This window comes from Streptopelia decaocto (genome assembly GCF_964273445.1).
Source record: "Streptopelia decaocto genome assembly, chromosome: 1".
Lineage (NCBI taxonomy): Eukaryota > Metazoa > Chordata > Aves > Columbiformes > Columbidae > Streptopelia > Streptopelia decaocto.
In genome coordinates, this window is record NC_138663.1 from 190,621,489 (window position 1) to 190,765,667 (window position 144,179).

Genomic DNA, 144,179 nt, shown 5'->3' on the forward strand with positions numbered 1-144,179 from the left:
TGTCTTGCTGTTGCATAGTTTGCATGAACCATTTTCTGTAAAGAAGTGTTTTGTGCACCCTGGTACGTGTCTAAAGGTTTTCCAAAGCAGGTGGAGAATAAAGCCATGGGCTGTCACACCTCTTTCCTCTGGCTGCTTGTAAATCCACCTTCCTGTGCCCTTCATAACGCCACCTTATTTCAAGACGTTCCGGCATGCTCTGCCAGGGCTGCTCCCCAAGATGACAGCTCGCAACGGATTGCTGCAGGATTTGGGTCACAGCCGGAGCATAAGGTGGCATTTTCTCCCTAATGAAAGTCTCTCTCACAGCTTTTTCCTTTCAGAGGAAGAGATTTCTGCAGCACACAGAGCCATTAGTACCGGCTTAATGATGCTCAAGACATTTATCCTGGGGAAGGGTTCTGCCTGAGCTCCCTGTTTACTTCAAGCCCACTTATTTATAACATCCTTTCTGCCAGTTCTTGAATCTTTCACCTGCACGAACATCTCCTTTAGATCATCTTTATTGAATACAGTTAAGTGTAGCTCATGGGGTTACTGAATTAAAGGCATGAACTTACCAAAATGAGATAAATCATGCACGTATTAGCCTCTCTCTATTAAACACATTTCACCCTGAGGCATTTTTCCATAGAACAGATACTATATATCAAGTGTTTGAATACTGGAAGTAGCTAATGTGGGCTTCTCCGCATGAGAAGGCACACAACGGGAATGCAGCAGCCCTCTCCGAAGGAAGCTTTACTGCCTAAAATATTTATTAGAAATAACATCCTCTATGTGAGGCTTGAACAGTAAGAGCTTGAGATGGAGTTTTAGCTACATTCTCTCCTATTAGATTCTCTTTCATGCAGTGTAGTATTAAACAATGACATGCACCAGCCATCGCAGGTGCCGCACTGCAGAGCATCACCACCGGTCCCTGCCTCTGCCCCTGGCATGGGGTGGGCAATGCCCTCCCCGGGGTCACTTACCAACATGCCCCCCAGATCACCACCTGTGAGAGAGATGTGTTTTTTCTTCGTGAGATATTTGGGCTTGATTTTGGGGGGATCAGCACTGGGAAACCCCGATGCTATTCGGGGATGCAAAGGGGCCGTGGCTGCATGGTGGGGAGCCGCAGGCCCTGGTGCTGCCCAGCCCCAAACCCCGCCACCTCCTCACCCACCCTGTGGCACCCTCGGATTCAGGCACCTCCAGAGCACCTCCGGACCTCTGGTTTGCCTTTTTCTCTAGTTACTTTTCATTCTGGCACTCCTTTTAACTTCTCTTACCTCATTTTTGGTATTTTCACTGTCAACATCATATCCGCATATTTCCTTCCGTGATTTGTAGTTTGACAGGTGTTGTGGTTTTGGTGGATTTTTTTCCCTCTTGCAATCACCCTGAGTTGGAAGCCTGAGTGGGTTTGGTGATGGTTTATTTGGGGGATCCTGATCCCAAACCACATCTGCTGACTCTAAACCATTCTTGCTGTAAGGTCGCTGGTAGAGCTTCAGCCTGAAGTCTGTGAGATGAAGGCACAAAATCTCTCCCTGTGATGTTGCTGGGGATGTGCACAATCTCTCCTGCAGGCGTTGGTCTTCTGCAGGGAAAGCAATGTAAAACCACCTTCCCTTTTGTGTATTTCTGTCCAGGTACAGAACTCAACAGGAACCATCAGCGGTCGCTGGCATCGCTCTTGCAATTAGAGAAGGGGGGTGATGCTTTTAGCTTGTTGTTCAACCTGCTGAAAAATAGCCAAAATGTCTGCAGAAACCCTGTTTTACTGAACTTTCACTCTTGTGTTTTATGTTGATCCAGTTTTGCTGTCTTCCCTCCTGATAGAAGATAAAATCACTCTTAGAGACACCTCCCACTTTGTAATATTTTCACCAAAATGGTCCATTTAATGTAAACATGACCCAGCTCGCAGTTTGTCAGAGCAGCGGTTCTGTGCCCGCGTCACCAGTTTTCCCAGTGACTGCATCCCACCGTACACACATTTGGGGTGCTACACTCCTCCCAGTTTGCCAGGGAAGGGCACGGCAATAAATCCCTGTGGGGGCTGAGAACAGGATTGCAGCTCCCGGCAAACACTTCAAGCAACACCATCAACCAAGTGCTGTGTAAAGCAACCGTGCACCCTCAGGTGTTCTCCTCCTTCAGTCCCCCTTTGGGCAAGTTGATCTGCCTTTGAGCATCCACACGCTCTTCAACTTTGCAATCAGGGAAAAAGAGGTTTCCCATCTTCTGACAGCGGATCCCCACAGCATTTCGAGCCACCGCTGTCCCGCAGAGCCCCAGGGTACAGATCAGCCAGCAGGACTCAGCAGCACCTCGCGGTCTGCGGCTGCCACCTCCTCCTGCGCTCAGACCCGACCAGCAGCGCTGGTGCCTCCCAGGGAGCCGGAGAAGCGTGTGATTGCAAATGACAGGCTCACCTCTTCGCACACAGAGCGAGGGCTGGGTGAGATCTGATCAGGCAGCTGCTCTTCGTCCCCAGGCAGCGGCTGCCCGTCACTCGGGAGGCACAGGCTGCTCTGCGGACAAGCCCCGGTGGGGCTCTCACAGCAGAGCCTCCAAGGCAACTGGGGTGGGATTTTCAAACCAGCTGGTTTTGTCCGGCATGTAAATAAACTGCAGGGATTTCTTACATACTCACTTGGCTGGTGGTAGTGGAACACATATTAGGAGCTTATATAGAGATTTCCAAGTTCCTGGGCTGGGACATCACACTTCTCCCACCTTCTCCTGATCTTCTGAAGGTAAGATGGGGCAGAGAGCCAGGGCAAAGCCTGAAGCCTGTCCACAGAGGACTTCAAGAAGGCCTGAGCTGTGTATGAACCGTCCCACTGAGGTGAGCACGCCTCAAAGCACACAGCCACCACAGTGATCATTCTCGGCACCCAAATGGAGAATTTATTCTAAAGAATCCTTCTCCACAACCTGCTGGTATCTCCATATTCTGATCTACGTGGCTGAAGCTGATACGAAGCATGCTAAACAATTTATTCTTTAGAATTCCCTACCCATTAACAGGAAGAACTCACTAAGGACGAGTTTGGCTGGTGTAGGAAGCCCTACGGGTCCCTATGTAAAAATACTATAAACAGCAAAAGAATTTTAATTTAAAAAGTTGATTGATAAGAATAGCTCTGTGCACACCCTGCCAGCATCTTGTGGGAAGACCAGCTGCTGGATACCTTGCCTTTAGGCAACCCTGCATAAACTGGAGACACAAACGTAGGACACTGTCAGATTTTGGCCCAGTGACTCAGAGAAGGAATGAGCTCCCGTTAGAGATGTCCTGCCTCACAAGGTAGGACAATACCTCTTCACCTTCCCATATAGCACCTATGGGAAAGGTGTAATGGTGCCTTCCATAAGTGTCTGCTCTGGGCTTTCCGGCTCTCATCTCAGCACTCCTGTAGGCACCTTCCTTACACACATCCCTCCCTCGTATCCCTCCCTTCACCAGTCCACTTGCTGCATTCCTTGTGTAACTGGTGGGGTGGCAGAGGCTGCTGCTCCTCAGACACTGTGGATAAAGCACCATACAAGTCCAAAGCTCCCACAAATATGAAGCTGGTGCTTGCTCCAAGCACACTGCAGCTTTCCCACACCCCAGGCTGAGGAAAAGGAAACATTTCCTGAAAGCTGATGCTGTAAAGGCTGTCCTTGGAGCTTCTGTGGGCACGGGGTTATGTGCCAAGATGCGCTGCACCACTTAAATAACAGGTGCTTCTTGCACTCGCCCCTTCTGCACCTCCCCTGGCTCAGGTGGAGAACCCAGCCCACCTAAGGAGGACCAGAGACACAAAGGGGTATTAAAGCTGCATGTGAGGGCCAAGGAAAGACAACCTAAACCCGGCAGGCTGAAAAGTGCTTTTCAGCATCTTGTGACACAGGAGCTTTCAGAGCAGCGATGGACCTTGTCCAGATTCCCATTCTGGGCTGGAGCTGGTGTGTGTCACCCCAGGGCAATGGCTTCATTAACATGAGTGCTGGTGCCAAGCTCTACGGCACAGGATCCCTTTAACAGAAGACATTCCTCTGGAGACAGCTGCCTTCTGCCATCACTGAAACCAACCAACGAGACAAGGCTGCTTAAAATCCTCGAGAGGAACTTACGGCAAAAGTCCTGGTGGAAGAAGCAGCTTTGTTTCTTTTTTGCTTTCAGAGGGTAAACACCTTTTTCTCTACCTCTCCTACTGCTAGAGCACAGTTTGTACATCCCATCGCTCATATGTCTGACATGATTTCACAAAGTGTTCTTTATTCATAGCTGTGACAAGCAAATCACACTGAATTAAGCTCATCTACCTTGTTCTCAAGGGATGCTGGCTATTAAATTGCCTCAGAACTGGCGTACTGAAGCACTGTCAGCCTAGAGGAAGATGCTGAGACATGGCGCTACCCAACAAAAACAGGCTGCTCTGTTCAGTGCTGTAAATAAAAGAGCATGTAGGGAACACCACATCCCTCAGTCCTTTTGCAGAAAATAGGCAACAACATTTAGTCCAAATGGCAGGTTCTCAACTTCACCCCTGGCTCCAAGATATAATCTGTGTCTTTCCTTTCTGACAGACAACAACCAATACAAGATCCTGCGGGCTCCATCCCACCACCATTGTCCCACTCCATGGCAGTCAAAGACCTGACCGTACCCATGAAATCAACAGCCACCACACGTGAAAGGCAGAGATCAGAGCTTGCCTTTCAGTGATGCCAGGATGGGCTTGGGGGAGATACAACAGGAGCTGCTTATTGTTCAGAGAGCACTTTCAGAAAGAAATTGATGGACACTGGGGAGCAGCACAAGTCATTTCTTCACATAAAACCTTCACTCGCAGCTGACTCTAACCCTTGTTCTCACTGTCACCTCTGCTGAGGTCTGAATGGGCAAAAGACATACAAGAAGGTGACAATGATCGGAACAGCTTCCAGGATCCTTTTTGACAGGGCTTAAGGCCATTTCACATGACGTGGCCAACACCTGCACGCTTCACTCACGCCTTGCTGTCATCATCTTGTTGCAGTTAGTAAAGGAAGGTTGAGTTGACAGCACAACATCCTAATGATCAGAAATGAGAACATGCTAATGATCAGTCTCACAGAAATGTGCTGTTCCATGTTGTAGAGAAAGCTTTGTGCAAAGCTACCATGGCCACACTTGAGCTGTGGATGGCCCTCAGCGAAGAAACACAGAGCAACTTGCTCTTTTCTTCTGGAGGAGCCCATCCAACACAAACGAGGCACCAAGGACTGTGACACTGTTTGAACAGGCAATGGCATACACCTGCCACCTGCATCAAGCATCTCCCCTGAGAAAGCAAAGCATGGAAACATAAATCCCACAAAAACTAAGCACTGCACACAGAAACTAAAATGGAACTTGTAGAGACACGTTTGCTCGCTCCTCTCCTGCCCCAGCTACCTGAGGGATCACCCCAGACCCAGAAGAGACTCTGCCCTGCGGTGCCTTCAGAATGAAGGGAAAAGGAAGCCGAAAGAAAACCTGAGCTAATGCTGGCCAGCCCCTCACGGCGCATCGCTTGGGCACTGCCACGGGCAACTCACAGCGAGTGTTTCCCTATTGATACACACACAGGAACGGACGGGATCGAACCAGACTCCTGTTCCCTCCCTCAGACTGCTCCTCCCATCACTGAAACCCTCTTTAAAAGGGATCATTGAAGTTACTTATTGCTTCCTAAAGAAGCTGGGTCCTTACCAAACAGGATAAATTCAGAGCCGCCAGGAACTGGGCTCGCTGTGGCTGCCAAGGCGAAAGCGCAACAGCATATTTACCCTCACAATCAAGTTAAGATAAGCCTACTCTAGAAAAACAATTTGTTCTTTTAGCAGAGCAAGGAAGACAGGCTCCCAGACTCCAGCTACTTGAAATACATTGGGACTGGTCCAGGTAATAGGTGGTGAAAAATGAAAAGCTTGGAAGCTCTTGAATCTGGTCAGAAACGCTGACACATCCCACAGGCGGCTGCTGCGTGCCGGCCGCCCGCCCATTTGCGGTTCTTCTATTAAATGTCCTCAAAGGTGCTGCCTTCTTCCCCTGTTTCTGGAACCCTCACATAAAGCCCCTGCCCGGAGCAAAACGGGGACAGATGTGTTTTATTTTACAGTTCAGGAAAATAACGTAGAGCCTTGCTCTCAGTATTCCTAAAACCAGTATTTAAGAAACAAAACAGATACCAAACTTATTTGATAGAGATTATTTGTGATTGTCACAGATATTATAGGATTAACCTTCTCTGCAACAGAAATACACCACATCTTGAAGGTGTTAGAGGTTATACCAAGCACAGAAAAACCTTCTCTTTCTGCCGTTCTAGAGAAAGAAACGTCAAATTCCTCCTCCAGAATGACCAGCAGAGACACGAGAAAAAAATCAAACATCAAGGTTTTATTCCCCCGTAGGATCTCAGTTTGTTGATGTAAGCTGCAATATGTCTACAAATACTGCAGTAAGAATGAACTAAGTTACCAAGAGCAGCAGACTATTTAGAACTAAATGTAGAGTATAATTTAGTTTTATTATAATTAGTTGATAAGCTGTGTCTTCATCTCAAATACCTTCTTAATAGGAAAATTAAATTCAAGTGCAAACTAATGGCAAGAGTCCTTTTTGTCAGTTGGATGCATTTCCCTTTGCAAAACTGAAATTAAAGCCAACCTGCTACTTTTAAGCAAAGCACTGGTATCAAATAATATGAATAACATTAACTGTTATGCACTAATATGAGTATGCTTCAACAAGACAGCAAAAATTCTAGGCCAAAGAAAAGTTACTCTTGACACCATATTAGTACCTGGTAAGAGGGCAGAGACAGTGAACAATCAAGTTCAAAGCCTATACATAAATTAAGGATGAAAAAAGGCTTTAATTTTAAAACAAATAAAGATGTTTCAGGCACTCCCACCTGTATATGTATTTTTATTCTAGAAACTGAAGAAAGCCAGATTTTTACAGCACTTATGGCAAAACGCAGAGTGTATCGCGCACTATTACTAAAGCAGCATAAACTGCACTCAGATTTTTTTCTTCAGTTTTAAGTCTCCTGAATACTTAAACCTCTACTCAGCTGATTTCATCTTCACCTCAAACACGGTTTGCATTTCAGGCTGGCTACCGATCTGCTTTTCTTTTGCCCCCATCAGCAGCTCAGTGCATTTGAACAGATCATAGCAGTTGATATTCACACTACATGAAGCAGAAAAAAAAAACCCTGCATATATTGTATATATTTATGTCATAAAATCATGGAGCAATATTAGATACCACAGAAACCTTAGAAGAACTATTCAGACAGGAACATCTCTAGATTTTGTAGATGAAAAGGCGCTGTCTGATCTGTGAAATGTAGCTGGTAATAAACCCATGTTCAGTGTATCTCCGGCTGATCAGCTACGTGTACGCAACGGGGTTAATGACATGTTATGAAGGCGCTGTATTTTTTTCTGCTATTTAAAATAAAGAATGCTTCTCAGCAGTTAATGGAAACCTGCTTGCTGCAAGAAAAATTCCTGTCTGATACTGTTTCTCAGGACACAACTCGATATGGATGTACGACGGGGGAGCAGGGTCTTGTCACTGATAAAAAGGAATACAGGCAAAGGTCATATGCAGATTTATGAAAAATAAATTTATTACATAACACCTTGTTTTAACAATGTTTGATTTTTTAATTCAGAATACTTGTGTCATTCATGTAAAATAGTTTGATACAGTACATTGTAAGTTTTTCCTCATAAATTCTAAGGCTCTCCTAACACCTTGATCCTTCGCTGTAGCAATGGCACCCCTAAACAACGTGCGAACGTTTTAAAAAAAATAATTAAGTGAACAAAATTTAAAATCCACTACACCAAGCTGGTTCTCAAAAATCATGACAAAATATCTGAATGGATGCCGCACCTTTTTAGGAAATATCATTCATGCTTCTTTAATCTCAAAGCATGCTCACAAACCATTAACACCAACAGGAAAAAAATAAAACACTGTCTATGACAATCATTTTAGTTTGTTTGCTGAACCAAACATGTTTATATCAATGACAACATACTTATTTAACTATCAAATAGCAGCTTTAATACCAGTCAAGTCATAGAGTTAAAAACAAACCCGAAAACTTACGTCAGAAATTAATCTTTGGGACATTCGTAATTGCTGGAAAAAAATGCAAATGTTTTCATGTTCTTCGAAAAAAAAAAATCTCATCATAGCAATCGTGTCGGTCATAAAACACTGATCTAGGTGGAAAACAAACCAACCCACAAAAGTCACTAAAATAAATGTCTATCAAAATCGTCTCAATCGGAGTCATGGTTAGTTTGCTTTTTTGCCATGGTAACATAAACTGTATGCTTCAAGTACCAAAGATGTTGTGTACTATTGGTCAGATAAAGTTGTTACATCAAGAGAATTCACCACATACGACAACAGAAATGCTTGCCCCTAGCACATTTCACAGCTTCAACTGCTACAGACTGTCACTGAAAAAAATTAAAAGAAAAAAGCATCGGTCAGTCTGAACCATGTCAAGTAAATTATGGAAGTAGCATATCCACAACACAAACTGTGCTAGCACTTTCTCTTCAAGTCTAACCCCAAAAGCCAGGTACGATTCGGGAGCCGCCACTGGGCGCTGTGGAAGGGGGTGTGTGGTGGCGGCCGGACAGGTGGGAGGGGTGGTTGTACAGTACATTCTCGTGGCCCACGCCGGGCTCCAGGCGGGCAGCTGCGCGGCCGGTCCCGCAGCATCAGCGACAGTGCACGGGCGTTCCTGGGATGCAGCTCAGTACCGGTGCGTCTGATGGGAGTACTGGGGCGGCTGCTGGGAGGTAGCTGAATACCCCATGCTGCTCTGTGGCTGCGATGTGCTTGGTCCGGGGTTGGGGTAGGCAGCATGGGGGTTGGAACGCTGCAGGGGGGTACAAGCAGAGGAAACACATCCTTCAGAACAGGGACAGCACAAAACACCTTGCACTTAGTCTGATCACAGCAGGTGCAGGTATGAACATCAGGAATATCAGATTAGAAAGTGACAGTTACCACTCTTCGGTTATCCACCCAAATCACGTCCTGTGAATGTCCACCCCCCATAGTCAAACCTCCAGCCAGCCCTCCAGCTGGCTCTGGTACCCCTGAACGCGGCACCAGGCCACCACCGCTCATGGCAGGGGTCTTCTCCGCTTGCTCCCTTCCCCTGATAGGAAGGTGTTGGGGTGAGGTCCAAACAATGCATCCTACTGCTGATGAGCCACTCTGCATTACTCCAGAGATATTCCTACACAAAGGATAAGCTTGCCACTCTTTTGTGTAACCCAGGAGTAAAGGCTGAGAGCACTGTGATAATTTAGGCTAAGGTATCACCTAGCAGCGGCCTTACCAATACTTGAAGGAGAGTTAAAGACAACAGCCGCAGGCTTCTCAGTGGAACCAGATATTTCAGGGGGAAATGGCCATAGGTTGTGGCTTGGGACACTCAGGTTGGACATTAGGGGAGTGGGGGGAGAAAGAAATGTCTGAGAGACCAGTATAGTACTGGAAGAACTTGCCCAGAGAGGCTGCAAAGTCTCCATCTATGCAGGTTTTTAAAACTCATCTAGACAAAGCCATGTCTGATCTGATGCAGCATTAGCCACAGTCCTGCTACAAGTGAGGGACTGGGACACACAGTCACTCGAGGCTCCTTTCAAGTAGCATTTCTGCAGTTATTTATTGAGTAGAGCATTCATCACTGCAAGACGCTCTGAGCAAACCAGCAACTGCCTGCTCCAATTCTATTTACACATCATGAAGCTATAAATCAGGATGCTGAGATGATGGCAGAAATGAAAAGGCAAACTCTACCTGTTAACATGTGCTCACAGGACTGAGGGGATTCTCTGAGGGTGTGTAGTGTAAAGGGGAAGAAATGGCTGGACCAGCATTTAACGTCAGCAGGAACAAACCAGCACTGCCGAGCTGCACAGAGACTGCACTTCTGTGACATTTGCTTTCAGCCTTGAGAGAGGGACTAAGGCACTCCTCAACAGAAGTGTCACAGCTCTGGATCACCCTTCTCCACGTAACAAATATATGATGCACTCCAGAGAGCAAAAATCCATGAATATTCTTTCGGTGCAGCTCCTGTACGTAGGAAACTATCACAAGTTTAACCACTGAAAAACTGACCGCTCATGTCAGTTGTAAACACTTTCCGCATCCTACTCCTAAAACAGATCTTATTTTAAGACAGAAGCAATTAAAAATTAGATTCTTTCATTACACCCAGTGCAACAAATGGCTTTTGTTTAAGAACAAATGTAAATAACCATTCCTTCCTAAATACCATTAAGCACCCAGGGGGTTACCACAAGCAGAAGCTCAGAGTAGTGGAATTGCTTCAGTCTGTTTAGTCACGTTGCCTTTCGAAGTGTCACGTTGCAGATTTAAATGAGAGGGCAAGGAAGCCTGCGTGCCATGTGTCTACTATTTTTATGCATGGCAGAAAAGGATATAGGGTCAACTTGCTCTGCAGAGAGCAATTCCACTTCTGAATGGATGGAGAAACTGTCTTAGTTTGCCTTGCCCAGGAGATGGCAATCCTTCTTCACAAGCTTTATATAGGGAACTTGAGCAAATTAAATGAAGAACAAAGGAACGGGTGCTTGATTAAAACAGAGGGCTGTATTGTAATATTTGTCTGCTGTATCCTCAAGCTGCAGGATCAGAAGAAAAAAAATGTGAGGAAGTTCTTTCAGGGAGACCTGAAATCACCAATAGGCAGCATTTAACTGCTTTTGTCCTACTGCCAGCAAGTTCACATCTCCTCCCTTTAATCACCATGCTTTCCAGATACCTTAATCAGAATAATTCTACCCATCGCCTTCTCAAAAGGCTTGGGGGGAGATGTATTTTTTTTTTGAAAAGCAGGTGTTTTGCCTCCTAGAGAGATAGCAAAAAGATTAGTCGTGAGCAGCCAAGCTACCAGTAAGAGCTCCTGGGATAGCAAGGTAGCAGCTGTCACTATCTCAAGGCAAAAGTATTCTGAAATTATGTTTGTTGACAAGGGCTGCCCCCAGCTATCATCCTGAGATGGATTATCTGAGAGTATAAAAGTTTTGATGAGCATGAGCTGAAAACAAACCAATGTCAACTCCTGCCAAGGCAATTTGAGTCTTCTGACTTCTCAACTAGCAAACCTCAGCTCTTGCTCACAGAAGTGGAAGCTGAAGTCTGTTCAAAACGCTGCAGCAGCAAAACAGGGTGAAGGGCAGGTAGAATCATAGAACATCCTGAGTTGGAAGGGACCCAAAGGATCACTGAGTCCAACTCCTGTCCCTGCACATGACAACCCCACAGTTCACACCATGTGTCTGAGGGTGTTGTCCAGTCTCTTCTTGAACACTGTCAGGCTTGGGGCTGTGACACCTCCCTGGGGAGCCTGTTCCAGTGCTCCACCACCCTCTGGGGGAAGAACCTTTTCCTAATGTCCAGCCTAAACGTCCCCTGGCACATCTTCCTGCCATTCCCTCGGGTTCTGTCATTGGTCACGAGGGGGAAGAGATCAGCGCCTGTCCCTCCTCCTCCACTTGTGAAGAAGCTGTAGCCACCATGAGGTCTCCACTCAGTCTCCTCCAGGCTGAACAAACCAAGTGACTTCAGCCACTTCTCATACGGCTTCCTCTCCAAACCCTTCACCAACTTCATGTCCCTCTTCTGGACACTCTCCAGTAGCTTTATATCCTTTTCATCCTGTGTTGCCCAGAGCTGCACACAGTGCTCCAGGTGAGGCCGCACCAGTGCGGAGCAGAGCGGGACAATGACCTCCCTGCCCGGCTGGCAATGCTGTGCTGGATGCACACAGGACATGGTTGCCCTCTTGGTTGCCACAGCGCACTGTTGGCTCATGTTCAACTTGCCGTCAACCAGAACCCCCAGATCCTTCTCTGCAGAGCTGCTTTCCAGCATCTCATCCCCCAGTCTGTGTGTACAGCCAGGGTTGCCAGGTCCCAGGAACAAAATCCAGCACTTGCCCTTGTTGAACTTCATGTGGTTGGTGATTGCCCAGTCCTCCAATTTGTCCAGATCTCTCTGCAGGGCCTCTCTGCCCTCGAAAGTGTCGACAACTCCCCCGAGTCTATGTCATCAGCAAACTTACTAAGCAATCCCTGACGGCCTGAGTCTAAGTCATTTATAAAAACATGGAAGAGCGCTGGCCCTGAGATCGATCCCTGTGGAACCCGCTAGTGACTGGCTCCAGGTAAACAGGGCATGTAAATGGGGGCTCCCTGACAGAGCACAGGCAAACTCACCATCAGTCCCCTCAGATATGACTCAACATGAGGGGAAGATGAAGAGCTGCAGCTGCATTTGCCTTCTTAAAAATTCACACACACAGAAGTGGTGGAAAGAGGCAGCTAAAAGGCCAAAGCAGCAATCGGCTGCAGCTTGCCAAACTGAAAGGGATGAGGCTCCTGTAAGAGGGTGCTCTGTGATACCTAATCCAACTAAAAAAAAAGGATTATGTTAATACTTGGAGGCACTTCACATTGCAGCACTGTAGTTAAGGCTGACCACTGTTTCAAATGACTAAAAATTTGACTAAATGTTTCAAATGACTAAAAATTGTTCAAGGAGAATGATCTGAAAACTGATCTGCTATTGATGTCCTGGGCACAAAGGCACTTGGGAACTATATGAAGGGTTACACAATAAAGCTCCTGAAAATGACCTTATTTTACATTCTGTAGTACTTTCAAGTTTTGGTCAATGCTGGAAATATACAGATTTATGTAAACATGAGGATAATGCCCCCAGGCAGCCTTGGAGGATATCTGGTACTCTCAGGAACAAACTCTGAAATACAAGATTTCAAAGCCAATTGATGTTTGAGAAACAGCATCAAACTGTGAAAAGTAAGTTGACAGCAGCAGTTTTACTGACACCATTCTTCAACTGTCCCCAAGTTCTGCTACAGAATATAAGCATAAGCTAAGTGAGGTCCGATATTAGGGTCTCAGATTTAGATATTAAGCTTTAAATTAACTGAAAACACCACCACTAATTTCTGACTTCCCCATCTTTTGATTTCATCCCAGACTCTGCTCCAGTTGTCCTTATGTACTATGCACTCCACGTGAACAAGTATGTAATAGTTCCTGCAGGCAAACACTGCCACCAGCATGCCTCCTCTTGAAATCTGCTCTTCCCTAGGCTTTCAAAATCTGCCACCTCTCTACCTGCTCCTGTGCACATCATTTCAAGTCTTCCTTGCTCCTCTTTTTAGTTTCTCAGCTTGCACTACCTAAAGGTTCTGTCCTTAACTTTCTTCTCCCCAGTCTCCAGGCATAACCTCATCCAAACCTACAAAATCAGGCATCATGCCCTGGCATGACTCTCAGTCTTCTGCTCCAGAGTCTTCCACTTCCTAATGTCTGAGCACAAGCTCAAATGCAGGAAGGCTAGAACACCATTTTCAAGATTTCCTAAAGCTTTTTTCCTAAACTCCTCATCTTCCTCACTCATTGATTGCCACCACCTCACCTGTCTCTTCAGATCTGTAATACTGGGCTTACTTAACCTGGAATCTCTCTTGGTCTTCAGAGATTAAGACAACATCATATCAAGTCTTTCTGTTTTGTCATCCAAAATGCAGCTTTCCCACCTATTTGCCCAACTAAAACTCCTGTTCCAGTTCTTATTTCACAACTTGTTTACTGCAATATCCTTCACCTCCTACCACTGCGGGCTTTTTCAAATAAAGAATGGTATTTTTAGGTGATACAGAATGCAGCACAACAGGCTCCTGGTCCAAAATTGGCATTTCCTAATATAAAGGTAATAATCTCTGGTCTTAATTTCCTTACCACTAACCTAAAGAGCATATCAATTTACATCAACTAAATACATCTGAAAGATGCTAAAAAATACCAGTTAATACAGTGATGTTTAGAAAATTACTTTTTTAGCTTAAAGAAACAGTGCTGTAAACATGAGCACCAAATACACAATACACGAATAAAACAATTACCTGATAGTCTGAGGTCATGATGAGTCCACCTGAGGTAGTGGTAGGAGGAACAACTCTCACTTTTTTCAGTGGGGGTCCCTGTGTGTGACTGTTGTCTTGGTTCCCTGGATGACCAGTTCCATTAGTGTGGTTATTGCCCTGCTGCTGCTGCTGGTTCTTCTCAATTGTTTAAACACAAAGAAAAATTTCAACTCAAAAGCAGTACGGGAAATAACATGAAAACAGGAAATAGTGTGAAAGCCAGTGAAGCATCATGATACTGTTCTTCCAGTACTTACTTTGTCTCCTTTATCATCTGGTTCTTCTTCTGTTAAAAATTCTCGTTTTGGGTAAGGGATTTGACAACCTGCAAAAACACTGCCCCCCAAAAAAGTCTATTTATCACTGTATTAGAACAGAAGGGTTAGACCTGTAAGATTTATACTTCACCCATGCTAGTTTCAAGTTGCCTGTAACTAATGGAGAAGTTTGCCCTGCCTAACTTTCATCATATTCTAAAGTCATTAATCTTCAGTTGCCTCTTACATACTCATTTAAACTCCTAATAGTTTTCACAGTTTCTGATAACTGGTGACCAAACTGGTGGCTGAAAAGGCACACCACCTGTCAGATATCTGCAAGGGCATAAAGAGCTACCTTTATCCAGCTATCATGTAATTCACCATCTCAGGACCAACTAAAATACACCTGGACACTCCACTGACTATTAATAAAACAACCTGGAACAAAGTTTAAAAATAACTAGAAATTTCATCTGTCAATTCATATCTCATGGTCTACATTAATTCGCTACTGCGAGCATAAACTAATATTTACCTGCCCTTAATCAGCAGAACGTATTTATAATAAAGTCTCTGTACAGTTGTTAGCATTACTCATTGTGTATTCACATTAAAATGCCAATCTAAAGCTCTAAAGTTAAGAAAAAAACCAAACACTGTCCTAAAAGCAATTTCTGCAAAAGCGAATCATTCACATCACAACATTAAATCACAGAGACAGGTCAGGAGCTGTTATAAATAATCCAGTAGGCTTTCATGAAATAATTTAATTTTTAATTAATTGCTTATAAATATACATACCATATTTTATAAATTCTTCCCTAGATAATGGCAGAGAATCATACACAGGATGTACTAATAGCTTTCCTAAAAAGGTGTACAATCATGCTCTCTGGCTAGTCTTTTGGGAGGGGAGCTTAATTTTTAATGAAATCATTCATTGTCCCTAAATTTTCTTCCTTCGGTAAATCTCCCTGCGTAAACAAAGGAGAGGAGCGTCTACAGAAAATGGATTTAAGTTGTTAAGGATGACAGCACAGAGACGCACAGTTGACTTCCCCCACCCACTGAATTTACAACAAAGGCTAAGACAGAAAAATGTAAACTAATTAGAGAGTGTCATCTGGCATTCTGGAGCAGAGAAGTGGACCTGCAGGCACTTAGCAGTTGTCTACAAAGATCTGTAGCATGCATAATCAACCTGCCAGTGAATAACAAGATTAGTGCTGCGACTAATGGGATCAAAGTTCCATAAAGCAAGAGATTAATAGGAATGCTACTTAATTTTAAAAACCACAAACGGCATTTTAGTGGTTATAGCTTTCTTTCATTGTTAGACAGTAAGTATTTAGCTCAATAATCACAAACATATTTATAGCAGAGAGAAAGCACACATTTCTGAAGCATCTCTGGACTGACTGATAGATTAATAAACTGACCACTTACTCAGATGTGGGAAGAGGATCTTCTAAGAAATAGGGATCCTGCATAGCCTGTTCTGAGGTAATTCTCTTTATTGGATCCATAGTGAGCAATTTCTGAAGCTGTCAAAATAAAACATAAAAAGCTCTGCAATACCAAAACTGTTTAGAGAAACTTCACTGTCTTATTCCTAAAAGATGAGCTGCTACGAATGTGTCTGAACTCATAAATGGCATAACCACACTCTCTTCTCTCATTAAAATAGTAACTTTGTTTTCCAAAGAACACTATTTTACTTGCACAGCTCAGGACACTTAGTTCCAGTCACAAATGTTTTAACAGAAACACTGAAAGAGCTTCCATGGTGAACCAGCAGCTTTAATCATAGAATACTTTGGGATGAAAGGGACCTTCAAAGTTCACCCAGTCCAACCCCCTGCCATAAGCCAGGACATCTTAAACTAGATCAGGTTGCTCAGAGCCCTGTCCAGCCTGGCCTTGAATGTCTCCAGGGATGGGGCATCTACGACCTGTCTGGGCAACCTGGGCCAGTGTTTCACCACCCTCATTGTAAAAAAATTCTTCCTCATGTCTGGCCTGAATCTCCCTCCTTTGGTTTAAAACCATTACCCCTTGCCCTGTCATAACAGGCCCTGCTAAACAGTCTGTCCCCATCTTTCTTATAGGCTCCTTTCAAGTACCGAAAGGCTGCAAAAAGATCTCCCTGGAGTCTTCTCTTCTCCAGGCTGAACAACCCCAACCCTCTCAGCCTGTCCTCGTAGGAGAGCTGTTCCAGCCCTCTGATCATTTCTGTGGCTCCTCTGGCCCCTCTCCAACAGGTCCATGTCTTTCCTGCACTGAGGGCTCCAGAGCTGGACACAGGACTCCAGGTGGGGTCTCACCAGAGGGGCAGAATCACCTCCCTTGACCTGCTGGCCACGTTCCTTTTGATGCAGCCCAAAGTACGACTGGCCTCCTGGGCTACAAGAGCACATTGCCAGCTCATGTCCAATCTTTCATTCACCTGTTCCCTCAAGTCCTTCTCTTTAATGGTCTGCTAACTTCCCACAAGAATATGTAACATGCACATATTTAGCCTGATTTCTTCAACTAGACTGCAGTTAACAGGAAGCAACATCCTATCTGTCTAAATTCAAATAATTCTTAGCAATTAATAAACAAAAGTGATTCCATGTGCATTACTGATCACTATTGTGTATTGTCATGTTAGTAACAACTCCACTGTCATCCACAATATTTTGAAGATGTTACATGAAGCCACTCCTTCGAAAATCTTCATGTTGTAAAAGAAAGGAGTAATCAACATGTTCAAAAAACTCACCTGGCCAGATAACTGGTTGTCACCCACTCCAATGTGTGCTTGTTTATTCTGATAAATATGGACTCTCAGACATATCTGAGTGATCCACGCTGCTCAGAAGAGCAATTGTGCAAAATCTTGAATTTTAGTTGATTTTTTTTGCATGACATGATGCAAAATACTCTAGAGAAGTATAATAAGCTGCCTCCTCCATTGCTGTTGCAATATCAGTGTAAGACTTCAGCCTTTATCTTTGTATTAATCATAACTGAAGAATCAAGTATCAATTACATTGGAAAAAAAGACAACAACCAAACAACAAAAAACACGCCCCATAAACCCCGAAAACAACAACAAAACCCAAACAACCAAACAAAAAACCCCCCAAACAAATAAACAACATAAACAAATAAACAAACACCATAAACTGTCATGTACTGATAAGGATAATGGCTGAAACACTGTGGCAAAACCAGTTCATCCAGCCACAGGAGATGATACATTCAGTATAGGGTGAATTGCGATTTACATATCAACAACAAGCTAAAGAGCCACAGCTCAGGCCGGCGGGCGACACAGGAGGTGGGGGACCTGCCGGAGGGCACACAGCTTCTGATATGCTCAGCACCGCACAAAGGGCAAAGCTGAGGCCCTTCAACATGGCCTGAGACTTGTCCATCAGTCACCCCTTCCCCCCAGACTTTTCTCTCTTTCACAGTAACACCTCCACACAAGGCTAAAAGTTATGCAAGCGGGCAACCCAGAGGGCTATAAAGACCCACCTGGTGCCAGCACTGGCGGCACACACCGTCCTGAGGACCACTCTGCCCACCAGTCTCACCGCATGAACTGAACAAGACACCAGAGGACACCGCACATCACTGGATCTGAGACTGAGAACTCCATCACACATACAACGGAGCCATAAGGACGGTGAAATCTTTCTCTCTCTTCTTTCTTTCCCATACTTCTGCTTTCCCTTTTATAAGTAACATAGTAATATAACATCTACAGCCCTGCATATGCTGCAAACTTTTTATGTTTCCCAATTGAACCTACAATAATGTAAATCCTTCTGCCAACAAATCATACACCATTTGGACCAACCTGCAAAATAAAAGCCTTTTGTTTGCGGACCTTAAGTACTGTGTGTACTGTTTTCCAACCAAAGGGGACCCAGGAACCTGAGTCACTTCTCCCCCCCACTCATACCTGAGGGCAGGACATGACACAAACAAAATAAAAAACCAACTTTCCAAAATGCCTGTGCTTGTTAAAGACAATGAAGATGACCATAAAGTATAAATATGCAGAAGACAAGGTAAAGTATAATGTTCTACAAAACAGTTGAACTGAGTTGAACTCAAAATCCAGCAAAACTTTACACTTTGAGAAAGCAGCTCTTGTTCTCATCGGCAAGCGTTAACAGAGGGCTAAGAAGCGCACTAGGTATTTTGCTGTCTGATGCCCAACTTTCAAAAAAAGCATACAAGATGTTTCAGTAACAGAGAGGAGGGCAAAAATCCTAATGTAATAAACAAATGAAAATTTAAGAAAATAAAACTGACCTAACCAAAGTGAAAAATTTCTATAAAAAGTGCTATAAACATTGCTAATTGGATGGATATGCTAGGAGAAATGCTTAGGATACATAGTCAGGAACTGCTCTTGAGTAACTTCAAATGCCAGTAACACACAATAACAGTCTAAATTCAGCACAATGTTAAAGATGGAAAGGTAATTCTGCAAAACATTTTCTCTGTTTGTACTGGTTTTCCTCCTCCACTTTCATTTTCTACCTATGTAAACATTTCAGATGCTGTCTGGAATTCATAGACTTGGCACTGCAGCATCTCAACAGTGATTTTCAATAAAGAACATATTAGAAACATCATGCTGTCTCCATGGGTGTGAAGATTTCTCTCCATTTTAGGAACTGTAGACCAGAGTGATTTTAAGTCTAGCACTGAATTGCAGTGATGCATTCCAAAACTAAGTGCTCCTTATTCAAAAGGTGTGGTGTATGTGCATATTTCCCCATCCACCCAGCAGTTTTGTGGAATACAGCTGTGCTCAACAAGCAACATATACAGGCAGAATGAGATAACATTCAGATACTACGCAGAAAAAGGAAAATAGTGTCTCTTCATGTTTCACCATAGAATACAGTGTCTGAGGCAAAACTACACCATGATGCTTGTCAAAGACAACGATCACAGATCTTCCAAAAGAACCCACTACGCTGTCAACCTATAAGCGGGTGGTTGTTCTGTTTGCTTTTATCATGGATCTAACAAAATATGCAGAAATGACACATGCAAATAATGTTCACTTTACATTTGCTATTCATACTTTTCATGGGACTAAATTCACCTTTTAATAAAGATGCAGTGTCATCATCTATGTCTGAAACAGCCACCTCCTTTCACCAGCTATTAAAGGAGCACACACAAGCACAGTGCTGCAGGTAGCTAAGGTTAGGAAAGTACATTTTCTCTCCTCAGCCTTCGGTTTTAATGGCACGGTTAAGAAAATAATAAATATGTATTACCGCCATCAATCCAGTTTTGTTTTTCACATAATCAATAAGGATTCACAATAAGCTATTTCAGCTCTCTGAGTCTGCATGTAGCCTTTGTAGAATATCAGTTTGAATAGAACAATTATTGTTCTCTCCAACAGCTCAAAAAGCAATCCTGGGAGCCAGAAAAGGGGAAGGCAAAAAATGAGAAAGAATTGCCAACAGGCTGAAAAACATCACAATCAAAATAAAATTGCAAAATTCTGGCTTAATTTCTGGCAATTAGGTTATTAGGCTGTCCATCATATGCTGACAAGATGTGAGCAAACCTGGTCATAATCAGCAACAGAAAACAGAAACCACAAGAAAAGTTTAATGATTGTGCAACTATTATCACACAGGGGAACAAAACTCCTACTGTGCCACTTTGTTCACATGCTAACAGAGAAGTGAATCTTCCACTTATTATTACAAATATTTTTCTGTTTTAAAAACTGTTCGATGAAAAGATCACCTGGATGAATGACATAATAAAAATGCAGTGAACTTTACTGCCAGCAATGAATGGGACAATCACTACAGTTCATATGGACCAAAGAAACAAAATAGAAGATGAAGCATCACTCAATTAAGCAGGGGTAGCAGCTCCAGTGTATCCATTTTCTAAGGCGTAAACAAATAAGTAGAAGAAAAAAAATGAGGAAAGTGGAAAAATATGTAAGCTGCAAAAGCAGGAAGGAGCCAAAGTTGTCTCACATTAACACATCAGTTCTGCATGTGAAAAGCGACTGTGTGTACGAATGCCAGTAAAGAGGAAAAAAATCTGGTTAACTCAAGTTGGGAAATCAAAACATTTAATTTTTGGCAATGACAACCATCTCTGGATTTACTAGTCCTAGAATTATTAGTCCTGGCATACTTTACAATAGTAGATGTAAACAAGTTTTTATAAATCTGTTCTGAAGCAGAGAGTAAGAAGGGCTGTGAGACAGCTTGTAGAACAGTAAGATCTTGGGCTGTCTCTGGAAGAACTGGTACCAGGAGATTGGCTGAACTTGTTCAGGCTCTGGTGGAGGGGCCCATCAGCAGTTCAGCCGAGTCTAAACAAGAGTGGAAACCTATGGTACTTTCTGATCTTGACAGCGCCTGAACAGTGTTTTAAGATGTTACTTTGGAAAGATCAGGGTATTTAAAAGGGGCCTGATTTCCAGTGAGTTGTTCTGACAGACAGCAGTTAGCAGAAAACTGATAAGACTCTATTAGAGCTAATTAGCTATGAACTTCACAGCACTTCCCTCACAATCTGTTTCTATGGGAGGAACAGAAGGAGGCTACATCTACCCTACTAAATGCCTTAGCTTGTGTGACACTAGCAGACACCACTCAAGTCGCACAAAGGTTGCTCTCTTGCTCTCGGTTTGTGGAGGGAAGGTGGGTAGAGGTCCAAAGCAGAACGAGCGGGTCAGACAGCAGTTTGACAGCGCGTTCAGTCAGGGGCCCGCTCCAGCTCCCCTCCTGGTCCTCCTGCTCAGTGCTAAGAGCTCTGACCAGGGAGGGAAGGGTGGCAGCAGCCCGGTAAAGGACACCATTCCTTGATTTTGCATTTTAACTTAACCACTGCTTTTTGGTATAAACACAAACATGCTTAACAAAAACGCTGAACGCATTCAAAGAGTTCACCCTGTTGTGATACCGCAAGGGAGAAGAGAAAACACTGTAATAAGTGTTTTAAGCTATTCTTGTGTAATTATCTCGTGTCTAGTTTTGTTGTTCTATTGAAAACAACTGCGAGACTGGGAGAGCAGATGAGAAATTTCAGGTCGGTTTGGCCAGAGCGCTCACAGTTCCCAAGAGAAGCCAGTTCATTCAGAGAAAGTCTTTTTATGGACCGTGAAGTTATACAGCAAAGCCTGAACTACTCGCTTGTACCTGAGCTTTGTGTTAGACCAGCAGACCAGAGAATGCTGAGAAAGAAATAGTTGAGGAATCGAGGAAGAGGAAAAGCACTTGCATTACTTGAAGATGAAGTCACTGGTCATGTTATACAGGTTGTTGCATGGAAAAGCTTTTTATCTCATATTGCCTACATATGATATGAAAATCTAATGAGTCTGATTTTAATAAGCAGAATTGACTGAGTTTGCTCAGCTATTCACCACTAGTGATAATTAGCCACTTTCAGATTTTGGTACAGCAACATAAGCTTAATTTTGAGAGCTTGAGACTCCAAATACATAACAAGTCAAATTTGTAGGTGACAAGCAGCATGCTGGTTCTCAAGGAAGGTGGAGTTTGAGAGGTAAGTACTGATGCATGCAGCTGAATAATTTTATAGAACATCAGCCTAAAGTGGCTGATGAGACAGATTGGCAAGTTCACTCAATTTGCGTAACTTATGAGTCGAAGGATTAATTTTTATTTCCAAAACCCATTCTATGCAGAACATCATATTCACCAGATAGTTAATGTTTTTTTGCTCTTTGAATGACTTAATTTTCAGAAATAGTATTTAGGCTTTGATAAGAATACAAAATATTATCTACTTGCTGTGTCAAATGTATCTTTCCTAGAGTCTGTATTCTCATACTGAAACATAACAACATCTAGTAAATACTAAAAATGCATTTACACAGCTCTGTTATAAACAGCTACATGCTAAAACCTGCATCAATTATGTGCAAAATGGGATGGACAGTTTTGCCTGCGTGTAACAGGCACTCCGGTTCTTAATATACCAACATAAACTCTTTATGCATTACACACAAATATACAGACTGCTCAGCAGCTTCCAATTCTGCTTTGATATAAAGATCCATCAAAAATCGAAAATCTATATCAGAGAGGACTAGTTTCCTTGCTTATGTAAACTTCTCTAATATTTCACCAGTTTTTCACTTCAGAGAGCAGAGACACTTCACAGTAACTGACACATAATGGTACAACCACCAGGTAATTTCCTGCAATGGGTACTTGATTCAGCTGGTAATATTTGCGTTTTTAAACTGAACTTTGAATATGCATTCTATTCTAACCTAAAACATTTAATCCAAGTTGGAAACTTCAAGATAAGGGGATTGTCCATTCAAAGACTTAAATTCTTTCTCATCCATATATGAAGTTTATTTTTAGAAACTTGAGTGTTCTTTAAAAGACAGAAGAAAAGGGCAACATCTGAAACAATGTACCACAGGCACTTCTAGGGCTAAGCAGGTGTACCAAGTGTACCATTCTAACTGGAATCTTAATTTAAAAAAAAAGTTAGATGTTCCAGAGGTAAACCAATTGCTGTAAGAGCAGTAGCAAGTTTTCATAGGGAAGCTACAAAGGATTAATGCACCAGGATAAGATGTAAGCTTAATAATGAATATCGAAAAAAATATGCATTTAGGATTTTTTTTAAATAAAAAATAGGCTGTCACAAGCTTGCAAACCAGCAAAATGCGTAAGAGTTGTGGCAACATTACAAATTTAACTACAAGCTTAACATGACTTAAAACCTGAAAATTTCTGATCTACCTGATACAGAAACTAAACCAATGAATGACTCACAGGCTCATTTTATCCATGTGAGAAGATGAAGGTTTGCAATTTTCAGATTGCAGAGTACTAGTTATCCCTAACATCATTTATAAAACAATACAATACAATATTTTATAAAATAAAGTTAGTCACAGAATACTTGACACCAGCTCAACTCTCAACTTGAACACCCGTAACTTATATGAGGGTTTTGATTTTTTTAAGCATGCAAAAACTTACCAAGTGGAATGCCTTACTATCTGGTTTAACTTTATGTTTTTCCATATATTTGATAAGACTGCAGTTGGTATACCTAGAGAAGGAAAAAAATGTGACACTTCTAATATGCAAATTTGATACAGCAAAACTCACTGATAGCCATGAAACATTGGTAAGAATATTTTAGTCTCCATTGCTAATTCACTAAACAGCGAAAAAGTCACAACTACCAACACCAGAGAGCTTAAAAATCATTCAGACACTACAGAAATGCATCTGTTTCACTCATATACTTGTAAAAACACATCACATCCACATAAAAACACATCTCCAACCCACATGCAGGCATCAAACTATCGCTTGGATTTAAACTGCCGTTCAGCAATTTTACTACTCTACGGTTTCATTCTGTGTATTTCTAATGCCAGTAAACAGGGGGATAAATGCTAAGCCCAGTTTAATACTCTCTCTTGCAATGTACAGGTTGCTACAAGAACATCCATGAATTCAGTTATTTGAAGAGGAGCTCAGAAATAAGGTTTCTAATTGGTTGCTATAGTATGGCAGATACAAGACACATATATAAGAGAACAGCCCCAAATCGCTCAGCCTGGCAACAAGCAACAGGGCCGGGTCTAAGCACCGGTATTAGACTCTGGCAACATGACAGGAAAACTGAAAGGTGTTATTTTCTCCAGCCTTCATGAGTTCCCCTGGACACCAAACCTGACAATTACACCCACTGTTGGCTGGAAACAGCATAAGGTCACTTATGCAGCTCTCACAGACAAATTGCTCCCAGTGCAACCGGCGTGAAGCAGCTGTGGCCAGCTGTGCTCAGCCATGGTCCCAGCTGTGTGGGGCCTCCCGGGCAGAGCGTTGGTTCCACACCCAACACCTGTCCCCTCACGCTCTGGCTGCTCTCCCGATTCACATCACCTCAACAAGCCAAGTTCACCATTACAAAACAACTTTATTTTTCTTTTTTTTTTTCTTTTTATTTTTCAGTCTAACTCATAACCATTTCATAGTCCTTGTCTGGCGTCTACACAGAAAACAGCCTGAGCTACAAGAAATTTAGGGTAGGAGAGAGAATAAAATATGCTTTCCTAAGAAAGCGCAACTCAAAGCAGACTTACGTGTTTCTCCGGAAATCTTTCATTAAAGTTGAATGTTCGGGCATCTTTTTTATGTCTTCCCAATCTTTATCTGCAAAATCAATATATATTAATAATTCTTTTTTCTTTCGCCCCCCAAGTAAAACAAAGGCTTTCCAAGTATGGCCATAGCCCTGATTTTTTTTTGTCTGCTTCTCTAACCTCACAGTTACTTATTTCTTTGTACTCTTTGGCTCATATTCCTTCATCACCTCTTCACAATAGATCTTCACAATACCAATATGTAAGAGGATCCAGTTGTGTTCTGATTAACTCAAGAACTTCAAACACAAAAAACAAACCACAGCTGCCAGCTACAGTGAAGATGCCCAAAAGACAAGACAGAGGAAAAACATGTCAGGCACTGTGTCTGTACTCTTCAGGACTGTTATGTTATTGAGGGACAGTTGTGATCTCGGGATGGAAGTACATGAGACTCTCACACACGCTGTCTCCTTCTAGGAGATTTTCAGTTCTGACAGCGCTGTCTTTAGTGACAGGAAAATGCCTGGGGGTACTGTGCAAATTGCTGTTGTCTCAACCTAAAAGAAGTACTGTTAGCCAACAAAAGGCTAAGGAAAAGTAACATTTGCACACTCAAAGAATATTTCATCTCAGCTTCTCTGTGTAGACAAAGCTTGAAATGGATTTAAAAATAAAACAAGGAAATCACTGCTGGCCCCTAGCCTCACATGTATTACAATCCGTAACTCCTGAAAAGGCTCTATAGGGCAAGTAGTTTGATTCAAGTCAAATCTTTACTAATTCTGCTTGCAAAACACTCGGAGCTCAAAAATATCAAGTGAATAAATAAATCAGACATTAATTATTTAATTATTATTTGTTTAAATAAAATATTATCCTCTTGCCCTATCCCAAAGACATATGAAACTGTTTCAAATATAGCAAGTGTCAATTAAAAAGCAAAAGTTTTCTGCATTTCGACAAGAAATAATATTTCTTGGTATGAACCAAAGACCTTAGAAAAGCAAGATCAGACCATTAGACAGGATTATTTGAACCAATCAGAAAACAATAATGAGAGCATAGTCTACTTCTGTAAGCTACACAAAGACAACATAAAACTCAAAGAAAAGCATAAGAAAAGGATAAATTTTTCCAGGTGAAAACCAGAAAAGGACAGTATTGCTTAAAGCAGCAAAATTACGGGGGATTTTCAAGAAAATAAAAATACTTAATATGCAAAGGCAACACTGGCAGGTATCTCATGTAGCAGTGTAGAAGCAATGAAGTACATACGACACAAAAAAAGTCAAAGGGAAAAACAAGAGGAAATTGAATATCAAAATTCTAGAACCACACAAACATAAGGATGTGACAGGATGAAGAAAGTCCACCAGTACAGTAAAGAAAAAGATTATTAATAGCAAATGGACAACAGCAGAGAACACAATCAGTGAGGAGAAAGATAACCAAAAAGAAAAACAAGGCCCCTGTTATTCTGCCATCTGCAATCATGTGAACACTAGAAGACAAAGCATTAACTGAAAAGATGCAAGACAGCCTGTAGAAAAACAAGATATGACCAACACTGAGGGGAGAATGCAACAACTGAGAGCTACATGTATTTGTTTTGGTTCATGCATCCAGTTATTTGTTCCAGTTTGGAAAGAAATAAATCTCCTCCATATCACAAGCTTTCTACCAGGGCAAAAAATGAAATCCCTTTCCCTGCTATCAAATGCTGTGTTTAATTTAGCATAAGTTAAATACCTGCATAATATTCACTAAATGTATAGATTTTTGTTTGGTTTCATACAATCAGTTGCTTTCCAAATCTATAATCAGCACTGAAAAAACCACAGAAATACTCCTCCTGATTTTGGATCACCCACCATGAAACACGGTCTTTTAAAATTATAAAACTCTGACACACGTATACGCAAAGATAATGTTATCACTAATAATAGGAAAAATCTCTAATATGACCATTAGATTCTAGATTTATAACTCATGAAATAAAAACTGTGTTTGAACAGCTTTGTTGCTTTGATCAGCTGCCACCTTCATACGCAAAGAAAGCAATACAGATATCTTTCTTTGAACAGCAGTGAAAAAAAACCATACAGCATGTACCTGCAGGAAATCCCATTACATTGAATATTCTGTCCAGCTGGTCATGGTGATAAGGATTACTAGTTTTGATATCTTCTTGCCGACAATGGAATATTGGCTCTGATGTTAGCAGCTCTGCAAATATACACCCTATGGCCCAAATATCTTTAAAAAAGGAGAACAGAAAATAAAAAAATCAAATTAATCCTTCCAAAAGCATCTTGGTGAGGTAGAATGTTAGTTTTTAGCTTATCAGAGATAACGTACCTACACTGAAAATTTCAAGTTTCTGTAGCAAAAGTGCAACACTTCCTCGACTTTTAGCTACAGATAGAGGGATACAATTCAGTCACTACACAGGAGCTAAGAGTATCAGACAAGTTTGGGTTTTCTTTGGGTTTTGTTTGCTTGTTTAAGTGTAGTTACCATTTACTGCTGTAAGAAATTAATTTGATTAAGAAAAACACCTGAGTAAATTATTCAGGTAACTCTCCACACATCATAATAATGCAAATGAAGAAAAACCAACCAACAATTTGCCCATTCACTACCATACTGTCCCTGCCAAGAAACGTGCCCTCTCTGATCAGCCACAGGGTTTAATAAGTGTTAAATGACCCAAAAATACAAGTCAAAAAGCAATGATATTAGAATAAGCCAAAGGTTTATCTATAAAACGTTGTGGAACGAGAAGAAGAAAAATCGCCCCGTGCCCTGTACCTCACCCCTTTTTTTTAATGACATTCATTTTAAAAAAAAAACCCTAACCTGTTTTAACTGTAGTGTCCCAATTTGCAAAAGCAGATAGCGTGAATTTTCCCAGTTATTTTGCACGACTTTTTCCTAGTATATACAAAGACAACTTTTAAGTTACATAAAGTAATGCTACACTGAACCTTGAATGGACAAGAAAAGGTCAGGAACAAGGACAAAAGCGAATGATGCAGAGAGCATAACCCCATTTCTCAGTGTTTGTATACAGTCAGTTTTTATCTATGCTGAAAAAAATCATGTACTAAAGGCTGTGGCTGTCCATGCAGTTTCACATGCAGCAAGCAGAAGAAAATGCCAATAAAGTGAAGGAACGCACAGCAAAAATACAGTAAACAAAGCAGTTTAAAGGAACATAAGGAAATTTATTTAATCTATAAAAGAAACACAGCATTAACGGAAAACTAAACGAAAATACATTTAAGTCATAAATGTTAGAATTTCTGACAAAAACACTGACATAATAATAAAAAAATCTACTGATGAAGGTCTGAGGAAAGAATCTGGGGTTAGAGCAACACCATACATGCTGACATACAGCCTCCATGTTTGTGCAAAGTAAGTGGAGCATTGCAAGGGAAGTTATTTCCCTAAAAACGCTTGCCAGGTTGTAACGTATCTTTTAAACCACCAGGATAAAAACTTCCCAGTCATGTTTCCTACAGTTTCTCTCCCTTCCACAGCGAAGCTCTTCTCTCCCACTGAAGGTGCCCCTGTCCCCTGTTCCCCATCCCACAGCCACCGCACGCAGCAGCAACAGCAGAGACTGGCAGAGCCAAGTCAACCACAGCTGCTAAAATTCAGGCCGATAAGAAAGAATTAAGTGGTGAGGAGGGTGCAGCATTAAGCTGATGTAACCAATGCCATCCTCACAATGCCTGCATTCTGTGAGGCTGCAGGTTTACTGGATATGCCTGGTGCGTGACCCTGATCACATCTTGCTACTTCAGGCAAATTCCTGTTCACACTCACACTTTGAAAGAAGATGCAGAGTGAGGCTAAAACGCAGCTTGTTTTCACAGTTTAGTTTCAGTGCAGTCAATATATTCTCCATTCTGTGTGTCCTTATTTCATGTATTTATTACAGGAGATAAAAACCTCTGCAATGAAATTAATGCACTGTGCCTCAGCATCATACGGATTCTACTAACAGCCTGAAGGTGCATCCATATTTTGTATAACCTCTAACAGCATTTATGAAAATCTTGTGTGAAAGCCAACTAAAGATATATTGCATCGTAGGGCATATGGAGCCCAGAAACAGTTCATTCCTTTCTCTAGCCACAGACAATACTAAACAAAACATTTTGCCAAAGTTCAGTATTTCCTCAAGAATCAGTAACGTACCTTTAACTCAGCCACTGTCCTTTGTAGTATTTATTAATGCTTTGATATTTGAGTACATTTTGCATAAAGAACAAACCAGTACATTTTTATCCAATTTACTTACCAATAGCTTTGGTATAATGCCTTGCTCCAAGAAGCAACTCTGGAGCTCGATACCAGAACGTTACAACTACTGGATCCAAGTCTGCTAAAGGCTTCAGAGGTGAATTAAATAATCGGGCAAAGCCCATGTCAGCTGCAAAATTCAAAGAGAGATGCTTTAAAATTTTCTGAAAACTACCGACTGTATTTTTTTAAACGAACTGATCGTTTACTTGTTAGCACTACCATCACTGTGCTAAATAAAAACACAAACGCACACTGTAGCAGATATGAATTCTGTGAGTAAATTTTATTAAAGCTTTTGTAGAAGTTACTGGATCCCATCACCTCTAAAGTATATAATTATAAATCATTACTAACACGAGCCATTTAGAACAAAGAATTAACCATTGTTCTGAAAAGGTGCATCAACTCACTTCTCTCAGGACACTGGTAAATCCTGACTAATTTTACCTGATATTCTCCAGTAAAATATTCCATTATTACAGGATGGTCTTTCAAGAAGCAGCTTTTTAAATCTGAGCAAAATGCAAGTTCTGCAAAGGTTAGAATGATTTATAATACATACATGCACATCACAAAAGCTTCCTCCTCATGAAGTTAGCTGTAGCAAGATTTCCTTCACACAACAAAGCAACTAAGCCTACAGCACCTGCCTCCCTGCTCATTTTCAGTCAAGATGTATTTTCAGTCTCAAGAGATCGGTACTAAATATCATTTAGGCTATGATTTCAAAATTCTGTTTGGGGGCATTATATAATTAAAACCTGCTTTTTAGAACTGGTGGTATACAACTGCCTCAAAAGCTGTCTGAACTACCAAGTATAAGTGATATGGGGAAAAATGGGCAGAGACCACAAAATGCAACTTTCTCCCACCAAATCTCTTTCCTGACCTACCACTCCCCAAATCCCAAGAAGGAGGGACCGTGTGGTGCAAGGATATACACATGCTGAGAAAGACTTGAATGAAATGAGATGAGGAGCCATTTGGAGGGAAAAGGACCTACACACTACAGCTCACTGGGTGAGGCAAAACTGCAGTGTAAATATGGGTCGCTAACTTGACTACACAATCCTCAATTTTTTTTTCATAGGCATTCCTATTTATGATTGTTTTAATGCATTTAAAAATACAAACATTTTACAGTTTTCTACATTAAAATATTGGTTACTCAAGTCACTAGTAACTATGAAAAATAAGGAGAATTGTTGGCAGAAAGTGAATTTATGACTCAAAATGACACAAAAAGCCTATAAAAATGATTTTAAGTTAAATACCAGTTATGTATTTTTTAGAAAAAAATTAGTTACACTGGAAAAGTGGAAGCCCTTGGTATGGGTATACCTTCTGCATTCTTTTCCTGCTGTCGTAATATCTTAAGAAAATAAGAAAGAAAAAATCTACATTTTGATAACACACTTAGAAATCCAGGGTCCCCCTCCCTCTTCCCCCACTGGGAATGGATGGCTCAGAGGACTGGTGGTCCAATACAGAATCTTTCACCTGTCCATTAACAGAGTCTGACTAAATTTAGTTGTGCTCTAATGTATTCCCAAATGGATTCAACACTGTCAATTAAGAAATAAATGGGTGGTCTATGTGCAATTACAAGCAAGTAGTTGTGTACAGCAAATATCACCACCACAGTTGAACGTGAACGTGCCCAGAGGATGACCTACATTCTCAATTTTGGAAGCAACTGCTCCGTGAAGAATAAGGTAATAAGAAGAAATTTTCCTTCCGCTGTCCGTGCTGTACCAGTTTCATATGCAGAAGACCTCAATCTCTACTGTCAATCTCAAACCTCACAAGGGCATTAAAAACTTTCAGGGTAGGATCTGCAGCAGCATTCAGCCCTGGCCCATTGGCTCCTTGGATTTCAAAGGGCAAGGGAAGGACTAGAGCAGCACTGAATGCTCCAAGAAAATCCTACCCTGAATCATTATACTAGTGATTAACAATATAGTTGAGATGAACAAAACAGTAAGAGTACAGAGCAACAATGCAGAAGAATAATCTCATAAAGAAAGCCAGAGGGAAGTGAAAAAGATGAACTAGCTTTAAGAAAACCCTTCCAAACAGGGCTGCATTACAGTAACAAATATAAGTGTGCTGTGCCATCAGCAGTCTGCTGTCAAAGCACTGCCACCCTAATGCACAGCCTGTAGAGCTTATTACTGTTAGACTACAGTTATTTTATATTTATTTATTTACTTTAATTTAAAACAACTGAAGTTCTACTAATTATCCTCTCACTGTGAACACTCCCACCAGAAAACGTTACAACAGTGGGGAAAGTGTTGGGTCCTTCCTACCCTGGTATACCCCAGTTTAAGCATTTAGCAGTAGTTCTCACTAAGCATTTTGGCTGAATTACTGTGTTTTCTGGACTTTAGGACTCCTTGTGTTTATGTCCAAGGGACCTGGCTATCCCTTCAAGAAAATTTTGTAGGCTAAATGCCACCGCTGATTCCATTATAAAATTTAATGTTTGTAGTAATGAGTAGTTCCCTATTTAGATTTTATAAACAGCAGCAAGATAATGTCATGGCATTACAGGGGTAAATGGAGGAAATTTTAAAATCCCATTTCTGACTCCTTCTTTCCCCTAGCTAGCTCTCATCTTTAAGCCCCGTATCAAAATCCCCCATCCCACACAAACACCCACTTAAGCAAAATATGACATTTTCCACTTTTCATTGATGAGGCTACAGCATTTCATCAGAACTGGTGCATGGGGCTAACATCAAGAAGCGAGTCACTCAGAAAACAGCATTTAGGCAAAGTGCCCAGGCACATACTAGTGACTACTTCAGGTGGTACAGCTGCACCTTCAGAACATTCTAACTTAAATGCTACACTGGGACTTATCAAAGATGTAAACATACCAATTTTTACTCTTCCTCGCTCAGGACCTTCACCCATAACTAAAATATTAGCAGGTTTCTGTGGAAAAAAAAATAAATATACAATACATATACCACGACAAACCTAAACATTAGTCTCTGAAAAGTTATTTAAGCTTTGTTTTGCCAGTTTTAAACCAAATTTGTTTTGATAAAAATGACAAGTTTCTCTGCCACAGTAAAACTGTGCAAGGACCCAGACACAGGCTTTCCCTGACTGCATCTTCCTCATGTTCTTTTCGGTGCTCCAGCACCATCCACGCTCCTTCATGGACACCCTGGGCTCTGTCCTCAACCCGCCTGAGCTGGCAGTCGCCGAGCCACCAAGATTGGTACCGAAATTGCCCTAGATGCTTTTGGCGGGATGCAGGCCCCTTGCTGCCCCCACCCCGCGCCCCAGCACGGGGACAGGGAGCCAGCTCTGCAACACGCTTGGCCCAGAGTCATTAGGCACGTTTGCAGACACATTTGACATTAAAAAAACTCCAAACCTGAATGAGATGCAGATTAAACATTACCATATCACTTCATACTGGAGAGAAAAATAATCTAAATTACTTCTATTTACAAGTGTGTATCAGTTCAGACAGCTGCAAAACTGGAAAGCATTGTCTTCACACTCTTTTTCTCTCCATCTTCCCTTTCTTTCTTTTACTAGGGAGGCAAGTTAAGTAATTGAGCTAGAATTCAACCGGTTAGAAACATAACCACTCACTTCTTAAATCCTACATTTTCTGCTGTCCTGCTTCGCATAATCCAGTCCTGGTATCTGCAGTCAGAAGACTCCTCAAATGCTACCATGTTTATATAGATCAAACCTGCAGTGCTTATTTTGAGGGAAAATAATCAGGAAATTCACAACTAAAGCTAAAAATTTATTCTGGACTTGTTTTGAAATGGTGTGATTTAGATACCCACTCATACTGTACATCCTGGACAAAACAGGGGCTCTTAAATAATCGTGAACTGTAAGAATTATAAAAAGGCTGAGCTCTTGCCCTGATTTCCCAGTTTACATTGATCTGGAGAAAAACATACCCCAAAAAGACAGTTTAGGCTACCTAAAATTTGATATAATAAATCTTAATATCTTACTGTAATTTAGTAAACACATATGCTGGGAAACTGTCAGGTCTTCCTTAATCTATAAGGCTCTAGTGTAAAAATATTCAAAGAGACAAAAGACCACAATTTGCTATCGATGTAGTAGCGATTCACACTGTGTAAAACAAGGTGCAAAAAATTAATAATCCAGAAAAAAAATTCCTTGATAAACTTAATTACTACTGCTTATGAAAGGCTTCAACTTGGATTTCTGAAACTGTACAATCCACGTACAAAATACATAAAAGGAATTTGAGGTGTTGCACATTGATCAGGTTAAAGGCAGAAGAAAACATCATAGCTTGACTGTGATGAAAGATGCAAAATATATCCCTTTATCTTTTCTACAGCAATAATAATAATAACAGATGCAAATTGTGCTGCATTAGCTCAAGGAGATGCAGAAGAACTTGTATCCCACACCACTACCCCGTTTTGTTTTCTTTAACCAAGGTATACACTCCAGGTAAGTATTGCTTCAACATAAAAAAACGTGGTATGTGGGCACCCAGCATTCAATTTTGATTGCTTCTAGAAAAGTCCTAGAAATAAACAAGCAGCATAAATCTTTACATTCAGAGTTAATGTTGAAATTTAAAGCAATTCAGACTGCTAAGTAAGAAAACACGCTACGCTGTGACTCGAAAAGAGTGTATGTACATCTTTTACAAAAGCTGCTTCAATATACTGGGATGCTAATAAGCTACATGCCTAATATTTTTAGAGTTAACGATATATTACTCAGGCACCAACATTTTTTCAGATAAAAAATAAATTGACCGAAAGTACAATTTCTGATGCTGCATTTTCACAGGTTGATAATACTCTACAAAAATGCTTCTAACATCCTCATGATGTTTTTACCTTAAGATATTTTACTATTTGGGTTTTTATAGACAAGGAGCCATATTCACACAAAGACTCTATTATGTCACTTGATTAATCAGCACAGCACTGGGAAACAATTCCTGCCCCAAAGATCTTCTACTCCAAGTTCAAGGTAGGTACAGATAAGAGAAACACAAAGAGAAGACGCAGTACTGGTTGGCAAAACACACAGCTACAATTCAATTCACACTCAGATTTTTTTCTCTCAGAATTTACAGAAAACATTTAAAAATGCAGACAATTTAGAAATCCGTGTAGGAGGCTTCTAAAGCCACAAAATAAAACACAGCAACAAAAAAAACCTCAAGTAGCTCCAGAATAACCATTCACAGCAGTTCACCTCTTTCTAGTGTCAAAGGCCCTTCACTGAAACAGAAGATTCTTACTACAGACAAAAATACTGATATAGTCACAGCACTGTAAAGAGATACAAATCACAGTTAAAGATTATAAAATTAAATTTAAAAACAGAAGTCTTATTCTGAAGATTCATATTCTAAAATAATTGCATTAGTATCCTGGAACAACATTGTTAGTTTAAAGAATTTTCCAAACAAGACCATTAATCCGTATTTAAATTCAACAGAGGAATATCTACCAGAAAGCAGTTAAGGGACAGTATTGGTGTTCCTAAAACATAAGCATTTTGAGGACTCCCTGGAAAACATTTGAGTCCACCAACAAAAGTTAAAAAGTGGGTCAGAGATTCTTGTTAGATACCTTTGACTCAAGTTCATCATGTGCAGAAAAAAAGCAATTTCCCAGATTTGTCTCTTTGGGCAAATTATTACCTATCAGAAATTTACTAGCAAAGAAAAAATAAGAAGTCACTAGAAACAGAATGGAGAAATCTGGACAAACTTCAGTTAAATTTGTTAAATTTCAGTGTGTTTTTAGTTATACAGAGAAAATGAAAGTTTAAAGTGCTTACTCCAATCACTTGGGCTGAGCAAGTGAAGAAAAATCTTGCAGCAATTTTTATATTGTGTTCTGAAAACACACCACTTCAAAACAGTTATTTTTTTATAACTGAAAAGTATCAACTTTTTAAAGTCACCCATTTTTGTTCTAATAGAGGCACATTTGCTCCAAGTAAAACAATCTGCTCACACCAGACAAATGCAAATGAGAAAGCTGTTATGATCCTAAACCAAATGTGAAGAGCCGTGCAGCGATACGCAGCTGAGTACTTCAGAGACAACTCTCTGACAACCCCACAGAACAAAAGTTAAGAAAAATCACCCTTCTCCCCACAACACCCCACTCAGCAGCAGGGGAATAGTTCATCCTCATGGAACAATGGCCTTATGACCATGACACAGCACCAAATCTTTTATCTTGTCCTCGATCTGGCTTTGTAGGACTCCTTGTGTGATTTCTATGCAAAATCTAATCTTGTGCACTTAATCACTTACTACTGAAGAGAAACTGAAGATCCTCACTGAAATATTTTTAAGCTCTTCTAATTTAATCATTATTTGCAAAGCACGAACAGAAATCCTAAGCAGCAGGCTAGTTTCAAATAAAGGAGCTAAAAAAACCACAGGTTATACCAAAAGGTTCATAGACGTATGAAGAACTTCAAGCTATCACCCTCTTTCACCTGCCTGATGTGACAGACGATATCGCGCTCTCTTCACCCTGATCCTAGAGTCTCTGATGATGATGGCTGCGCAATTCCCAGGCAATCCTTTCCCTTCCCCCCTTCTCTATGGCAGAGTTTGTTCTTTGCTTCTAATGCAACAAATAAGGTTGCTCCTACTGCCTCTTCTCTTACGCACCAGCAGAAAGAGCAACCAACCATTCCTCCCCTGCAAGGACTTAGACTCATTTATACCAGAAGATGGAAGCTACCAAACGTAGAATCATAGAATCATTTTGGTTGGAAAAGACCTTTCTGATCATCAAGTCCGACCACTGACCTAACACTGCCAAGTCCACCACTAAACCATGTCCTCAAGCACCTCATCTTAAACTTCTGAAGATCTGCATCTCTCTGCAGTTCTATCACCTGGATTAAAAGCGCTCCCTGCTGCTCAGTGCTTCCCAGGGGGTTACTTTTTCTAGATATATGATCCTTCTTGTTGCTTCCCTCTGGCTGTTATGCCTGGGGCCACCTACGTGCTTGAACTTGAGTGCTCCAAATTATACCCTGCTGCTGCTGAGGCTTCAGTAACACCAAATACAGCAGAGAGACCACTCTACATGCCTTGCACAGCATCTGCCACTTTATACAATCCCAGGATGCTAGCTGTTTTTGCCTCACTGTGTAAGGCTATGGACTCACTCGAAGGTTATGAACGATGCATTTTCTTCACGTCTTTTTTACAGGACTGCTGCTTTTTTTTTTCCTTTTTATTTTTTTCAAACCATTGTTCCATTTGAACAAACACCACAGTCACATGCTACTTCTTAACATACACTGGAAATGTTTGTATTCATTCAGAGGGGAAACTCAGACTTCAGAGTTACTTGGTTTCTATCTTGAAGACAAAAAATGCAAACATGAAAATTATCCAAATCTATTAATTTTTAAGATGTGATCATATTAAAACAAAAAAAAGAGAGACAGCATTTCTGTTGCTCACAGCAAGTTACTACAAGCAGGAGATGATTACTTATTCTATATTGGCATGCTAGATGTCTGGAAATCACAGGACGCTTTCTCACACTCCAGGAAAGGCCTTCTGCTCTTGGGTCCTTCTTCCACCAACTTTTACTCATCAAAGCAGTGAAGAAAAAACCTGGCGTTTCTAGACAGCTTAGCCATTACAATCTTTCATACTTAGTACTTTTAGCATCAAACCAGGTCTGTAAGAAATATTACTCCATGTACTTTTGCTACTAGGCTGTTTCTGAACTCGTTAGTTTTCAAAGGTTGATTTTAAACATACCTATCAATGAGTAGCCAAAATTTCTTTGAATTATCTGTGGTAGTATAACATAGATGCTACCTTTTTTCCCTCCACTTATTAACTGTTTGCAGCAGTCCCATGTATATTTATGAACAGGCTCACCTTCTTTATATCTCCATTTTAATGCACCTTTTAATAAGGTTTTAGCATCATGCTAATCAATTTTCATTTGGACAATCCCATACTTAAGGGTATGGTTACTAAAACATTACTCAGTAGCGGGTTCACATTGATAGGGTGAGTCACACGACTTCCATTAACCACTAATATTTGTGCATCGTTAATGGCTGTGCCACCAGTTTTCAGAACTGACCAGACTCCCACCCACTTCTACCTGTGATGAGCCAAGTTAATGGAAAAAAGGATAAAATTAGTTTTCATTTTTACAAAGTAGTTTAGCTTAAGAAGAACAATACTTAGCCAGGTGCTTTTATCCCTGAATTTTTGCTTTTGCAATCATGGCCTCAACAATGATTCTATTAAGATTTATAATGACTGACTTTTTAATATTTTAAACTTTCAAGTCTTATAGAATACAGGAAGAGATACAAATGAACACCACCACAATCATACAAAAAAAAAAATTCAACTTCTTCAGCTGTATGTGAACCTGACAGGCATGAAACACAAATAAGTTTATTATGTCTTGCTGTGAAGTTTGCAATTCAATTATATTGAAGAAAAAAACCCATACACGCATACACAAAACACCACAACAGCAAAACAACTCCAACAAGGTTTAACAGGACAGTTGCCAGGGCTTACTAAGTTGTAGCCTACTAGAAAGAACACTTCTGTGACATGTAAATCTAAAATCTGGACGTGGTTTATCACTTGCCAGTTAGGTCTTAGGACGAGTAAAACTGCAGCAAAAACCTCCCAGGCTTCAGCCTTGCAAAACTCACACCCCAACTCAGGGTCTGTGACCCACGCAACAATTGTGCTTCTAAGGTAAATCTGTCTGAACAACCCTGCTGATCTTCAGGTAATTAAAACATTCATCAAAACATTTCCTTATTATCAAGGTGCATTCTTAGGGATTGGAACTGGGTTTTGTTTGTTTTAATCATTTTATAGTTAAAGAAAATAATTCAATTCTCTTTCCACTTTAAACAAAACCGACCACTTCAATACTAAATAGTACTTTAGCACAATTTAAATGCCAATACAACCCTATTGAAATGATAGTATCAGCACCTTTCTGCAGTTGATTTCCTTGATTTCAACGATGTGCAATCACAAAATAATTCATTTCAGCCACATCTATTAACAGATTTGAAAATAAATTATCATCAAAAGACCACCACAAACACTGGTGAAAACAATAGCTCCATAGAATCCAAGATGTATAAAATCTAAACATTAAAGTCTTCTTTTAAAATTAATTCTATAATTAATTAAAATTGTAATTAATGTTAATATTAAAATACATGAATTGTGAAAAGCACTGGAAAAAATTAAAAATAATCTCTTAATACTTCCTGTTAATTATCTTCTTATAAAGACCATCTCAGAGCTATTTAAAAAAAAATAAATCAAGAATCTAAAGTTCTCATTAAAACCAGGAACCATCAAAATTACCAATAACAGCCAAACAAAAACAAAACCCTAAATTATCAAAGCACACATGCTCACAATTTTTCAAAGTACAGAGAGTATTTGGATAGGATAGAGGATAGAGGTATGCCGTATCCATGCCAGGAAGCCTTCTGCCAGTTACCACCACCATATTTTATCTCTGTTTCAGCCTGATGAAAGCTGTTGGCCTCACTACTACATTTTCATGCTCTGAACACATCCCAAGAATGTCTTTCAGTTGCTATCACTTAGTTACTACCAGCTTGGGGCAATGTGACTTACTGAAGCCTGTGCACAGGCTAATACACAGGCCTTTCTATCACTTTCATTGGAACTGAATTAGAGTTGAAAGAAAAAAAATCTAGTTATACTGTTTAGGCCAACTCTCCCGCTCCCTAAAAATGTACATCAGTACATCAGGACAGGCTGCGGGGCCCGACTTCCTGTACGAAATTCAAGGAGGCAAAGGTGGATATGACAGGCAAAAACATAATTAGAACAACTTCAGAGTAGAATGCTGCTATCATGTCAAATATCATTAACTCAAAAGTGTCATAACAAATTTAAACAGTCTTGCAGAAATATATTTCCTGTGAGTTTTGCTACACGTGTTACTACCATCTCCAAAGATCAGGGTGACCCTGGATGCTGTGGACACCTCACAGCAGGATCAAACACAAGAAGAGAGCAGGCACCAAAACTGGTTTTTAGGTACTACGTGATTCTGGAGACAATTCCATCTCCTTTTTCAATTTACAGTTCTGCCTCACAAGTGAGGGTTTAGAATGGGTAATAAAATGCCTGAGTACCATTTTTGCTCACTCATTTTGTTGGAGAGGCCTTCAGTGGTATCGTAATCTCATACTTTCACACAAAAGAAGAAAACTGCCTTATTTACTTCCTGGTTTGCATGCAGCTGTGGTAGCCCATGCCATTTTCCTTAACAGCCCTATTTTATTTTTGATTTTCATTTAAATAGTACCCTCATCACTTCCCTATCACCCCACCTGCACTGGCCAATACAGAAATCCCCCTGTTCTGGCTAAAGAAAAGATTTAAAAAGGTAAAAGCCTACATAATTTATTATACTTACTTGTTAAAGCACCTTTGTGTGCAGAACAAACAGAATATTTGAAACAATGCCCCAAAGATTAAGTTTTGTGTCACTCATGTTGAGAGCAAGTCGGATAAAGTTGGGAGTTCACGTAGGGCAAGCTTTTATATGGGATAAGTGTGCCCTATTTACAAGGTGAATTTTTTTTCACAGGCTACTTTGAAACAGCTCAGATTTAATCAAAGGGCTGTTTTCTTATCATCTTTTCAACTTTTCCTCTATGAATATAGATCTTTCATATAGATCATTGCATTTTCTTTCTACAGCGGGATGCAAAAAAACCTCCACATTATTATAGCTATTTCCTCTACTTTGAACAATTTATATTCCTATCTTCCACAGCATTTTACGCAGTGCTATAATAAACTTTGCCACAATCTTAGCAACATATTCAGTACTAAAAACCAACAAATCTAAACTGCAAACTGCATCTAGGTGTTTCTAAAATCATACTCTAGGGTTTTTACTAAATCCTACTGCAGGGTTTTTATTGACTAAGCTTACTTCAAAGGTAAATTTGTGATCAAAGAGCTTCTGGTCCTCCATACCTCTCTACTTTTTCCGCCTGGCTAGTACAGCTCATTACCTTTACAAGAGGAATTAGATCTGAGGTTTCGAGAATGTCTTTCCTCTGTAGAAGTCTTATCTCTATTTGTATTTATATATCTGGATATGAGAGTTATTTCAGCCAGTTTACCTACCACTACTGCGTGGCAACACACTGAGATGACTGACGGAGCCTTCAAACAGTGAAGGATTACTTACATGACTCTCTTTCCAGCACCATAATCACATATCTGGCCATCCTGGAAATCTAGCACATTAAAAAATAGGCTAATAACAAAAGAATAAGTTAAAAGCTATAGAGAAAAAAAATCTAGCCCATCAGTTAATGTATTTGCATCCCCAAATTTTCACCTAACTAGGGCATGACTTTTGTTATTACAAATACAAAAAACACATGCAAAGGACTTTAAAAGAATTATCATATATATATATATATATACACAGATAGATCTAAACACTTTCCATATATCAGATATCCATATATGACTGATATTCAAGATATTACTTATATTACACCCATACAGTTCTCATTCCATCATTACATTCCAGTTATCAACCTACTTAAATGCCCTGGAATTTAGAAAAATGAAAATATTTTAAAGATTGAGAAAAAACAACAGCAAAAGCATTTTAGCAAATCCAAATTTGATAAAACAGCACATTAAGTAATGCGGCCTCCTTAAATAAAGAATCCTGGTTCAGCATGTGGGCATCTTGTTTTCTGAAAAGGGCAGAAATGCAAGACAGAATGACAGAGTAACTACACTTACTAGGAAGAAAACTCACTTTGCAGTATTGAAAAATCCTCTGCTACTGAAATTAGAAGAAAGCAGAATATTTTCTAATATGGCGATAAAAAATAGTTGTGAAATACAGAAAAATTCCAAATCTTTATTGTGCTTAAGTGCTTGGGAAAATGACCTGGAGGTGGAAAAAGATGACTACGGTGATCTGACCACCCTTCAGTACATCCACACGGCTGCATCCTGCTGCTGCTTCTCCTCCTCCTCGCCCATTCTGTACGACAAAGTTTGCACAGGTTTTAATGCATATTCCTTTGGCAAACAACTTGTTCTCCCTTCTGAAGCCTTTGCAAGGGCAATATAAATGGACTCTGAGATTGCTGCAGTAACAACTACTAAATGAATCTATGACTGAAAATGCCAAGTTTGGCACACGTGAAGTGATGTGATCCCTCAGCTGTCAGACAATTTTGGGTAGCCTAAAGATTTTCATAACACCACATTTTTAAACACTTCCTTGTGAAAGCTGCTTAATAAACAACCAGTAATAGAAACCTCAAGCCTTTTGGACAGTTAAACAATTATGGCGATTTTCACAAGGAGCTCCTATAACTTCACAAGTAACATAATTGAGTAAACCTTTCGAAATCTCTTAATAGTCCAATCTTCCTCACATAGTCAGGAAGAACAAAGTGCCATAGGCACTATCATGAATTGTAAGTGGTATTGCTTTTGTGAGCAATATGAGGATCAAAAATTACCCCCCAAACACTTTTCCATATTAAAAAAAACCCCACCTTTCCTCAATTCTACATTAAAACAATCTTCACCAAAATCCTTGACATTTTCTGGTTAAATTTGATACTACTTGTGTAACACCTACTATTTTCTCAAAACACTTTGTTACCTGTGTAATTTTCCTACCCAAAAATTTTCAATTATTCGACTTTCTGCTTTGCTACATGTTCCCCCTGCCCTCCATTAAATCAGTCCACTACAGGATTCTCCATACTTTCATTCAGAGACGCTGCAGAACAGATACATTATATATCATTTTAAATCGGCAGTGCCTTTTTGAACATTCTTCATAACTAACAGGAGTTCTAAGTTTGGCTGAGTTAATTTTATCGGCATCAAGATTTTACAGTCTGACCAGCCCTTATTCTCTTGGGGAAGGGCTAAATGACACTCATGAGGTTTCAATAACTCCAGTAAAAAACAAAGATTAAAAGATTTCACCGAAAAAAGAGTATTTTTTAAAAATAATCTTTTATGTACTTTATGTATGATTAATTCAGCTGTTCTCTTTTTCACCATGAAATCTTTCAGTCTGGAGCTTCTGAACAAGACAAGGTGTTCTGTGATGGGTGCAGCTCCTGAAGCCCGTGTCCTCAGCAGCTCAGCCCTACATGTTCCTCCTGCATTTCCCACCTGCACATTCCAGCTGCTCCTACACCTGCCGCTCCCCCAGACAGAACCCTTTGAGCTCCTTCGCCACCTGCCATCGGTGGCCATGGCCCAGTGTGCAGTCACCAGCGATGCTCAGAGCGCAGTCCAGCTAAACTGAAACAGCCCCAGTGCAACTCTGTGTATTTCTCCCAGAACATGTCCTCCTCTATTTTACATCTGCTTGTCATGAAGTTCGAAAGAATTTGAACATTTGGATACCGTATCATTTTAGTAAATGGATCTGAAATTTGTTAACAGATTAAAAAATTTGCTAACAAACACAAAAGTCACTTGGGGAAACTGGCAAAAAAAGGCATGCCCGGGTAAGCTTTGTCTCCTTGAGCAGCCACACAGAATCAGTAGACCAACATAAAGGTTTTTTACTGTGAAATATGCAACACCATTTGCATTTTTTCAGCTATTTTTCCTAGAGACAATAGCAGCAATGCTATCTATCATTTCTCCTACCTAAAACTCCAAAGCACCACCTTGTTTCCAGTTTAGAAGTCAGTATGCAATACGTGGACAGACATGTTTCTGGTGCTGTTATTAAATATATGTTCCACCAAACAAGGGCAAACTTCTCAAAAGCCACTACAATGACATCAGTTCTCGATGAAAGGCACTGAAAAGCCCTGCCTTGATTTGATACCCTGTAATGTAAAAATGTGAATGGTTATAAAGACCAGTCCTGAAACATTCCCCTTAGTACTGAAGGGCTCTAGGGGAAGGAGGAGAGAGGAAACAAAAGCAGTACTTTTCACAACAGCATTTACAGCCATATGAAGAAAAACTACAAGCTACTTTCAGCCTCAAATTTGCAGTTGCCCTTTCGCAACAATTCTTCACTACCTGTTAACTGGTCCAACATCACAGGTTAAAAATTATTTGATTTACGATAACATAGAAACATCAGGAAAAAAAGTACTCTGCTTTCATTGCTTCTTGTGTCTGACAGTTCTGCAGCAGGTAAGTGAAAAACATCTCACTAAAATATCAATAAACATGTAAGGTACCTTAACGTCTCCAAATACTGTGTTGTACTCATTTGTCCCCAAGACACCCAGCGGATAAATAAGCGGTCTTTTTCCATTTCTTTTTTAGACCTTGTGCTTCTTTGATGTAGAAATTTTCATGGACAACAGAACTCCAAGTTCAGAAACTTCAGCTGCATCTCCTCTGGCCACTAACAGTCTGAGAATAAGTCTGCCTGGGTTTGCTCACTTTACTGGCAAGCTAAATTAGCAAAGCTGTTCTAACAATGTATATATACATTGCTCCACTACGACCTTCCATTTACAGTTCAGACAAAGACTGTATTTACTGACATTTCAAAACAAGGTATGTTAATAAATAGAGCACAGAATGTGTTGCCAGTATCACAGTCAGTTGTAAATGACAAGGTTGAGGGACTCCACTTTTATCATCGCAGAGGATTCATTATTTTGAGAAGTATTTATGGAAAAGAAATGCTGAGCTAAGAAGCACAAAAGTTATTGATAAACCACATTTAGTTTTCAACAAACAAAACAGAAGTCGGTACACAAACCAATATAGTCAGACCCTTTGGAAACACCTGCAGAAGATAACGAAAGGCTGAAAAAATTACTCATATTTATTATACTCTAATAAGGTTGCACTTGACCATCAAGCAAATGGGGCTTAGAATAAAACCAGCTGTCTAATAGGTGGATTTGGAAACTCTGTGAGATTTCTGAGCTCTCCCTGCACCCCTGTTTTCATATGAATCAAGTTCATAAGCAAGCTTTATACTTGCAAATAGAAAAACATCTACCAAAAGTTCCCCTGTTCAGCACTTCATCTTACTATAAACAGGAATTTAACAGCATCATGTGGCCAAAGATTATCAAAAACTTACAGCATTGGTTTCCTTTTTTTGCTAAACACTGGTTGCACGGATAAGAAAATATTTTCAGGTCTATCTGTTCATGTCACACATTTTCAAAAACCTTGGAGTTTTACACTGTCCTTTCACGATTCTTGCTTAAAACTTGTTAAATCACTTTGCACTTTCTTATGAGATCTGAAGATAAAGATGATCAACCTGTAAAAAGCTATGAAAGATTACATTCATATTCAAGAATTACTTGAATGGACATGGCATACAAATTTTAAAAATCTGCTCCTATCGGTAAAGATGGCCAATTTATGGAATCACCAGGAAGTCTTGCAATGAAGACCCAAATACAACTGGAGAAGTAGACTGAATATTGTATTTTCATTTACCTTTTCCATGTGATTTCAGTGTGCCTTTAGCACAACAGGAACACTACTCCAGCTAAGAATAAAAGACGTAGGGCAAATCCAAGACAGGTCTAAAAATACTAATCTCTGTAACACTTGAATCCTACAAATGGATGAATTTTTTAATTGCTCAAGACTTGAGTATCTCTTTCTATAATATTGTGGTTCCAGATGCATTTCATACCCAATGTTGGTTACGATTTGATGATTCAGTAGTAATATATCTTTCATTTTATGACCACACAGCTTCCAAAAACCTTGTAAAGATACATCATCTTTTTTTTCTTCAAGAAAAGCAAATGGCACTATATTCTCCCTCTCATCATGATGCAGTCAAGGTACATCACAAAAACACCCTCTTTCACGGAAAAGGTTTTGTATTTCACTGTTTTCTTCACGTTGTTCCTCATTCTACAAGAGCTATTTGATCTTTGATATTATTCTTGCTCACACCTCACCATTCCCTCACCACAGCTTCTCTTCTATTGATTTGTCATGAGTTAGATTTTAGATTTCGAAAAAGCAGTAACCGAATTTTCAAAGAAAGATCAAACGGTGAAGATACAACACATTCACGGAAGGCTGAGGTTGAAAGTTACCTCTGGAAATCATCTGACAACTTGTGCAGGGTGTGCTGCTCTGTCCCATTGCCCAGGTCATTAATGACAATACTGACCAGCACTGAACCCAGTATCAGCCCTCGGGACACTCCACCAGAGACTCATGTCCAGCTCAAATTCATGTCACTGATCACAACCCTCTAAGCCCATCAGCTCAGCCAGTGTTGAATCCACTTCACTTAGCTGTGCACTTACCTAGTCTGTACTTCATTAGTTTGTCCACAAGGATCTTACGGGATGCAGCGCTGAAAACCTTACTAAAGCTCTTCCCACATCCATGGAGGCAGGCACTGAAGGTTTCAGGCTGGCTTAAGCATGATTTCCCCTTCATAAATCCATGCTGACTGCTCTCCATCACCTTCCCAGTGATCAAGGAGAGAGTGACTGGCATGTAATTCCCCAGATCTTCCTTCTTGCCCTTCTTGAAGATTGGAGTGACATTTGTTTTTTTCCCCTCAGGAACCTTCCCTGATTGCTGTGACCTTTCAGAGAGAGTAGTGGCCTCACCATGCTTAGCTTACATGAAGCAAATTATTTTATATAGCTCTATTGCCTTCTGTATGGTGAATTCAAAGATCTCTATGCAGTATGCCTTCCACTTCTCTGACTGGAAGGCTCATGGTACTGCAGCAATATACTCTGTATTTCTGTGGGGTTGTGTGAAATTTAACAAGGGCAAGTGTAGAGTCCTGCATCTGGGCAGGAACAACCCCAGGTTCCAGTATAGGTCGGGAGATTACATATTAGAGAGCAGTGTAGGGGAAAGGGACCTGGGGGTCCTGGTGGACAACAGGATGACCATGAGCCAGCACTGTGCCCTTGTGGCCAGGAAGGCCAATGGCATCCTGGGGTGTATTAGAAGGGGGGTGGTTAGTAGATCGAGAGAGGTCCTCCTTCCCCTCTACTCTGCCCTGGTGAGACCACACCTGGAATATTGTGTCCAATTCTGGGCCCCTCAGTTCCAGAAGGACAGGGAACTGCTGGAGAGGGTCCAGCGTAGGGCAACCAAGATGATTAAGGGAGTGGAGCACCTCCCTCATGAAGAAAGGCTGAGGGAGCTGGGTCTCTTTAGTTTGGAGAAGAGGAGACTAAGGGGGGACCTTATTAATGTTTATAAATATATAAAGGGTGAGTGCCATGGGGATGGAGCCAGGCTCTTCTCGGTGGCAAACAATGATAGGACAAGGGGTAATGGGATCAAGCTGGAACACAAGAGGTTCCACTTAAATTTGAGAAGAAACTTCTTCTCAGTAAGGGTGCCAGAGCACTGGAACAGGCTGCCCAGGGGGGTTGTGGAGTCTCCTTCTCTGGAGACATTCAAAACCCGCCTGGACATGTTCCTGTGCGACCTCACCTAGGCGTTCCTGCTCCAGCAGGGGGATTGGACTAGATTATCTTTTGAGGTCCCTTCCAATCCCAAACATACTGTGATACTGTGATACTGTGTGTATGTCTGGGTTTTTTTGCCTTTTATTTTTTTTAAGTCACTGGTATGAGCATCAAATACTTAGTTTTGTAGTCTCTTCTGATCATTTCTACACTTTGATTAGTTACTGGTTTGAAAGTTTAATCCAGAACATAAGGAAAATGCTCAGAAAGGCAGGCAAGGGAATAGTCATGTTCCCTGCAAATAGCAGCATTAAGAAACACTAAAGAATGCTATTTTAACTGTAGAATATTTAAAATTATAGTAAATCACAACTCACTTAAAAGCATGTTATTACAGGCTATGCAAGAAAAGAAGGTTATGCCAGACATGTCTTTCTTTTCTGATCTCATGAAAGCACACACATAATGAAAAACACCTTGGAAACAAAATTCTTGGGAAATGCAACAGCTGACAGCCAACAGTGATCGGGTTTGGGTTGTCTGTTTGGGTTTTTGTTTGTTTGGGGCTTTTTGCAGGTTTTTGTTTGTTTGTTTTTTCTTCTTCTTTGAAAGCAAATAACCAATAAGTCATTACAATACCTTTTGGGACATATTGCCTACTATCTGTCTATATACTTAAGCAGGGTAGAAGACCACCCTGCTTTTAAAAGCAGCTAACTTATTTTGAGTCATGTGCACAGCTTTTCCTACTGTTTGTTTTTAAGCACTGAGGTTCATTCTTTCAAATGACCACAGTTCTGTAAGCACTAGATCAGGACCAAAGGGCACTCCTGTATTTCTGAAGTAATCCTTGAATATTGATGAGGAAGACATTCTTGGATTCAAGAGCTCTAATGTGGAAAACGGTAAATAGGCTGAGTAAAAGTTCCGTATATTTAACCCTGCCTAAAGCACATACTTATGTGATTCACAGCCAGAGCCTGGGCAGTGACTAAGATGTTGTCTACAAAAAAAAAAAACCCCAATGCCCTGGCAGTGGCTTCTCCTCATTTATTGTCAAAAGAACATCTTTAATGTTCCCACTAATCCCAAACCTGGCAGCAGGTACCCTTGGGATGAGTCCAGGCCCTAGGAAGCTACATCCCAACTGCATTAAAGCTTGTCTGCCTCAAAGCTTATTAAAAAACCAGTGCTCATCCCACAGCAGCAGTTTAGCTGAGATGCACACTACAGACACACTAAATAGGCTGCAGTATCCTGTGCTAGTTGCAAATGGTCACGTCCACAGCAACACAAGCCCAGACCAACTAACTAATTCACGGATGTTATTGAGAAAGGCTAAGAGCCTGTCATGGCTTTGGCAGGAGGAAAATGGGAAGCAGGAGCCCAGCGCTGTGTCACCCCTGCCAGACCTGGCCTGCCCAGCAGTAATTCACCTGCTCGGCACCCACTCGCACCATGCACAAAAAAACAGGCCAGGGAATTTAGTCTGAAAATTTGGGAACAGAAAAATGCTTCACTGTAGTGTCTCAGCTGCAGTACTACAAGAGCTGTGAGTTCTCTGGGTTCTTTTCTGTTTGGGAGTGGGCTTGGGGGGTGGTGGTATGTTTTTAAGTGTTGCTGCACCACCTGAGCACTTCAAATAGTAGGTTTGGTGCATCATCTATTATTGATTTAATATTTTGTTAATATATTAGTAATTTAAACTGCAGACTAATCTTACTCTCACCACACAAAACGAGTGAAGGGGGACTCATCACTTATCTGGGACTGGATTCTGACTGCATGGACAGGCCTACTATACACTAATATCAAGTAATGATGGACTTTTAAACGTTAACAGGTATGGCATATAAATTGCCGTACCATGCAAAGGGATCTCTATTTGGAGCCCATTACTTGAAGAAATCTTCCAAGCACACAGCTAAGTCCAACCTCTCCTTCCTCTTGCTACTGAGGAAGCAGATTGACGAAAAGAGATATACGGCCAGTCTTCTGCTTATGCTTATTTTTAGTGTGGAATAAGCACTTTGAGTACAGGAAGAAGCCCAAGAGCTGGATATCATAAAGTGGAAAAAATATGAGGAAAAGAAGTCAGCAAAATGCAGTATGTTTCAAGCACACTTGATAACTAAATTCAAAATATTATTAAAATTGTAATTGATGTACTTTGTGGTAATTACATGAAGTGTTATTTCCTTCCTGCTGCAGTCAGAGCATGAATAAACAATCTGCCTTCAATTGCTCTCAGTCATTAAATTACAAAAAGCTGAAGAATATGCAAGTCAAAAATGAAATTTTAAAAGGACTGACATTTATTTGTTGAAAATTTTTACTGGTATGTTTCAAAGACTTATGGAAATGCTAACTACTCAAGCACAGCACTATTCAAAGATAAAAAAATATAATCAACACCTCTCTTGCTCTGATGGAAATGGTGAATTGGCTTTCATGTAACCAGTGAAAGAAAAAAAAAAACAGCAAAGAGTTAACTATTTAAATAGATAAGTTACTACTAAGATTTGTGAGCACTTCCTTTGTAAAAGGCAACCTAGGACTAGAAAAAACACTGTACAAAACAATCAGTATCTTCCTACAGTTTTTACTGTTTCATATAGAATATACTCACTTTATACAAATGTTACATGAATTAAGATTCCTCAGTTCCACCGTTATGAAGACAAATTTCAGTCTAAGTTTATGGGGTTTTAACAGCCATTAAGTTTTACTGCCTGGTTTGTGGATGCCAGCAAGAAAGGAGTTACTGTATGCCATATTTTGTTTCTGATTACAAAAGTCAAGATCTCAAAAAACTCCAAAACATTACCTACCTAAAAGCCAACTTCATTAAGACATGTTAAAAAAACCCCAAACCCAGAAAATTGCACTTAGATGGAGTATAATTACTTTCCCAATAAATGAGCTTTCTTACCCTTGAAAAAATCCTTACCCTATGAGAAAAATATAACAAAGAACAGATTTTTCTGCCAAAGTTCTATACTCTTTAGCTTCCTAGCACTCCCAGGCACCGTCAACTCATAGTAGCTAGTTTATGAAATGAAAGCAAGCATATTACTTAAACAACTCTATGTGTGTTATCAGTACACATCTAAATCTAGGGTAACAGCTTTTGTAGGATTCTCACCACCACGGCTTGACAAGGTTCCAGGGGGAAGACCTCTCAGACTGTGCCTCAAGCTTTTGGTCTCTTCCTCAGATTACCAAAAGATAGCCAATTGTGATGGTGGTTTTTCTGCTGGAAGAAAACTTCATGCTGGACTGAGACCACCAACTCATTTCACATAGGTCAGAAAATGAGGTGGTAATAGTTTTTCACAGTTGCCAACTTAAACTGTATTTCAGCTACAGACCTAAATGTGAAAGGCTCTGTAATAAGTTACCAATCTCCTGAGCCATCCAGTTAACAACATGCATGGTTTTCTTTTTAAACTCAATTACACTTAACTTCATAAGTTCTCTGAAACTGTAGAAAGTAAAACTTTAGAAAAATTTAGATTTTTGATGACAGGTCGTTTGTTTTCTGTATGCCTCTTAAAAGTATACTGAAGACTACTACTGCAGGCAGAACATTAGAGTAAGACATTACATTTTTGTTTAGAACAGTGTGTCTAAGTAGTAACATGCACTATATATTTCTACACCATGTTTTGCTCCACTATTTTATGAGTCATGACAAAGCCACCACAATCTTTTGACTTTTTCCCTTAGTGCTGTGGCTTTTGTTCCATTTCTAAAACTAGGAGCAAATCAGAAACAGTATCCATACAATTATTTTAATAAACCAAAGCTTCCTTTTATTTATGAAAATGTTATTTATCAAAGACAAATCTTTTCCCATCAGTTTAAACAGAGACTAGCACTCTGTAAAAGCATTTATCTGGCATGAAAATAGAAGACAAATAACAAGTCACTGCCTACATTTCCAGAAATACTATTAAAGCTATTTCAAAGATAAAAAGTGACTCTGGAAGAATAACAAGGAAGCCAGACTTATTGCACCAAGTATAGAATAGCACTGGTAATCCTGACTCATGGGAATGAAAGGTCAAACTAACAATACTCTCATGAACTAATGAAACTTCAGTAATTAGAAGGATCACATATAGATAGTATTATACTTCAATAGCATTTGTTTCAATTTACTTCTAAGAATAAGAGGTACAGACAACTGGGTCAGGGAAACTACCCAATTTTAAGACAACAGACAGAACCAGTCGAGCCAGCTATGGGCATATTTCAAAGGCAAATATATAAGAATTGCTGAGATTCACCAGTATAAAACATTTTAAATAATTTGCTGGTTAAGAAACACTAACTGAGGTTCAAAATGTTTTGCTAATACTGTAGTTTGGATAAACAGTTTATTTGCAGAAATCTTCAAAAGCTGGCATGGCTGATAGATTATAAATATTAGGAGAAGATAATGGCCTTCAGAAGTTACCTTCATAAGTAAAACTGATAATTTTAGGGAGTTCTTATTTTTTCAGCAGTTCTTACAGCCAATCATCCTCTCCCCCACCTACACACATGCCATATTTAGTTATTTATCTTGCCTGCAGTAATACTACCAGAGGCATTTTCTGTACCTCAACATGCCTGTTGTTTAAATGAACACTTTTCAAAATAGTTTATTTAAAAAAAAATCAAAAAAGGAAAACAGCCATCTGATATACTTCGCTGTCATAAGCATATCAGTTCATAGCTGGCTTTTAAAATTCGTTCTACTAATCAAGGTTGTCTGACTGCAGCATAAAAATATTTATTAGTACATGCCCTTAGTACAAAGGTTTTTGTTTCCCAGCAATCTGTATAAAAAACAGTCCTTGCCCTCAATCATCATCCCAGTGCTAAAACCCATTGCGGATTCACTTACCAAATCCCTGTGTAACACCCAGTTAGCATGCAGGTAGTGAATACCATCTAGGATCTGATATAACAGAGACTTCACCATTCCCCGAGGTAACTGAACTGGTTTCTTGTTTGCTTTAGAAGCCCTGTGAAACTTGATTATATGCTGTAAAGGGGAAAAAGAAATCAAAATTAAAAAGTGTAATGTTTTAATCTACAGCATTACACAAAAACTGCTAGCAATTCCTTATGCATACTTCTTAGGCGTTTTTTTTCAACCTTTCAACATTCATTTTCAAAACTAGAAACATGTACCTTAAATACTAGAAAATTAATACTATACAAGGCAAAGTGATCACTGTCCCAAGGAATTATCTCAAAAATGGAATCAGTTATTGCTGTGGTTTCACCCTGGCAGGCAGCTAAGCCCCACACAGCCACTCACTCATTCTCCCACAGTGGGATGAGGAATACAAACCCAATACAACTGTCAGAGAAAATTCCCTTGCAGATCTGTAAAAGTTTGGAGGTTTTGGGGGTATTTTTGCTTGGGGGTTCTTTTTGGTAAGATAGGCGGACATCTTGTCTATCACAGCACAGAATTAAAAGTCCATCACCTATCTCCTGTATTATTCTACTGTTTGTTTTTTTCCTACAGTAGTAATGACACTGTAATATTCAACACCTAATGCCAAACAGAAATTCTTGCAAACTGTATTGGGAGTTTTAAACATTTAAAATAGAAGCCCCAATTTATTCCTTCTTTATTTACTATTTCCTTAAAGCACAATACACTCAGAACAGAAGCTGTTGACAAAGCAAAGCTATAAATCTGTCCATCTGAAAGCCAGCTACCAAGCCAGACACGGAAAACACCTTCAACAATTTTAAGTGAGTACACACGCAATGAAGTCTAGAAACAATGAGGAGTCCAAAAGGATATTTTGTCTTAGCACCTGAGTGCCAGGTGCCACTAACTTCAATAGCATAAGGTGTGCCACAGTCATGGCAACCATTTCTGTGTTTCCTTTTGAGAGAGGCAGCTTCTAGAACAAACTTTCTCATGCATTCATACTTCTTTTCTGTAATGGCTCACACCTGTGCAATCATCAAAACAGCCCTGATCTTGTCTATCCAAAACCTGGCACCAAACTTCTATCATGTGTTCTTCTTACGCTCCTGAGCTTTCATACTCCAGGTGCCAATTAGGTACTCAGCTAATCAAACCCCTTTGGGAAATTGCCTTTCCTCTCTTCCTGCAACCCAGCTCCATACAGGTTGCCTTCCTTTGCTTCAGGCATCGAACCTGGCTTTCATGGGAGGAAAAGGCACATCCCTGCTCTGCCAAAGGTAACAATGGGGCTGCACAGAGGAGAGAAACACTGATGACAAGGTGACAGTGCCTGCCCTGTCAGCCAAGCACCACACGCACAAGCGTCCCTCAGCCTGTGTGTGACACAGGTTTTGCCTCCCCTCACCTCCCACTTCCACAAAGCAAATGCTATTTTTCAGGCAGTGGCCAGAGAGAAATGAATCTTCAGAGACAGCCAAAAAGGCTGTCCAGGCTCTTCTGGACCTTTTTGCTCCTGCTCTAATAGACTCTGTGCCCTTTTCCCAGCCTTCTTTGAAAGCTGTTGTGCTAGATATGCCCAGCGCTGGAGGACTCGGCCCACAGCCGCTCTCGGGGCCCCAGGCCAGCCCAGGCCCTGCAGCTCTGCTGTCCAGACACAGCAAACAACCAGGAGCTGGTACAGCTGGGGAGTTCTGCAGTTTATACAGCTATGTGCATGTAAACCTCAAGGTCAAAACTGAGGGTCGCTCCTAAGTTACTGAAATTCAAAACAGCTTTTTGTGAACAGAGGTGCTTCTACAGTGATTTTGGTTAAGTATGAGGCAATGCAGAAATGTATAAACACAAACAAGGACAGGTCACTATTACTCACAGTCCTCCAAACAAATAAAAAGCCTTGCAGCACATTTTGAAACTAAAAAACCTCACACATTCTGAAACTTCTGCAGCTGAGCATAATATATATATGAGGAGCAGCAAAAAAGAAAAAAAATCCTTTTTTTTTTTTTTCCACATGAGAAAAAAAAGCTTTATTCCATTTCTTCAATATTTTGTTTGTTTTGTATATAAGCCTTAAAAATGTCTCAACAGTTCAGCTGTTTGGTCATCTTTTCATTGCCAAAATAAAATCAAGGCAAAATCTCAAGACCAACTATCAGAACTTCGAAGACATTGAACTAGGAGAAAATATCTTCAATTCAGCTTAGCTGAATGAGTTCTGAGGCAAATACTACTGGATTATTCCTAACTACAAGGAACACCATTTTCAAAAGAAATTAATTTTCATTTGGTTCGTACAGCTTAGCTGTTCATCTAAACTATATGCAGAGGAAAAATCAACTGATGATTCATTTTACACAAGTCTTACATGAGCACATTTATCAAAATTTCCATCTCATCTCAAATTGTCTCTGTTGTACCCCTTGACCCAAATTTTCTTCGTATCTTTTCAGGTTAGTATTACAATACTTTTTCCACTGAGAGCACCATTCGAAATGTCTATCAGATTTATTTTGCCTTCAACATGTTTATATTTTAAAGCTGATCTTGTAATTAGGAATAAACAGCTTTCCTCCCGAACACATGAAATTTCAGCAGTTGAGCTGTATAAAAAGCTCTTCCCACCGAAACATATGAATTAAATTTCAATTATATGCAGCAGTATTACTCTCAGTTCGTGTATTCACGGATGACATACATTGTAAGTAAACTCTAAAATGTTTGTAATTTTTCGAAGGGAATCCATCTGCATAATCTATTACATTTTCCTGCACCCTACTTTAGCTGTAATGGAGGGTTATATCTGCATTTATTTAACTAGATTTCTAGCTATTGAGAGCTGAATGCAGATTTTTATCTTCTTAAAGAGGTCACGGATTAACCATGTATCACGCTTACCCAACATTTTCCATTGCTCTTCCTTTAGTACTGAAAATGTTTCCAAACAAACATGGGGCAAAAGGCTATTCTGTTTTTAAATGGATGCATCTTCCCTGACCTTGTCCCTTTCCTACAACTAAAACTTGAAGCCTGGTACCTACAAGCAATTCACCTTACCCAGAGGTCATGCTCGGCGTAGTCAAACAGAAGCCACACTTTCCTGTCAGCATGAGAAAGAAACACCTTTTGCAGAGAAATGACATTTGGATGCTTGAGCTCCCGCAGCAACTGCAAAAAAAAGAAAGTCCACAACAGTTATATCCACACATCCAAAGCTGTGAAAGGGCTGGAAAGATGAATACTTTAATAGTTTTTGCTACATATTCTTCAATACAAACAAGAAAAGTTGAAATCTGCAAGTCACAGAAAACAGCACTTTTTTTTTTAAATGAAAAAACCAATCATTAGTTTGAAACCGAAGCTGAAAGCGGGTCATAACCCCCTTCAGGCATTCATTCCCTATTCATTTCCTACAAGCTGAAGTTTATGTAAACCTCACTATTATCCAGGATCAAGAAGACTCCACGAACAGCCAGCTGTGGCATCTGCCCTTTCCCATAGGCTATAATCTTTGATACAGCCACTCGGGACATCCAATTTTCTCCTGACCCCCAATTATCTGAAAATCCTGCATTTTGGTTGCGGCCATCCAAGCCTGAATGGGATGACTCATTTAAAGGCTAAAGGAAGATGTGGTTTGTAAGATTGAGTCAGCTGATCTGTAAGGTCACCACCACCTACAGAAGGTACAGCTCCCTCCCACAACATGTATTACACCAGTTACCGCACTAACAGAAGCCATCCACGAAACAGCTCCCAGGTTAAAAGAAAACTAACCCAGACACAAAAAAGCATTAATTTTCTGCTGAGCTCCTGAGCTGACTCACAGCACTAACAGCAAACCCAGCACTAGCAAAGGGACACGGCTACAGACAAGAACTTCTTTCTGCTGCAGCGAGCCATTAAACCAGCTCAGCTGCTTTAGTAACTAGAGCTTTAAACACCACCAAAAGGAAAACATTGCTGAGGTATAGCACAAAACTTCAATGCAGACAGTATCAGTCTATTTGAGCTCTGCTGGTCATGTTACAATTATATGGTACTCACACAATTGCTAAAAAAGAAAAAAAAAAACTTTATCTAAGCAAATTATTGTCAAGCGTGGCTACCCAAGACCAGATTAAATCTTGCCAGCTCATTCTGCCAGAAATGATGACATTTTTAATAAAAGGAATGGGTAGGGATTTGGGAGTTTTTTAAGCCAGGGTCAATTTGGACTACTATTTGAATATATAGATTGAATCTATGTTCAATAAAACGTAATTTTGCCACTACATAATAAGGAAACAATTAATTCCTTTCTATTAATACCTTTATCACTGTGGTTACAATTTAGCTCCTATTGAGCCAGGAAAATAGGAGTGGATATCTACATATGTTTGTTTCCTACTTTTCTATTTCATTTGAGACAGACTCCCACCCCTACTCACTGACCAGAGTCTTCAGTGTGGCACCTCTTGAGCAAGAAGATGGAGCCCACAGAGCTTTTATCTCAAGTCCGAGACAGAACAGGGAGCCAGAGGACTGAAGAGACACCACCCAGCCCAGCTGGAAGTTGGTGGCAGGTCACAGATGCCCAGCAGGACACAGAGCCCACTCACACAGAGAACAGCCAGGGACAGACACAGGATGGACCGTGGTGACCACATACAGGGCTTGGCCAGAGAAGCTGCCCAGTACCCTGCTCATGTGAAACCTGCCCCTTATTGCCTCTTCATCCTCCCATGCTTTTTCCTCCCCAGTCCACTTTGATCACTCCCTTTTCTGCCCTTTACCCTTCCTCTAAACACTCCACAGAAATGTTAGAGTCCAGCAGCAATCTCAAACACCCAATAAAACCTGCATCCTCCTGCAAGATCCACAGCTTTCCTTCTCATCTGTTACAAAGCCCTGGTTGACCGTCTTCAAGGACACACCCGAGAGGTTCTTTTTGTGGCCCATCACCAAGGTTTCAAGAGTTTTAGCCTTTGTTACTGTCACTGATAGCAGCTGTTACAGTTTGTGCATCTGTGTTCAGTTTATCATTCTTGATGTCTTTTGTTTTTGCCTTTTATGCTGAATAGCCATTAACTACATGTTCTTTCAGTCTGCCTAAAAAAAAAAGATGTGTTTGGTCAAAGCTAGACAGCCACAAGCACTCCAGTGAAAAGGATGACTATTATACATCAGCAAAACCATCAGAATAAGGAAATGATTGCTGCAGCGGTGACAGATGATCCCTGAATCACTGTCTTGGAATGGCTGAAATGCTCCAGGACAGCAATAATGCAGAACAACAAACGCAAACACTGTCTGAAGGACAGAAAGAGCTCCTGTAGATAACACATCACATGGGCTGTGACCAGCATTTCCAGCAACCTCACTCTCCACGAACCAGGCCTCTCCAGCCCATATGCCACATGCCTTTCCTGCCAGATAACTCACCTCGTGTCCAGCAGCTGACAGAGCTCACTGGAGACAAAGCAGACCATAAGAAACACAGTACGACTACTAGTTCGAGGTCGGCTCATAAAGATGACTCTTTGCCCCAGTGACTCTGATATTTAATTGCTTTTCTCCATCCTAGTTCAGCTCTATAGAACATAAAGAGAAAGTAGACAAAAACTATGCATTTGGCTCTTGGTAAGTTACTGCCCTTTTCATCTGCACATCGCACAATGATTCAAGAGCATTTCCACTGCCAGAAAGGTTTGCCTTAAATTAGCTTGTCTGGATGCCCCTTAAAAGGAAGGGAGACCCAATTCACCTTCAAAGACATATAAATCAGCAACTGATGAAGATGCTGACACATCTAGTTTGACTTGAGTGTTGCCCCAGTCTGGTCTTGCCCTTGTAAACAGCATCCCTATGTGCAAGTCCTGGGCTCACACTAAGGTTCCTCTGTTTCCCTCTTCAAATGCAGATAATACTCATTCCACAGCCACGGGCTGCTGAGGGACAGTACCTTTCTTAAAGTGTCCTAATGGTGTATAAAATAGTTAAATTGCTTCACAAACAAAGCTGAAGTGGGGTAAGACAGGACATTATTAAGTAATCGACAGCAGCATTAAGGCAGCCTGGCAATGCACTGCATGACTAAAGCAAATCTTTTCTTGCAGAGGGACACTAACAATAATTAGCTTTCACATCAAATATGAGCTGAACTCAGCACAAGTCTCGATGAACATGATCTCCTTCCTCCGGTGATATTCCCACATTTCCCGTACAGCTCTCCATCGCTACAGGCACTTCTCAGGAGCCAAGACACCACACTGAACAAGCACATTCAATATTCTGCACTTTTCGCCTAAGTGAGGATTTCCAGCTTTACTGCAAATGTCATTCCACCCCTGCTCTCAATACCTGCTACTACCCATGGTTGGCAGGGAACAGAACCTGCTAAGCATTGCAATACTACCATGCTGCCTCCTATAATCGAGCACAGACTCACTTCCTAGAGCAATTGGCCAGGTGACCTGGCCCAGGAGGAGTTTCTCCGATGTCCTCTCTCAGGACATGAGCTACTCCTTGCTCTCACCACCTTCCTATGAGAGCTATGCAACATGTATCTCCCAAAGCCTGGGACAGTCAGAAAGCTGGCTATACACAAAGCCACAGGCAACACCAAGCAAAACATTCACTGGGGAAGGGCCAGGGGGGAAGAATTCGCAAAATTGTGCCATCTTGCTAGTTTGATGGTGTAAATTGAGAATCTAATCATCCTCTCATGTTTCAAAAGGCTCATATCAGTTACACCCAGTGATCTGGCTACAAACAGATCACATATTAATAGTCACGCCACAGCCTTAAGATGGAAAATGGGCAAATAGGATCTTGGAACAGAAAGCACATTGTGGTTGATGGAGAAAAAGGTGATTTTCAGACCAGAAGATGACTGACAAAGATTTAGTCATCCTGCAACAGATAAGACACCAGTGGAACTACTGGTATCTGCAGACGAGTAAAGGCAGCAGTGAGACACTACCTGAAATGCTATGCACAGCTCTGGCCAATTCAGGAATGATTAATTCCAACCACAACAGGGCAAAGAAAGGCCAGGCCTACACCTGGGGGGAGAGCCCAGTGCACAATGGGAAACCCACAAGCCAAGCCCAAACCCTTATGGCCTGCCAAACAGAGCCAGGGAAAGGAACAGTCTCTCTTTAAAACGAAAGCAGGAGAGAAGAACTATTCTAACTGACAATATTACCTTAAGTAGAAATGCGTATGAACTACTCATAATTAATTTTGACTTAAAGCAGGAATAATGTTTAAAGAATCATTACTAGAATGAGACTCAGGAACTGCCTTCAGAGATTTTTATTTTCCTTACAAGTTTAACTTGCAGTTTGCTAAATTTGTGAGGGTGCTTGTCTGCAAGAGCAGGAGCAGAATATTATGACTCCAGAGGTGACATCCAATTCCATATTCATAACATATATCCCTAAAAAATAAAAATTCCAATCCCTATTCTTAGTTTCCTATCAAAAATTTGAGCTCTACTCAAGTACTTTAAACTTGTTAATTAAACCAAAACCCAAATTATCACACAAATTCTTAAATCCCAAGTTGACTTAGATCCAGTAGACTAAAGACATTTGTTTCAATGTAAATGCAGTTTTATATTTTCATGAGTCAGATATTCCACAGTACTAAAAAAGAACAAAATACCTGCTGAAAGTACACGCTGTTTTCCTTTCAAAAGTGTTCAAATGAAAGCTTAAAGGCAATGTAACAGAAAAAAGTTTTAATACTGCTCACTCTATGAATTTATTATGAAGCTGACAATACATTTTTGAAGCTACAGTTCTTCAGACAGTAACTGCTGCTTTATTTTACTCTTTTGTTTTTATTCAAAAGTTCTAAATGTGCAAAAAAAGAAGCCTGACAACACAAAACGTCAAGAGAAAAAAATGCACATTTCCATTTATAACTTGTGTGATTTCCAAAACATATGAGTCTTATGTGATCACACATACTAGTCAATAGTTATTAGCACCTCGTATGTCCAAACTCATATAAAGTATTAGAAGATGTGTTATTAAACATTCTCTCAAAGTAAGCAGGTGGATGAAGAATCCAGATGAGACAGATACTGGATGTCAGACTTGGTCAAATTCTTCTGTTCACTGAAAACAATATGATTCCTAAGGATTCCAATTTCTAACATTTAATCAGTATCTTTGTCCCACTTTTGCAGAACTAAAAATAATTCTATCCTCCCTTTACACAAAATCTCTCAAGAATACTGTTTGTAGCCCTGTGACACAGTTCAATAAGGTACTCCTCAGTCACAACTTGCATTTTACATACCTTACTATATTAAATTAATGCATTTGAGAGTCATTAGACTTGCCAAAGGGGGTCAAAGCAAACATTTGCCTTCTGCAATACCTTGCCACCTTTCACTACATGGAAGGACTGCTAAGAAACCATGACTTGCCTTCTGACATGAGGACTGTACTCATCTAAATGATTTCTGTGTTTGGTCTTACAGGAAACTGCTTTCGCTGTTAGTGTGGCAGGGACATGACAGCCCTCATATAACCTGAGTGACCTGCACCCAAATACTGTTCCTGATCACATAGTTGGTACAGGATCTTTTCAGCAAGCTCACTGGGATGGTCATTTGTTCCTTACCAGAGGAAGATATTGAAGAGGGTGAATCCTGGAGTCAGCTGGTTTCAGCTTCTGGCAAGAAGATGTGCCAGGGGAGGTTTAGCTTGGACATTAGGAAAAGGTTCGTCATATCCAGGGAGTAGTGGAGCACTGGAACAGGCTCCCCAGGGAGGTGTCACAGCCCCAAGCATGACAGTGTTCAAGAGGAGACTGGACAACACCCTCAGACACACGGTATGAACTGTGGGGTTGGACTTGATGATCCTTGTGGGTCCCTTCCAACTCAGGACATTCTATGATTCAATGATTCTGCCTCGTGGGGTCCCTCCAGCTGTTGCATGCTGCCTCAAAGAGTCCCTGGTGACGCTCAGACAGGCTCTGAAAGGGCCTCAGCGTCTGAAGACCAGTTCACATCTATAGTAGTCTCCTCCACCAATGTCAGCCTGGCCAAGACCACTAGTTAACAGCAGCTCCCTTCTCGCCCATCCAGGGGCACAGGGCTGGCAGCTCCAGCTCTGCCACCTTCCAGCCCAGACACCGACAGCCAGGGTGAAGGAGCCATTGCAGAGGTGAGCAGGACTGCTACACAGGCTTTCACAGAATCACAGAATGTCAGGGATTGGAAGGGACCTCAAAAGATCAGCTAGTCCAATCCCCCTGTCAGAGAAGGAACACCTAGATGAGGTTATACAGAAATGTATCCAGACGGGTTTTGAATGTCTCCAGAGAAGGAGACTCCACAACCCCCCTGGGCAGCTTGTTCCAGTGTTCTGCCACCCTCACTGTGAAGAAGTTTCTTCTCATATTTAAGTGGAACCTCCTGTGTTCCAGTTTGAGCCCACTGCCCCTTGTCCTATCATTGGTTGTCACCAAGAAGAGCTTGGCTCCATCCTCATGACATTCACCCTTCACATATTTGTAAACATTAATGAGGTCACCCCTCAGTCTCCTCTTCTCCAAGCTAAAGAGCCCCAGCTCCCTCAGCCTTTCCTCATAAGGGAGATGCTCCACTCTCTTAATCATCTTCGTTGCCCTGCGCTGGACTCTCTCCAGCAGTTCCCTGTCCTTCTGGAACTGAGGGGCCCAGAACTGGACAAAATATTCCAGGTGTGGTCTCACCAGGGCAGAGTAGAGGGGAAGAAGAACCTCTCTCGATCTAATAACCACTACTTTCCCTTTGGGTAAGAACAGCAGTCACCAGCCAGCTATCACTGCTTATTCTCACGCTGCCTGGGTGCCACGTGCCTTGTCCCTGCAGACCCGGCCAAGCTCCTGACGGAAGGAGAGCTGTACCAAGCCCGGAGCCTCCTGCCTGGGAGACAAAAATCAATACTCCTTTTTGTCAACACACAGACATGTGAACATCAGGGTACAAGTCTGCATTTCACCCAAACCACGCCTGCAGGTTCCTACCACTTCCCATGAGCCACGTTAAGCAACAGTGCGACCAAAGCATGGTTCAACGCAGCTTGTTCCCACAGAAAACTAACCAAACTGCTCATTGTGCCTTCAGTGAAGATGAACTTTCTCATCCTATGGCCATGCTATTGCTAGATCCACCACAGAGGACATCACCTTTGGTGATGACAGCCTGCATTAGTTACCATAAGAAACCACAAAATCCTAGGAATGCCCAAATGCCTCCAAGGCAAACCTAAAGAGCAGAAATGATCAGAAAAGCCAGCTAGTTAACGTTCCATAGCTTTCTGTCCCAGCTTCAGCAGCCTCAAGGCTGTTCTAACTTGTAAAAACCGGCTATGGTGCTTGAAGGACACCAGACAGACAGGAGACAAGAGTACAGAATTGTCTGACACCCCAGCTCTGCCTTGTCCCATTCAGCATTTCCATCACTGAAAGCACCTGCCACCATATCTAGCAGATCCTCTCCAGAGCCGAGTCACAAACTAATACTATCATATAAAAATACTATATGTTGGGTTTACACACATGCAAACTTTTCAGGAATTTTTCTGACAACCAAATCAGGCACCAAAAAGCAAAACTACATGGAAGTCCTGCACAAACCACCCCCTCACTAGCTGAAGGAAGCACACGCAACTGAAGCACTTACAAACCTGCTACAACAATTAAATAATGCCAATCAACAGGGAATAAAAAGCAAATAAGAAAGGCTGGAATACAGTGCACTGAGAACAGTCACGGACCTGGAGAGCACACAATGCACTGAATATCTTAGTAATGATTTTTTTTATCCCAGTGTGTCATCAACCTCCATAAGAAAAACATCAGAATGTAATTTGACTCCTTTAAAACCTGAGACTCCTGTATAAGAAACTGCCCAACCCAAAACCCTGAAGCTTTATTGAAGCCCGGTGAACTACTTCAGCTTCCTCCAGCCTCAAAGAATTATCCTATTTCGTGAGCTGCGAAACAGCACTTGCCACACTATCGCAGGCAGACAGGCTTTTATGACTCTCTTCCTTGTGATTAAATCAGAGGACAGGGAATTGAATGTTTGGGCTTGTATGTTTTCTATATTTTTATACAAATCATATCACTGTTCCGTCCCCCTGCTCTCCCATCTAATACAAATCCACCTCTCAGTATGATGAGTGTGCAGTTTGTAGTGTCTGCTGAAATCCTCGGGAGTGAAAGTGCAGATCACAAAAGAGAGATACCCGGAAACCCATCTCTGCAGTACAGACATCTGCAGATACAAGCAGCCAAAATTCAGTCAGGGGTCTGGAAGAAGCAGGATTCACAAATGCTCACCATGGCAGATGAATGGAAGAAAGATAAGGAAGAATAAAATACTACAAATGTCTTGATATTAAAGATACTCATTCAAATAGTGTAATTACCACAATAACTGTTAATTCTACCAGTTAAGCAAATGGTTTACATAAAATCATAGAAAAAATCCCTCCTGTTTCAGAGTAAGAGACTAGCTAAGTTCTTGAACATTAGGTCTAAGTTTTCACGCTGCAGCAAGTACTGAAATGCAGAACGTCTTTCGTATACATATATATGTGTGTATATATATAGGATGAGCTCCCAATAACTGAGTCAACCGTCTCTGATCTAGCTCAATCCTGTTGCTGTAATTGATGTTATTTCGGTAATTATTTTATTTTTCTGAAGATCTGACATTGTTCTTCAGCTCAGGTGTCCACATCAAATAGATGCCTTAGAAGAGCAGGCTATGGGCATTTTTAAACACATATCTTACTCAATAGTCCCAAACTGAAGTTAGCTGTCAAAAACAAAAGCCATTGTAGAGCTGTGAAAACAAGAGAGTTTCACTGCAATTTATACTAAACTGCGCTTTTCCCAGTATCACAGAAAATAATATTCAGCTTCTCTGGAGAGCTGAAGCTTGTAATGGATACAGCTCATATGCAAACCAAGTCATCCTAGTTCCTCTTAATACCACTGTGCTCATAAAATGCATTAATTGTGGTAGTCCAGAACACAGTGTTACAAAGTCTGGCATCCAGCCTTGACTTTTAAATATGACAACAAATCATTCATTAGATGTACGGCTGACATTTTAGGACACAACAGTGCTGCTTAACTCAGTAGCATTTTCATATATACATTCCACATTCACATGGCCAATATAAACAGTATGGCTATTACCCTCAATCTGATCCACCTGCATATGAGGTTCCTTTTTTTCCTTTTATAATATTAATTGATAGAACAGGGGAAGAACTTCCATTTAGCATAATTTAAAAAAAAATAAATAACAACACATTTTGACAAAAAAATTATCCTGTTAACTCCAAAAATCAAGGTCAAAAGAACAGTGAGGAAAAATATTTAAACCCTAGAAGTCCACAGTGAATTATTAATTCCACTGCAGGAAAATTCAACCACAGTATCAGCAGTTGCAAGCCTGGAAGCATAACTGGAAGCAAAGTCATCAACAGCTCACAAAATGCTGTTTGAGGTTACTCTTTCTACCCTTTCTACACCTGCTTTTGGGCTCCACTCCCCGCTCTGCTCAACACCTACTTTCTTGGCATCTTTGGTGCCTTCAGTACGTTCCCCTCTGTCCCCCACCAACCCTCTCCCACGTGGGTCCCACATTGTACTGCTGTCCTCTCCAAGGGCACACGCTGGAGCAGCTCCCAGCAAGAAGAAAACCTCCCTGGTTCTTGCTCCTCCTGCTGCCAAGAGGAACGACCACACAACGCTCCTCAAGCCACGCAATGAGGCCAAATCCTTCCTGGCTGTTAGTTAGTGATTCTCCTTTAACAGACAGAAATTGAGTCAGGGTCCTCTCCAGAGCAGAGGCACCTCCCTAACACCAGCCAAGTTGCTCCTGCCAAATGCAAGCTGAACAAACTCTTCAAAACTCTTTAGATAAAACATTGCAAAAAGAGAAACAAAAAATTCTCTCAAATCCCGCTCAAATGGTAGCGGACACTTCTCAAAAGCATTCAGCTTGAAGGAGTCACCGTATTTGGAAAATTTCTGTCCAAATTGTTGACAAAAGCAAAATTTAAGACCCTGTCTTCAACTCCCTTAGTTCAGTGTGGATGTCTACAATAGTAGGAGGCTCAGCTTTCATCAGTGGACAGAAGAGCTTCTCCTGAAGAATATTCTTTGCACTTCATTTTTTCACTGAGTTCAAGGACTAACGTGTTCAAAATCCCAGAGCCAACTGGAATTTAACAAAACAGGAAAGCCTGATACTCACTTTGATCAATAAAAATGAAATTAGGGTTGGTGTAGATTTACGCTCCTGAGAAATATGGACTGAAAAGAAACTATTTGCTTCCCCCCACACACACATAAGTTATGTGCATTTCCTTTCAATTAGTAATCTCAGTTGAAACATTTCAAGAAAAATCAACTTAAGCAGCAGTATAACATAAGAACACATGGCAGTTAAACTTCAGAATACTGGTTCTACCAGGCTTTCTTTTCAAGTTTGTCGCCAACCATAACTACACCACATTATTCACCAGTTTCTAACAACACAGAATACATAAATATAAACCTGAATAATGTAAGAAAATGTCTGAATAATATTCACAGGTGTATTACAGCCTCCAAGGCAACAACAATGCTGGTTTAGTTTCAAGTTTTCACTTATGCAGAAACTAACATGTTGTAATCATTATGAGTCAATAAGAATTAATCTCTTCTGGAAAATAACTGAAGCACTAATGAAAAAGTCAGATCAAATATGTAACTTAAGCCACTGACTCTAATCATGTTTTTAAACTGCTGCATTTCAAGTCAATCTATCCTGAGGCAGGCAATAAACTGTGACTTAAAAACACTGCCACTTTTGGACAACAAACATAACAGGTACACAAAAATCTTCCGTGACATTTGTACTTATTTTATACCTCTACAATTAAAATACAGCACCCGAAGTTGAATAACACGATTCAGCAAACAAAAACCAGCATACACTCAAATCAATACTTTTAATAAGTCTTTTTGCTAGTAGAAAGAACTAATGTTACTTACTGCTATTTCTCTGCATGCAGACATAGAAATTCCAGTACCTTCTATTTGCTTTAAAGCATAATCTTTATCATCTTTCCTGTGAAAGAAGAAAAGAAGTTTTTTTAAAAAAATTGCACCATGAATTCAAAGTGAGCTCTTCACCACCATTCAGAGGACAGTTTCTCATTCATACAAATTCTCCATCTTATTTGCTTTTGATTCTTTACTAGTTTAATGTCTGGATACCCATCTAAGCCATAAGCTAACCACACCATATTGATAAGGCTGAGATATAAATTTTTTCTTACTACATAAACAGAGATTTTAAAAATAAAACTTTTTAAAATGCAATGCATTCCTTCCTCTTTTATTAAGAAGGAAACAAAGCAAACATTTAGTACATACTATAAATAAGTCTAGCCAGGGCTACATCTCCCATAAATATATTACTCTGGGACACACTAAATCTTCCCCATATTTTAATGAATTGGCAAAACCAACATGACAGCAACATATTTTCTTTCCTCCAGGTGACAAAAAGTGCCCTAAAATTTTGATCCTACCGAACTAACAAAGATTACCAAGATTAACTGAAAAAAACCCACAAGGTATCTGTGCAACCTGAAGAACCTAGAGAAATGTTTGTTCAACTTTAAACATGTATAACACTTAAAACCACCACCACCCTGTACTTTAAACAACCTTACAGTAATTTATTTAAAATGCAATCTCATTAGTAGCCCCAGCTACCAAAAGCAAATTGAAGAGATACACTGCAGCAAAGAAGACACTGAACTCTTGTCCATCCTCAGCCTCAAATTGCTCAGACTACTAAGAGAGAGAGAACTTGTCCTTCCCACCTGTGGCCTGGCACCCACCGTACTCCTGGGAGACATGGCACTTAACAGTATTGCCAGCAATATTTTGAGCACTCATACAGCCCCAAATCCCCAGGTTACATAAGAATCTGTATTCATTTTTAATGAATCCAGCTTTCACAGCTGTGAAGAGGCACCCTGAAAAAAATGCAACTCAAACATCCTGAAGGCAGATACAACAGAACTGGAGTTAAGCATTTAAAACATATGCACTTGGTTCCTCCATCTCTCACTGAGTATTTGCAAGGCTTCAAATTGCTCTATTCCTACCTGAAACACACAATTTCTCCTATTCATCATTACCTATTTAATCCCTCAAATTATTAAATCCTGTCCAAGAGATTTTTCATGGGGTTCAAAGACAACCCACTGTTAGCAATAACCTTTCAAAACAGAGAAGAGAGGAAAAGTGGGAGATTAATGGACAAAATCTGAACACAGTTAATGAGGAGGAAGAATGAAACAGCAAGTGGGCGAGAGCAGATTTCAGTAAGAAGGCAAATATGTGGATTCAGCAAGAGAAAAGAGGGGAAGAGATACATGATCTGACACAAACAGGAAAAAAAAAAGAGTAGTTAGGACAGCGACAGAAGGGATTAAAAAGCTTCTGTATTATAAAAACCTAAAACCTCCTTGTCTGGAAGACAAAGAGCCAGTGCTGAGCACAGATTCATACATGGAAAAAACAAGGTGGGAATAGGGAACAACAATCTCCTCTGTCTCATCTTAGAGGAAAACAAGGTACATGAAGCCCAAAACCAAGAAACTATTACAGTATTAAGCACATAATTAAACTGTGCAACTCATGATGACATAATATCATAGGGATCTACAGTATAAATGGATTTCAAATCAAATTACACAAATTTATAGTGGACAGGGGACTTACGGACCACTCCATGAGCAGGTACTGAACATAACCCCAATCTGCTTTCCAGCACAGAGATTTCTTGTGCTGCTGATAGAAAAACATACATGGAAATTTTCTCAGCTAAAAATCATTTTACCCTCTATCTGCATTAGCTAGCAACAGCTCATGGATGCTACTGGACACAAATATAAAGCAAAATGGATTATACCAGAGGTCATTTTCATTGCCCTATGTGCTCACCTACTTAGTTTTCAAGGTGCTTGAAGAGATGCTTTTTTCATGAGAAGTCCTACCACACAACTGCTACCATTACAAGCATTACCATGGACAGAATATAGAGCTAAATAGGTCAGATTAAAGGTTATTCTCATCACCCTGTTGCCTATCTGCTTAGAATTCCAAGTGTTTGAAGGAGAACTCTGCACAATGAGAAGTGCTACCACAGAACTAGTATTATTACAAGCATTTCTGGTAGCGCTGTCTACACTGTAGCCTGCTGAACACTTAAGACTGCACAACTATTTTTAATTGATCAGATTTTTGCCAAATTAAGTCTGGATTGAAATTTTCCATACCAGATGGCAGACATTATCTGGAAAATTTTAGAAAAAATACTTAAGCTGTTTCCTAGAACAAAACTGGAAAAAACACACTTTCGGTTGTGCATTTTAACTTTTACAATCGTTGCTTTAATACTGAAATTCAACAGCTGAGCTTAAGAACATACCATTTGGTCTACTCGAAACAACAGATAAAATAAGAAGTCTCTGAAAATTAATCTGCTCACATCCAAAGGTAGCTAAAAGACAGATCCTGAGATCCAACCCAACCTTTCTCTGCCCCCACAGCAGCCCAGGGCTGTGGTGAATCAACCACTCACTTGCAGGAACCGAGAGCAAGTGGCCTCTGCCACCTGGTCCTCAGCCTGCCCAAGCAGCGTACAAGAAATATAAGCATGCTAAAAAGGAGGAAAATAAATTACAATTTAGGGATAAAGCACATTTTTTAGCACCACACTACACTCTCCTCCAGAACCTGAAAAAAAACCCAAAGACTTCCAAGACTTAAACTCTCTGAATTGTGCAGGCACAGCTGATACGCAAAAATAAAACAATTCCTAACCCTTTCTAGCATCCGTTCTACAGTGAGGCTGGTAACACGCCGTGGTTACCCATCTCACCATTAGTACCAGCTTTTCCATTAACAGAAGTTGGAAAATCCTAGCTCTACCTTTGAGCCAAGTGAGATTTTCTTCATACAACTTACTGCAGTTCCATGGGAGCCAGAGGAACTGGGGGAACAGTTTTTAAATGAAGTGATAAGAATTTGCAGAAGTGTTACGAAGCCAAAGGAGAGACCAAACAGAGTGACCACGATCATTTTTACATAACCTCCAAAAATATTTACTCCATAGTCTGTTTATATCATAACACATGCCAAAGGGCCTTTGTGTAGTTTTGGATATGGGAAATTTCCTCCTTCAAAAGTAAAGACAGGAGAAGCAAAAAAGTAACTAAAAAAAACACAAACACACGCCACACATACAGACTCACAACAAACCAAAATGAAACAGAAAGATGCTTATAAACATCTTCCACAGCTAATTAAGCAACAGCATTGGCCACTTAGCAGCTTGCATTTTCAAGGTACAGTGAGACTCAAAGCATAATTCAATTAAATTTATCCTTCCAACAGAGAGGTTCTGTTGGGAAAACCTGTCCTATCTCTGCTGCCTGAGAAGTGGATGTTAAGTAACTTCAGCAGATCCCCTACCCACCAGCAGGCTTCGAAAAACTGGTTAATCTGCACTTATTTTTACACTAGTATAGCAATACTTTCCTGCACTTAGGCAGGCTGGCATCTTCAACAGAGTAATACTCCCTGCTAGCAACAGGCAGGTGTGAGAGCAGTAACAATAAGAAAACTCGCTTCATACACAGCTGCTGGAAATAGCTGTGATTATATATAGTCACACACAAACTACACAACCTTGTGTAAAAATGTCTTTTCCTCAGAGGGACAACACTAACATGAAAGGTATAAACCTGAAAAAGAATATAGCTAGCTACAACATCAGTTTCCGTGGACTTGAATGACAAGAACAAATAAATAGACCTACAAAATCACCGTAAAAGAGCATAACTATATAGTTTTCTTCTTACAGCTTGAATAAACTAAAACAAAAAATGCCATCTTTAAGAGAATTAAGCTATTATTATAATGCTGTTTCCAAATGTTTTTTTTTTTTTTAAGTTCTACTGCACAAAAGCACCATCGCAAACATTTAGTCTATCTAAAAAAAAAAAGGAACAGATGCCCGCTGAATGTGAGCACGTTGCAAAGCTTTAAGTATTTAAATGCCCGGTATTTCTACCCTTTATTTAGAAGGATACTTTAAACATAAATATGTTCAGCAAGTGGGAGAAAATATCCTACATAAGAAGAAAAACCTGGCTTATTACATAACAAGCAGTAAAAAACCCATAAATATTCTACTGTTATTTCATCTCACATATTTGTTTCATAGAAATGTATTGGCACAACATTACAATATATCCTTTATTCAGATCACTAGATCAGTTTAAATTAAATTGAGTAATAAAAACAGCAGAACAAACCTTAAAACCAGTGGTCATAACTTACATTACTGTTAAAAAAGAACTCAAATTCAAAATTAACTGGTCACAATTTAAGAATAGCTTTGTGTTTTACTATAGAGAGATTTAAAACTTTTCACCTTTTTAATATAATTTATACTATTGTGAGGACACAACTTTGAATTTCACCTCTTTGTGGAACAGTAATCTATTCAATATTTGGAGTTTGTTCTAGTGTTTACAACACGGGCAATGGCAATTCTCTTTAAAAAGGGAAGTCATTCTATGGCTTGTGTAAAACTAAAGCCATGTAAAGATGATGTTACTTGTAAACATGCTAAAGAAGGAACCCAAAGGTTAATTTGTTTTGTGAAAAAGAACAATCCTTTAGAATTACATTTGTACTTAATAGTATAAATAGCAGTATGTGAATCTCCAAATCTTTATATAGCCTGCAAATTATTTGTATGAATACCACCCAAATCAAGAATAAACTCTTTCTACACACTGAATTTCAACAGCTTTCACACAGACTCCACAAACTTATCCATGTGCTTTGAGCTTACACACAGAGATGTAACAAAACCCTTTCATGCCCACAGACCACCACACCCTGACAAGATCAGGGTATTCTAGAAGTGGACTTACTACAGCACAGTACTGGTTTTGCCTGGGATGGAGTTAACCTTCTTCATAGTAGCTCCTATGGGGCTCTGCTTAGGATATGTGCTGAAAACACTGTTGATAACACAAGGATGTTTCAGTCACTGCTGAGCGGTGCTTACACAGTGGGAAGGTCTTTTCTGTTCCTCACACCACTGCACCAGTGAGTGGGCTGGGGATGCACAAGCAGCTAGGAGAGGACACAGCTGGGACAGCTGACCCCAATTGACCAGAGGGATATTCCACACCATATGAAGTCACACTCAGCAATAAAAGCTGCAGGTAAAAGGAAGAAGAAGGGTGGGCATTCAGACTGATGGCGTTTGTCTTCCCAATAACCACCCTGTGGAGCCCTGCTGGCCTGGAGATACAAAATACACAGTCTTGATAAGCAAGGAATGCACCAAAGTATGACTTTTACTCAGGCTTACAGTCACAGTCCAACTGGCAGAGACTGAAAAAGGTTTCCATTGTAAAACATTTAAATGTATGAAATCCCGTGCTTATCACTGCATACCTTTAAACGTAAAGCCAGACAGGTGTATCTGTTTAGGGTGGTATAAAACAGTTCTGCAAGGACAGAGGTTAACAGCCCAATAGCAAAGAGGATACACACCAGCAGAAAATAAATGGTGTAGGAAAAAAATTAGTACTGACAACTTGATACAAAGGCTGAGAAACTGCATTATAATCACTCAGCTTCCCAGAAAGCACATTTTAGGTCAAAACTTTTGTCAAAGTGATTAGTACACACAGTCTGATCACTGACCCTGTACTCTCAGATAAACCTAAAATAAAGAGCAAAATCTTGTATATCATCTCTAAAAACATTGTGAGCTAACAGTGATGCAATGATAACCACTTCAACTTTTTCTCAAAATCAGATGGGTTTCATACATTTAAATGTTTTACAAGGATGTTAATAAAAAGAACTGAAAACTAACAGTGAAGTTTTGCACAGAAGCTTGTTTTAAGTCCATGGTGTGCTGCTGAAAGAACTCCATCTTCACCCCTACACCTCCTGTCCCTTTGTGCTAGAGCCCGGGCACTTGTTTTCAGATGGGGATGAGCTTATTCAGAGAGCAGAAGTAGTATTTTCAGTTTTCTGTTTGGTACACTTTCTGCCACATGAGCGAGTGGAAGCAGCCTGCTCAATGCTCGGGTGAGCACTGGAGCTGTCTAAAGGCAGAGAGCAGACACCGCAGACACACGCTGGATCCTGCCCATGTTCAGGATGAAGTTAATCTTCTAACTAGTATTTCCCACGTCATCTTGAAGCTGTACACCCACCTTTGCCAGAAAGCTGCAGACACGTGCTACAACCACTGCAAAAATAATCCTATTCACTAAAAAAGCTCACCACTGCTGAAACAGTAGAGTTTTTCAAAATATAGAAACAGCATAAACTAGAATTATGTCGTTCACTTATAGCTGTTTGAGGATAATTTTAATTATATATAATGCACAGAGCATCAGTAAACCATTTCCAAAATGAGATTATCCTAAAAATAAGTTTTCAAGGGCCACTTGGAGGCTTTTGTTCGGTTGAGAGCAAACAAAATATGCTTTTCCGTTATATTAGCTAAAACAAGTTGGATGAACCAGGACCAGATGATAAACATTAATTCTAATTACTGCTTCTTCATTTGACTGAATTTAAAATAATTCCGAAAAATGTGGTAGTCTATAGCATGCATGAAACCTACAGAAGACAGGTTAACATGATCTTCTATATTATAAACTGCCTGCTACGCAACCAAAGCATGACTATTTTTAAAATCTCAGCTTTACCCAAGCCCAGAGTATTTAAATGTATTTACAACCAGCTTAGAGTTTATCCCATCATAGATTCTAGTTGTTCCCTCCATAGAAGAAATCTGCCAAAAATCAGATAAAACCCCAGATTCTATCATGAAAGCCTCTTATTTATTAATAAATGAGAAAGGGTCATGAACAGTGCAGCCCACTCAGAAAAGCTGGAAGTCTGAGCTGCTTTGTTGAGGATTTCAGCTCAAAGGAGTAGCTCACAACTGTTCTCTCCTCCACAAAGTTTCCCGTGAAGACTTTCCAGGAACAGATAAAGAGAATAAAGAGTATTTGGTACTACTTAATCTGCAGACAAAGATAAATATAGTTCATGAAGTAGTGTGACTTCTTATCAATTTGTCACCACAACCAGAGCCTTGAACCCGTTCTAACGCAGCTGCTGGCATCAGTACATGTTTTACAGTTTCACGCACTTTCATGACAGCGCTTGCTGCCAAAGGGGAAATTTCAGATTGTTTCCATATTTCTACAGTAATATGTGTTGTCTACTTCTCTACTTTCAAACATGAGATACATAAGAAAAACATGAATCAAAAAATGCATGGAAGCATGCTTAAAAAAAATATGTGTGCACGACTGTGTATTATCAGTGCTGGGTCACCTGCCTGCAGATGATGGGGCCAGCCTGTGGTACCAGACCCAGCACACGAGCGGGAGCAGAGCAGCCAGCAGCCCTCTGCCACCACCAGAGATCTGTGCTGGCCCAGACCCACACGAGAGCTGAGCAACCCCTGAGGATGCACCGTCTTCTCCAACAGGTGCATTTCCAGGCACATCTTCACATCCCTTGGTGATGCTGATGTGCAGAGGCTCTCAAATGATACCCGTATGTAATTATCACAGAATCACTGTATGGCTGGGGTTGGAAGGGACTTCATCTAGTTCAAGGGAGATCATCTAGTCCAACCCACCTGCTAAAGCAGGAACACCTAGAGTAGATTGCACAGGAATGTGTCCAGGCACGTTCTGAATGTCTCCAGAGAAAGACTCCACAACCTCCCCGAGCAGCCTGTTCCAGTGCTCTGGCACCCTCAAAGTAAAGAGGTTTTTCCTCATATTCAGATGGAACCTCCTGTGCTTCAGTCTGTGTCCATTTCCTCTCATGCTATTTTTGGGCACCACTGAAAGGAGTCTGGTCCCATCCTCTTGACACCCACCCTTGAGATATTTATAAACATTGATGCAACTTTTAGATACAGGGTGCTTTAGGACTTAAAACAAAAAACAAAAACAAACCTTGACAAAATGACAAAAGGACAGAAGAATACAAGTAACACAGCACGTTTCATGGACTCAGATCTGAATCCACAAGACATCACGTGAAAACAAAAAGCCGTATTACTCACCAAAATGCTAACACAAGGAAATTATTTCAGAGGAAGATACAGTAGCAGAACTGAATTTATTAAGGGTCTAACTCAGACATTCATACTTTTCCCATCCCCAACATACTTACAGAACATGGCAAGACTGTTGTGCCAGAACAGCATCATTATTCTTATCAGATAGCAAGGCTTATGCTGAGAATATTTTACACTTCAAAACAAATCCTTCAGTAATAGACCTTTTCACGGGTAAAGAAAAGGTCATTTCCCACAGCTGGAGGAAAAACCATCAACAGCAAGCCAATAAACACCAGGGCTTCTGAGACAGCTGATACTAGGTGGTGAATGCCAATTACTGATTCACTTTATTCCTATTGTTCTTTGATATTTTTTTTAATTAACACCTTTCGCCACAACATGTAGTTTGGCAAGAAGTTCAAAGTAAGCAACTGAATTCAATGATACACTGTACATGTGGTTATTCCGATGTAAAACTATGCTGCTGTCAAAAGAAAAGCCTTTTCTTGACATCTCTGCCTTGTTGTTCCAAGCCAGAAAATCCCTCCCCTTACACCAGCTCTGCTCTGTGCCACGCTCCTCATGACATGACTCACGGCCCGTGTTCCGCAAAAACCTATCCACTTCTTCATTCCTGGGTGTAAAAATTCTGTTGGTCTACAATGATGAAGGATGAGTATCAAAGCCAGCACCAAAGTATGTGGTAAGAGCAAATGACAAGGAGGGGATGTAGAAGAAAAGCAAGATGTCCCTCACTTCACTCCCCACCTTCTGGTGCGGATGAAACCACAGGGAGTACAGTTGACTATGAAAAACACAAAACAAAACCAGTAACAGCCACACAACCACAACCCCTCACCCAGCCAGCCCTGCAATGAGCTCCAGCAGAGAAGTTCCACAGAGCAAAAGAATCCCTGGGATTTGGTTAAGTTTGTTCCCCTCTCTTCTCCCACAAAATGTTCATTTTACAGCCAGCCTAGAAACAATATTTGAAAACCATACAATTATGAAGCTCATTGCTATGAGACGAGCAGTTACCAACAGCAGCGCTTTAAGAAATTCTACATCGATGGGCAGCAGTACCTCACCAGGCTCAAAGCTCTGTGCTGCTTTATTAAAGCACGTAGAAGTCTTACCAGTATTCTACATAAAGCAATACACAAGCTACCTATACAAATTCTATACAAAGGAATATATTGTTATGTTTCATTTGCACTTTCCTTCTTCCCCTAGATTGCTCCTAAGTCACCTCACTTCAGAAACTTGGAGTTGCAAAAAGACAGCACAAGGTTTCAAAGAATCTGTTCTCAAAAGCAAACAAAAAGCAGGATTAAAGTATTGGTCTAAATTTCAGGAAACCATAATTCCAATAACCTGTATTTTTGGTATATTTTTCTTCAGTAGACAAATTTGTGAAACTTTTAAGTTTACATGGAAGAAAAAACACATTTGCCGCTTCAAAAAAAAGTCTATGATCAGAAGCCTTTTTTCATGTCATAAATGTTCTTAACAGTTACAAACATACTACTGTAGCAGCTACAGGTTCACAGATTATATTTTATTTGATAATCCTTAACAGATTTATCTTTCATAAATTTACCCAGTCACTGAACAAATGTATCCTGCCTTCTTGATGACACTCAGGATTTTAGAGCCTCTCCCTGTCCCTCACACTCACAGATACAGAAGAGTCCTTGTCTATGGAACGACTGAAGTTTTCATACAGACACCGCTCCACATTTCTGAGCATCCTTGTTAGTCCTCCTTTGGTCTATTATACCCTGCCTGGGATGAAGGGATTAGAAGTGCCTACAGTACTGAAAATAGGATTTACAGCAACAATGACACTGTGTTTTGTGCTCCCCTCCATTGCTAGTAAGTCCTGTGATTCTCTCTGCTTTTTAGCAATTACTTGCACTGAGCTGGCACTCTCACAAAACTGTCATTATAAACTCCAAAATCTTTTTCTTAAATAATACTAAATTCAGAGGCTACCATTGTGTCAGTAAAGAATAGGACCATTCTCCTATATGCACCACTTCACATCAATGAGGATGATGTATTATTGGAGAAGGGCTCTGTGATATTGCAGGCCAAGCCTTCACAATCAGTCCTTGCCTTCACCATCCCAAGTAACACTCACCCATCAGCAAAGCTGTTTCCCAACTACTTTATGACAAGTGATTTCCAAACAATCCTTCTGAGCAGCACAGTTTCCCAAGAGACACCACTAATGACCTCTCACCATAACTCACATCTCTAAATAGCTTCTCTATCCAGAGAAGGATCATTTCTACCTTCAGCTTACATCTTTAGTAGAATTCATAGAATGCTTTTTGGAAATCTAGACAGATTACATGAACTATGCTGCCTTAACCTGTATGTTAACTCTGTCAAAGGATTTTACTAGACTTAGGAGGTGCTGACTGTGTTTTATAGGGCTGTTGTCTCTTTACCTCAGCACCATGTGTCCGCTATCTTTACTTTTGATTCAGATTACTAGTTAGTAGTTTCCACCTTCTAAAATGTCCTTTTAAAAACTGATCTCACCACTGCCCCTTTCCAGTATTCTATGACTATGAATTTAAAGCATTGGGTTATACTTTCTGGTTAGTAATTTGCTTGTTTCATTCTTGAACTCCTTCACATGTGCAACCACATGTCATCTTGACAACTGACTGCTCTTAACCTCAGCTTGTTCAAACAGCCCCTTCCCAAAAAACTGCAATTTGAGACAGGACCCCCACCCAATACATTCCTTCGCCTCCAATTCTTTATGTTCTTTCACAACGCACAGACAAAACCAAAGCTTTTCTCTCGCCATCATTCATCTTCCCTAAGCACTGCTTTCATAGGCCAGTGGTGCCCTGGTTCTACACACAGCATTGTGCTACTGATGCACTGGAAAGAGGAGGTGGGGGAAAGATTAATTTCATGCCCTTCTCAAGTAGTTTCTCAAGGGAAGGGTAGGACACACAGCTTGTGTGTCCTTTTAAGGGCTTATATAGAGGGAGGTTGCCAGGAGAGGCTCTCATGGTGCATTTTTTCAACTTAGCCCACCACCATTTACCTTCTATTTTCATATTCATGACACACAGAACCCTGAATTTTTCAAGAAACATAGTCTCACTCTCAAAGGCTTCCTTTATTCTACTATTTCGCCATGTTAGATTTTTTTTTAACTGATGGCTTTACAGTATGTCTTGAGTGATACACACTCACTGAGAGACCAGAAAAGCTTCCAAAATGGTTTCCAAGCAACTTGCAACATTTCACCTTTCAGCTTTCTTTTAGCTTTTAAGAAGTCATCTCCTGCTATCATCTCCACCTCCCCCCGCTCTAAAAAAAAAAAAGCACCTGATGTGACATTGTACTTCAAGCAGAAGTATAGATTCAGCATCCCTCCAGGAGCAAAGAACAAACCGTGTTGGTCACAGACATCCCTAGCAGTAACAGCTTGAATCTGCTCTTTCATCCTACAGGCCAAGTTCTGAGTGGATTCTCCTGTGGTGGGTGCCCTGACCAGCTGCTTCAGTGAGTAGCTGCTCATTGTCCTCAAGTTTGTCCTGGCACCTCTCCCTGACAGAGCATCCACCTAAATGAAATGGGGCTAACGAGCCATTCATTGCTGTATTTTCTACTTTGTAGCCTCTCTGATCTCACACAGCATAAGCAAACTAGGCAGGCAGATGGAAACGCAGCCCTAACGCTATTTTCCTCCCTTATATATGCCTGGAATTCTACCCATAGAGCTTTCAGTGTTGCAATAGCTACTCTTTTTTGAGTCTTTTGGTATCTGACACTCATCTGGCAGAGTCATACAAGCTTCCAGTTGAGCCTTTATAAAATTGAATTAGCATAACAGTGAATGGCACTGTTAGCACATTTACTTGAGAGGGGTTGTTTTGTTCAACCCTGCTTAAACAGGATCAATGTTCACCCAAAAAGAAAAGGGAGAGTTGGAACGCCAAGCAGTTCAAGTACAAAAGTTAGATAAGATTCCAATTACACCGGAGGACAAATTTGCTGCCTTGAAGTCCACCCAGGCAGAGCTTGCTCCCCGTGCTTTTGTTCTGCTCCATCCCTTGCACAGCAGTTCCATGAGAACAGCAGAGTAGATGAAACCTGACTTTCCAAGGCCTCGTTGTGGGATTATCCAGTGTCTGAATGCAAACTGTAATTGAAAGTCCACCTGCAGCTCGGCTCCCCTCACAGGGTAATGCTATTCTGCTCCCAGAAAACACATATTGGCCAGAAACACAAGAAGGAACCAGGGGTTTGCTGCAATTCAGATCCTTTTGTATTCAAAGTTCTCAGCCGCACATATTATTCACAGAGACAGTAATGAATTGATTCTTCTTTTTTGGTGCAACTCTCAAGTGTCCTTTATTCAAATGTCAACATCTTGTATGCAAGGTGTTACAAGCACACAGCATGGAGCTTTCCCAGAAAAACAGGCGGATTGTTTCAGTGACCTTTAGTTGTGCTGTACCCTGTTCACAAAAAGAGCTTTTTTTCAAGACTAATTTTAATTTTGGAAGTTTAGGCTATCATCTGTAGTTGAGAAAAATCACTATGTTCTCTTGAACACTTTGTCCTTTAAATAAAATATTTTCAGCTCTAATCCTGGTTCTTTTCCTGCAAATTCTAAACTGGCTATACAATATGTTTTGCCGAACTACCACTTAACACTCAAGATAGTTAAAACACAGTTGGATAGAAACCGTTGAGTAAACAGCAGTATATTTTTGCACAAGTATTGTATATAATTTTACAGGGACTCTCTGGCATCCTGACTATGTTTAAGTCAGTTTTTCAACAGGATATGCAAAACACAGGCAATAGGGCAACATCAGTGGAATTCTCTGTAAAAAAGCAGAATATCAAATGGTCTGTCTAGTACCTTTCCTATACAAGCTACTAAAGACCTCATATGCTTCTGTACAAAACCTAATATATTTATTAAAATAGCTATTTCTCAGATGGGAAGCATACAATACACAAAAGTTGCCACCTAGTTAACGAGTGGCCTTGTACTTAACAAAAAAAACTGTAGCTATGAATAAAGCTGTGCTGTAATCCCAAATGTGCTATTATGGGGGCTTGACAAGGTCTCAGAAACCATTTGTCGAGCCTTGGAGGAGACAAGGGGGAACAGCAGGGCAGGCGGCCGGGACACAAAACCCTCCGGCACGGTTGTTACCAGCCGCACGTAGCCCTAACGCGCAGCATCGCTTGCCAAGCTCGGAGAGACAAGACAGGGGACGGCGGGGGGAGAGGAGCACGAGAGCTCAAGCATTGGTGGGATGAAGCCTGAAACTGAAACCTTATTCCCATCCGCTCACTCAAGATGGGCTTCTCTACTCTAAAGTCAAGACTGCTTTGCAGTGGAAGGATACCAGAAAGCAAGCAAGCCTTGTATTAGCAGCAAAGGTAAGTATTATCTTGATGGTCCTGCCTCAGTTTACCTTACTTGAACAGACTTAAATAAATTTTGTCTGTATTGAACCTTAAAGAACATTTCCAAGACTTAAATTAACAGACAAGGGTGAAATGATTACCATCACCTACCTAAAATCAGAATCCACAATTCCGAGTATTTTATAATATTACAAAACAAACTGCTGGCTTACTTTGTTAATACTTTTAACAAGCAAAGAAAGAGCCAATTACATATTGATTAAACATAATCTTCATAGGCTTACTCAGTTTTAAAATGAGAATTTTGAATGAGATTGGACTTTGCTTTAGCATTGGCCCTTTTATCATGTTTCAAATGTTTAAGATCTGGCAGCTCGTCTGGCCCCAGTGCATGCCTGGAAAGCACATTTTTACCTCAAATCATTTCAGCTGATCAAATCTAAGATTCTTCATGGCAGCAGACTGGCAGAAGACACGCAGATTATATCTTTTGCACGACACGTTATTTACATCATCCAAGAAGACAGTCCTAGCTGCAAGTATATTTTCAGTTTGAATTTGCATTTAGACAGTGGATAATTCCGCAATAAAGCAAAGACCCTTGAGGTGGGAAAAAAAAAAAAAAAAAAAAAGAAATCAGGTTTCATAAATGCTATTACTCACACAACTACTCTGCAAGCTACAAAAACTTGCAACCAGAACCAGTGCAGTCTTTGTGACTTCAAGAGACCAAGGCTGCAAGTCCATCTTCAAGATTCCAGTATCTCAAAAGCAGCTAGAACCTCAGATCTCTTTACACAAGGACTCTGTACAGCCACAAAATTCTTTGGATTTTAACTGTTTGAGAAATAGAAAGGATATCAGTATGTGTAGCTATAAAATTAATATTTTCTTTTCTTTTTTCTTATGGTTAAGACATTTCCGATGTTTTTGCAGAAATATTTGAAAGCGGTATTTTCCACAGAACAGTTATCACATGCAGAGACCACAAACAATATTGTTTAATATCAGCACAAATGTTAAGGAATACATCCAGATATTCATTCACTACAGGTTATGCTTTTAGAATCCACACTTCCTAGCACAGGTTCTGCAGAAGCATGGAAGTTGTTAGAGCCTCATCACACTCACCCCTAAAAGCAAGGGAGACACCACCACCACTTCTTTGTAAAAAACAACCAACCAACCCCCCAAAAAACCAAAAAAAACCCACCACACACTTTATCAGGCATAAGGAAACACTTTCTCAGAATTGGCTTTCTGTCTGTTCACTGAAGAACTGTTACTGCAGTGCAAATTACCTGAACTGTGTGTACTTAACATTTATTTGCTTATCTACCTGAAGTTTTGTTCTCCAAGTACTTCTATTCAAAATTAGATTCATCCTTGAATGCTATTATTAATATTTTATTCCTGCTCTCAGATGTGAGGGGCTCCTTCCAGGCCTGGTTTAGGTTGTTGGTTTGTTTGTTTTCCAGAGTTTCTATCAGGATTCTCCGAGATCTGTCCTCCTGGTCCAGGAGACCCCCAGCACCCAGTTGGTGACTCACCTCTCCCTCCCTGCTTCTCCCCTGAGATACAAACCTGATGCTACTCTACACCCATCAGTGATTTTAGCCCCAGGAAAGTTTCCAACTCTGTCATTTTTCTCCCTGTCTCCCGACTGTTTGTTAACACAAAAGAAGAATCCACCATCACAGTTCCCAGCTGGTCTAGCTGTACCAGCAAGTGCTTTCCCATAAAGATGCTGTGCCCAAGCTCTGAGCTCCTGAACCCTGCAGAGCCACCAGCACCTCTACCCAGTCTCTCACCTTCCCCTGAAGAACAGTTTAGATCCAGGTTCATCTCCTCATTGTTACCAACACATGGCCCATAGCATCCACTGCTTTTTCACCACACATATTCCACAGTGCCATCCCAAAAACACACAGCACAGTACGTTGTTTCTAGAACACCACAAGACACCTTGGTATCTATGAACGGCTCACGTTTGTCTTTCACCTCCACCACTTACTTCTAGTGCAGAACATCACCCCCAAGGCCACTCTTTTGGGCACTGTAGATGACTGCACGCAGCCTTCGTGGGGGTGGGCAAGAAGATGGCAGAGTCTCTTCTGCCCTGAAATTCCCTCTGAATTTTTCAGAAGTTTGTGGACATAAAGAGGACACAAAACCCACAAGAATCATTCTCCAAGGTGACTGAAAAATTCAGCCCAATACTTCCCAGCATATTGCAATCGTCCATCAAAAAAGCTCTGGCTTACTGAAAAGTACATGCATGAGAGCTCAGCTTTAGCACACTGAAGAGAGGACAATTAAATCAAAACAACCACAAGCACCAACTCCCCCCTACAGTTTCCTTTCAGTCTTGACATCCTTCAGTCATTCATGTTTACAAGCCATTTCCATTTTATTTGTTCATATTCAGTTACATATTACCTTAATGTATGTAAAAACTAGGATAGCATTAGGCTTAACACTGGAAGTAGGCAGTTTTCTTATGTATGTAGGAGTCTAGAGAGAAAAGGACTATTTGCGAAACTTCAATTCTGTCTGTATCCAATGTCACTTGTGTTTTTAAAATCTGAACCATTTTTTCACTCTCCAAACAGAAGACACCACCAGACTATTCAGTTATTTGTGACCTTCCCTCCGCCCATCACAGACCAGCAGACTCTGTATGAGCCCCACTGTGACAAATAACTCTGACACTCCTGCTGCTTCCAATGAAGCAACGAAAGGAAGCCAGAGAAGTCCTGCTATCACTCATGTTACAGACTCCTCAGGAAAATTCAGATTAACAACATACTTGGAGATGAAGAATTATCTCCAGAATTAAGAACTAGAGCCAAGCTTGAAAGACAGGCTGTACAGCAAAAATACAGACAAGGCAAATATTTTATTTTAAGATGAAAAAACAGCATACCAGACAAAAGTTAAAGGCTGAAGATAGCCCTAATTTTGTCAGCACAGCAATCACCTTTGAATACTCTTCCAAGGTGTAACTTGGTCTTCTGAAGTGCAGATCATGTGTTGGCTGTTGCTGCACAGTGCTAGAGTACAACCTCAGACATAAACCACATCCACTGTACCTTCATTATGATTCACCTGTAGTTTCCAAATTTCAGCATAACTAAAAGAATCTCTTCTTAAGAAACAAGAGATTTTTCACAGTTCATGCTAAAGCAGTCGGCAAATTACAGCTCTTCAGATCCCAGTGGTAATAAAGACCATCTCTGTTGTTTTGTGTTTTAAAAAAAAAAAACAACTTCGAAAAGATTTTAAAACAGAAGAATCAAAGAATACCCAAGAGCTACAGTGAACATAATACTTCACTGTCATTTGGCTGAAAGCAGCATTCTCTTATGATGTGCACCTTCTCTGTGTTCAGCACCCTCAAAAAGATCCCCTTTTCCCTCATGAGAAACTGAGCACAGCAGTACATGCCTCCATTATTTACATATATTATGCTAATTTATAAATGAAGAATAAAAGCAGATATAGATCTTTGGTGTTTTGCAACACTATTCTCACACCCTCCTTTCTGCGCTTGTCAAAGGCTCCAGGTAGGAACAAAACACTAACACATGGCTATGCCAGCTCCACCTTTGCTGCTGGCTATGAAAATAAATCAACACATCTATGACAAGATAACAAAAGATCACACCAAATAAAGTCCAAGGGCCACAGAAAGACTCACCAAACTGCATGACCTTGAAAACCTACAAAGCTTGGAGCCACCTAACCAGGTGAGAAGGGAAGGAAGCAGATGGGAAGAGCAATTACGTGAGTGGTTTACCAGAAAAATTAAAGAGCACAATACTTGATGCATACCTCATTATGTAGATATAGTTTAATTGGGAACTTTCTAACTACTATGGTAGTGGATCCAAAAGAGACTTGAGGCATATATTTTAAGAAGATAGTATCACATATTGCATACATAAAGTCTATGGCATTTAGAAATTCAACGCTACTGTTCAGCAGAGCCGCAAGCAAAAGGTTTGCATGATGACTCCACAGCTCTCACTGCCTGCCTGCCATCTGCACCACCCGCTTCAGTTCAAAAGAGTTAAAATCAACACACATGAACATTCAGTCAAAAAAAAGAAAAATAAATACAAAAAACACATCTCATGTCTGTAAGACCAAGAGAAGACATGAGTTGTCTGGAAGTTTACAGCAAAAACTAGCAGCACAAACTTCATGGCGCAAGTCCTGTAAAGGCTCAATACAGAACTAAGCAAGAAGCTGCAAGCCCTGATCTGTTGTTGAACTTCCTGCCAAGTAAAATTTGTCACTGGGCTCATTCCCTCTATTTGTGGCACTCCCAAACTCAATGTACTTCTCACTAAAAATGCATCTGATATAAACATTGACAAAATAAGTGATCTGACCTAAATGAATACATACCCAAAAACACAAACTGGTACTTATCTGGTATCAACCTTAATTACGAGCCAAGTGTTTTAAAAAAAAAAAAAAAAAAAAATAATAATAATAATAATAAAAATTAAAGAAGCAAACCCCAAAATTTCTGAAGTAAAAAAAGATGGGTTCTTCTGCATGCACTGCAGAGCTTGGTCTGATCTCTAAGAGAGCAGCCTAACTTCTAGAGCAAGAGAGCATTCAACTTGTTACAACAGTCAGTCAGAAGTGATTGGTTTTGATAACACTACAGACCAGACACTAAGCTCTTGACTTATCTTTTTTCTTTGACAACAGGTTGTGCAGTTTATCTGTGTTGCATTAAAATATTTCCATATTGTTAATAAAATAATTCCGTGTCCCCCCCTTCAAATACTGTGAAATAAGAATAGCATCAGCATCTTTTACATCACCCAAAACATTCATTATTTTACCTAACTTAAACATGTTCTGCCTTCTCTTTTTTCCAAGGGAAATACTCCCAATATTTAAGTTGCTCTTCGTACAAAAGTTTTTGAGATAGATTCATCGTCATTCTTGCAATATCCTTTTTACCAGTAAGTAGAAACTACGACATACTGTATTAGACATTAAGCAAACCAGTTTACTAGTTTTCTACCGTTCTGCTTCTTACACAACTCATACAAACTGTCACAGAGCTAAAGCGGATATAGATTTGATTGTTTGAAGGGTACAAGGAAAATGTGAGCACATAAATGTAGTCTGTTTCAATTATAACATATATGTGCAAATGAAAGAATCTGTCCCTCCACCTATAGCAATACTTCCAACATAGAACTGTAATAGCTGAAACTGAATTTAAAAACTCTCCAACAGCACTTGTGTTTGGGAACTATGTCTCTTCTTACAGTTTCTACGAGCGACTAGGAGAGCACCAGATTGCTCACTGTTATTTCCCCATCAACAGTCTCTCACCGCACAAGTCTCTTTCCGAGAGATTAAAAGCTTACAAGAAAACACTGGGGGATGTTACCACAGTTTGAGATCTCCAATGCTATTATCCTTTGCTGTTGTAATTAAAAAGTTAGATACTGCCTAACAGTGATGTTCAGTAGCTTCTTATTCTCATCCAAACCACATCCAATAAGCAGGAATAAATGAGTATTTGGAAACACTCCAAACTGCCACTGAAACAGGCAGCCTTGCTCCACAAAATCAGCTTCACTTAAATTTCCCACTGTAGCTGTATGATAAAAACAAAAAGAAAGAAAAGTGAACAAAAAAAGCAGTGAGAGATCGATCCCGTTAGAAGTGGGTGCCCCTCAGGTGTTAGCACAGAACCAGCACATGCTGCCAGCTCCAGGAGAGCAGGTACCTGCAGTGCTGCACCAGCCGTGCTCGCACAGGCAGCCCCCCTGTCCTGCCACCTTGGTCCGTCTGTCCCGGGCACTCGGCTCCTAATGAGCTTTGAAGAAGTCTGATCCACTCAATTTAAATTAAAAAAAAAAAAAAAAAAAATCTGTATGTATGTTCAACAAATGAAAAACTCATGGCATATTTTCCAAGTCGGGCATAAGTCAAATAGGTAGGTTTAATGTCTAGGTTGAGCAACGTTCCTGAGGGAGCACCCAAATAGCACGCCAAGAGGCTTTTATGCAGGAAATCTCTGACATTTTCTGGGGAGGAAAGGAAAAAAGAAAAAAAAAACAAAAAACAAACAAGAGAGAAGTGAACTATCCTACTACCACTAGAGGTGGGCAACAGTTTCTTTATCTGAAGACTGATGTTCAACACTCCATGCCTGCATTTTCTTACTGGTGTCTACCGTTAGAGCCACTTGCCTTCTTGTACACCTTTCAGCTATAAAAATAAATCCTGTCAATTCACATAGAGTTTGTTCTAACCAGGTTAGAGTTAGAGCCCACTGCAGGTACTACACTGATGAAAAAAAAGACAGCACTGGTCAATAAAAAGCCAGGAAGATTCTTTTCAACCACAGAGACCACAAACTCAAAATAAGAGCGACTAAAATAAATATTTGAAAACAGAATGCAATTTTGCTGCAGGCAATGCAGCAGGTAGAGCTCAGCCGTAAGGCTTGACACTGTTACTCAGCTGATTTGATGTTCAGCTGTGCCGAGTCTGGCAGTGAATATGCAAAAAACCCTGCATGGAGCTATACCTGGTGATCCTCTGAGACAGAGCAGTGGAGACCCCAGGGCTCACCCTGCGGCAAAGGGACCCGCAGGGCTGGGCTGGCTGTGTTGTTGGAGCAGGACATGAAATCCAGGTGACTAAAGCACGTACCACCCAACATCTCTTTTGTGCACTACAAGGACTCTCACTCTATCAAGAGTCCTGTAAGACTGTCCTCCGAAGTGCTCCCATGTAGTTTTAATGGCATACAATTAACTTCCTACAATTAGGACATGCAGCTGCTATCTAGTTTTGCATTGCCATACTGCACCTGAGAGACAGCTGTAAGAGCAAAGAGGTGAAGACTGCAGCAGTACTAAAGACATGAGCTACTCTTAAACTGGATTATCATCAGCAAGGGCTTTTGAACATACATTTGCACACACTGAATTATTTAAGTTCTTTTCTGTGTTTCTTCTATTCATTAGACACCTGTATGTAGAAGATGTCATTTAAGAAAAAGCTGCCCCAATATTCTTGACAAAATATTTGCAGTCCTGCAGCTCATTCTTCAAAGTACTCTAAAAATCACAATGTATATTAGACTTGAAAGATGTGTGCTATTTAAGACAAGAATTAGAATCATGTAACAAAGTTTGCTTTAAACTTTGAAGTTCAAGGGAAAAAATATGAAAATTAACTAAGATAGCAAACAACATATGTAAAGAACGTTTGAGCTGTACAAATGCTACAAAACAACTCAAAAAGCAGGTTATTCATCCATCAGCATTGTACCATTTGGGGAATACTGAAACAATGTAAGAATATTTTTTCAATATTTGCATATAACAATATACAAACACTGAAATCTGTTTCATACACTCCCCACTGCAAGATATAACATCCATCCATCCATTACCATAGCTTCATGAAAACAAAATGTTGTTACACATTTGTTTTTTGCAATTTAATGAGTTCCTTTGGATAAAGCGATGTAAATGGAACCTTGAACTTCAATCCTAATTCCATCCATATACTGTAAAATTACATGTATGCAAGTATAAGCTACAAAAGCATCTACGTATGTTCCTATTTTACATATTTTAGTGACTGTCCGAGGGCAATTAGGCAGCATATTTAAAAGAGAAAGTTTTCAGAAACCTGGAGGGGAAATGGGAAGTACTAGGGAAAGGAAGAGAAAGGAGGCACTAAACAAACAATAAGGTAAAAAAAAAAAAAATATATATATATATATATATACATTGTTCACCCTTTTTTTTCTTTTCAAACTAATACTGTGCCTTTGATTTCCCCCCTTTTCAATAAAAGAACAGATTTAAAATCATATATGCTCAAGAACCAAGAGGAAATTCTACTGTAAAGCCACCTTTGAGTAACTAACCATGTTTAAAAACACACAACTCCATTTTTCTGAAATTTCTCAAAATGACATTACCACCAGCAACTCTAAATGCACCCTCCCAAACAACATCAAGCAGACTGATGATTTCACCAAAAATATGTTTGAATATGTGCTTCAGCAGTATCACATGGTGAATTCCCTGCAGGCTGCTGCAGTCCAACATGCCGAACAGCCGCAAAGAGCCTGACACGAACATCAGAAACACAGCCGTATCTTTCAGTAGCTCAATCTATTTTTCGTGTTACAGGTCTCTTTATCGGCGTTGAAACCAGGGCTGCCTGTACCAGCAAAGTTAGTACCTGCATGTAAGGAGACTTGAGGCAACAGCTTATCACACAGTTTATTCCCCTTACCCTCCCAGAAAATTAAAAAAAAAATAATTCAGGCAAGATAAGAATTTCTCCTATGAGCAGATTGAAGGATCCAAATGTGAAATTTGAAAAATAAGTAGTCAGTTAACTCATATCAGCAAACATAATTCAAGCAGAAGTAACCATGCCACAATTAATATCGGCACGTTTAAGACATAGACAAGATACGGTGCAACCAGTCCCGTTACAACCATTCAGTAGGTAATAGCTAAAGCATTTCTAGAATTAAAGCTTATGCAAACAGAATGGGATTGTGTTTCAGCCATGACTGACCACAGCCTGCTTTAAAAGTTATTTATCAAATGCAAAAATAATAATAACTGGACTTTTAAAATACACCTTATTTGAATGACAGCATACAGAGCACCACAGTGATGAGACTGCAACAGAAAGGGACACCATTTAAAATTTAGGACCTGTTATGAGAACAGTCTGCGCCTCTCTTGCTTCTTGTGCTCCCACTTCCTATTGTTCTGCTGTTCTGCCAGTGGTGCCATGTCATGGACGAGGGAAATCTAAATGACACTTTGCTAGATCTTTCTTTAAAACATTTATGCAAAGAAATTAGTTTGCTCAGGTCTGTACCGAGAGCTAGTTGCATGTAAAGCTCTTTTAGGGCATTCTGAAGCCCCAAAAGGACCGGCACTCTTCGGTTCCTGAAGCAGCCAGCAAGAATACCCAAAATGGTGACTACAAGTAATAAATCAGACAAAAAAGCATTATTAAAAGAAAAAAAATCAAACGCTGTTCTATATGAGGCTGAGGCTCAGGATGAATATCCTAAGTGGCGACTGATTTATTCACAATAAAATCCCTTGAGTTAAGAATTTTCCTCAACTACATCGTTTTTTCTCCCACACCTCCCGGTACCGACACAGGACCCGGTGTCGGGCGAGGGGACGGGAACGCTCCGCTGAGTGACCGGCGGGCGCGGTCCGGGCAGCGAAGCGCGGGTGTCACCGGGAGGGGACCCGGCAGGACCGGGGCCGGGCGGCAGCAGCGCGGGGGCCGGGGGGACGCACGGGGCGGCCGGCGGGCCGGGAGGGGCCGGGGGGAGGAGGGCGCGGCGGGGCCGGGGGCGCGGAGGCGGCGGCGGGGCCGGGGCAGCCCCGCTCCTCACTCACCCGTCCTTGCGCTTGGCTTTGTAGACGTGCCCGTAGGTGCCCCTGCCCACCTTGCAGCCCTCGTACTCGAACAGGTCCTCCACCCGCTCGCGCTCCCCGGTCAGCTTCACCTTGAAGTCATAGTCCATCTTGGGCGCCCGCCGCGCCGCCCCGAGCCGCCCCCGCCCGCCGCGCGCCCCGCCGCGCCCCGCCCCAACGCGACCCGGCGGCGGCAGCAGCAGCAGGAGGAGGAGACCCCCGAGCCGCCCCGCGGACCATCCAGGGGCGGGCGGGCGGCGGCGGGGCTGCTCCCTTCCCTCCCGAGCCCCGTCCTGCGGCTGCCGCTTCCCCGCCCCGCCAGATAGCGGCACAACAGCCGGTCTCCCGGGCGGAATACGGCGGCCGCGCCTGGCCGCACTGCCGCAAAGAAACGTCGCAAACCGCGGGCACCTCCCCGGCCCCCGGCGTGGCGGGCAGCGCACCACGTGGAAGGCGGCAGCTGCGACCCCCGCCGGAGCCCCGCCCCGCCCATCCCGGCGAGCCTTGCGGGCGCCGCGGCACGCCGGGAGCTGTGGTACGGGCAGGACGGGGCCTGGTGCGCGGCGCCCGCGGTGCATGCCGGGAGCTGTAGTCCTGCCCGCGGGAGGCACGCTGGAGGCGCGGTTCAGCTGGCGAGCGGCGCGCTGCCTGCCGGGAGCTGTAGTCCCTGCGCTGTGGAGAGCGGCAGGGCTGAGGGCCCGGCCTGGCGCTGCGGGGCTGGCGGGGGCCGTGCGTGTGGCTATTCCCGGGACCAGGCTCCCTTTGCGGGGCTGCCGGAACTGGTGTAGCACAGGATACCACCCGCGGGCTGCCCCGGATCAGCCCCCCGGCTGAGCAGGTGAAGCTGGGACATGGTCTGCAGTCACCACCAGCAATGATTGTGTTGCTGCAGAGGCTGGTGACAGTGAATACTGAGGTCCACAGCTTAGTCCAGAGCGGTGAGGGCAGACACAGCTGGTCCTTGCCTGCTCTCCCTGCCAAGCCACCTGTTAACATCATCATTAAGATAATTCCACGGCTTTGGGCATAGACGCGGACAGATCCTACAGCACTGACAAACCTTCTCTGTGTAGCTGCAGAAAAAAATTGGGGTTGCAGTGCCTGGTATTTAATCCAAAAATGTTAGTTTACCAAGGCCCTTGCATGTGACCAGTACCAGGCACTTTCCAGTTCCTCTCCTTGGCTGACAGAGCTGTAGTTACCAACACAACACAAAGCCAGCTGGTCATTTTATAAAACTAAAGCTACAGCAATATTCCTAATTATGGCCCAGCTTTTGGCATTTTCAATAATTGTGCACATATACTTAACATTTCATCTCAATAATGCAATGTGGGTACATAAGAGGGCACTCAAATCCCTAACGTAGAGACAAAATATGGTGTGAGGGCCTCTGGAAGAAGAAACAGCATTTTCTGAAACATTCTGAAATCATCTCAATTTACACTTCTCCATTTTCATTTACACATCAAGGTTGAGTCCTAAAAATTTGGGATAGGGGTGTGTTAGCCTCCTGAGCTGGCATCACTCAGACTGATGTCGGCTGCCCCCAGTTTGACCTTGCTATGGTATGTTGCTATGCAGTTGTGAGATATAATGTATATTAGATGAAGCAATTAGGCAGGTGTTATGGAAAATACATGCAATCGGCAGAAGCAGCAAAACTAAATTTGATTTACCCAACAGCCCAACTGAACCGTACGAGAACATTGCCCAGTGACTTGCTGTGCCAGTCAACCAGAAACAGCTGAGGGCAGCCCAGCGTCCTGTAAAGATCAAACGGTATGGAAGATGTCGTCCACCTTGTGATGTCCCTCCACCTCAGCCCAGAGCAGCGCAACCCTGCCCTCAGGGACGCGTGGCTTCCAGGGACAGCAGGGACCAAGCTTGCACAGCCAAACCTACCATGTTCAGCAGCTCCTCCCAGCCCACAACCCTCAGTCCTGTTAGCAAGGAGGGGGGAAGTAGAAATAATCACTCCTCTGTAACTTTGTACTTTTCTTTCTATTATTAATCACTCTTCCATGGAGGCAATAAATATCAGAAGTCATCTACACAGATCCAATTGTTGCATGGTAACTAATGGGTGAGTTTAGTCTGTCCTGACCTACAAGGCAGGGTGTGGAGGAAGAACTGCTTAGAAAGAAAAGAGAGCATGAATAAAGACAAGAACATAGAATCCAGACTAGCTTTTTTGAGGACCTGTGCTGTGTTTTACGTTTGAATAAACCTCTTGAAAAGAATTCCATACTTTGACAAGTAAACTCTGAAAAGTCAAAACCACAATAGAAATAACTTGTCTTCTCTTTCAGATTTTGGTTCTTTTGTAAGAATGTTTAGAAGTCTGCTTTTCTGCATGTTTCTTTCATTAGTTTCTCATAACATTTGGATTATATGCCTTCCAGATTGAGCATAGCTGTACATTGGCTGCTTCTTCACTCTGTTCTCACTTCAGATACTTGTATTGTGGGCAACATTCAGTTTTATCAGTCCAGATGGATGGTCCCCAAATCATGAGAGATTTGAAAGAGAAAGCACATCTTGATTCTTTTAATGATGAGAAATGAATATTGACATTGCAAGGTCAACTTTTAATTCTGTTTCATGGAAAGCTGCATACTTTTGTGCTTTATTTTAAGAATCTGTCACACTATAATGTAATTTCAAGAAAAAGTTTTAATTTGGGGTTCATTCTTAAAAAGAAAGACACAACCAAGTCATGATCTGCTACTCTTGACTCTCTGGTCTCCACAGTGGCCCCTTTAACTGACAGGATTTCTTTTATCTTACTGCTTGTTTTGTATTCTTCCTTCCGTGCTATCTCAGAACTCAATTTCAAAATTGATGCTTAAGGTGTCGTGGCAGAGGCACCTAACCCTCCCACCAGCCAAACCAGCAGTAGTTTGGTCCAGAGCAGGTAAAGGCCTAAGCTGTAGCCAGGCCAAGAACTCCTTTTGGGAAACTCACAAGGAAGCAGAGCAGCGCACTGAACACTGATACGTTGTGGGCACTGGGAGTCTCGTGCAGACCTTTCCTACTGTATGCAATTTGACTAAGAGTCAACCACTTCATTCTATAAATATGACAGCCTGAGTGAGCCCACTTTGAGCTCTCTCTGCCAAATAAGCTGGCTGTATGGCGATGGTTTTATTACTGACAGGTCAGTGGATGAGCTCAATTTAAGTTTCATGTCAATCATTTAGCTTAAGTAAATGCATACTAAATGTAATGAATCATCTAGAAGTATAAGGTTGTATGATTTTTAATGTACTCTCTGCTTCATGTTACTTAGTAAGCTGCATTTGCTGAAATCTTAAGCTGTAAAGTTCTGCTCATATTTACCAAAAGCAACTACAAACTACACTGAACACTTGCAAGATTAGCCTGTTTTGCACTTCGCTGAGAAAAAAAGATTTATTCAGACAAAACAGCACCCACAACGCTATAGACTATAAACAATGTCTACAGCTACACAAAACAAAGGCACATGTGAGATCAGTGAAAAGGATCCAATGAGAAGCAAGAAGACCCCGAAGTGAAATATTGCTATTGGTCTGCATCATGATATGAATGGTTTGTAAAGTCTTTGGTTTTCTATGGTCAGGTTGTACCTCTGCACAGGTGCCCAGCTTGAGCCAACCCTCCTGCTATTCTACTCCATTATTTTTTTTTTTTTTCCTGAGAATTTTGTTTCCTGAAAGTCTGCTCTGCATAAAGTTATCAGGCCTTGCCTGGAAAGTTGCCTCTGGAGTTCTAAATATAGACTCCAGAGCGAACGGTTATCAGGGAGGGAACGCCTGAAAGTTTGCATTCACAAACAGGTACAGGCACCTGGAGAGAAGGTAAGCAGCATTCGGTTTGGCATATTTCCCCCATGCAGTAAATAATAGTGTGAACCTGCCCCTGAACTCTTTTAAGTCGCACTTCTCTTAGAGAAATCCACACATTGTTCTGCAGTAAGCAGAACCCTAAATTACTTGAAACGCATGTCCTGCTGAATTTGGCCCTTTGGAGCCTTCTTCTTTCTCTTTTTTTCCCTCTAACATTTATGGCTCGCTTTATAATATCCTGCTCTTCCAAGTTTGTGTCATTTCTAATGTTTAAGAATGCAGTTTACTTAAAGCAGGTAAGTAAAGTGCTGGTTCTACAAATAGCTTTGTATATAAAGCAATGGGCTTAATTTTTTTAAATCATTATTTTATTTTGCACTTAACTACACTTTACTATAAAGTTGATGAAATCCTATAAAGTTGATAACACTAGTGATGTGCTTGATCTAACAAGGCCTCCTAGATTCTAGCAGGAGTGCAAGTTATTAACAAACATAAATCAGTTCTTTGGATCTGGGTGCTGTGTAGGAGTCATGCGAAAACATCTGTTTTCCAGACGCAGGACCACCTACACTAACTGTCAGCCCAATTGCTTTATGCTCCCAAAGAAGCCAGAGAATTACTTCTCAAGAATCTCTACAGACCTTGAAAATTCAGCCTATGAACTCCTGTTTTCTTTTGTTATTGAAAAGAGCCCTTCTTGAGGGGAAATAAATCCTAACAGTGAATATTATTTTAGTATTTTATATTATTTCAGTCAACAGAATCGCAGAAATATCCAGGTTGGAAGGGGCCTCTGGAGGTTATCTAGTTGAATATCCTGCTCAAAGCAAGGCTATTAAATTCAGGTTGCTTGAGGCTTTGTCCACTCAGGTCTCAAAAACCTCTACAGAGGGAGATTCTGCAGCCTCCTTCAGCATGACTGTCCTTAAGGTGAAATTTTTTCTCATTCTATCATAAAACTCCTGGTTCTGTCTTCTCAGTAACCTACTTGTCAATACCGGCAGGCTGCCCCTTCTCCCAGCTCATGTGGTGCCCACAGCCCCTCTCAAACAGCAAGTGCTCCAGCCTGTGACCATCTTGGTGTTCTCGGCTGAACTCACTGCAGTTTGTCGATAATTTTCCATATCAGGATTGCTCTACTGGAGAGTTCCAAACCAGGCATCATATTCCACATGCAGGCAAACAAGAGCCACATACCCAATCCCTTCCTAATAATCCACTCTGTGTTCCTCTTGATACCCCCTGGGATGCCATGAGCCCTCACAGCTGACAGGTGCTCCCCTGGCTCCTGTTCTGCCACTGACCTCTGGAGGTTATCTAGTTTAATATACTGCTCAAAGCAAGGCTCAAAACAAGGTCCCCCCATCCAGCCCAGCAGGGACAGTCAGTAAGCTCCCCGACCCCCCATTCAGTATTGTCCCAGAGGGCTGGTCACTCCTAGGTGGAGGACTTTGCATTTGTCCTCATTTAATTCCATGAGCCTTACTTATCTAATATCAGATAACAAAATACAATAAAGTTACTTTCTAAAGAACTTAAACAGCTGAACAATCAAATAAAAAACAGGGTTACAGACCTTCTGTTATTAGAAAACTTAGTGATTGCCTGATGTTTGCTGCCCTCCATAGGTTATTGTTATTATAGTTCCAAATATGATGTTTTACTCTGGAAAGCATTGCTTCACTGCAATAATAATATTGCAGGAAAGATCTACTGTTGTTATTTTGTGTTAGCAACACAGCATAAAATAAAATACTGTAAATAAATACTGTACTTAGTTATAGTGTGCTGCTATGAAACATCAGTATCAACAGGACACAAACACAAAATTCTGCATTGGAGGACAGGTCAGTGCAAAATTAATTCAGTATAAGGTTTCAGTACAGACATACATGTTTAGTTATCTCTCTAAAACATAACTGCCTTCTGGGTGAGCAGCCCATACATGGGCTTGGTACCAGAGAAGATGTTGTGTTTGATGGTGGAATAGTGATTACTAAAAACAGGCTATGAAAAAAAAATATTCCAAAAATAGGACAAAAAAACAATTGGAGGAAGAAACAGACTTTTCAAGGGATACAGGCACTACTTTATATACATGGCAGATACTCTGACTTATATAAAGAAAGTAAAATTGATCTTCAGGAAGGACATACTGTAATTGCTCCAGACAAAGGAAATCATAATACAGTACTAATAATACTGTACTAATAACATACAGCAAGCAGGAAGGAGTAGCCCCCAGCATGGCCTCAGTGCTGCATCCCCACTGTCAATTTGTCTCGTGGAAACCATGTACTGGCACAAAAGGAGCACAAACTAACACAAAACCTAAATGTGTAAAACTCAAAACACTTAGGTAAATTATTTTTCCCAGACAAAATAAAGAAATTCTGGGGTCTGTAAGGTGAAGCGGGGAGTGGAGGTATCTTCCCGGCCACTGGCCCAGGCCTTTATCACCTCACTCATTAGGGAGGGTTTGCCTTTGCATTGAGACCAGTTGCATAAAAAATACTCAAACTTTATTTCTGCAAGCAAGTTTGAACAGAAGTATGAACAGTTTGGCTATTCTAGGGATGAAGTGCTTTTACATAGTTAAAGCATCCTTCTTGTGAAATTTCCTCATTTTGCTGATTCAAATAGTTTATGTAAGATGTGAAACGTGCTCCTCTGTCACAGCCTGCCACCTTCCACCATGTGTTTAAACAATCTGCAGAAACAAGTTGGAAATGAAAGTTTGTGGATGCTATGTGAGCAATTAGCATATGTGAAATTTGTAAAACGGTTCGCATCTTATGTGAAAAACTTCTGAGGCTCCGCAGATCAAAATTACTAAAAATCACAGCTTGAGACACAAGTTTCTGTGAGGGCACTGAACAACTGATCATTTCTTTTAGAGAACTGAGGTGAAGGAAGGTTACTGCAGAAGGAAGGGTAAGTAGGAAGGAAGTAGAGAGTCATGGAAAATGGAAGAAGCATCCCATCTAAAAATGAGGGCCTGAGAAAGCAAGGAAATAAGTTATTATAATCTTATTCCTTATGTAATTTATTATAAAGTACCAAACAAGTAACTGAAGTGGCAGTCTTACGCTGATTTGGTAAAACAGAATAACGGTCACTGATGAGGTTAAAGATGTTGAGGTTGTTCTACAGTTGAGAAGCAATGTATTGTGAAACCCTCTGAGTAAGTTTATTTATATTTACATGTAGTTCAAGTTCCCACCCACCAGGGCGGAGATAAACCCTGCGAGTTTTGACCAACGGTGGGCTTGCTAATGAAATACCGTACCTGAAACGACTTCCTTTACGTGTTTAAAGGAAGCAAGTGTAGAGACTGGCGAGTTAGAAAAACCGAAACGATCCAGCGCCTTGCTGAGAACAGAGGGAGAATCCGCGCAACTCCGGGCGGGGGCCCTGAAATGAAATGGCCAGAGACGACAGCAGGACCAGCCGCAGATCGGGCGCTCCGCCGGGCAGGGGCAGCCTGACGGGCAGCTCGAGGCACGGACGGCCCGGGTGAAAGCCGGCGCTTTCTGTTTTCCTCACGTTGTTGGCGCTCGTTAACGTACAACCGCCTCAAAGGCGTGGACAGCAACCCGCGAGTGCCCGGGAGCGCTAGGGAGAAGAGCAGCGTGTGCTGAGCGGGGACTGAGGCCCGCAGGCCAGGCCGGTGACAGATCCCGGGACCCGACGGCCGCCTCAGCGCTGAGCTGCCAGAACGTGGCCAGCGCCCCGCCGCCGTTTACCCCGCGGCACGCGCACTGCCCAACGGCCGCCCGCGCGGCAGCTGCGCGCATGCGCGGGGGGGCGGTGCTTGCCGCGGGGGCCACCCTCGCGCGCTCGGAACCTGTGCTGGTGGCTGCCGGCAGCCGCCCGGACCGCAATCGGGGCTGGAGCGCCGCGCTCGAACACCCAGGGGCCGGGGTCGTTCCGGAGTAGGTGGCTGTTGCTCCTGCCGCCGGGAGGGACGCGCAGCGGGGCTGAGCCAGGCCGGCCTGGTCGGCGCTGCTGCCAGCAGCCAGGGACGGGATCTTGGGTCTCCCCGGCTGCTCTGTCGGCAGGCTCTCCCGGGGCAGGCGGCGGCATGGACGCCTCCCCGGTTTGTCGCAGCGGGTGATGCCGCCTCCCGGCGGGCAGGGGAGACGGGGTCGCGCGCAGTGGCGGCGGGCGCCGATGGGAGCGGTGGCGGTTAGTGGCGGGGCCCGAGCGGGGAGTCTGGGGAGGAGAGAAGCGGGAGGACACGGGCTTCTCTGCCCTGTTGTGGTTGGTCGGTGGCCGAGAGCTGGCCAGTTGATTGGGTGGGAGCCGTGTCAGTCACTCTCCTTATCCTCCCCTCCCCCAGGCATCTGGCAACAGGCGCTGTCTGGGGCGGCGGGGTCGGCTGGGCCGGGGGCTCCCCGCTCCCGCCGGGTGCCCCCCCGCCCCGTGGGCGCGGAACCTGGCCCGTGGCCTTCCTTGGGGAAGGGCTGGAGAGCGTGAGCCCGGCGCGGGGCTGGATCCCAGGCCCTGCTGCCGGCCTGGGGTTGGGGGGAGGCGGGTGGCCCCAGGCCCGGGGACTGGATCGCTTTGGGTGTCCTGCGGCCTGTTTCTTAATTACCTTCTGATTCTTCCTTTGTCTTTCCTATCCTCCCCTCTCCTTACCCAGGCTCTGTGGGGTTTCCTGAGTTTCGTTGTGTTGTTTTTTTTTTTTTTTTCCCTCCCTCCTTTTTTTTTTTTTTTTTTTTAAACTCGGTGAGATCATCTTGCCTGGAGGCTGCAGTGTGACAGAAATGCTAAATAGCCCTGTCGCTTGGGGAGGCTTCCTCATCTAAACTCCATAGTCGTCTCACTTGCAATCAGGTGATAGTCTTTCAGAAGATGAATACCTAATGGAATTGGGGGTAGTAATACCTGGAAAGAGGCCAAAACTTAAAAGCACAAGGTATATATTGCTTAGAGAAAAAGAATATGAGTCTTCAACAATGGACCAGAGTAACTATCAATTAAGAACTAAAGAAGTTAGGCTGAAAATTCTAGAAAATGTAGATAAATTGTTGGCATGTGGCACCTGTTTCTTCACAAAGAGAGTAATTCTGAGTCATAACTGGATTTCAGTTTCAGTTTTTTACATCTTTGTAGTTAATACCCTTCCAATTTTCAATACTCTGAAATATTTTACATGCCAAAGTACTTAATTTTGATGCAGTTAATACCCTTCAACTTTCACTACTCTAAAACATTTTAAGTGCAAAAGTACTTAGTTTTGATGGCGTTTGATAAATACAGATAGTAGTTGTCATCTGTGCAGTTATGTTAAACAGATGGGACAGCCGAACACTTCACACTTCTTACGGTTTTTAAATGAGTCATTTAAAGAGTGTGACTAATCATCCTACCATACAGTTGTCAACAAAACAGTAATTCTTTTCTACCACCCACAAAATCTGAAGAAGAGATTTTGAGATTTTTCTGTGTATGAGGAAAGTAAAGGATCTCACTTTTTAACAACGGTTTAAATTTAGATTGAGGGGGACTACATGTGATCAACTTTTCATCCTAAGAATTTATAGGTAATTTTTTTGTGTGCAGCAATATGGTGAGAAAACCAGAAAGCTGGTGAACTTATTGTGGTCATTGTCAGGCAAAAAGTAATATGTTAATTGTCTTAAGGCTTTCATCTAAATAGCAACCTTACCTAATACCAACTAAATGAATTTTAACTGGCCTCTTTCCCCTCCCTGCTTTACCTGTGTCAAGCTGTAAGTCACCTGGGACAGAAGCACTTTAATATTGGGCATTTTTATTGTAATAGTCAAGTGATGGGTGTCATGAGGTTAATAATAGTGCTAACTGAAGCAGGGTAGGGGCAGGAATTGCATTTGTTTTGAGGAAACCAGGGTAGTAAAACAAAGAGCTGGCTGAGAAACTTGTGTTTAGAAATGTGATACGAGAAGTGACCTGATTTGAACACAGCCTTTGTAGGACCTGGAAGTCAGTGATTCCCTACAGCTTGCCAGGCTAAGCCAAGAGGGTGACAGTAAATCTAAAAGCCCCTCAAATAATATGTGTTGAAGAGGAGATACTCAGGTTCAATTTCTTTTCAGTCAAGTGAGTTAAAAGAGCATTGAAATGCAATGTTGGCCACAGGAGGTAAATGAGTGGAAAGATTGGGAAGGGCTGCTTAGAAGTGCAGTTACATATGGAGGGGAGAAGTAGCATATGAGGTGGAAAATTAGGAGACCAAGGATGCATCAGAATGGATCCCACAAAGAACATAAGAAAGGTATATTAAATGTATGCCAGCTTCTGCTGTTGGCAAATACATTTTCTGATTCTTCGTATCTCTTGGCACCATTGATAAATATTTACTCTTTATTGAATGTATGTCTAATAGTTGATTTGGTCTATTTGTTGTCTCATCGCCTTTCCTGTTAAGACTAATTACTGATTGGGAGTGTGCTGAGAATGCTGTTTTATATTTTTCCCATAATTAATACTTGAAGTGACTTTGATATGTTGGTGAATTGACAAAAAAAAACCTTTATTTTCACATGTAAGCAGAACGGTGCTGTATGGTTGGGTTTTTTTGGCCTGATGATCTCCTCTAGAGAAGTGATCCCTTCTGTCAGGTGTCTGCCTCAGCAGGTGTTGTAGACAGCTTTTGCTGAATGGGAAGCCCCATTGAAAGGGTGGCACTTCACTTTCTCTTCTTTCAAATTTAATGTTGAAGAACAGATTTTCTTTAGGAAATAGAAAAGTTGGGGTGTGGTCCGAGAGCTGATTGGTCCAGGGCTGAGTTGTAACCAGAGCGAGCTGGTAATGACACAGGAATCAACACAGGAGGTGATGCTTCTTTCTGATACTGTAAGGTTATTCATGCCTTCTGATGGTGTGGTCACACTGGTTAAATATTTGGAAAGTATTGAAGAACTGTGGGTAAAGTATAGCTATTTCTCTTTTACATGAGTTTCCTGGAGAGGAGTATCCTTTTGTTAGCTAATCATTGGTTTTAGAGATCACAAGGAAAATAAACCAGTAATGTCAGAACATCAAAAGAGAGTCAGTTCGGCAAAAGTGTATCTGTAGTTTTTGTGCTATGTGAGGGATGGTACCGATGGACATGCTAATGTAGTCTTACCTGCTTATCGCTAAATGTTTCAAGTGGAAGATTGTCTTCTCTAAGGCAGTAGCTATGGTTGCCAGAAGTCTACGCTAGGTAATAACAGTCAAATAATTACAGAACAGTGTTTTCAATGACATTTTAGCTTTTAAAATAATTCATGCTGCTGCTGTATTTTACTTGGGAGAAGGGAAATAGATTTTATATTGTTCTTTTAACTTTCTAGAATACCCTTATTTAGCTAAAAAAATTAAAATCTGTCATTGGTCTTTTATTTTCAAGTTGCTCTACCAACTGGTTTGTCCTTTCAGTGAGCAAGAGGGACTTCTGGCTATTTTTGAGCAAGCTAGAAGCAAAATACTTGCATAATAAACTACAGTGTTGATTTGGCAAGGAACATGGAGCTTGGTTCATCTTAATCATCTTTAGCTACTACTAAACTAATTTCATTGAAAATGCTGGGAACTTTTTACTGTAAATTAGGTAAATTCTTAACGTAATCAGTGTGCAGTCTAACCTTCTGGTTTTGTTCAGGACATCCTGGCATTATCATTATGGATCGCTCTCGGCACCGTGCAGGGAATGGCAATGAGCAGGCATCTTCACGTGAGCATAGTCGTGAAAATGAGAGACAACGACAGCTGGAGCGCCTCAGTAGGGAGGAGGCCTATTACCAGTTCATTAATGAACTCAATGAAGAAGACTACAGGTTAATGAGAGACCGCAACCTGCTTGGCACTCCTGGTAAGATGTGGTACCTTCAGTAGAAAAGATGTAATGTGAAGTAACACTCCCGCTGTCAGACATCCCATGCGGTTGTCTGACTCAGGTAGCCTGATGATGTCTGTGGCTTTGTAGAAAGGAGCAAAACCTCCATTTCCTGTCAGCGATATTCAGTAAAAATTAACAACTTAAATAGATACTAAAGCTAGACTAAAAAAATAACTCCTTCAAATGTAGTGTCTTCATGTACAGGTAATATCCAAACTCAAGTAATTCACATCTGGTACACTAAAGTATATCTCTTGGTATGTGGCAATTTTATGGGCCTCCGAGTTGTTGCTGCACGTAGCTCTGAGTCTTTGCTGGAAGCCGGCATGCTCTTGACACACATTCGGCATCCTTTTTTACCCCCGTTCTAGTACCTACTTCCTCTGTTATCTGTGTACCTGCATTAGAATCTCACAGTAGTGCTGTTTTCTTTTCAGTTTCATTGATTTTACCTTATTTCTGGAGATTTTACTTCAAGATAGAAAATATTGTTAATTCTGCATGTCTGTATTGAGGCAATAATAATGTCTTATTTAACTATTATCAAAATATAAATTATTTCAGGGGAAATAACAGCAGAAGAGTTGCAGCAACGCTTGGAGGGGGCTAAGGAGCGTCTGGCATCACAGACTGATCTGGATAACAGAGAAGGTGAAGGCAGAACTGTTGGAGGTAAACATTTTTCATTCATATGTATATATACACATAGTATGTGGTGCATAAATATGTTCTGTACAGATACTTGAGAGAAATGCTGTTGGATTTCAGTACCAGCCATTTCGAGTCTTGTTCTTCCATTGTGCCCCTGTGGAATGTTTTCAAAGTAAGAGAAGTTTCCAAATGATATGAAAATAAACTTGAAGTACTTAATGAAAACTGATTTATGTAATCCATAAATTAATTTATCCTCTTTTCCTGGTTTCCCTTTGCTAGTGTACTTGATAGCACAAAAAAAACTTATATTCCTGTAATTCTTAAAAAGTTTTATCATGTATTAGGGAAGTTGGAGCGGGAAATAAGTTAACTGGGAAACAGTTAACTGCTCCACTGTTGTTTGGTTCTGTTTTTTCATTTCCATTTATTTCAGTGGAGTGAGGCTTGCATTATGTGCACAATCTGCCTTTGCTTCCTCAGCAATATTGGCTTAATCATTTGGCCAATTCTAGTCAGATTTAGAAGCGGAATAGACAACTTGGAAACAGAGAGACCCAAGTTCTTGCGGGTTTCATGAAAGCAGGGAGATGATGGAGTACAGAGAGCTTAACCTGATCCCTTCAAGGGAAAACCTTCACTGTGATCATGACCGCTGGCTTTCTTTATACACATAGTTAGCACTAACCTCAACAGTTGTCTTGAGCTTGGACTTGGAGGAGATTTGGGAATGGAGTTGTAGGTATTGTATTAGGAAAAGAGTATACTTTCACAAAAGGAGCAAATCTGTTGAAACCATGCATCATTTATTCCTCTGCATGTAGAAAACAAATTTTTAAGATCTTTTCCAAAAGAAGTCAAAATCTCTCTTACTTTTCCTTGCTTTGTCAAAATTAGTTGATTTAGGATACCCTCAAATTGATAGCTTAAGTGAGGAACAGATATTGGACAAATACAACTAACTTTGGACTGCCTAAATCTGAACACTTTCTCAGAGGAGGCCACCTGGCCATATTAGTTTCTTAGTGTATCTGCTGGTGAGACAAAAATTGTAGGCAGAACTGATGAGTTTTGCAGATGTTTTTACATAAAGCATATTTTCAGCAGAATTACATTAGCACAGCAAGGTGGCTGTCCTGCTACTGTAACGTTTCTGAAGTGGCCCAGCCACATAGAAGATTTGGAGTACATCATAGTATGCTGAGTGTGCAGTTGGATGAATGTTTGCCATTCTTTGTTTCTCTCAGATTCTGATGTTCTTGGAGAAAACTCAAATGGTGACTCTCTGCTTGAAATGCTGAACACATTTCGTCGCACAGGAAATACCACTCGCAGTGGACAGAGCGGGAACCAAACCTGGAGGGCTGTGAGTCGAACAAATCCAAACAGTGGGGAGTTTCGATTTAGTCTTGAAATCAACATAAACCATGAGCATAACAGTTTTGAAACTGCTTCTGAGGAGTATGTGGGTATAGATAGTAACAGAACGCATTTAGAAAGGAGACATCAAAGAGCTGTCAGTCCGGTACCCCCAAGAACGAGAAGCAGGACCGCAAGAGAGGCAAACAGTGAGGCTTCAAGCACTGCAAGGACCAGGTCTTTAAGAAGTACCGTGGCACAAAGCTCTGAAGCAGCCACTCATCCAATCTCAGGGAGGCTCAGGAGTAGAACAAGGGAGTTGACAAGCCGTTCCCAAACAAATACTACACGTAATAATTCAGCATCTTCTCGTGAGCAAAGAGAAATGCCAGAAAGAGGTACTTCAACAGGAGTCACAAGAGGTAGAGCTAGAACTAATGCTCAGATAAATACAAACCAAAGACTAGAAATTCTGCGGCTGAGGTCTACTTTAAGTAGTCGAAGCCGCTCTCCACTGCAAAGGCAAGGTGGCACTGCCCATTCTGAGGAACATGGGCAGAGGCAGGATAGAAATGCACAGCAGGTCAACAGAAGTAGGAGACAAACAGCTCAGCCTTCTCCCCAGCCTGCTGAAGAACAAGCAAGAGTTAACCCTCAGACACCCCAGCTTTCCAGTGTAGCTCCATCCTTGGGAATAACTTTGGAAGAAGAGGAATCTAGTAGGCCAGTAGCTGCTGTTAGAAGGCATCCAACAATTACATTAGATCTTCAGGTGAGAAGAATTCGTCCTGGAGAAAACAGAGATCGGGACAGTATTGCCAGTAGAACTCGTTCTAGAGTAGGAATGGCAGAAAACACAGTTACCTTTGAAAGTGACAGCGGGGGATTTCGGCGTACAATATCACGATCGGAACGTGCAGGTATTCGAACCTATGTTAGCACTATACGAATACCTCTTCGTCGGATTTCAGAAACTGGGCTTGGTGAACCTTCATCAGTGGCTCTTCGATCAATCCTTAGACAAATTATGACAGGCTTTGGAGAACTGAATTCTTTAATGGAAACGGAATCTAACTCAGAAGTGCAAAGAGGCGGTCATCACTTACCAGATGTACAGTCAGAGCAGAACAGCTCAAGTTCAGCAAACAATAGCAGCGATTCAAGTGAGGTTGCATCTAGAAATGCACATGCGGCAGAAGGCAGCAGGGAAACACGTGGGCAGAGTGATGATACTCAACACTATGGTCGCAGTAATGACAACCAAGATAACAGGCAGTCTCAAGATGCTAACAACCTAGTGGAGAATGGAACGCTGCCCATACTTCGACTTGCCCACTTCTTCTTGCTGAGTGAAGATGATGATGATGATCGTTTAAGAGGTTTAACCAAAGAGCAGATTGACAATCTTTCTACCCGGAACTATGGGGATATTCACACTGAAAATGAAATAAGTAAAACTTGCAGTGTTTGCATTAATGAGTATGTAACAGGGAATAAGCTAAGGCAGTTACCTTGTATGCATGAGTTTCATATCCATTGTATTGATCGCTGGCTTTCTGAAAACTCCACTTGCCCAATTTGTCGGCAGCCTGTATTGGGGTCTAATGCCACAGACAATGGCTAGAATTATTTTGGCTGTTCAGTCCTCAAGGATTTGCTTCTGCTCTATTTATGATAAGCCAGATGGAATTAATTTACTTACATAGGGGTCCATTTGTGGGGCAGTTTTGTTAAATTTCTTTAAAAATAAAAGGAAACTTGTCTAAATCTAGCAATGTAAATACTATTTTTCTCCAAGTGCAGATCTAGGAGTACACATAGAACCAAATGATATTGGTAAAGTTTATATTTTTTTAGGTAATTTTGTTATGCTAAGCACTTTTGTAAATACAGAAATGCAATAGTTAACCAGTCCTGCTTAATGTATGTTTTTTTTTAATGGTGTAATGGACTCACTTTATTTAGATTACTAATTGTTTCACACAGACCTACCACTGTGTTGAAAAATTAGTGTCTAAATAGCCATTCATTAGGTTTTTGTTCTAAGAACAATTTCTTTTACAAAGAGTTTCTTGCTGGACATATTTGCTAAAGATATTTAAGTTACTTGACGTGCTCATTTAATAGACAGTATATTTTTTTTAACATCGAACTATCCTTTCCAAGAACTTGCCAATTTGGTTCTATTTAAAAAAATTTATGGCAGTTTTTGCATGTGGTTTCACACAATGCTTAAGGCTGATGAGTTCATATTCAAAAGTGGCTGGGTTAGTGACATTATAAAATGTACATAATTAAATGCTGTCTTTGACAATCGCTGTCTTTTCAGTGCAGGCAGCAATCACATCAATTCTAATTCCAAGAGGGCGTGTCTTACTGAACATGGTATTTGCTCAAAGAATAAATGAGCACTGAGGAAGCCTTTTTATTCTTCCAGATTACTCAATTGATATTCATGGGTTTTTAACTGCCTTAGTTTAAAGGGGGAAATATTTCCTTGGCCATTATATTGTCTACAATATGCATGATTTGTGCATCCTACTTAGAAAAACAAAACAGAGCCTTGAAGTGCTTTTGTACGGAAATTTAAGGTACACATATTAGTCCTCTTAAAACATGTCTGAGGACCAAATGGCAAAAGACACTAAAAAGGGCAAAATAAGCTTCCTTTGAAGTCCCCAGATTACTGTATAATTAGATATTAAACTTTATACCAATAACTTATAAAGAAATAAAATTGCAAAGTAAATAACTGAGGCTTTGTGTGAATTACTGTTGAGACATATTGTATAGATTGGTAATAAGATTTATCATTCTTGATGTTCAGTCTCAGTTTTCACTTTATTCTTTCCCTGGTTTTCCCCAGCGTGTACGTGTGTTTCCACAATGTGTGTGTTAGCTGTTGTGGTAGATAAAAATGCAAGGCAAAGCACTCCTGGGGCTTCTGCGAGCAAGCTGAATGTTAGAAGGCTCATCATCTGAGCAGTGTCTATCTCAGTCCTTAGAGAAAGGTAAAATACTCTTAGATGAGTAATTCTGAGGGGTAGAAAGAATACTTAAAGTGAAGAAGTCCTGCTGACTTTCTCTACCTACAGATGGCCTTGACAACTACACTTCTGTGCCAGGTGCTTCAGTTAAAACATCTGCTCATGGTATCCATGAAGGGAAACTATAAAACCACATGTTAAGCCATTTGTTATCTACCTCAGTTTTGCAAGTGAAAAACTTGGGTCAGAAGTTCCACAAAAGTGCTTCTTCTTATTTCCAAAGAGTAGTTTTAAGAAATTCTTTTATGAGATTTAGGTAAGTTTAAGAATATGATTAAGATCTCTTCTGATGTGATTTGGACTGCTAATTGTTGCAAACACTTGTTGCCTCCTTAGCCATATTCAAAAGGGAGGAGATCTGAACACGATTACCAGAACTAGCTTATTTTTTACTTTTTTTTTTCTGTTCGCTCTTGATGTTGACAGTACCTAAATACATGGGCACCTTCTGCTGATTCCCCGTCTCCTTATATTTGAAAACTGCCTGACTCAAGTGCCACATTTGTAGAAACCTGCCTTTAGCTCACCATTGCCTAATGGTTGGTTGTTTCAAAGTCAGTTTCAACTTAAACCCTTATTACAGGGGACTAGTTGGAGTCCGGCTCAACTGCTACACTAATGCACTAGAGGTAAAGAGACTCCCTTTGCCGCCATTCATTCAGACGGAATTTTGCTGTATAACCATAAGAGGAAAAAGTCGTACAAGGTCCCATATGGCAAGGTACTTAGAACTGAGCTGCTGTGGGGGAATATCAAAAAGCATGGTAAGAGCTTCCCATAGCAATTCTAGGCTACTGGAGAGGATACATGAAGTCTCCTGTGCTATATTCCTGTCCTGCTACATGTGAGCTGTCAAGTGTCTACTTTTGACCTCACTGGAAGTGTATGTCATTTGTTCAACTTTCCCGGCAAATTGTGCTGATAGGACCAATTAAATCTCAGTGGCTCGCTTTGGCGTTGGCTTCTGCTACCTGCATTCCTGGGATGTTCCTTCAGTTCTCCACACACACCCCAAGTATTATTTTACCTTGTCCGTGGCCTGGGGGTTTCATGTTGCAACAGTCATATCTGTGTTTAAGAGCTTCAATTTATTCTCCATGCATTTTCTGTAATTTATCAAACCCGTCTGTGTTCTGGACCTCTGCAGCTGCCCATTGCAGAGTTAGACAGTTTATCTTTTGTGAGCAGTACTTGTTTTCTACTTGCCTGTTAGTATCTTAAGATCCATGGTTCTTGTACTGTAAGAAGGAACGTCACCATAGCTAACACCTTTGCATTCAGTTTGCTAGTGTCTTAGCCCATTCTCTTTTTAATTTTGTTAATAATTGAGGAGTTCAAATTAACGTCTTTGTATACAGAAGCTATCATTTTGTAATTATTCTTGTTGCTCTTTTGAAATGGGGGGACTGTTACTCATGCAGAATTCAGGATGTGGATGTACTAGGCATTGTAAGGTGACATAACTGCCTTTTTCCTCTCTGATTTTCTAAATAATTCTTATATTCTGGTTTTGCTTTTAATTGCTGCTCAACACTGAGCTGATATCATAACAAGTTTTGCAGAAAAGATTTTACAATCACTTTCCTGAATGTTAGTTGCTAGTTCAGAACTGATTATCGCACGCTTTTTTTGCATGTACTGCTGTGTACATTTTTTTTCGTGTGGATCATTTTGTATGTTGTGTCCTTTCATCATCCCGTGCATCCACCTCCTGTGATTTGTCTTTGCTTCTAATACCAAAATAATTCTGTACTATTTGCCTATTTTATCACTTGTTAGTTATTTCTCTTTCTGATCATTTATGTCTCATAGCACAGGTATTTCACTAGTAATGACTTCTAATTCAAAGTTTAACCATTTATTTCTAGCTATTTAGTCAGTAAATTTGTGATTTTTTTAAATTTTTTTTTTACTCAGAGGGAACTAGAAGTAAATACATTAAGAATTTCATAAAATATAGTAATTGTCCTTAAGCCGAGACTTGTTGAGAAGAACTTGAAATCCAAGTAAAGCTCTGGCAGAATAAAAAGCTTGTTTGTTAATTATTGAATTCCTTTAGTTATGTCTGAATTCCATTTGATCAGGTGAGCTAATAACATGTTTTATCCTTTCCTTTGCTTGTAAGAGGGCTGAGGAAAGAAATAATACTTGTTCGCTCTTCATATATTTAATGTAAAGGTGCAGTAGCCTTTGCCTATATACTCCTTCACAGAACAGCTTTGTAATGTTACTATTGGTACACGTCATTAAAAGAAAAATAAAATATCTGATATGTAAATTAGCACAATGCTAAGACACTTTGTCTACTCAAGTTTGTCTATAAAATTAGAAAGGCATTGAAGTATATTTGTGCATCACATTAATTTTCAAGAGCAAGATGCAGTTTGTGTTGCAGTCTGCTATCGTGGGAATAACCTGAGGGCAGACACTAAAGCGAGTGCATGTGAGTAACATTTAGATCGGTTGCTGAGCTATTAGCAGCTTCATTTTTGCAGTATCAGTCAATTTTTGAGTAAGTTTAAACACTTTTCAAAGTGGCACGTGACAAGTTTGGTTTTAAAAAGTTTTTGTTAACAAATGTGTTAAAGGTACAGATGTCTGGAAAATTGATTGAGTCCAAAAGTGTTTGAAATCCCATTTGTTACTTAGAACAAAGATCAAGATTTTCTGTAATACCCAAAATGTGTTTTTGAAAATTTCAGTTCTTGTTAGTGGAGTTTGGGAATTTCAGTATTTGTAGCTGAGTGTCATTTAGTCGTTTTCCACAAAAAGGAATACCAAAGCCAAGTGTTCAAATTCTGGAATGCCACGGGTTTGTTATGTTCTATTTTCCTTCCCCACCCTTGTAAATCTCCACAATCCTTTCTCCCACTAATCCGCTGTGTTCTTCCTCCTCTTGAAATTTCAGCATAATCTACCTTTTCTCATGGACATTTTCGTTTAACTTAGTTTGCTTTCATCTCCCAGTTAGAAGTTTTTCAGCTTGTTCTAACAGCTCCCACTTGGGCACATTTTTCTCCCTTTTCAAATTAACACTTAAACTACTGTGGAATTGTATTTGTCACCCTGGCTGAGCTCAGTTTCCTGAGCCTGTCCTGTCTGATCCCAGCTGACTGTGGCTTGTGCTGAAGGCAGTGGGAGCTGGGTTCTCCCCAGCTGGGTTTGTGTGTCAGAAGAACACTTCTCAAGTTAGGCTGTGCAATCGCAACAACATAGTCTGTACAAGAAACCTCAAAAATAAATTTGGACTCTCCTGTATTTATTGTCTTGATGTGTTCAGTGTGGAAGCTGTAACCTATATGTGGTTTTAGGTCCACACGTTCACCTTTCTTGCACCATTTCCAGCACCAGCTGTTGCATGAGAGATTCACCCATCAGACTGACTGCACTTCTCGGGCTTGTGATTTAAAGTGTGTGTGATGATTTGGTCATCTGTGCAATTTCTGCTTGTCAATTAATGTGAAGTTAGCTCTTACTGCTCTAAAAATGTATACTGTGTGTTTAACTATGTATTTGTTTACTTGGCCTGCAGCAGAAAGCTGCCTGCCCGGAGAGAGCACTTGACAGTGCTGAGTTCTGGCTGTTCCTGGTGCGCTGAGAGGGTGGCCCAGCCTGGATCAAACCCTTCACCCTTCCATGTGGTAGGGAGGCAAGAAGATCATTAGAAACGAAGGGCAGTGAGATACTGGTGACGGCTGCAGGGATGTGTTTGGGAGTTGGCTGCTTTCAGGAGAGCATTAGATGCTTCTATCAAGGTAAATAGCAACAGGACGTGCATGTCCACTCACATTTCACATTTCTTTCTTATGAGGAGGGACTGAGTGTGGTGATTGAGAACATGAAGTTTAACGTTTTTCACAGGTCCTGTTGGAAGAAGAACACACACATATCCCCTCCCCAGGTGATGAACTCTGCAGGCCCTTGCCAATGACTGTTGTGCAGGGGATCCTGATACAAAACCTTTGATCTCTGAGACAGTGAATCTGGAACATGGAAGTGCTTTTCCACTGCTGTGATAGAGGAGGGAGGCACAATACGATTCAAAAGGTTCATATGTTGCATTGTCCAATTGCTCTTGGACATCATATTCCCCCTTTTTTGTTTTAACAACATATATTTCAGTGTAGAATGTACCCGTTCAATAATAGCCTGTCCAGTGGGAGAACACAGAACACCTGTGACATGTGACACACCCCATTGCTGTAAAAAATATTCTGTGGATCTGGCAGTGTAGCCAGGACCAGTGTCAGTTTTAATCTGTTGTGGCACACCCAGAATAGCAAAGCAGCAGGTCCAGGGCACTGAACATCCCTGCTTTTCTCACTAGTAAAAGCAGATGCACAAAGCATACCTGAGAACGTATCTATGGAAACGTGTACATATTGCAAATGGCCAAAAGATGAGACGTGTAACATCAGTCTGCAAAATGGCATTAGCTGTGAGCCTGTGAGGGTTAACTCCAAGGGATGCACTGTAGGACCTTGACTACGTACTCAGAATCAGAAATCAAATTTAGAGGTTCCTCCTTAAAAAGCTCTAAGGCATGTATAGGCACATCAAGTCCTACTAATTGGGTTGAGCGATCAACTTTAACAGAATAATGCTAACTGTTATCTTCATGCCAGATCACTACAGCTTTATGAGATTTCCATGATCCATCAACAAAAACTGCGAGCATGTGGAATCAGACTGAATCCAAGTGTGGTCTGTGGCCTGATGTCAAAGACATGCAGATTCTGCAGCAATTTACATTTAGGCATGCCAAAAGCTGTGCTGTTAAGAAAATCTGCTAGTACAACTTGCAAGGACATAGATTGTGAATAAATAAAATCAAAATCAGATTTGACAAATGGCATATATATGACAGATGGGTCATGGCCTACTAAGACCCAAGTCTGCTTCCTGCCTTTTTTGATCACAGCAACAATCAAATCTAGAAGCTGATTAATAGTTTTAGGGAAAGAATTGGGAAAAAAAATCCATTCCAAATATATCAGTCTGTTTGCTTTCTCATTTTGTCCCACAGTAGCCACAGGTTGTTTCTTTGTTGTAGCTATAAATAGACAATTCTGCAAGTCTAATTGAATAGGGTCAGTCTGTAAGGTAGTCATAAACTTGTTCATCAAAATTCTCGAACCCCATTTTGGCTTTTGTGTTTATTGGATATTGTTTTTCCTTACTGGCTTGAAGTCCTGTTTCAGTTCTACCAGCCTCTCTGTCACAGAGTTGTGCAAGCCCGGATGCTGGAAAACAGGATTCTTTACCCAGTGTGCATACAAAAGAGCCAAATTTAGTACACCGAGATGAGAAACAGCCTATCACAGAGTTGTGCAAGTCTGGATGCTGGAATAAAGCTAGCATGCTACAAAGAAAAGTAACAGTTATCACATACAAAATCTTATCACTACATTCACACAGTAAAGAAATAAATTGCTCATGGTCTTCTGTATCATCACAAAGTCTACGTTTTGGGTCCATGTATTCTCCTGAATTAGGAGTCTGTAAATTTACTATAACATATAACAGGCAAAGACTTATGAAACTGTAATACATTAAAACAGGTACCTACGAAGAAAACAGGTTAATAACGACAAGCATCTCGCATACTGTTCTGCAAGTTTTCCTGTGACTCGTTTGTTATCAGCTAATTGTTTCTCAGCTTGTTGAAGTTCAAACTGTTCCACTTGCAAATCTGTCTGCAATGATTTAGTGATCTCTTGCAGAGATTTATTTTGCCTTGCTCTTCTCGCTTTAAAAACAACACTAATTGCAAGAAAGTATTATATTAATCAACAGAAGAGTTGAAGTGGGGTTACTTCAAGTGTGTGCACACAAATAAGGGTGGGCCTACAGGCCAGCGTGGTGGGGATAGCTGTCATAGCTTTTCTGGGAAACCAGCAACTCAAGTGCCTGTAGGCCAGTGCACACAGCGTGGGGAACAAGCAGGAGGAGTTTGAGATTTCTGTGTAGTTACAGGGCTATGACCTCATCAGGATCACAGAGACATGGTGGAATAGCTCACACAACTGAGTGCTGCAGTGGATGGATACAGGCTCTTAGGAAGGACAGGCCAGGACAGCGATGGGGAGAAGCTGCCCTTCATGTGCGAGAGCAGCAGGATGCATGAGCTCTGCCTTGTGATGGATGAGGAGCCAGCTGAGAGCCCGTGGGTCAGGACTGGTAAGCGGACCAACATGGTCGATATTGTAGTAGGTGTCTGCTATAAACCAGGAAAAAGAAGTAGAGGGGACCTTCTTTGGGCAACTGGAGGAAGACTCATGTTCACAGATCCTGGTCCTCATGGGAGACTTTAACCACCCTGGTATCTGCTGGAACAGCCATGCAGCAGGGTATGAACAGTCCAGGAGGTCCCCGGATTATCATTTTACAAATGATAGCAAGTATTCTTGCCTGTTTCTTCATCCCACCACAATTTCAGGACTACTACACCCCTAAAAAGAGACATTGACATTAAGCTGATTGAGGGGTTGTAGGATTTACAAGTTCCTGAAGAGGCTTTGAGACCTGACTCTCCTTTTGGGTGCGTTGACCATACATCAGTGCACTCTGCAGGATTTTAAGGGAGAGAGAGGGCCAGTGGCAGAAAGCTCTGCGCTATCGTTATCCAGCCACGTACGGTGGTTGTAACTATGGAGTTGTGCACACGCAGCTTTGATCAGAGCAGCATCCACGACAAAAGAAATGGGCAAACTAACAGTGCAGCACTCAGAGATGAGTCTTTAAAATGAAATCTATCATTTGCTCTCCTGAGATGCTGTACAGCTAATCTGACTTCAGCCTATACACAGAAACTATCGACAGCAGGCAGGTACTGCTCAGCATCCTGCAGCCTTCCCTCCACCTGCTCTCCTTTACAGCAGGAATGGGGTTACCCCACCTTTTGGCAGCACAAGGAATCTCAAAGCACAATTTCTGTCCTTTCCTTTTCCTGGGCTTACACTGGACTTTGACCTGGAGCAGGTTCACTAAATACCAGCTTGGTGCAAGTTGCTCCTTTGCATTCATGCTTATTCCAGAAGGTGTTTATCCCACCGCTAAATTTATCTTTAGTGTAATGTAAATTGCCTGAACTGCAAGAATGAAACATATACACAATAAAACAAAACAAACACAGCTTTGATTTTCTTCTACAGGTTGAACAGCTGTAATGGGATATGCGGGATTGCTTTGTCCCGTTATTTTAAGCAGTTCTATATAAAGGCCTAACTTCAGGCATTTATAAGACATAACTGGGGTTCTTGCCCTGAGTAAAGTGAGACAGATATAGCGTATCACTTATTCCTACTTCCAAGAAAAGCACTTTAGTTTTTAACCTGAACCTTTCTGTCTCATCTTTAGTATTACGCCTTAATCTAGGCCAGTCCATTACATTGCATTTCCTTACACAACATCAGTTCTACGGTGCTGAACATTTGATGTACCTTACACAGCCTGTAAGCTATTTTTGCAGTTCACACAGGTTTGAGCCACATTAATAATGGCTCATCCCTTTACCCTCAAGCATGTATGCTCAGGAAAGCATACCACGTTGCTATTTTAATACAGAGGTCTTGCCCTTATCTGGGTGAATGATGCATGAATAGAGCACTTTGGTTGCCAGTACTATTCCTTTTACTGATTCTTAAATACATTTTAAATACAGTGTATTCCATTTGCTCTACATTAATGGTGTATGCATAAACACTAAAGGAATAGGAAATGCCAATATGTGTACGAGCATGCAGCTAGTGTGTAGTTAATGTGCCTATGTGTAGCAGTTAACTTGAATATGCATACAGTGAGAGTAAATAATCATATTATTTCTTGCCTAGCACTGTAGGTTATTTCTCTGTATGTGTATACACACACACACACACACACACACACACATGTATATACATACCTAAATTGAATTCCGAAGGAAAAAACATGTACTCGTAAGGAAAACATACAAGCATCATAGTGTAATGTTTAAGTTACAATTATTGCATGTCTGGATTCAGGTCCTTCTGTTGGGCTACTTTAGCACCATATAGACAGTACAGTTGGGGACTATCCCCAACTAGTATTGTGACAGCTAAGACCTTTTTCCCGTTTACACAGTTTAAATTCCATTAGCTCCATTTGTTTTTCTTGAAAATTTCTGTTCAATGTGGGATTGAAGTAAAAACCCACGTTTGGCGTTATCTCAGCAAAAGGTTTCTAAAATTTAGTCCCTTATTTATTTAAGGCATCTCCAAGGCCACAGACTCTTTTTTCTTTTTTCTTTTTTTTTTTTCTTCCTTGTACCTGAATCTCAAGCAATTATTCTGGCCTCACTCAATTCACATAATTCCCCTGCATCCATATGGTGCTCTGGCCCATCACACAAATCATGTTATAGCTCCTTTACTGCCTCACTGTTGTGAGATGCCCCCAGGAGTAATGCAATTTTAGACAGGCAAACCCTCAGAAAATACCGTGGTGCGATTCATTCTGACTTTGACGGTGGTAGACGAGGAGGACGCAGAGCAATCTGAATGAGACGGACCGTGTGGGACAGAAGCAGGCTGAGCACAAAAGCCCGGCCGGAGCCGCAGGAGCCCCGGACTCATCTCTGTGCGCTGCCGGGACTTGCTGAACTCAGCCCAAACCTCCAGCTCCCAGATGCAGATGCTTCGCACAGCAGAAGAGGGCGCCACGCAACCAAGAGCAAGTAGTTGGCTTGGCGGTGCCTCCTGGAGCACCGACCTCTCGCACAAGAGGAAGGGGACCAGGAATGCGGCATCGGGGTGGGGGGAGTGGGCTGCAGGGTAGAAACGCTGCTCCTCTCTCCGAGCCGCAGCTTCTTCTAACAGCGAGGGCAAAAAATAAAGGTTTGGGAAAAAAAATCCCTCCCGTCCTGCTCTGCTGATCCCCGCGCACTGCAGGGCAGGGCCGGGCCAGCGCTGCCGTGCGAAGGAAAGGAAAGCAGAGGTTACTTCGGCATCACACAGCACCCTTTGTTTCTCTGGCCTAATTTGATGGACAGCATATTAAATGAATGCTAATTCTGAAATAAACTTAACACTACATAACTCATTTTTAAATAAGACTAAGAAAAGCCAGCTGCAAAATCAACCGACAGAAATTTCCCTGGCACAGCTTTCAGGCTGTAGCACGGCTCCCGGTGCCCTTTAGCACGCAGCGTCCTCAGAGCCTAGCACAGCGGACAGCCCGCGGTATTGCACGAAACAAAGCGGCCAAACGCCGGCAGCTGCCCAGCGGGCGGAACCCCGGCGGGAGCGTTTCGCCCTCCTTCCCCTGCAAACCGCAGGCGCGAGTGGGGATAAACCCCAACCGCAGCCTGGGCGTCCCCCGGGCCCTCGGCGGGAGGAGGCAGCGAGTCGAGGAGCGAAGCCCCGGCCCCGGCTCCGGAGCCCAAACCCTGGCCCGGCCCCGCCCGCCCGGCGCGGCGCCGGGAGCTCTCCGAGGTGCTGGAGCGGCGCCGCCGCTGCCCGCCAGCCCGCACGGGGGCCGCGGTGGCCCAGTGCTCAGCACGTGTTAGGGCTTTATTTTTCCAGCCACCCCAAAGGAAGTCACCGCCTCCCTCTTCGCTGCCCTGGGGAAATGGGGATGATGACATCGCATCTCCATAAGCTGCTGTGAGACCCGTGTCTAAGCAGCAGGTTTCCAGCCTGCAGCACGGGCTCTCAGAGATGGAAGAAAACTAGGTTTGCACAGCAAGAGTGGGATGTGTTTCCTGAATAGCAGAAGGGCAGAGACAACGGGCCCTTTACCCTAGTCAGGCAAAACACTGCAAACAAGGAGTGCCGTAAGACCTGGTTCCTAGAGCATGCAAAATACCTCTCTGCTATGTTAAACTGTATTTCAGTGTTTTTTAAAACTATTTTTACACATTTTATGTTGTACGTGACATTTTTTTTTCCTGGTATCTAAACATTTTAAATAATGTGTAAGTCACAGATATACTATATACCAAACTGTATTTCCAGGAAAATGATGGCCTGGCTTCAAAACCTGGTTTGGAACATTTACACACTCATGCAGAGTACAGTTTCATCTTAACAATTGTGTCAGTTCTCTCAAGCTTTTTTTCAGTCTTTCTGAAGACATCTGATTGGGACCAACTATTGCTTTTCTGCATTTTTTTACAGCAGTTTGAAGTGAGTGCCACCAAATCAAGATGGCAGTATCATATGCATGCCTTGGAATCCCTTTGCACGAGTCTCATTGATTACAAAGCCAGAGAACACCAGACTCACATTATCAGCAACCTAGCTGTGGGACAAGGAGTGAGTGAAAATTATGAAAACACACCTCATGCATTCTGAGAACTATTCACATTCTGGAAATCATCTTAAACATTTCTTCATTAAACTTTAAATTTATTCAGTATTCTTCTTCTTTGCTTAAGAATACAATTTTTTTCTTCATTACTAGTTAATTATTAACTTTGCTCAGTATAAGCTGAGGGATTGTCTAAACTATGGGCCACTGTACCATACATCCCCCTTTGTAAGGGTTGTTCTACAGGCAGTTTTCCATCAATTGCCAGCCTAATTAATTCCTTCTGTGGACACCATTATTATGCAATAAAAATGACTTGTTCCAAATTAGCTTACTGTGTTTTGAATATATGTTTAAAAGCATACAAACCTGGAGTTAAAGTAGTAACCTGGAGTAAAGTAGTAACACTGATGTTTGCTTCCTGGATTAATTTGCAGATATGAAAAAGATATGAAAAAGCACCAACAGTTGTTACAACAAGTACTTAGTATTGAGTATCCTAGAAAAAAAATGTTAGTCTTTTTTATTTAGTTTCACTGTTTTTGTTACTATTAATATAGAAAGGACTCAGTATTTTTTCAGTTTTTCAGTATTTTTCAGGCAAGTCAGAGATCACCTCCTGCTGCAAAAATGAGTAGGAATTTCAGTTTCTAACATATCAAATGTGATTATTCTACTCACTATAATTTTATTTACATGTCATTATTCAAAAGTCATCTGGAAAACCTTCATGTGCCTGGTGCTGATTATTTTCTATTGGACGGAAAATTTCCACTGGAAATAAGAGAAAACTGTATAGCCTTGAATAAGTTTTGAATGGGACTTGAAAACTGAAAATGCCTACATTTCCAGATCTTTGACCTTTTTCTCCACCATTGCACTGAGAAGTAATGGTTTACCCTTTGTCTACCCTGCCGCCTCTCTCCCATGCACCCACTGCAATGTATCATAATATTTTTCCACCTTCAGGTTAAATCTGTGGACTATGGTGAGCTGTAAGAGCAGTGTCTTGTTGAGAGAAGCCCCTTCTGCACTAAAAGGTACAGGAGACCAGCAGATGCTTTCAGAGGTTACGGATGGTCCATCAATACATGGTCACATCCCACATCAGCCTATAGAAATACAGCATCTCCATGAAGAAGATCGATAAATGGTTTCATATATTTTCTTAAGTTGAGTGATGGTAAGCACACTTTCTGGATCTGGAAGTAGCTTGCTGCCTGAATGTAGAAATAGCAAGCGTTGGATTTTTGACCTTTTTAAAAATGTTAGGATAAGTGACAGATACCTCCCATGTATCTCAGCATACAATTTGCATCATGCAGATTTTGATCCTATGCATATAAACAAGGGTGAAGCACCACAGCACAAACATTTGTTTTAAGACACAGTCTTTCGTGTTTTTTTATAAGATAGCTGAGTCAGAAAAGCAGAACTTGCATGCGATTACTCTAGTCCTGTAGCCCAATAACATTGTTGCTTGTAGGAAGCCACAGGCTTTGTACTGCCTCGGGACTCAGACCTGTTTTGTCTGAGTTTTTCTTCAGCTGTCTGCGTCTTTCTTTTTGTTTTCTTTAGGTGTAGCAGCAATATCTCTAAGGAGCGGGTGTCTGTGTCTAACTATTTTACTTTTGCTTGACTTTATATTGTACAACCGTAGCTTTTATATGGATAGTGACAAGAAGTTATACTGTGTAGAATGAGATATTTATAACTAACACGATGTAGTGTAGAGGAACACAGGCCTGGTATGACAGCAGAGTGCCCTGAAAGTGGGAACACAGGACAGTGTAGAGAAGGCATAGGACGATAAAAGGAGGGGCACAGCCTCGGTGCTGAAGAACTCGGGGTTCTAAGGAGCCCTTCAGCAGTCAGCTAATGCAGTGCAGAGCTGGGCAAAGCTGGTCTAAGAATAACAAAGAGAACAAAGAACAAATTAGATGTAATGTGGAGCTGTAGACAAATGAATAAAGAGGAAGGTGTAAAGGCATGTTAGAAAACATGTAAAAATAGCCCCAGGCTCCGCCTAAATCCGAACAGGAGGAAGAAGAAACCCCACCACATCATACTCTTCTCAGCAAAGAACGTGTTGGGAAGACACCGATAACCAGCTGCAGCCCTGACACCCGGTGCTTGGGGAAGGCCGTTGGCACCGTTGACGTTAGGTCCCAGAGGGGCAGTAGAAGGGAGAGCACGACACCAAAAAAAAGGACAGCTAGGAAAGAATGTGTCTCCAAAAAAAATGAACTGCATTATTGTTAGTAGTAGTAGTAGTGTTCTTTCTTTTTTTCTTTCTCTACAATAATTAACTCTTGCATAATAGTTCTTCGATTAGACTGTTTTCTGCCATACTAGTAATATTTTTTTTTTTTTTCAGAACCAAACCCCATGCATAACATTAGTAATTGGAGCAAAGGATGCATCTTTTGGAAATTTGGGTTTAACGATCTCTCCAAGGTCCCAGATGGTATCTGGCACAATCAGAAATAGAATAAAGATATCCTGTCTCCCAGCCTGGCACATTAACCACAGGACCATTCTTCCTGCCTTTGCTTTATTTATTACATGGAAATAATTATTATGTATATTGAGCTCTTTGAAAGTACATTGCTATAAATACTAGGAAAGTGAGCACGTTGTAAACTGAAAAATACCAACTCTTGTTTTTTGGTTCATCATTCAAACCACAGAGCCATTATGACAGACCCCAGGGAATCATACTGCCATGACTCATGGTCCAATAATATACAATTTAGTGCACATCAGTGCTATGACAAAGAAAGGCACTGCATAATAAAATGGCAAAGGTGAGTCTTATGCAGCTGAACAATTTTTTTTTTTCTCAAAACTTGGGGCTTACCTGTTACTTGTTGGCTGGTTACTAATGCATGCGAGCTTTCAGAAACACAGCCAACTCACATTCATCTCCACACTGCACACTTAGCTTTCCTGCAGGCTGTATTCTTCAGTCTTCTGAGCAGGATTCAGGTTCTTCCTCATCTACTGAAATGATCCTGCACACTCAGTTTCCTTACAAGACACTCTTGCAGTCCACTTTCTCCCGTTGCCTTCCCGTTAGACTGCAGTGGATGATTATATCAACTTGTGACTGGAGACAGATATTGCAGGCAGGTCCTCTGATGCTCACAGTCTAAGCAAGGGCAAAGCTGCCATTAAGCATCACTGAAATACGTGGTTTCTAATGGTCAGAGATCTGCCTTCCCCAGGGATGCATCTCAGGCTTGTTGAGATAAGTGTGGGTTGGGTAATTAAATCTATTTGAGGAGCTCATATGGTCAAGTTTATGTGACTGAGTAGCCCTGCATAGATGCAAGCCTGATGATGTGTTAGCTGGAGCACTCTTCAAGAACACTGAGGGCGCAGAGGTGAAAGCAAGGGCAGTGCATGAGGAGGAATGTGTGCATTTAGCAGTTGGGCTTGCAGGCTGACAGGGCTGATGGCTCACAGTCCACAATACTTTTAGCGTAAACACGGTTCACCTGAGGGTTAATTTCTGAAGAAAAAGTAAACGTGAAACCAGGAGGTGCCAGTCTTTCTTGGTCCTGTGTTGGAGCACTTCCCTCGACTTTGATCTGACAGCTTGAACCCAAAGTGAACTGCACTTTTTCTACTAGCTAACAATACATGTGAAATGATTTTCTGTTCTCCAGGCAACTCCTACAGGTGCAAAAAACACTGACCACAACAGGAAATCGTTTGAAGAAAGGCAAAAGAGTAAGCTGATGGAGACAATAATGTTAATGAAAATAACCAGCTCCATGTCATGGGCTTAAAATGGGAAAGGCATGCAGGAGTGCCTGCATTCAGATTGGCCCTTACCAGAAGATTTATTCTGCAAAAGCTCTTGGGCTAGTCTTATCTCACAGTAATAAAATCCACAAAAGCAAAAGCTTCTCACAGGCCAAAAAGTTTGTGTCTGCAGTAGCACTGTCCCAAAGGGAACATCTCCAGGTGGATTATGATACACTCGGAGAAATCAGTGTAAAATCCCGCAGTTCTACACCACTTTGCATTTATGAAGCGCAAAGTGATTTGTCACGAAAATTTCTATTTGGACCTTTTTGTGAAGTTGTAGCTGGAAAGTATCAGCTTCCATATTATATGTGAGGACACCAAAGCACAGCAAGACTCAGTGGCTTAGCATTATTTACGATCTCTGTAATAAAATCCAAATTCCCTATCTTGTTTGTGAGCCAACTCTGTATGGAAGAGTGCTTTAGATACAGACTTAGGGCCATTTTTCACAGACTTTCATGGTACGGGAGGCCATTTGTTATGCAGTAGGTCTTCCCAAAACGCAGTACATCCTCATCTTAGGGAAGTTTCTGCCCCATTTGAAACAGTCTTAGCTTGAAGCTCATGTAGTAGAGAAGGCAACTCCTTAAGATGTGGCAACCACTGCTAGCTACGCCTGACTGAGACCAGCATCTGTGAAAGGTTTTCTTTTAGTTTATTTTTTACCCTTTAATTTCGTTCTTTCTTTGACTGTCCTTGAAAGGTAACTCTCATGGTTAAAAATCTTTAGGACAGAAAGGTGATGTGCTGTAAGAATTAAGTGGTATATTGATTAATCTTTCCTCTATGTCTTTTTTTTATCCCTGATTTACCAGATATTTTAAGTTGAGAAGGAACATCTTTTGTGAAGGAAGGGACTGGCAGCACGCCATAGTGATGAAATATGCCTTTGCAAGTGGAACAAAGAAGCCCAGTTAGGGATCCTGATCCCAGCAAGGGCTTTGTTGTGATGCTTAAGCGCCTAAAATGTCAGTAAAATACTAGTTTCAGACAAACACCTTACAAACACCCAGGCCCAGACTTTATCGTATCTTACATAATGATTCACTCCTGATCCATGGAGTTGCGAGAGGCTGTTACCACAGGAGTAGCGCTTTGCCGCGGTACAGATGGCTGCGGGGTGTGAGGCAGCGGGGAACCAGTCCGGGCCCGTTTACACCCTACACAACGGACACCAGCGCCGGCCCGGCCCGGCCCCTGTGCTCCCGGGAAGCCGTTGCTTCTGTAAGCGGCGATGAGGAGGCGGTCGGGACCCGGCTCCGCGCCCGCCTTGTGCCCGGTGGCGTTACCGGAGAAGCCCGGTAGGCGCCTGGGGCCGTCGGGCCTCACCGGCCCCGCAAGCCGGGGTCCCCCGGGACGCGGGGTCGGCGGGAGCTGCAGCGGCGAGCCCTGGGGTGCAGCGGGGCCGGCCCTCTCCGGTGCCGGGCGGAGAAGGAGCTGCAGCCCCGCGCCCGGAGGGGTTCCCTGCGGCCCCAGCGCTGAGGGAACGGCAGAAGGAGGGCGCAGCACCCGCCGCAGCGCCGAGCCCGCTGCTCAGCGGGGCAGCGGCGGGGAGTCGAGCCCGGCGAGGGCTTAGCGCCTCGCCCGCCCCCGCAGCCAGGCCGCGCCGGTGCCACCGGCCGCCGCCGCAGCGCGGCGTCTGCGTGAGGGGGGGCCCATGGCCAGCCCGCCGCTGCCGCTGCCGCCCTAGCCGGCCGCGGGCTTCGCCTGCCGCCCCGGCCGCAGCATGCCGAACAGGGCCGGCCTGGACACGGCGCTGAGGATGTCCCTGCAGCGGAAATCCTCCAAGATCCACTCCTCGGCCGGTGAGGAAAGGGCGAGGCGAGGCGGGAGGGAGCGGCGGCGGGAGGAGGCGCCGCAGCGGAGGAAGGAGCGCAAGGGAAACGAGCTGCCGCTTCCTCGGCCCGGCCGCCCGGCCCCGCCGCCGCCCCGCGCCCCCCCTCCTCCTCCGCCGCCGCCCTCGCCGGGGTGTTTGGCGGCGGGAAGCGCGCAGTGCCGCCCCCGCCCTGGGGTCTCTCTGCGGGAAGGAGGCGCCGCGGCCCTCTCGGGCTCCCCGGGCCGCAGCGGGGCAGAGCAGCGCTGCCCGCCCGGCCCCGCACCCCGTGGGCGCTGAGCCCCCTGCCCCCGCCTCCACACCCCCCCGCAGCACTGCACCCCTCGGGCCACCCCACAGGGCCCCTGCATCCCACTAGGCACCCGCCCCACAGAGCCCCCCGCGCTCCTGCCCCGCAGGGCACCCAGACACCCCGGGCCCTGCGCACCGCGGGCCGGGTCCCCATGGCCGCACTGGCACTGCGGGGGCCGGGGCAGGGGCCGGGCAAGTTCCCCCTAACAGCCCGGCTGTTGCCTTCTGACAGCACCGGGGAGGGCACAGGGTGTTTCTCCCCTTCTTTCTCTTGGTTCTGATCGTTTCTGACTGGGAGATCCCTTGGTGCGAAGTGGGCACAGGGCAGTGCTGCCGGCAGAGCGTGGGGACGCAGGGGCCGCGCTCCCCGTGGGCTGGTCCGGGGCCTCGGCCCGTGTGGGGCACCGGGAGAGCACCGGGCGCTGCTATGGGCTTGCAGAGAGGTGAATTGAGAGGTTTCTCAAGAGGCTAATTTAGGAAAGTGCTTTGCATTCATTTCCATTTTTATCAGAAGATAGACAAAAATGAAATACTTTGAAGGTGTAACTCTAGTCCCAAAAGATCTTGTGCTGACTTGTGTAGGACCAGGCTGCATTCAGAATTCACTTGTGTATCTGTTTCACCTGGGGATAGCTGAAGCCTCAGTGACATTGTCTGTGACTTATGGACTTATGGACTTTGTTCCTAGCAAAATATCGAGGTGCCCAGTACCATGTCTGCAGTAAGAGTGCAGTATAATGCTCCTTCAGCACTTTTTACTTGAATAAATAATATGCTTTTGAAGCACATTTCCTGATCAGCTCTACTTTGGGTTAAATTTGACATCACCTTGGTGAGCATTTGCTGGTTTGCTTCTGGATGGTACTGAACTGGAAGATGCCTTCCAGCCACTCATAGTTGTTCAGCCATGAACCAGCTTGAAGGAGAAGCCACCTTCCCTCTGGCTCCTCTGCACAACCTGGTCACTCTAGTAATATTCCCCTGTTTGGCCTTACTGCTTGCTAATAAGGACAGAACCTCAGGGACCTCTGCATAGCTGCTGAAGTAAGCAAGATGCTGAGCAAAGAGGTGTGTAATGCTAGCTCACAGGAAATCGTAAAGCGTCAGACTAGGATTTAGCACATTACCAGCTTTACTTATCTTCAGTGTAAGCCATTCAGATGAAACAGTTGCAGTTAAGCAGATTCTACTCTCCAGTGCCTGGGGTTGTGTCCACTTCTGCAGTCCGATCTGAAGTCCTGTCCTGTGGCCGGGAGACGCCTTTCTCAGAGATGTAGTCTGGCAGATCTGTTTGCAACCTGACATTTGGAACCCAAACTAGGTGCCCATAACCAGCCAGCCCTTCAGATACTGAATGCTTGGCACTTGGAGAATGTGTAACTTGAACATGGGATTCATAAGGAATTTGAGCTTCAGCTTTTATAAATCATACTTGTGGATCTAGGTGATTAAGTTGCACCTCAGTCATGCTCTGAGTGCCTGACTCACCAAGATCTTCGAGCTGGGATTTATCTATACATAGCTGTAGACTTTTACATGTTCCCTTCATTTCACGTAAGTGAAATCCAAATTAGATGATACTTTGAAGAAAGGTAGGGGTTTCTGGTTAGCGTTAAGACCACTGCTTCTCAGTTGTTGAACAATGTATTTCCTATTTAGAATATTTTTCTGGAGAATAACAGAGTAATATCTAGTATAGGTATATATAATGCCTATAAAATTACATAATAGAGGTAGTAAAAAGTATTTGGTTGCAGTAGGCTTAGGACAACCAGAGCCAATCCCTCCGCCACGCAGAGAGAAGGTCCTGCCTTCCTTCTTCCTGCATACTCATTCCCATTGCCTGGCCCGCGTCAACATTAGCTGTTAGCTGGTTACATGGTCACCTGGATCAGCGCTGATGTCGCTCACTACCAGCCAGTATAATCTCAAACGTCAGTAAGGAACAGACACAGAAAGGCAGGAGCGCTCTGTTTTTCACAGCATGGTGTGGCTTGGTGTGCAGACCTGTTGTCTGTGTGGACCGAACAGGGGGCTCTGGGCTGTGTGAACCCCACTGCAAAATCACATTTTGAGAGCCACTGTCAGCTGAAAGTCAGTTCAGACATGGTCGTTTGGTGGCACTGCAAAATCTGAAGGCCTTTCCTGAGCTGCATGGCATGGGGGGGGGATTGGTCACCCTTTTGTCATCCTTAGCTAGGGTCAGGTAACACTGTCCTCATCCCCTGCGGTTTTCTTAGCGCCTATGGATCAGAACATTCTACCTTCTGTCCTTTTTAGAAGATAAGATGTTTCCTGTTGTAAAGACTTGTAGTTTGTTTGCTAGTCCTGTTTACTTTTGAGGGAGTTTTGGTAGCTTTTGATTTGGGTCACAGAGATATCTTTTCATACTATGAAAGGTATTTCGGTAGCTTATAGATGTTCTTTAGTCAAGAAGAACAGTGCCTCTGTGATGATCTAATGATGTCTTTTCACATCAGATCCTATTGTGATTTTCTACCCTCTTGCATTTTATAGTCTTGCTTCCCCATGTGCTAATACAGTATAAAATGTAATTGTATAATGGGTGGAGTTTTAAACCTGCTTAGCACCGGTACAAAGGACTTCAAACAAAAGCAGATGATAGGAAAAGGAGAATTTAGAGATGGCAAGTCACTTCCTGCCACTCAAATGATCAGCCCTCTTCTTTTTTTTGCATTTGCTCATTAATCAATTTTTTTTCTTGCTTTGTACAACTAAATCTTTTTATTGCTGTAATGTTGTACTAGCTGAGCTAAATTGATTAGATTAAAATTATTCTCAAAGAAGTCTCCAGCTCTTTGCTGTTGGAACCACAGACATCAAAGACTAACTTGTTCTTCTCCTTCCTGACTCCTTAAGTCACTAAAAATAAGCAACTGTCAATAATACATTGGATGATTACACAATAGCACTTTAATTTTTAGGACAAAAAAAATTGAATTCCAGCTTTAGAATGGATTAAAGGTACAAATGATCTTTATGTCATTTATTGTGGTCTTTTTCAACTACTCCGTGGTGCACATCAGCAAGAAGTATTTTTACTGTAAAGGTAGTGACAGAGTCTTCTCCGAGGACACAAGGAACTGAAATATAAACATCATTTTGTGGTGTGAAACCATACTCCTTTTATAGCTTTTCTATCTACATTTCCCCTGAAATAGTTGCTTATATTTTGTTCTGTATTTTTGGTCTTAAGAACAGCATCTGTCTCTTCCAGCCTTACTCCCTTTTGGTAATAAAGGATCCGTCTCTTTCATTTGTCAGAGGAATATCTGTGTAAGAACCTCTCTGGGCTAGATCCTGGTTTTGTGCTGTGATAGTACATTATTACCATGATTTCAGCTGCTGGGAAGTGTCATACTGAGCAGTTATAATTGCACACAGACACCTATTTTGCTCCAAGCTTTCATCTGTTGTCATTTATGGGTGAGACATAATTCCTATAGATATATGTAAAATGCACAGTAGCTATAGGTGTAATACTTGCAGTTAGCTTTGCACTTGTTACATATTGCTGTAGCTGCTTCAAAGGTGTCTTGGGATTGTGAAGGTCAGGCTCAGACAGTGTAAGTAGCACAGGGAAGGCTAAAGCTTTCACCATGGAGCTCACTCAAGCCACCTGTACTTGCAGGATGCCTGCGTCAGACTTGCAGGTAGATCAGCAGCCACCCTGAATGCATTTTTAACCAAAGTAACCCTGTGAAAGGGGTTAGCACAGTGCTGAGCTAACAGATTCCTAAAATATTAACATGTAAGTGCTTAACTAAGAGCAAAAGCCCCATTCTGCTGTGTGAAATGCACCTGGCAGGCTTAAGGGCAGTGGGCACTAAGCAGAGAGGGGCACTTCCTCAGCAAGTGCTTGTAATGTCCATTAACGTGACCAAGAGTTACAGAAACATCTAGCAAGACAATTGCAACCACAGTGTTGGCACACAGAAATTCTAGCATAGGATAGGAAATTTTTCCAGTTGAAGACTGAAGTACGTGTGTGTTTATGCACATACTCATGGTGTGGTGGTAATTATGTGTGTTACAGAGCTCCTCTTTTCATCTGTGTTTAACTGGCACATAGCATAATATAATGTGCAGCTTATTCAATCACATCAAAGGCCTGATCCTATTTCCATAAACACCAGTGGCAATTATGCCTTTTCAGCAAGACCTCTTCACAATAAACCCCATGGTTTACGTTACTATATTTTATAGTAACACAAAGCAGAGTCTCCTCAAGCAGTGTGAGATCCTGCTGAGCTGTAAAGTGAGGTGGTGACAGTGACGGGGCTAACTGGAGGCCAACCTGAACTTCTGTTGTCTTGGGGAACTCAAAACTTGACTGTGACAGTTTGCAGTAGGATAGGAGAGAATTTAAAATATGTCTGCTTATGACACTGAGTTAGAAAAAGGTGTTATATACACAATTACTGGGGAATAATTTAATATATAACTAAGGTCCTAAGTAGTGTTGCAGAAGAAACAGTTTTTTGCCTTACTGTGGCAGGGGAGGCGATATCTTTAATAAATCCATGCAATCCTTGTAATTCCATGCAGGATTAAAACATCTGACAATAAAATGGTTGCAAGGACAGCTGCTTGTCTGTTCAGGGTCCTAGACTACTTCCAGGACTATGAAACTGCACTTCCTGGGTACAGAAAGAATAGTCATTCACTATTATATTTTCATTGCCACAAGGTTTGAATACAGTCTTAATCTCTGCCAACTCTGTAGGAAGTTTTTACATGGAAATCTATGACTTCAGAAATGACGCTGACTTAAAGCATTCCTTTTTTTCTTGGTAATTAACTCTTCTTCCCTGCCCAAGAAGTTCCATGCTGACAGCTCCCATTGACTCTACGTGGCGTTTTGGATGATTACCTGAAAATTGATGGCAGCATCTGGAACTGATCACTCCCCAATTTGTTACTAATTCACAAGGCATTTTCACTGTAGTGAAGACTTGCTGAGGGCCTTATAAACAACCATATCATCCATTTCTGCTCTTCTAGGAAGTTGTCAAGTGACACTCCATAGACTTGCTAGGTGGTGGCACTCTTATCTGGTTCATTTCCCTTTGACCATTCTTCTCTGAGCTGTCAAGTACACCCTCTAAATAATGTTTGAGAAGACTGATTTGCTACTTGTGAAGTAATATTCTATGTTAGCTTTATTACTATAATAGATTACTGTTTCATATTTATTTTCCTGCACCATGTTGCATTGTGGCATATTTTAATCAGTTTGTAGTAGCAGAAATATCAGAATATCTGTTACAGACAGTATCCGTAGAGCCTGATTGCTGACAGGTTATTTTAAGGGATAGTTACTCACAAAATGTCTCTTATATGTGTAGCTGGTAATGCAGAGCAATATATTAAGACTTTGAAGAGGCAGTTAAAATATCTGCAGCAACAGCTTTCTGCTTCTGGGGCAGCCATTAATTAAGTTTGGCTTGGCCTTTTCATCAACGTAAATGTTTTCCTTTCAGTTTCCCATCTTTTCTAGGTAAGCCCTTTGGAGCAGTTGCAGGTATATGAGACATGACATGTGAGCGCTTTAGATAACCATTTCTCTGGTGGGTACACTCAAAGGATAATTTGTGAAAGATTGTTGACATAGTGGAAGACGAAGAAAAAAAGTAAAATAGTAGGGTTTTTTTAAAATGCAAAATGAAAAAATGAAGGGTCACTATTGAAAACATCTTATTTGAACAATTATTCCAGTGTTTGGAAAGCTTTTAGATTTTTGATTAACATTATTGCCCCCTCAGAGAAGCAACATAATCCCTATAGATAGAATGCCACATACATGAATATGACATTCAGCAGAGGTTTTTCAGACAGGTAGAGGTGTTTCCTAACAATTTAGTTCTCCTTGCAGTAAGCATTACAACCAGTTTAAATCAGAAAGAACATGTAGTGTCAATAAATTAGTCTCAATACCTTCATGTTGTGATGAAGAATCACAAGACACCCTGTAGATTTTGAAATACATTTTCACTGCTTTTTCACATATGATATTTAAGTTATTTCTAGTTCTAATTAACAACTTGGAGATTGTTGTACTGGGGCATCAGTGCAAAGTGCAAATGAATGAGAACTTTTCTTCCAGGTGACTAAAATGAAGAGCCATGATTGGGTCAGACTTGTAAATCGTAATAGATCCTGCAAAGTGTGTCAGATTGTTTTAGCCACCGGTTTGGTCTGATGAACCTACCTTCTTTTAGAGTGTGGCAAATCAGGATTAACACAACTGTAGGTCGTGCACAGGTTCTCTAAGGGAGAGTAGGCAGCCGTACATCTTGTTTAATACTGACAGGAAGGTTTTAATTTTTAATTCCTAATCTCTCAAATGCAGATGACCAAATGAATGTATTTGATTTCATTAAATAGGTAGGTAGTCATAACGAGTGAAAGCAAAAGCGTTTATCTCCTTACAATAACACCACCCTGACTCATGTGCTACTCTGAATAGAAGGAGGGCTCAGGTGTTATCTCCTGCTGACCCAGCGCTCTCCTGCCAAATCAGACAATGCGCAGTGAAGGCAATAGAACATCCTGTGACATGTAGGAACGTTCAACCCCATGCTTATGAGTAGGATACATGAAACAAATACCCCAGGCTTTTGTGCGCCTTTAAATATTCCAAGCAAATGTCACCTTAGCTTAATAGATAGAGTTTATTTGCAAATGGGAGACAAAAGATGCTGAAAGAATATGTGCAAAGTCAACAGCAGCCATCATAATTCCGAAACATCTGCATTTGTCATATCGGTTCCACAGATGGGAATGACCTGGAAGCTTTAAACCGAAAGCCAGTTGTCATTTACTCAACATTTCTGCATCACCGGGAAGGCTCAGCATAGTTCCTGCTTCAGTGGCCCCATGGCTACTGAACCGAAACACATTGACCTCAATCCTGGTGCCTTGTTTTGAAGAGGGACAGCCAGGCGGGGGAATGAAGGCATGTGGGTGTTCACTGACCAGCCCCAGGCTGGGGAGAGCACCAGTCCTGCTTTACACGTTAATAGCTGCATCTCCTTCCCACAGTTTCACTAATACAAGTCTGCTCCTTGGAGCCGTCCTTGTGCCATTTGTCTGCCTGGTAACGGGGGAAGACACAGTTTCTGAAAGAGCTCACCAGCCAGGCAGGAGGAGAGAGTGCTGTCCTTCCTCCCTGCCCCCAACCAAACTCATCCTCACCCTCCGCTGCCTGAAGCGTGGTGACTGTTCATTCTTCTCTCCTTAACTAAAATCCTGACCCTTGCTGAAGTTTTTCCACCATCCTCAGTAAGTAAAAAATTTTCTTACCCTCCGTTTCTGATGAAAGTGATTTTATTTACAAATCTGAAATTTGATTATCCAATCTTTCAAAAGATTTTAAATGCTCCAGATCTTCATTAGGATAGCAAAAGGGGGTGATTGGTCTTCAGGAAAAGAAAAGAGTAGCTAGAAAGATCTGAAAGATTTGAGAGTTAATTTGTTACAGAAAAAACAAAAATTTTGGGAGTTGGGGTGCCAAATTAAGATACTTCAGGAAAGTGCAATTATTGGTAAATTTTTTAACATACAAATGTCCAGAGGTACTCATCATTTTAGAGTTATTTTAGATATGTTCCATCTTGAGAAATAGGAGTTGGATATCATTTCAGGTCTTTACATAAAGCGTTGAGCCTGTATAATAAGAAGAATTAAAAATACAATTTCTGGAGAGGGTGAGGGCAGTGTAATCTTGTAACATACCATATAGATTCATATTACTAAGAGGGCCACTATAGTTGACTGTGATAAAGCTGTTCAGGACAGAATATGTCGTTTCAGTTTGGCCAACACTTCTAGATTTATTGTGAGCTTCACAATATTTTGGTATTTTACTTCCCAGCTACCAAACACAAGCTTCTGTCAGCCTAGCTATCATCTGAACAGTTAAGTTTAAATACATATAGTCAAGAGAGAGAAAAATTATTTCAACTAGAGGATAGTGCTAGTGCAAGAACAGACTTTCACAAACATTTAGTCTCAAAGTAATAAGCCTATTTCTGAATATCAGACAACTGTTCAGAATAGCTTCCCAGAGGAGTGGTGAGAAAGAAACCTAGCTTGATATCATGGCTGAATTTGATGAGTGTATGTAAAGGACTGTAAAATAATCATCTGGAATAGGTAGATCTGAACTTCTAAACAGACTTTTGCTTCTAGGTCTGTATTTTTAAACACCAAGTAGAACTAGGAAATTCATGGACAGAAATCAGACTGTATACACCGATCTTTCCAGGAGCAGGTTATAAAATAGCACCTGTACTTAATATCTGATTTTGATCGAACAATAACAACCATCAAACACAGTATATTCTAGTACTTCCTCTTCTTACCATGCTAGGATTGGGATGGTCTGTGATGTTTGCTGGCATTTGAGTTTCAGATTAATTTCTTACTCAGAAATGGCCGATAATTGTTTTGGGAAATAGCAAAAAGTGCATAAAGGCAGTAACATGAGAACTATTAATTAACGGAAAGGCCTGGTGGCAGAAGGGGAAGGAGGGAGTCAGTATCCCTAACTGACGTGCCAACAGGAACAAAATAAATCAGCTTCTCTGGAATTCAGAAGAGGACAACAGGAAGTCACTACAAGCAGCACAACCATGACTATCCGAGGGAGTAGTCCGAACTGATAAAAGAAACTGTGTGTCCCTACAAACCGTACATAAGCAGAGAGCCTCTGCCTTTTGATTTTTTTTTAGTGTGACTGTGTGCAGAAAGAGATATAAACTGGACTGTATATTCTGACATCCTGAAATCCACTTAGTGTATTTTTTTGGCTTGGGAATATGGACAGCCTTTGGATACAGCTGGTCATGAAGCCACAAGGGAGTTTTATATATGACCTATGCAGGAGATAGGACAGTTCATGATTCCCAGCCTTCCTAATGCCAGTTTATCAAGAGCTTCCTACTGTGAGTTGTACCATATGCTATCACCCTACAATTGCCCAGTAGCACAGATGATGCTTTCCATAAATGCATGCCAAGGAGCCCTGCTGTCACATGTCTCTGGTAGCTGGGACTGTGTACACAACACCTTCTACGCACAGCATCTCCTCAGTGCCATCTCCACTCTTCTGACAGAGTATCTCGCAGGAGATCTGCAAAATTGCAGATCCTACAGTGGATCCAAGAAGGTCTCTAGTTGCAAGATCTCAGCTGAGAGCAGCTGACAAGGAAGTCTGTTTTGTCTCACAGTAGACGCACCTGCCATGTAAATCACTGTCCATTTCCACCACCGACTCCGCGCCATCTCCCTTCAGTGTGCTGACCCACATCAGCCCTGGCAGGAGATCAAGACAGACGCAGAGGACAGCACGTGGCATGGCGTGGGAGAGAGCAGCAGGTGTTCCAAGCTTGAGCTGCAGGGGAGACCTCGACAGTCCTGGGCTTTCACCATAACACTGCTCATCCAGGGCTCCAAAGAAGAAGATTCTGCAGTCCTGAACACTGGATGGCTGTGTTGAAGTCTTGGCCTACCTGCTGATTACCTAAACCATTTTCTTTAAGGGCTTTTTGCCAAAACTCCCAAAAGAGAACAATGGAAATAAAATAGCAGCAATAATAGCTCTGATATGATTTTGTTGAGACAGTGCAATTTTGTGTTAGTGCTAAACTGCATGGGATTTAAATAATTTAGAACTGCTTTTGGTACTTTTTGGGTCATTAAACAGTCAGGTTCCCAGGCTCGGTGCACTTGCAATTCCTGCTGCTGACAGCTGTTGTTTAAAGAGACATTAAACTCTTTTAGAAGACTATCAGTGCCACCTCCTCTGTAGAGAGATCCCTGACAACCAGAGACAGGTGTTAATCTTGTACCTTCTTCATACCATAACCTTTTTTTCTTTTTATTAAAGTCTGTTGTAAGACAGCGAGCACTTTACACACAGACATCTTGCTGAGTTTCTGCCTCACTCTGTTACAGGCTACAAATCAAATCAGGACATCAGTTTTGCCCACTGCTGAGATCATACAGGATTTATGTTTCTATGGCCCAGTTCATGTCTAGACAGGGCAGATGGTTCTATAGGAGCATACACTGTCATTAATTTGGGACTCAGCAAATGAAAACAACCATATTTTTTATTTTCATCATAATTAGTACATGAACTAGCGTTCAGTAATAAAATATTAGTACTCTAAGCAAAAGCCACAAAATTTACTGAGGTGGAGAAGGACAGCAGTGACGCGGTGGCTTCTTTCTTCACGGGAAGCTAAAGCTGTTTCACTTTAGTTCCAAGTATTTTGTCATTGGTCCCCCGGCGCACAGGAATAATGTTAGTTATCTACTTCATAGGGTCAATATGAAGATTACAGGCAGCTACACAGTATTTGTATGGTGATGGGAAATAGAAGAAGGTTTCTTTAGTCAGGTAAGTTTGCAGCCATTAGGATTGCCTTTTTCCCATGGTTGCCGTGGTGATGTCAGACCTCATAAAAGCAAGTCCATTGGAAAAGACAGACCATGACTTTTTTTTCAATCCTTTATTTCTTGTAAACATTTACTTACACAAGGGAATTTTAGAAGCTATATTTCTGTAGTTTTTTTGGCATTATTTCATATTGTTTAAGAAACTTATTAACAGTGATTCTACTCCTACATAAACAATTCTAATGAGAAAATGGCTATATCAGATTTTATACACTCAAATTTGAGAAGCGTGATTAACAGCCTGAAGAAGGGGGAAGGGAAGTCCTACATTAAGAAGATTGGCAGTGCTTCAGCTAGAAGACTATGCTGTGACTGAGGCTACAGCCAAAAATAGAATTGGATTAACAGAAGAAAAGCAAGTAGCTAAAACTAAGGTCAAAGCAGAAATAGATGCTTTAGAATTACCTTTTACACCAAAAGATAGGAAAAGATATTTAAGGAGTTTTCTTGTTATATATATACACCTGTAAAAAGGAAAATCACACTAAAAAGAACAGTGAAAGAAAAATCAAATAAGAAGTTGCCAATTAAGAGGCCAAGAACTAAGCTTTAAAGTATGGAAAAAAAACCTCAATAACATTTTCTGGTTGTTTATACACATTTTAACATGTATATTCTTGCAAATAAATAAGATTTAAAAGACAGCTGTAATGATACCAACACTTACAAAATCAAAGGAACAGTAAAACTAAGTTGTCTGAAAACTCTCATTCCTGTAGGGTAACACAATGACTATTGAAGCTGAATAGGTTGTGCTTTAACTACTCACCAGAAAGGAGGCTTAACTAGATACAAGTTCTACCTGATGCCAATTATGATAGTTCTGTTTACACTAATGAGCCCCAGCCCCCTAATTTGTGAGTGAGAGAAGCTAATGCACACAGATAAGAAGACTTTAAAAGATGAGAAAGGAAGTAGAAGATCACTTCTATAGAGATTTTGGTGGGTTGAATTGTAGCATATAGCTGGTTTGTTCTTTCTTTCTTTCAGCTTTAGATTTCAGTCAGGTAAGTGTATTTTATGGTTTGAAGGGTGGGAAAGTTGCACACTAAATAAAACTATTTTAAATGTATTTAATGGGCTTCATATCTGGTGCTTTGAGGTAGAGACAGACTTCCATGTAGGAAAATGCAAATGAGGATAAAGCTGGTAGCCTGTTTTCCTGGTAGAAAGGTTTACTTGAGAAGTACAGAATAAGTATTGTAGTAAGCAAAGCATATGTCTGTTTTTACTGTAATGTCTTTGTTCCTTTATCTGTGATTAGATACTACTTGGTGAAAGTATAGCTGAAACTTAAATTCTGAGAACAGAGAACATCTACATCAGAATAATGTCTTCCTGTGGGCAATTACTGTTTCCCTCTTGCTGTCCTCATATGTACTTAAACTATGTGACGTGCACTGTAGTGGTGGTTCTCAACAGCCACATAGTAGGAGTTACTATAAAGATGGAATGTATACTTAATGTAAGAGGCTTGTTCAAATTTATTAGGGTGTAGGGCCAATTAATGGTGAGAAACTTGTTTTAAGCTCAGTATTAAGACATTAACTGAATGGAAGGGGTTTCTTTCTATTGGGTAGCCCTACTATTCACAGCAAATCAGGATAGCTGTCTGGAAATAACATGGTAGTAATATTTTTGAAAGCCTCTAAACACGGAAAGCAAATTAATGCTTACCAGTTAGGGGCTTTTGCTCATGTATGAGCAAATAGCTTCTGTAATAGTCTGTGAAGGCAAGAGAAAGAAGGCTTCTAGGCTTTCTGGAAAAATTGCTATATGAAATTTGTCTCCACTGGTTATGTGAGAGAACTGGCTGCTTGCTTTTGTCTTCTACTAGAGTGGGAATGACTATTTGCCTTTAAAAATATGTTTTCTCTGTCATGAAGGAACGAGAGACTTAAGCAACCTGTATCTAATCCAGGAATGGATACAGCTCAGCACTGCGTGAAACTGTCCTGAAGAGTTTAGAACCATTTTTGGACTCTGTGTCTTAAACCATTCCCTGCACTAAAGAGAACAGTGACTGAAGTTGAGCTGATAAAACTTTTTGAGGAATGAAACCATTGTGCTAGCTGTACCTGGATGGATGTGCTGTCATTGGAAATGGAGTCAGATAGGTGGTGATGTTCAGCTTTCAGCAGTGGGTGGTTGGTTTGTGCTTTTTTTTTTTTCTTCTCTAGGGCTATTTTGTTATGAAAAACTCCTCCAGTACTGGCATATGAGTCATAAGCATAATTTCCTCTAAATCCACAGCAGCCTGTGTGATACTAGATAATTAAATATTGAAAAGGTCTGTGATTCTTGTCTTCACTTATTCTGGTAGCAGTTCCAATAAAACTCTGCCTATTGTAGAGAGGTACTGGAATGTCTCAAAAGTGACAAATGGGTATAATAAAAATGTACTTAATCATCAGCAGTGATGGAGAAGGCAATGCTGAATCCTGATGCGATAGAAAACAAACATTTAATGTTTTGGCAGTGAACCCTACTAGGAGACCTGTATGGTCATAGCCCCAGCTGGTCCAGTCACTGTAGCTCTGCCTAAATCCAGTTCACTGTCACCAGTCTGCAGCAGTTCAGGGGCTGATCTATAGACTTCCCAGAAAAATCTGTAGAAGCATCAGAAGGTAACTTCTAGAGATGAGGCCACTGAGACTATTGGCTCTCTTTATGAGGGGAAAAAATGGCAGGGGAAAGAATACTTCTAAAACTCATCCTGTACAGATGCTGCAGACAAGACAGCTGTTCTGGGAAGAACAACTACTGTAAGAAGACTTAGCAGGTTGGGATTTTTCTGATAAAAGTACTTTATTGGGAAAAAATTCTCCAGCTACACTTACAGTATAGGGCTTCAGCATAACAACAGCATGTGGGTAAATACTACTTATTACTGCAGTGTTAAATTAACTGATAATTGTATTTTTCCATATAATGTGCCTCAAAGGAAAAAAAAAGATCCACACGAGATTCTAGTTCAATAAGCTTTCTTCTCATCCCTGATCTGATCTTCTGACTGAGGCTATAGAGCAGAGATAAGACCGGCTGATACTGTAAAACCTGTAAGCCTCTCTTATCTGACAGTGGTGCTCCTCTCCTGCAGAGGACAGGCAGAGGTGTGTGATGGCAGCTTTTCTCTTGTCCTTGGTTAAACATAGAACTGCCGTTGAATTTTCTGTTTTGGAAGTCTGTGTTATACATCCATTAAACTAAAAATAAACTTGTCCTACACTGAAGATTTTTATTAAGTTTGCAAGTCTGTCCTGAGCTTCATGCAGATGTCTTTGCTAAGCTGCCTTTAATGTTATTATTTGTGTTCTGGTTTTGTTAGTCCTTGGTGATAGAGAGCAACATGAGAGGTTCTGCACTGGATTCTTTATCTGGTGCTTAAGGCTGGAAGTACAGGAACTACTCTTCTGGGTCCAAATACAAGAAACCTGAAATGCAGACTTGCACTCCGCCCCCCCCCCCTTCCCCCTTGCTGTAACTCTTGGGGAGGTGGTGGTTTCAATCCAGCCTCCAAGTCCTCTACAGACTGCCAGGGGTTGGGGAGGGCTGTCAGTTCTCACATCAGCATGGATACTCCCCTTTTAATGTGACTTAAATACTTGTTAGTGCCAGAAAATGAACCTCTGAGGAATGTGCTGCCTTTCTGCCTACTCTATGTGTGTTGTGACGGTGATGTAGGATAGCAGAGTCACTCTGGAATAGTTAGCTTGAGGTTTATTTCTTTTTTTTGCTGTCAGCTCCATGTTGTCCACTCTGCACTGAGGATGGCATTTCTTATTTCTCTCACTGGAGACGAGTTATGGGTCTGCCTGGGTTATGCCCACAGCTCTGAGATTCAGCACAGTCCTCTACATGCATCTAGGGTGTCCCCTCTGCTGTCTTGGGATTGCTGAACAGTCTGTGGTCTGAACGTGGATGGCTAAAATATTCTGTCTGTTTGACAAGATAATATTCATCTTGTTCCTGCATTATGCCACACTTCAGCATAGCAGGTATTACATTAGAAAAATTAGTGTAAAAGTTAAATAAGAACACGATAGCCTACGGTTATTAGTTATTACACTAAGCAGTTACAAAGATGCTGTTTTCTACAAGGCATTTGACTGCTGCAGAAGATAGCTGAGAGTATATTGCAATTAGTCGGAATGAATTGGTTGCCAATTTCTCTTCTTGAATGGTTCCATTAACAGTTCCACTAGCAGTTGTAGTGAACCCTTAATGAATACAAGAAGCCACATAACCCATGTGAGCCTGCGTGGCTTGGTACGTGGTGTGTTCTGTAATGGCACCATGCAGTCAGGTTTTGCATCTGATTTTACCTAGTACTTCAAGAACTTGGTATGATTTTTATCTTAAAAATGTTGCTGCAGTGAGGAGAATAGGCTGTAACTTAATTTTTGTCCTGTTATATCTTTCTTGTCGTCTTTGTTCTGTGTTAAGCACACTTGAAGAAAGGCATAAGTAGCAGAGCAGTAAGGATATAGTGGATTAATAATGTGCTGTTCTTGGTTTAACGCTCAATCCTCAGAACTTGTAGTGTGATGCTGGAGCACCCTCATGGGTTGGATCAGTGCCTTACAGAGGTGTTCTGGTGGCTTGTGCAAGCAGACAAATCCCCCAGCACTGGGGGATGCATAGGCCTGTACTGAAGAGCAGGTCCTTCACCTGAGAGAAGGATGAGGTAAAATTAGACCTTGCTTCTGCAATAGCTGGGCCAAAATCAACTTGAAGATTCTAGTCTCTTCCTGCAAATGACCCTTCTCTTTTGTCTTCTGTGTTACACGACACAGCTGCCAATCTGAGGAAAGTGGTTTGAAGAAATGCTGGGATGGAAGATTATGGCTCACTGCTTGATCAAACAGTTCTTCCTGATTACTTCTGGATCAGTCTTGGTAGTCTTTCTTCCTCCTCCTCACAAAATAAGGGATACATGGATTTGAAACCCTGGGGTTCAAGGGAGGTTGTTTAAACCTTAATTCCCTGCTTTGTAGTCAGTTGTCTCCTTGAAAAGGTGGTTTTAGCTGTGTTGTGTGGCATATTGGTATGCTCACATGGTCAGGATATTTAAGTATGTTTCCCTCAAGATTGTTGTTCCGCTAACATCCTCTAGAGCATGGACTGATGCATTTGGTGTGTTATGTTGCTGTTTTGGGCAAATGTGGGTGTAAGATATGAGACATCTGGGGGCTTCACAGGGGGTCAGTTGGGAGTTGCCCCCAAGAGTGTTGAGGGAGCCCCACTGTCTTTGAAAGCTGGTTCCAATTTGTGCAGGGCTGTCCCCTTCCTGTGCTGTAGCTTAGGTCACCATTCAAGATGTGGCTCTGTCTCAGCTGTCAGTAACACTAGTAAGGAAACAGGGTTGAGTAGGACATTGCTGGCTTTTTGCTGGTGGAGCCCTTCCCAGTGGCAGCAGTTGGCAGTGGTGAGGTGAAGACACTGTTGGATTTGTTGTGCTTTTGCAATAGGATCTGTCACAAGATGCAGAGGGACCTGCTCGGGCTTGGTTTGATTTGCATTAGGGCTGCAGTCTTCTGTGTTTGGTTCTTAACTGTATTGGGGTGAATTCTAACAGTTATGACCCATGTCTGATCAGGACAAGATATGAAGCCCTATGTCTCCATAATAGATTAGATGCTTTGAAGAAATAGTATGTTTCTAATGTGCATGTGTCTTCTGCTGAGCTCTTCCAGAAAACCTGGATGTGTGTGCACACAACAAGAGACCAAACCCAAGCTCCTGAACTAATTGCTGTTTTCCCAGTGCTCTTAGAATTTAATAAAGCAGTGGGCTTGTCGTTGTAATCCGATTGCTGTTGGCTGATGGAAATGCAGCAACTCTGCTATCATGACTCTTGCTTTTAGCTACAGGACCCTCACCCCATTAAGGGTAGGAGCAATTCTGTCCATGTGTCTCACACCTGCTGTATAGGGTAGCTTAGTAAACAAATGGCTGGTCTAAGCTGGCTTGGACAAATCCAATGAATTATCTGCAGCCTAGTTCATTAACCAAGTCTGAAGGGTGATCATTGTGCTATTAGTGTTGGTAGGGGTGTATCTGTACTGTCACTGTCCCCTCTGCTGCTTCTCTGTCAGTACTTAACTCTGTGTGTAGCTGCAAATGCCCTTCATGTCCAGGGCAGGTGTGCCATGTAAATAATTAACAGGGCTTACATGCTTCAAATAAGTCTAGTTAGGCTTGGTGAGGGCAAGTGGCAGAAGATACACAGTACTAGATTTTCATTTAATGCATGTCTGGATTTTGCTAGAGCTATTCTAGATCTCCCCTGTAGTAGCCGAGGCTTTCCCCAAGACTTGGTCAGACTGATTATCTGCAGTTGCCTGAACAGTTATCTTCACCTTACAGCCTGTCTGCCTGTTGTGGATTCCTTGGATTTTTTTAATTGTTTTTGATGTGTAATGAGGATTGCTCATAAGGGAGTTCCTATTGATCCACTAATCATTAGAACTTTTTTTTATTAGAGGAGTCTCATGGCTGCATTAAACCTGTCTCAGTAACCTGTAGGGAGGCTGTTCTTGGTCTCCGTGCTTGTAACCTGAGTGCATAATCTTTGAATCTGTAACTTTTCGGTCTTTGGCCCAAGGCTATACATTAGGCCATAAGATGTTCTTAGGCCAGAATTGGTAGTTCCATTTTGGATTAGTGCTTGTGTGGCATTTAGTTTAAAAAGGCATTTTTGTATTGTATTTCAGCTGGTAAATGAGTTCTCTTCTGGCCTGTTAAAAGGTGGCAATTTCAGGCATGGCAAAGTGCTATGAAGTGCTATTGCCACAGGGTATGAAGAATGCATTTCTGTGCTTCATCCTGTGACTCTAAGAATACTTTGTTTTATGCTTCCCGTTCTTTACAGCAGTCTAGTGTTCTTGCCTCTACAAATAAAAACATGAACTAAATCAACTCTATAACATTGTTAATGCTGGGTTACTATAAGTGCAAATAAATGCAAGAAGCTGTAGTGGCTTCAGGTTACTTAAAACTAGAGTTATCTTAACATACTGAGTACTTGACTTTTGGTGTTTACTCAAGGGGCTATTAAGAATAAAAGGATAGAAGAAAAGTTTATGTTCTTTTTATTGATAGTATTTAATTGTTTGCAAATACTTAATCTTTACATCAATATTTTAGCTTTCTAAAGTAGAGAGCCTATTTAATATGAAAGCAACTTCATTGATAATGTTGGGACAAAAGCACTGAACTGGATTGCAAGGATTATCTATTAATAGTCATGCTTCTTGAGCTTACATTTTGGGGGCTTAAGTTAGTAGTAGAGCACAAGGTAGGTGTCAGGATAGTAGCTCACAAAAATTGAAAAGAGTTTATCTGAAGATAACAGTGAATAATTTCAGTAATAGATGTAATAGGTATTGCTTCCATTTATTTAAAGGCTTAGGTTTTGTGCACTGGTTTTATGTTAACTGGAGGGAGGGCAGTTCCAGTTGGGCTCAAGTTGGTTATATTGCTGGTGAAATCTTAAAGACCTAATTTGTTCCTGCTGCAAGTCTGTGTGTGGCCGTGTTTTTTGTGTAGTGTTGGGGGGTGGGAGGGTGTATAGTTTTGGTTTTTGTTGTGTGTGGGGTTTTTTTTGTTTGTTTTTGTTTGTTTTTTTGTTTTGATTTGTGTGTGTGTTTTCCTCTCCTTCAAATACTGATTTTAAAATAGTCCTAAGAACTGTCTTTTGGTAGTCCTGGATGTCTTTATGGAAGTCAGTCATAGATGACTTCAGCTGACAAAGCTGTATTTCTGGTATACATAGCTGGGGTGTTCTTGTTGTGCAAGTACAAAAGCACCTCTGTAGGTGCAGTTAACTCCTGTGTTTTGTCATATATGCTGTCAATGCTGCAGATGTGGACATGTTTACAGTGAGAACAGATGTTGTCTTGCATTGCCTTCAAGACTGGAAGACTTCTCTGGAGTGCTTGGAGAACAGAGGTTTACTCTGTGATACGTGTTAATGTCTGCCAGTAGTACAGGAATGAGTGACTGTTATCCTCTTTCAGATTTTTCCTTGGAGATAAGGTTAATAGTGTTTGCTTTAATTTTGATTGCAGTTGCTTGATGACTAATTCTTTCTGGAAATGAAAGCACTCTATAAACATCAAGGGCACTTGGTGGTAGATAGAACAAGTATTCCATAAAGCTATATTTCTTCCTAAATTACCTTGGTACTATCTTCATTTGCATGCCAGATGTCTTAGAAAATGCCTTTTTAAAGATGATATCTGCACTTGAGTAGGCACAGATGGGACAGTGTTTAGAGCCATACCATAAGGCAGCCCTAAGCATGCGTACTTCCACAATGAGTGGTGAGCTAGCAGCACAAACTTGGTAGTAGGTGGCAAAGATTATTCTTGTTGCAACTTCAGAGTTGGCTTAATTTTATGGTGCACTTCTGTTTAACTGGGAACAATTGTGGGGAAAAAAACCATACTTCAACAATCTGCTCTTCTTTTAGACAAGTTGTGGGGGCTTCAGGTCACAGTATTTTCTCTGTTGTGGGATTTGGTGTGCTCCTTTGCTATGAATCTTGATTGAGACCTTAAATAAGTTTTTTGACATTAAAGTTTTAGTACCTTGCTGGATTTCTGGTCAGATGTCAGCAACTTGGAGAACTAAATTCTTTAAACTAGGAAACTTCTCTAAGCTGCAGTCATTTTTTTTGTGGTTTAAGTTGAAACTTGCTGGCTGAAGTGTTTGTACTGGAGAAACAACTGCTGTCTTTTCCATATGCTACATAAGTGGGGTGCACTGTGTGCTTTTAGGGCTACCTCTGCCTTCTTGTGGGCAGAACTTGCACGAGCATCAGGTTTCTCCTCCTGGGCTGTGTGTACCACAAGGTATCTGGGTGAGCGAACTGAGTATTGGTCTCTAGAACAAAAGGACATCAGGGAGAAGGTATCTTGCCCTGAGATGGTTTCCATAGTTTTATGTAATAGCCACAGCTTCTCTTGTTTGTTGCAGCTATAGCTTTTGGTTATCTGATTCAGCTGCTTTTTTTTGGATAGCAAAGAGGCTGCGTTAGTGGCTGAAGGGAAGACCTCATGCAGAAAGATGAGTGGGAGCTGAAAAGAGGATGGTGTGAGACTTTGGCAGGTGTTGTGAACTGTGAGAACTGGGACAATCCAGGTCTCCTTCCAGCTGGAACTGGGCAGCTTAGGGTGTAGCATGTAAAAAAGGTGATGTTTAATTGTGACTCTAAAAGCATAGCTGGTTCTGCCTGGTTAAGAGAAGCCTCTGATACAGGAGCTGATTTCTGTTGTGCCTGTTGATTTTAAATCCATTTATTTTTTCAGAGGCTGCGATATTATGTTTTGTGACAACCTTGAATTAAAAAAACTAATTTACAAGCATCTTTCTTCTGTAGGATGCAGCTGAAGTGGTTGCAGAGGAGCAGAAAAGATGATTTACAGTCAGGTCTGCTCTAAGACTGACCTGAAAAAACAGTTGTTAGCAGATGGGACCAAGGACCTTAATGCTAGTGGAGGGGTGTCTCACAAAACCAAGTGATAGCTGAACATGGCTGTCTCTTAATGATCTTATTTTGCACTGGGAAAAACACTTGCAATTTAATTAGTGCCTCACACCTTTTAAAAAGAAAGGAATATTTGAAATAATTTTTGCAAGTCTAAGACTTAGTAGAGAAGGGGGAATATAGGAAGGCTTCCTTTAGAGGGTTAGTAGATAGTGATGAATCTCATATTTACTTACATATATATATGTATATATTTAAAGCAGAGTCCTCTGTAGATGTTGTAGCAATATGGGATTTGGTGCACAATTATGGAAGGAAAATTGTTAGTTATACATTTTTCCATTAGAGTTCCATAAACATGAATTGACTGACTCATCACTGGAGATCTTAATCTTCCTCAAATAACATTAGAGCACAGAGTAAGAGGCTAGAAATTTACTTTTTTGTACTGTGTGTGTTTGCATGCATGTGCTCAGTTTCCTGACTCTGGGGCATGCTGTCAGCAGCTTGGAGATGATCTGATAAAAAAATCAACTGGAAACTGAAAATTCTCTTACTCAATTATTAGGGGTTATACTATTTCCCTAGCTGCTGAGTGTCTCTGAGAATTAATTCACTTCCCAGTCTATGGTAGAGAACACAAATCTTTGATTATACAAGCTAGAGAAATATATTTAAGAGAACCTACAGCTACTGTTTTGTTATTAACAAATGCCTGTTACAATTGTCTTCAGGACCCTTCAGGAAGTTTTACATAGATCTGCCAGTGTTTGCTATCAGCAAAACATAAAAAACTGGCACTCAGTGTGGGTATGATCTTGGGAGTCTTTGGAACAGGTGCTTTATATAAACCTTGAAGGATTAAACCCTGGAGAAGGGCAAAGAGCAGGTTTCTGAACTTGAACAGCATCCAGCAAAGAACAAAGGAACAGAAATTGGTTATGCCTGAACTTTTGGCTGGAAAATACTCCTAAATACAAAGGGCCACAGTAATTACTACCCTGCTCATTACCTGCATTTGAAAAGTTGACCTTATGTTTGGGAAGACTAAAGTTGAACTAGTGGCGTTTGATACACCAGTAAAATGGTCTTAAGACACGGGGATATACTGCATGACAAAACAACTGTACAAGAGCTGTGTTTTCAATGCTCAACCAATCTGTTCTCTGAACAGCAGCTCCAGGGAGAGGGGTAGAATCTTTCCCCTAGATGTGGCCTCCACCAATCTGGCATGTTTTGAGTAAACATGCTAAATGTTTTTAACCCCTTAGAATGAAATAGCAGGTAAGCTAATATTGGGTAGGACAGTGAGGTATAATGGCTGGAAGACTTTTCAGTTAATCCCGGCAAAACTCTCATGAGCTTCAGTGATGCTGAATCTATCTTGAAATTATTCAAACATGTGTTTTCTGTGTTTAAACAAGTGTTGTATTGCTGCTGTAACGTGCTAACAATCCAAATTGTTATATAACAAATACATCTAAATATAGCTGCAGAGGACTACATTCAAGACTTTAGAAATCATTAGTGGCTACAAGACTTGAGTAATTGCTAGTTGGTGTGGTTTGTGGCCAGTACTCACAAGGTCACCATAGCAGGAATGAATGCACTTAAGCCAATTGTGGTATTTGGTTTCTGGCTTGTAGTCCTTCTCACTGCCTTGTCATAGACCTCGCTTATCTATTTGCTTGCTTCCTGTGCTGAAGTACTAAGAATGAGGAGAGATTTGCTTTATTGCTAATTATTAATTTGGTGGAGCTCTAAGTTTTTAACAACTGGCAGTGTTCTGAGTTTGTGGCTGCAGACCGTGCCAAAGGAAGGGGCCTTGCTGGTCACCAACCAGTAGGTACACATTCCAGCAGTCACTTTGTATGGAATGAAGGTGCTACGGGTGCTCAGCACATAATGAAGGGAGCATGTATTTGAGGGCATAGGCACAGGAGTGGCTTAAAAGCTGAACCCGAGTAGCGTTAGGCAGTTTAAACTTCTCTACAGAGTCGTCTTCCTTGAGGAGCACAAATCTCTTGCTGCCTACAGAAAGAGCTCTTTTCATGAGGACTCTCCACAGTGAACTTAAGGTTGAACTGTGTCAAAAATATTTTTGGCCTCCACAAGTGTTTGTTTTACAAATAAAAATGAAAGCATGGAGATGGAGTACAACACTTAAAAAAACCCCAAAAACAAACCTGACATCCTGGTGCTCAGCCTGTGTCTTCAGATCTGTCTCTGCAGCCATCAGTCCCTAGGATTTGCTCACCACTCTAGTCCTGGACTGTCTTGGTTTGATTAGTTGCTAAGCAAGAAACTTCAACTTAACCATAGTAAAACTGTATTGTATTGAAAGTAGTCTGAATATTTGGCGGTTGAACAATATGCTCTGAAAGAGGCTTGCATAACACTAACTTGAAACAATTCTGTTCAGCTGTGGCTTGTGCTGTTGCTAGATCTGTAGGGACCTGTCAGAATTTGAGAGATTGAGACCTAAGCCTTATCTTTAAATTGAAGATTTTCCACAGTGCTCCACTCAAAATCATTTTTCAACATTTACTCCCATGCAGTGTGTATGGTGGGGAAGGGCCAGGGCTATCTACTGGGGCAGGGGTGTCTTCAAATGAGGCTGACAAACAGCCTCATTTTTTTTCTCATATGTGCTTTGACAAGCAGTGGTGGTAATTCAGGCCCCTATTTCACTGTTGGGCCAACCTGTTTAGATACCTTCTGAATATGCAATGCCCTTGAAGATTCATTTCGGCACAGTAAGAGGCTGAACTGTAATACCCTTCAAGAGAAACTTAATTTTTTTCCTACTTGCTCAATTTAAGTTGTGGGGTTTTTTTAAGATGTGAACTCTGGCTATATGCATATTTGCAATTGATCTGCAGTTTTGTTTTCTTTTAAAAATTGATTATCTTTTTGGAGATGTGTACCTTTAGGAGTGAAGTAGAGTAGACTTGGAAATCCAGAA

General features: G+C 41.4%; 2 protein-coding genes across 10 annotated transcripts; one reads left to right on the forward strand and one right to left on the reverse strand.

Annotated features, from left to right (window-relative positions):
• Nucleotides 1-7,627: 7,627 nt before the first annotated feature.
• On the reverse strand, nt 7,628-88,609 carry CDK8 (cyclin dependent kinase 8). Of its 5 annotated transcripts, none has more exons than XM_082043490.1 (13): nt 88,246-88,608; nt 65,224-65,299; nt 54,235-54,345; nt 51,133-51,273; nt 31,649-31,706; nt 28,759-28,890; nt 26,559-26,702; nt 24,444-24,513; nt 23,326-23,398; nt 15,749-15,846; nt 14,300-14,378; nt 14,022-14,177; nt 7,628-8,924 (listed from the first exon to the last, which is right to left on the reverse strand). In XM_082043490.1, exons 1-13 carry the CDS (start codon nt 88,371-88,373, stop codon nt 8,799-8,801), a joined length of 1,392 nt encoding a protein of 463 aa, XP_081899616.1. In that variant the 5' UTR covers nt 88,374-88,608; the 3' UTR covers nt 7,628-8,798. The 5 variants fall into 5 exon arrangements, with proteins under 5 accessions (XP_081899616.1, XP_081899618.1, XP_081899615.1 ...); XM_082043492.1 differs by having other exon boundaries at nt 14,022-14,180; nt 88,296-88,607; XM_082043489.1 differs by having other exon boundaries at nt 14,022-14,180; nt 88,246-88,607.
• A 7,228-nt stretch (nt 88,610-95,837) lies between these two features.
• Nucleotides 95,838-104,734, forward strand: RNF6 (ring finger protein 6). 5 transcript variants are annotated; one of them, XM_082076335.1, is made up of 4 exons: nt 95,838-96,031; nt 99,730-99,939; nt 100,531-100,638; nt 101,865-104,733. In XM_082076335.1, the coding sequence occupies exons 2-4, from the start codon at nt 99,750-99,752 to the stop codon at nt 103,598-103,600; spliced, it is 2,034 nt and encodes a 677-aa protein (XP_081932461.1). In that variant the 5' UTR covers nt 95,838-96,031; nt 99,730-99,749; the 3' UTR covers nt 103,601-104,733. The 5 variants fall into 5 exon arrangements, with proteins under 5 accessions (XP_081932461.1, XP_081932460.1, XP_081932458.1 ...); XM_082076334.1 differs by lacking the exon at nt 95,838-96,031 and adding an exon at nt 96,074-96,195; XM_082076332.1 differs by lacking the exon at nt 95,838-96,031 and adding an exon at nt 96,813-96,935.
• Nucleotides 104,735-144,179: the final 39,445 nt, after the last annotated feature.

What these genes read in the sequence shown, in the direction of transcription:
- CDK8 (XM_082043489.1), bottom strand. Translation starts at nt 88,373, where the DNA reads ATGGACTATGACTTCAAGGTGAAGCTGACCGGGGAGCGCGAGCGGGTG. An exon ending in GCGAGGAAGAGTAAAAATTG is followed by an intron (nt 28,891 to 31,648) that starts GTATGTTTACAT and finishes TGAATTTTGCAG; the next exon opens with CTGACATGGGCTTTGCCCGA. An exon ending in GCATTATACCAAAGCTATTG is followed by an intron (nt 26,703 to 28,758) that starts GTAAGTAAATTG and finishes CCTTTTTTAAAG; the next exon opens with ATATTTGGGCCATAGGGTGT.
- RNF6 (XM_082076331.1), top strand. Translation starts at nt 98,295, where the DNA reads ATGAGGTGGAAAATTAGGAGACCAAGGATGCATCAGAATGGATCCCAC. An exon ending in CCACAAAGAACATAAGAAAG is followed by an intron (nt 98,359 to 99,729) that starts GTATATTAAATG and finishes GGTTTTGTTCAG; the next exon opens with GACATCCTGGCATTATCATT. An exon ending in TGAAGGCAGAACTGTTGGAG is followed by an intron (nt 100,639 to 101,864) that starts GTAAACATTTTT and finishes TGTTTCTCTCAG; the next exon opens with ATTCTGATGTTCTTGGAGAA.